At 37.0% G+C, this 144,179-nt stretch overlaps 1 protein-coding gene and 1 non-coding gene across 4 annotated transcripts; one reads left to right on the forward strand and one right to left on the reverse strand.

Annotated features, from left to right (window-relative positions):
- Window positions 1-5,293: 5,293 nt before the first annotated feature.
- Window positions 5,294-119,274, reverse strand: UACA (uveal autoantigen with coiled-coil domains and ankyrin repeats). Of its 3 annotated transcripts, none has more exons than XM_043985433.1 (19): window positions 119,122-119,274; window positions 74,629-74,762; window positions 61,579-61,667; window positions 58,343-58,407; window positions 57,442-57,499; window positions 53,438-53,508; window positions 53,119-53,225; window positions 51,822-52,003; window positions 50,762-50,799; window positions 49,520-49,609; window positions 46,423-46,530; window positions 43,270-43,302; window positions 42,030-42,128; window positions 38,753-38,789; window positions 32,796-32,848; window positions 20,448-23,201; window positions 18,149-18,301; window positions 8,933-8,998; window positions 5,294-7,091 (listed from the first exon to the last, which is right to left on the reverse strand). In XM_043985433.1, exons 1-19 carry the CDS (start codon window positions 119,194-119,196, stop codon window positions 7,020-7,022), a joined length of 4,284 nt encoding a protein of 1,427 aa, XP_043841368.1. In that variant the 5' UTR covers window positions 119,197-119,274; the 3' UTR covers window positions 5,294-7,019. The 3 variants fall into 3 exon arrangements, with proteins under 3 accessions (XP_043841368.1, XP_043841370.1, XP_043841369.1); XM_043985435.1 differs by lacking the exon at window positions 119,122-119,274 and adding an exon at window positions 76,901-77,229; XM_043985434.1 differs by lacking the exon at window positions 18,149-18,301.
- Window positions 119,275-141,926: 22,652 nt separating this feature from the next.
- On the forward strand, window positions 141,927-142,033 carry LOC122744811. Its single transcript, XR_006355154.1, has one exon. It is a non-coding gene; the product is annotated as a U6 spliceosomal RNA (small nuclear RNA).
- Window positions 142,034-144,179: the final 2,146 nt, after the last annotated feature.

Here is a 144,179-nt window from a genome sequence, read left to right on the forward strand (position 1 = left end):
GACACTCTTGTGAAACCTATGAATACCTTCTTAGAATGTTTTTAAATGCATAAAAAACCTAGAATTACAAAGTGAACAATTAAATTGAAGCAGTTACCCTAAATAAATGAATGAATGAATAAATAAGGACTTCCTAAAATCCATCCACTGAATGTCAGGTTAATAAAACTCATGGACTAGACCATTATATTACAGAGGTGAATTTCTTCAAAGGAGTTAAAAACCCAGTAGTATCACTTTGTGGTACACACAGCAGTGTGGCCCCAGCAGAGTTTAGTGTTTCTAGAAAGAACTCTTAACCATCATGTGTCAATTTATTTCTATGAAAAAAAAATTATTCTGAACTCCAAATGACTTTGATATGAACTTTTTAAGCAGTACTCCTTTGGAAATGAGGGAATGCTTGGACCTCTAATGGGGAATCAGAAGTATCTGGGAAAATTCTGGGAGAATTTCTAGGTTGGTAAACCTAGAAAAAGAGAAGTTGGGCTTATTGTTGTTTGGTTGAGATCCAAGATAGCATTTTGAATCAAAAAATGGAGAAAGAAAGTACAAGCAAAGGAAACAACAATCTAGTTCTTCTTTGGACTCCTTTCCTTTATGTTACCTTTGGTATCCTTAGAAGCAGGGTCAACTGTGGGAAGAATGGGTTAGAACTATTTCCTTTCTTTATTTCCTTTCTTTCCATTCATCTCAAACTCTAGGTTAATATCACCTAAGTCAACTTCATATGGGGCCCATAAAAAGAGGGAATTCCCACATCTGCTGGACATGATTTAGGGATTATTGGGGGAGCAGGGGTGGGGAGGAAGGGAATTCATAAGCATTCTTCTCCTTCATTAGATATTCACTTGAAGACTCAGAATTTAAACTAACTCATAACATTGGTTCCTACCCCTCTTCTGTTAGACAAATTAGATATTAATAAAGGTTTTTTTTTCCCCCAAATTCTCTCTCGTTCTAGAGAATGAACTTTCTTACAGAAAATATAGAGGGAGAGACTGACCAAAAAGTTCTGAAGAAACAGAAAAAATTGAGTATTAAGGAATTAGTTTCAAGGCTTGCAAGCCATGTGACTATATCAATGTGTGTGGCATCACTAGGTCAAAGTAAAACCCTTTTAAGCTATCTCAAGCCCTGTTTTTTACCTTAGGTTCTGCTGCAATGTAGTGGTCACATACACAATAAAAATAATAAGGTTGTATACTGACCATTTTAATAAATAGTGTTTTGGATAGCCATAGGTAGCTAATCCTCTTAAATATATCTCTCCATAACAGATGATTTCACACAAAGATGTGTTTAGTAGCTGGGGAATGTTCCTCAATATAAACGGATCGCATCAAATAAAGATGGTTTTAAAGGGAATAATACCGCTTGGGTATTAGGACCGAATAACCAAGACAATTCAGTATGAAAAATCCTCATGCTCATGAGAGCAACAGCCGTTTGAGCGGTATGAATCAGCTTGAATACTTACTAGTTGAGTTGGAAGCAGTGGGACATTCCCCACTTCTCCCACCACTTGTACTGAGAAGACTGTTATTTTTAATTGTGCATAAATGAGAGGCTCAAAATCCCATAAGAAGTGAGACAATGTTTGTGAGGCAGCAATGTGGAGGGAAATATAAAAAGGTAGCAGTTGGGCTTTTATTTTGGCATAGCATACATTTTATCAGGAAGAGTCTGAATAAGAAGTAGTTTCATTTTTAAACCATGCGAAGAATTTTTAAAGCAGACCATAAGGTGCCACATGAGTTTGCAACAATCAAGGGATCCCAAGAACATAAAGTCACAATGTCTAGTTGTTTAACTTATGAAAAAGAAAAATCTTTGCATTCAACTATGTTAAAGCTATGCTGCCTTCATACTCCTGTATTAAAGATACCACCCATACACACACACACACACACACACACACACACACACACACACACACACACACCTTTTTTGAAAGTCTGAGGGTAAGGGACATGTTGCAAATATTAAGAAAGTTCAAGTTGAGAAATTTTTAGAATTATATTACCAGACACACTTCAATATTAATGAAAATAAAGCACACTGTAAACACAGAAACAGCAATTGTAGACTTTCTTTATCCAGGCAATAAATATTGGAGAGTCTTCTCAGATTCCTATTAGATACTAACATGGGCATCAATTCAAGAGATATCTCAAGAGGAATTAAGAACTTGTTAACATCATCTGTAGAGGCAGAACAATGCAATAAAGGCTACCGAATTAAGAGTCCAAAACCTGAAATCGTGTTCCATTTCTGTCACTAATTAGTAATGTGACCTTGAACAAGTCTCTTCATTTCTCTGAACTGGTTCCCTAATCTGTAAAATGAGAACTGGAGGATCTCTAACACCCTGTTCCAGCTTAACATTTGCTGATCATTCTCTCTCTCTGTGGACTGTTCCTACTTCAAGGGTGTCAAGCATGTTGTAAAGAATTCACTTAGCCTGTTCATCAGGGCTAATTTCACAGCAATGAGGTTCTGTCATATAGTTTTGAATTGTGAACATTTAAAATTTTTTACATTAGTAACATAGAAAATGCAATTCTTCAATCAATTACATGTGCAAATTGTAGGAAAACATAGGTGAGATTTCACTGAATTTGCAACGGTTACTTTTTCTTGGAAGATAAAAGACATTTATTTAAAAATAAATCCCTTCCAATACCACAGTGACCCTGATCATCTCCAAAGCTATTGGCAAGTATGGTTTCCCGCAGTGAAATCTCAACATTAGAATGTAGGAGGCTACTTTGATTTCCTACAGGTACCACTTTTAAAGTGGCCTCCACTGTATTATTTCAGCCCATAAGAAAATTATTACTTAATGATGCATAAAACTAATTATTATGAAACAAGACTGAATTTGTATGGCACTTGCTCACAATGTGGAAAATCACACTTTTTCATGCCCTATTTTCTTTTAAGATGTGTGCCCTTTCTCTATCATCTAATGTGTTCTGTATATATAAAAATAAATACTCTTCACAGCAGGGTCCTGGCTTGGAGGCTTCAGAATCCAATAAAAGAGTCCTGTAGTTTAATGGCCCTTAAATGCTCAACATCTTTTTCACTTAATGTAAAATCCATCTGATCTAATAGCTGTGACTGAATCATAGATATATAATTTTTTCTATTAAATGTTAATTTTCTGACTTGGCAGAGCAATAGAAGCTATAAATTATTAAGAAGGCAATAACCTCTATAAACTCTTTGCAGAATTCACAATATTCCCAAGGCTGCTATTTTTTTTTAAATTGCAAACTAGCTTTAAAAATAAAATAAAAATTGAGTCCATTAAGTACAACAATTTGGTGCCAACTATCAATTATAAGAAACATTATTTTTATTGATGTTTCTTCCACTGTTTCACTGAATAGAATTATATATACGTGTGTGTGTGTGTGTGTGTGTGTGTGTGTGTGTGTATTTATTTATATCTAGGAAAACAACCCTCACTGGTCTGGACTGTATTTTATTTACATGGGACATTTTTGTGACCTTCCCTTTTTGCTTGAATTCATTCATCACCGATGTTTGTTCAGGATGGCATAAATAATAAAAATGTCCTTTTAATACACAGGTGATGCCATATACCTAATTATGCTAAGTACATGCATTACTCCTGCGAAGGAAGGTTTGTTGGGGGATGTCAGTGTTACCACAGAAGCCTGTCCTTTTTTTTTCTACTTTGCATTCTTGATTTCAGCTAAAAGTCCAAACAGAAAGAATCAGACACTATGCAACAAGAAGCATGTTAACATTTAACTGATGTAGCTGGTTTAGACATTCCTGCATATCACGGAATCAAGGGAGAACCGGAATATCAAATTATTATTATTTTTTTATTTTGTGGCTTCTAAGAAACAAATTCTTCAGTGTAAATAGCACCTGTTTGCAATTCTAACTTTTGCTCTTTCTTTCTTTCTGTCATCATAAAGGACATTGATCCTGAATAGGAGAGCAGGCTACTTAACATCATTCCAATGGGGGGGGGGGGATCCATGCAAATATACAACCACAAATAAATCCTTTTCAATCCTATGGTGATCCTGATCATCTCCAATGCTACTACAAGTATGATTTCCTGAAATGAAATCTCAACATTACAGTGCAGTAGACTACTTTGATTTCATATTAAAGTATATTATATCAAATGATTTTAAACTCTGCAAAAAGTAGCTTTCCTCTAAATATTAGTTAATAAACTAGAACTTGGTGGGAGGAGGAGGAAGAAGGAACAGATAAAAGCTTTCACAATACACTATGTTGTGGGTTTTTGTGTTTTGTTTCGTTTTTTTAAAGGCATTAGGAAGTATTGGTTTTTCCCTGGCCCTGGAATAGTTTAAAATAATTAACTCAATGGCATTACCCAATCATCAAGTCCTGAGAAACCAAGTCTTAAAGTCTACTTTTTTCTGTATTAGGTCAAATAAAGTGAAGAATATCAATGGCTTGATAGATACATAGCTATGGGTAGGGATGTCTTTAAGTCCTTATAAGGGAGCAGCTGGTATTAAGTAAAAACCAATCATCCTTCTGAGTTAGAGGGTTTTAAGAGCAGAGACAAGCAAATACATTTGGAATAACAGGAAAATTCAAGTAATGTGAAACTTTGTCAGAATACAGTGAGAATAGCCCACCCTAAAATCAAGCCAAATTCATTTTGAGAATTAGAGCAGCACTGGTAGAGTTAACATACACATTCAGCACAATACTAAAAATTAACATACTTTTTTATGTAGGTGTTTGATCTCCTAATTTATTGAACCCTTCTTTTTAGGACACTGGTTTGTTAACAAAGAAAATTAGATTTTTTCCCCCTATCAGATAGAAAAGGGGAAAGACAGAATGAGAGAGACACTAAGGAAACGTCATTAATGTGCTATAATAAAACAGAACTTTTGCAGCTTTTAGAGAACACTCACCAAACCCTGGTCAATGATTTGTTTTACTTTTAACCATATGTTCACACCACACAATCCTTCTAAAACATAAGTGAAGAAAAACCAAAACCATCCATTAGATATGATCAATTTATTTTACCAAAAAAAGGGGGGTTTTATGTTTCAATCTTATCAATGGAGTTTTAAACATAAACATCAAAAACCAAGGGGAAAAATAGAGTTGATCTAAGTAGATACTTGTGTTTTCATTTTGGGTGACTAAAACTAGACCTTGAAGTAGTTTTTCACTCTGCTCTAATCACCAACAGGTTTTGAGGAAGTTATTTTAATCAATCTATCTGTTATAAAGACATCAATGCCACAATTCATTGAAAGTAGCATTTTATTGATGAATATAGGAGAAATAAAATATACATAGTTTCCCCCAAATCAGGAAAATACAATTTTGAAATGTCATTTTCAGTTTAGCAACTTCTCTATAGTAAGTTTCAACAAAATTATAAAAGGCAAATTGAAATTGAAATTGAAAATGTGGACCCTTACAATTTGTATTCTAAGAGATTCCACTTAGATGTTAGAAGAGCAGCATTTAATCATGCCAACAAAGAGTTAAATATTCCTTATGCAAAATTTAACATTTTACTTTTTTTTTTTGAAAAATAGTTTAGAAATTCCTATTACTGCTGTAAGCTCTCCATTTAGCAAATGAAGCCAGTTTTCTCTAGGCAGCAGTTTCCATTTTGATGGCAATTTGCCCCGAGCTTTGTCAGACAGCTAGACCCATAATCTGCCTCAAGAAACACTAATCCTCTAGGGAAAGGCACATTCTCTTTAATGCAAGAAAACTTGGCTGAAATGGTTATTCTTTTGGCCTTGTTTGGTATGAACAGTGAAGTTTACCCCTCAATTGGAATAGTAAACAGTACTAATGAAATAACTTAAGACAGTTAAGCTTTTTATAGTGAAATGTATTAAACTTGAAACAGTTGCAAGACACATTTTAATATCTATTTTGGTTGTTATAGTAGCAAAGTTTTAAAGTTGTTGCTAAAGATCTGACACTTTAGGGAATCTAGCATATAATTTATCAAAGAGTTACTTAATCACCAGAGCATGAAAAATCACTATTATAAGTAAAAATTAAGATACTGCACTGGAAATTAACAGATCATTTAGAAAGTCCTGATAAAATCCAACCCAGCTATTCTTAATCTAAATGTAATCAGCTGCAAAGCATTAATGAAAAAATATCTCTGTAAAAAAGCATAAACTTTATTAGTGTATGAGGAGAAAATCTGTACCTCTAGTAAAAGCAAAGGCACTTAAACTTAAGTTACTTAAATAGAAATGCAACTTGGCCAGCCAAGTTACAATACATTTCTGGATACCACATCACATCTTATTTGACAATGCTCTACTAAAGACCAGAAGGAGGTATTTTGTGTCACTTCAAAGTGACAACCAACTTGAATCCTCTAAAAGAACTCTCTCAATAAACAGCCTGTTTTAGCACCCCCCCCAAAAAAAACACATTTTATGTGGACTTGTTTATAATTTAATGGATATTTTCTAGTGGGGACCAAAGATGTTTTTTGTTTTTTGTTTTGTTTTTTTAGTGAGGCAATTGGGGTTAAGTGACTTGCCCAGGGTCACACAGCTAGTAAGTGTTAAGTGTCTGAGGCCAGATTTGAACTCAGGTACTCCTGACTCCAGGGCCAGTGCTCTATCCACTGCGCCACCTAGCTGCCCCCAAAGATGTTTTTTAAAGCAGTCACTATGATATCAGTAGCAGGCATCAACTATGTCATCCTTTTGACTGGTAGGATTTGCAATAGCTTTAAATATTCTAAATTTCCTCAAAATACACAATAAATACATTTGGAACATAACATAAACTGATGATACTGTAATGGCAACAGGCTCATCTTTCTCATTTCATTTTTTCCTACTAGAAAAAAAAAAGTACATTTAATTTCAGTTATGCTAATACAGTAAGATCCATAGCAAGAAGGGAAGGCCCTGAAGGTTAATGCAAACACAGTCCCAAGCACCAGTCAGGTAGAGCAGTTGTTCACCACATCAGGACTAAGTATTCTAGCACACAAGCCCCTGCCTCATGCGGATGATCTGGAGTAGGGCAGCTTGAACATCTTCATCCATGTGACCCTTCAGAGTAGGGAGAAAAGGAGTTAAATCACTTATACAAAATGCGAAAACCAAAAAGGACTTTAGAAGAATGTAATGTTTTGTGTGACTGATCAAAAGTCAAATCCTTGACAATGAAGATTAAACATGTACAGTTCTAGTGCTACCACATTCACAATAGTACGGTGCTATTACTAATCACAGGAAGCAGGGGAGCAATACCAATATGAGAACATAGACTAACAATACACTTTCAGGATGTGGATTTTTTCCACCTCTAAATTAAGGAAATTATTATTATTATTATCTTTTTTAGTAAGCAGAGTAAGGTGTCAGGGGCAGCATGAAGTTATAAATTGGAAAAAAAATAGAGAGAGAAATTTTAAATTTAAAAAGTTGTGTGATTAAATGCAAAAAGCCAATATGGCCTTCATCCCGTTTTCAGCTTCAAAACTTAAATAGATTACAGCACAACACTTCCTATTAATATAAAAGGTTTCTCTTCCAAAATCTGTTTCTGTAACAGCAGGATGTTTAAATTTCAAACATTAGCCATAGTTGACTAAACTGAATTTCTTAGTTAACTTTATGTGCCAGAAGGCAAGATTTTTCAGATGCCAATTGCTTTTGTTTTCTGTTGCATTAGTAGTCAGCAGAAGAAAAAAAGTTAAAAACACAGAAATCTAGTATTTAAGACATGCATTATTACTGTTTCAAAAGAAAAAACCATGAGATACGGACTGTTTAATTTGGAATATCCATCAGGGAAGAAGCTGCTGAATACCCAATTGCAAATGACACTCTCCCCTCTAAAATGTCTTTCCACTCAATTCCAACCTCTTCCTCCACATTCCCATTACAAAACCCTAGCTCACTTGTTTATTAAATTCCTGTATCAAATAGTGTTCAAAATGTGTTCAGCTGCCAACTTTTCTGTTATTTCAACACAGTAATACCAAAAGCTTCAAGTTTAAGGTCTTTGTTTTTAAAAGCTCCTTGTCATCTGCTCTGCCTATTCCTTATTTATACTATTCACCACTAGGTGAGGCCTTTTCTCTATTATCTCCATCGTTACTTTTCTTCCAATCTTTCCTTCCACCTCTGCTATCCATGTCTCCATGACCTGGTACTGTCCATTTATAAAAACAATTCCCATTTCTTTTCATCTAACATGTAACTATTTTGTCTTTTTAACAAGCCTTCCTTAAAAACGATTGGGGGGAAGGGTGGAGGATATGGCAGATAAAGCATTCTACTGGTTAAAGAGTTTCTGTAGTGAGTGACATATAGTATTCGCATACAACCACTTTTCTTAGTATGTTATGACAAAGTGTTTTTCTCATTTATATTAATTTCACACAAATAGAGAATTCTTCTATCTTGGGCTTCACTGAGCTCAGAACTAAAGAAAAAAATTTCCAAAGTCAAATTATTCTCTTATTTAAATTCCAATGTAGTTCTGTGCACATGCCACTTTTTGAAATGATCAAAGCACTCTGCTGAAATACAGGGAACGTTTCTGAACTCTCAAGAAAAACACTAAGGTCTTTTGACTTCGTTTTTTCAGCATAAGGACATGTGTTGATGGCAATGCATTATCTGCAGATAGCAACACCATTAATGTGTGTCACCACTGTATGTTGCCAAACTGTCTATAAACTGAGCGACGAGCAGATGGAGACAACACTAAATTTAATATGCTGTGTTGCCATATAGCTTTTAAAATTTCCTCCTGAACATACGCAAGCATGGCTAAAAGAAACACAATTATTTTTAAATAAGCATATGGGGCGCAGCTACTCTAAACATCAATTACTTTTACATAAGTTTATTTAATAAAGGGGGAAAAAAGGGCTATTTACCTGTGCAGCACTAAGAAGATGTGTCCGATATATTGCAATCACTTCTTGGTGCTGTCTGTCAGCATCCTAAAAAAAAAAAAATGAGGAAAAGGCTATAAAATAATTTATTTTACTCAAGTTTCTAACAGACCCTGGAACCTTACCCTAATATTGCCCTTTAGCTCCATGAGGTCCTCAAGCATTTGAGGTAATCAACCAACCTGAACCCACTTAATATAGAATTATATAGTAGGCAGAGCCCTAGCAAGGATGGGATGACCTGGACTTTGTTTCAGTTCATCAAAATATAGTGTCCCAAAAGTTACAGTACAATTTAAAATATTAACTAGGTAAAGTAGTAGCTACAGGACAACTTTTGGGACATGCTGTATGTAGGCAGTGCTCACAGGATTTTTAGATCTTAGGGATTAATTCAAGGTTGGCATAAATTATGTACTTAAAATGTCCGAATGCATGAATAAATGAAAGGAATTAAATCATTGATAAAATAAAACAAAAAATGATTCAAAGAACTACATTTGTATTTTTAAAGTACATACATAAAAAAGCAGTTCAAAGAAGAGAATTTCTTCTCTAATATACTTTTCCTTTGATTACCTTGTTTTTGTTTGAATTTAAGATTCAGTGAAAATTATATAGGCTCAAACAATGTCCCCAACCCAAAGAAGGATATGATTCAATTCAACAAATCTACACATATCAAATCCCTACACTGTGATTCATTACTATTGTAGCCAACTCAGTCTTTATCTTTATGACCTTGCGATTAAAATACTGTAATTCAATTCTACAAACATTTAAAATTTTTTTTGTTTATTTCATTAAATATTCACCAATTACATATTTCCACATAAGCTATATCTCAAAAGAAAACAAAAATTAACAAAGTTTTTAAAAGTATGCTATCTACATTCAGAGTTCATCAGTTCTCTCTCTGGAGGTAGATTGACACTTTTCTTTTCTTTCTTTTTTTTTTTTTTTAGAATAAGATGGTAGTTTATTTAGAGTAAGGGTAAGGGAAGGGAAGGGAAACCATGAAAGAAGTCCTTGGACTTCTCATGGGGAGAAAAGGCATGGCACAGAGAGAGTGGCTCTGAGATACCAATCTCCAAGATTAACACTTTTCATCATGGTACCTCTGGAATTATTTTGGAACATTATCTTGATCAGAGTAGGTAAGTCTTTCACCTTTGATCGTCTTTACAATATTGTTGTTATTATGTCTCTTGTTCTCCTGATTCTATTCAATTTCCTTTGTATCAGTTCCTGTAAGTCTTCCCAGGTTTGTCTGAAACCATCCTGCTCATCATTTCTTAGAGCGGAACGGCATGCCATCACAACCATATACCACAAAACTTGTTTGGCCATTCCCCAATTCACAGGCATCCTCTTGATTTCTAATTCTTTGCCATGACAAAAAGAGATGCTACACATATTTTTGTATATATAGGTCCTTTCCCCTTTGCTTTGATCTCTTTAGGATACAGACTGAACAGTGGTTTTGCTGGGTCAAAGGGCAGGCACAGTTTTACAGCTGTTTTGGGAATAGTTCCAAATTGTTCTTCAGAATGGCTGGCCTAGTTCACAATCCTATCAAGAGGACATTAGTGTCAGGGGCAGCTAGGTGGGGCAGTGGATAAAGCACTGGCCCTGGAGTCAGGAGGACCTGAGTTCAAATCTGACCTCAGACACTTGACACTTACTAGCTGTGTGACCCTGGGCAAGTCACTTAACCCTCATTGCCCCAACCCCCCCAAAATTTACATACATATATATAAAGTTATTTGAAGCATTTTTTATGTGACTAAGTAGCTTTGATTTCTTCTTCTGAAAACTGCCTTCTCATATCCTTTGACCATTTACCAACTGGGAAATGACACACATTCTTATAAATTTAACTCAGTTCTTCATATATTTGACAAATGAGGCTTTTTATCAGAAAAACTTGCTGTAAATTTTCCCCAATTTCCTGCTTTCCTTCTAATCTGGGCTGAACTGGTTTGTCTGTACAGACCCCTTTTCAATTTAATGCAATTAAAATTATCCATTTTATATCCTATAATGCTCTCTATCTCTTGTTTGGTTATAAACTCTTCCCTTATCCATAGATTTGACATGTATAATTTTCCACGTTCCCCTACTTTACTTATGGTATCATCTTTTATGTCTAAATCATTTATCCATTTTGATCTTATCTTAGTATGTGGTGTGAGATATTGGTCTATGCCTACTTTCTGCCAAAATGTTTCCCAGCAATTTTTGTCAAATGCTAAGTTCTTACCCCCAAAGCTTGAGTTTTTCTTATCAAATGTTAGGTTATAATGATCATTTACTACTGTGTATTATGTACCTAATCTATTCCAGTGATCTATCACTCTATTTCTTAGCCAGTAATAGATTATTTCATTATTATTTTTTCTGGCTCTATAAAATAAATTTTTGGCAGTTTGATTGGTATGGCACTGAATAAGTAAATTAACTTGGGTAGAATTGTCATTTTTATTATATTAGCTCAGCTTACCCACAAGCAATTAATATTTCTCTACTTGTTCAGATCTGTATTTGTGTGAAAAATGTTTTGTAAATGTGTTTATATAATACCTGGGTTTGTCTTGGTAGGTAAACTCCCCAGTATTTTATGTTGTCTGCAGTTATATTGAATGAATTTTCTCTTTCTATCTCCTCCTGTTGGATTTTGTTGGAAGTATATAAAAATGTTGATGATTTTTGTGGGTTTACTTTATATCCTGCAACTTTGCTAAAGTTGTTAAATGTTTCAACTGGTTTTTTAGTTGATGTTCTAAGGTACTCTTCATATACCATCATATCATCTGCAAAGAGTGATAACTTTTCTCATTGCCTATTTTTATTCCTCCAGGTTTTTTTTTCTTACAGCATGCTATAGCTAGCATTTCTAGTACTGAACAACAATGGTGATAATAGACATCCTTGATCTTATTGGGAAGGCTTAAAGTTTATTCCCATGATAGATAATGCTTACTCTTGGTATTTGATGAATACTACTTATCATTTTAAGAAAAGATCCACTGATTCCTATGCTTTCTAGTGTTTTTTTTTATAGAAATGGGAGCATTTTGTCAAAGGTACTTTCTGCATCTATTGATATACTCATACAATTTTTGTTGTTTTTGTTACTGATCTGGTCAATTATGTTGATAGTTTTTCCAATATTGAACCAGCCTGGTATAAATCCTGGCACAAATCCCACCTGGTCACAGTGTGTGATGTTTGTGAGATTTTCTTATAATCTCCTTGCTACTATTTCATTTAAAATTTCTTCATCAATATTCATTAAGGAAATTGCCTAATCTATTGACTGGGTCTTTCTCTTTTTAATTAATGTACATATTTAGAGATGTAAAATTTCCCCTAAGTTCTGCTCTGGTTGCATCACACAAATTTGGTATGTTGTCTCATTATTGTCATTCTCTTTAATGAAATTATTGATTGTTTCTATAATTTGTTTTTTGAACCACTCATTCTTTAGGACTGAATTTAATTTCCAATTAATTTTTAATCTATGCTTCCACAACACTTTATTGAATATAATTTTGACTGCATTTAGGTCTGAACGAGGTGCATTTACTGTTTCTGCTTTTCTGCATTTGGTTGAAAGGTTTTTAATGCCCTAATATATGGTCAATTTTTGTGAAGGTGACATGATTGGCTGAGAAAAAGGTATCTATTCCCATTCAGGTTTTTTTCTAGAGGTCTGTCATGACTCTATTCATCTCTTTTGACTTCTTATTTTGTGGTTAGATTTATCTAGCTCTGAGAGGGGAAAGTTGAGGTCTTCCATTAGTATTGTTATGCTATTTCCTCCTGTACTTCATTTAATTGTTCCTTTAAGAATTTGGATGCTAAGATTTGGAACTAAGCTCAAAGAGCTATGGGGCTGTGCATACCCTTTGACCGGGTAATACCACTACTAGGTCTCCTATCCCAAAGAGATCATAAAAAAGGGAAAAGGACCCACATATACAAAAATATTTATAGCAGCTTTCTTTGTGGTGGCAAAGAATTTGGAAGTGGAGATGCCCATCAAATGGGGAACAGATGAACAAGTTGTGGTATATGAATACTATTATACTATAAGAAATGATGAGCAGGCTGATTTCAGAAAAACCTGGAAAAACATAAATAGACTGATGATGAGTGAAGTGATCAGAATCTGGAGAACACTGTACACAGTTAACAGCAACATTGTGTGGTGATGATCAACTGTGATAGACTTTGCTTTTCTCAGCAACAAAATGATCCAAGACATTTCCAAAGGACTCATGATGGGAAATACTCTCCACATCCAGAAAAAGAACTATGGAGTCGTAATGCAGATTGTACCATACTATTTTTACTTTAACTTTTTTTTCCCCTTTCTTGAGATTCTTCCCTTTTGTTCTGATTCTTCTTTCACAACATGACTAACGTGGAAATATGTTTAATGTGATTGTACTTATATAACCTTTATCAGATTTCTGTCTTGGGGAGGGGGGAGGGAAGGGAGAGAGGGAGAAAAATTTGGAACTCAAAATCTTATAAAAAACAAATGTTGCAAACTATCCTTACATGTAACCGGAAAAAAAAAATACAATTAAGGGAAAAAAAAAGAATTTAGATGCTATGCCATTTGGTGCATATGTAAGTATTGATATTATTTTATTGTCTATGGCTCTTTTTAGTGATATAATTTCTGTTTATTCTTTTTAATATGGTTCTATTTTTGCTTTTGCTTTGTCTGAGATCATGATTGCTACCCCTTTCTTTTTAACTTGTTTTTACTCTGTGTGTATCTCTCTATTTCAAATGTACTTTTTGTAAACAACATATCGTTGCATTATGGTTTCTAATCCATTCTGCTATGTGCTTACATTTTTAGTGAATTCATCTCATTCATAATCACAGTTATGGTTACTAACTGTAACATTTCCCTCCATCAGATTTATTTCCATTTATCTTTCTCTCTTTTTTTCCCTTGTCTCTCCTCTAAAGTCTGTTTTCCTTCTGACCACTGCCTATTTTTATCTATCTTCCCTTTTATCACCCCTCCCACACACACACATATTTTTCCTTTTCTCCTTCTCTTCCTAATTCCTTTCTGGGTAAGACAGATTTCTATTACCAATTGAGTATTTATATTTTCCCTCTTTGAATCAATTGAGATGTGAATGAGATTTATGCATGGCCTGCCCTCTCCCTACTATTTCCCCCTCCATTGTAAAAGCTCTTTCATGCCTCTTTTAAGTGAGATAAATTTTCCCATTCTTCCTCTCTTCCCCTTCTCCTTAGGGAACCCCTCTCTCACCTACCAATTTTTTCACATCGTCCCAACATAATCAACTCATTTCTATACTTTCTATATAGAATCCTTCTAATTGCCCTAATAATGATAGAGTTCTTAAAAGATACATGTATGATCTTCCCATATAGAAAGGTAAATTTGAGTCCCTTATAATTTCTCTTTCTTAGGTGTTCTATTTGAAAGTAAACTTTTCTATTCAGCTCTGGTCTTTTTATCAGAAATGCTTGAAAGTCCTCTATTTGATTAAATATCCATCCCCCCTCCCCCTCCCCCCCCCCCCAGGATTATACTCAGTTTTTCTGGGTAAGTTATTCTTGGTTTTAATTCCAGCTCTTTTGCCTTCCAGAATAGCATATTTCGCACCCTCCATTCCTTTAGTGTGGGTAGCTGCTTAATTTTGTGTGATCCTGACTGTGGCCCCACGATATTTAAATGGTTTCTTTCTGGTGGTTTTAAGTATTTTATCCTTGACCTGGGAGCACTGGAATTAGGCTAATAATATTCTTGGGAATTTTCATTTGGGGATATCTTTCAGGTGGTGATCCATGGATTCTTTAAATTTTACCCTCTGGTTCCAAAATAGAGGTGGTTTTCCTTAATAATTTTTTGAAATATGATATTTAGGCTCATTCTTTGATCATGGCGTTTTGATAATCTAATAATTCTTAAAGTATCTCTCCTTGATCTATTTTCCAGGTCAGTTGTTTTTCCAATGAGGTATTTCACATTTGCTTTTGTTTTCTCATTCATTTGACTTCATTTTATTTTTTCTTGATGTCTTATGGAGTCATCAGCTTAAGGTGCACAATTCTAATTTTTAAGGAACTATTTTTTTCAGGGAAGTTTTGTACCTCTTTTTCCTTTTGGTCAATTCTTTGTCTCTCTCCATTTGGCCAATTCTGTTTTTTTAAGGTGTTATTTTCTTTTCTTTCTTCTTCTTCTTCTTTTTTTTTTTGGGGGGGGGAAGGCAGGGCAATGAGGGTTAAGTGACTTGCCCAGGGTCACACAGCTAGTAAGTGTCAAGTACCTGAGACCGGATTTGAACTCAGGTTCTCCTGACTCCAGGGCCAGTACTTTATCCACTGTGCCACCTAGCTGCCCTGAGGTATTATTTTCTTCAGCCTTTTTCATGCCTCTTTTATCAAACTGTAAATTGTCTTTTCATAATTTTCTCCCTTTGTTTTCATTTCTTTATCTAATTTTTCTTCTACCACTCTTAATTGATTTTGAAAATAATTCTTAAGTTCTATGAATTCTTGTTGGGATTGTGTCTAATTCACATTTGTCCCCCGTGAGGTTTTTCTTATAGCTGTTTTGACTTCAGTGTCTTCTGAATTAGTGTACTGATCTTCCCTACCACCATAGGAGCTTTTTGTGTTCATGTTCATTTTTTGTTTGTTCATTTTTCCACCTTATTTCTTGATTTGGAATTTTATGTTAATGTTGGGCTCTGTTTCCAGCATGTGGGGCACAAGAGGACTGTCTCAAGCTTCAAGTTTTTTCACACTGCTGTTTTCAAAGCTAGTTCTGGGAAGCTGGAAGTTTTCAGTGCTTCCAAAGTGGTATGATATGAAGTGAGGTGTGGTCATTGCTCTCCTGGTCTGCATTCTGGTCCTTATCCAGAAAGGACCCCTGATCCCTTGGAACTGTGAGCAATACTGATCCTCAGCGCCTTTGCTCCCTTGGGACCAAAGGTGATATTGTTCCTCATGGTCCCTTGGAATAAAAAATTAACCTGTTGCTCAGGTTTTCTGATCTCTTAGGACCAAAAATAATATTGTCTCACTGGATCCCTAATCCCTTGTGAGCAAAAGTGTTATTGTCCCTCAGGGGCATCCACTCCTCGACCAAAAGTGCTCCTCTCCACTCTTGAATTATAACCCAGATGTGGGTTTTGGCATTGGAGTCACCAAAATAGTGTCTGGTCCTACAGCCAGTGCTAGTACAGGGATCCCCTATAATCTCTTTCTGACCAGTTCCCAGGTCCTCTTAGTGTCTCTGGTTTAAAAGCTCCAAAGCTGCTGCCGCTTCTGTTGCCACCACCTGGTTCCACCACTGGTGTTTCATCTACAGGGCCCCTGGGCCAGCTTTCACCCCTATATCACAGATATCTCTTTCCAACCTCCTCCTGCTTTGTGTCTTGGGTTGGAAGGATGTCTCACTCATATCACTTGTTGGCAGAACTCAATTTGAGGCACTATTTTAAAGTTGTCTGGAGAGGAACATTGGGAAAACCCAGATAAGTGTTTCCTCTACTCTGTCATCTTGGCTCTGTCCCTGAAAGTCTAAATAAGCATTCATTAAACTACATCCAGCACACTACGCCAGGTTAGAATTGTCTCCCTGTCTTGACTCTTTCCTATTTTTCCTGACATATTGGTGCCAAATTAATCTTCCCCAACACATTACTTTCCTTGGGTGACATTATATAAAAACAATGTCCAAAGTCTCCTTTTATTCATAGGATATTTGAACTCTTCAATGTGTATTCAAGGCCTTTAATCTCCCATTAGTCTTTTAATATGAATCCTCCTCTCTAGTATGACTGGTCTACTCACTGTCAAACAAACCTGTGTGTTCTTGCTTTATACCACTGCCTCTTCCTGCCATAGTCTTACTCACCTCACCCATCAGTTCAGATTAAGCTGAAGTCTCTTCTCCATGACACCTTTCCTGAACTCTCCAATCCAGTGATTTACATAAGGGTTGAGAGAGTGCTGTCCTTTTTTATGTTTAGATTTTTTTAATGACACCACTTGACCAAAGCACTCACTTCTGATAGTATCTACAACACCCCATACATTCCTCTCCTGGCTATGCTTCCAACTTTTTAGACTTCAATGCCATTTCTCGGCTGCAGTCTCACTCACTCTGGCACTTTCTTCAGGACTTGGGGCATCCGCATCCTGAGATATCAATCCACCATGCCAGCCCCCTTTTCCCAATGATGATTTTCTTCAGGGGCCTCCATTTTAGGGAAGAAATGAGGGCTGCTAACCCTCATTCCCTGCCTAGTTGTGTTTCTGACTTTTGATACCTCCATACTATGCCTGATACATATCCCTTCCTTCAAACTTCCCCAGCCCCAACTTTTCAGCTTCCTTTTGTGTATTATCTTCCCCTGTTAGTGTGTAAACTCCCCTGTGGGCTGGGATTGTCTTTTTATTTATGTTTCTATCCCCAGCCCTTAACACAGCTCCTGTACATAGTAAGCATTTAATAAATGTTTGTTGGTTTGCCTTGATACGTGAATAACCCCTCATGTCTCCTATAAAAAGGAGAGGTGTGGTACAATTCCTATTCCTAGAACCAAACTATTCATTGAAATTAATATGAGTTCAACTACTTTTTAGTTTGGTTTTCATTTGAATAATTGTAGTCATATATATCGTTCTGCTTTCTTCCAATCTATAGTGACATTTCTTTTCTGAAAACTCACAGCATTTATTCATTTAGTTATATACTGATGTGATATTTCTCATGGAATTGTTTTACTTTCTACAGGATTTTACCTTGTCTTCCCACCTAGATTATAAATGATCTGAGGACATGTAGCATAACTCTCTGTGTCCACCATAGAACCAAATATAGTACAATGAATACACCATTTTCAGGTGTATATAAAGTTATAGCAGCTGTCTTGTTAACAGAAAGCAAACAATCCTAGTTCTTTTAACTTTAAGATATCTTAAAAGGGGTCTTTATTTTAAAAAAGAAACTTCGAAATAAAATTAAACATCATCATTTCCATGGCAAATAATTTTCACCAGAAATATGAAATTACCTATCTGAACGAGGCCTCAGACCTGACTTCTGAGTATGCTATAAAACTGTGACAAAGTCTAGAGATATCAATATGCATCACAACTAAATTTCACGTCTTATCAGGTACTCACGGCCAGCTGCTGTTGCAGAGATTTCACCTGGTGCTGGAGTGTTTCTACCTGTTGGTTCTCTTTCTTTGTAGGATTCCCACTTGTGTAAGTAAGTTGTGAGAGGCCATTAAGGGCCTGTTTTAATCGTTCCACATCATTAAGCAGTTCTGTTATCTTAGAGAAAAAGTTAGAGGATGAAAACAGTTTCTATTATCCACTCATTAACTAAATATTACAGGTCTCACACCTCTATGAAGAAAGGGGGAGGGGGTTGTTAGTTAGAGGTAGGGGTTACAGCTATAACTATTCTATTTGTGCTTGAGGTAGGAGTCAGAAGTGATGGGAGTTGAAGAGCAATTGAGATATCTGAAGGGAGTAGGGATATCCTCCAGGTACTGTTTATTGGGAAGAATGGAGAAAAACTTGTGCATCTACAGATAGTAGCAATAAGGATGTGGAATGGCTTTAATAAACTTTTAAGGAGGTGATTGCTGGCAGAAGGGTATGAAAGTGGCAGGGGAGAACAAGGAATATACCAATTTCTTAGGACTAGCATGGCATAGTGGAAAGAGTGGTATCCTTGAGACCAGGAAGACCTGGGTTTAAATCCCACCTCTGATATTTACTGGCTGTATGACTATGGATAAGTGACTTAACCTCTCTGAGCTTCAGTTTCCTCAACTGTTAAATGAGACTAGATCTAATGACCTGTAAGGTCCCTTCCAACTGTATATCTATGATTCTCCTCCTGGATCTATATGTCAAAGGATGTGAAAGAACAGCCAGTAGAGACTCTCAAGAGATATGGTATATTCCACCATTTAAGGAGGGAGCCCAGAGAATTCACTTTATCCCTTCCCACCCAGCTACTTTCCTGCACTTTATGGTAACCAGAAACTTTTAATTCTGTAAGACAAAATCTCTTTGAAACTCAGCTCCTCAGCACCAACTGCCCCTGGGGCCCCTCTCTCCCTATGGTTGGAAAAGAGGTGGGGAATGGATTTTAAAGAGCTTCTCCCAGATGCTCAGTTTGAAGAGGGCACCTCAGAAATAAACCTCATCACTCCTCAACTCAGTTACTTTCCTAGACTTTATGATCTTTAGAAACCCTTATTTCTGTAACATGACATCAACTGAAACTGCCACTTTTTTAGATCATTTCCTACCCTTGCTGCAGAATTTTCATCATGCCCCTGCACAGGGTAACCTTCCCCAACTCTCTTTTAAGGTTCTTTTAACATGTTATCTTTATCCATTAAATTATGAGCTCCTTAAGGTCTTGGACTGTCTTGTCCTTTCTTTGGATCCCCAGTCCTTAACAAAGTTTCTGGTACATATTAGGCACTTAATGTTTATTGACTGACTCTGATATCTTCAAGAGAAAACCAAGACTGAGTGAGCAACAGAAATTGTAAGAAATTCAAGAAAAAGAGAACTTATAAGATCATAGATTTTGAACTAGAAAGGATCTTAAGTCATTGAGTTCAACATCTTCATTTTATAGATGAGAAAGTGATTGGCCCAAAGTCACACAGGTAGTAACTGGAAAAGCCAGAATTCAAACTCAGGTGCTTTGATTCTAAATCCAGTAATCTTCTTACTATACTAGAACAGAAGGAGATTCTGAGGGCACAGTAAGAAGTAAGGCAAAAAAAGGTTAGTGACTAAGGGAAGGTGAGATATGAGTTGCCTATTGAAGGGGATGATGCAGTGTGCCCTAAAGTGAGAAAGCATTCTGGAAAAAGGATGTAACATCCAAAGGACTCAGGGTGATTGGCAGCCAGTGATGGACAAGGGAATGGACCATTAGAGCAACTGATGTTGGGAGGTGACAGGAGAATTGCATCCTCTTGGATGTCAGTACCTAGAGAGTGGTCGCAGTCACCTTGTGCTAATTCTAGCTGTCACCTCAGCCCAAAACAGCCTCTTCTTCTTCTGAATTCCTTGAATACTTAATGCCTTTCATTTAGCACTTAAATACTATCTTAGCTATAGTTTTAGTGTGTGTGTGTGTGTGTGTCTGCGTGTAGCTATAGAGATCATTATCAATCTATCTGTATTTCACAAATGAGACTGCAAAAATGTGAAAGAAAGGCCTCTTACATGGTTTTGTATCCTCCACAACACCAAGCTTAGTACCTGGTTGCTGTAAAAAGTGTATTTAGTGCACTTTTTTAAATTGCCCAGAACATTCTTTAACAGTAGACAATTAACATTTTATGCACAATGAGGAGCCATAATGTATCTGAACTTATTACTAAGACATAATACTGGGTTTTATTTTCCAACTTATAATCATGCAAATTTACTTACTGCCTACCTTATTATCTTTCGCTTCTATTTGTTTGGCAGACTCTTGCATTCTTCTTTGTAAATCAGTAATTGTTGTTAAGGATTTGTCACATCTCTCTTTCTGGTCCTTAATTTCTTGTTCAATGCTTAAGCTCCTCAACTGTATCAATTCCTTTTCATCTTTTGCAGACAATTCTGCCTTTTTGGCATGAGCAGCCTCTTCACATACTTCCTCATACTTTTTATTCAAGGTGGTCAAATTTTCTTTTATGTTGCTAATTTGCGCCTCTAAGGCACTTTTCACTTTGTTATATTCAGATAAATCAATAACCTCTCTAGATTCTAATTTCTTAAATGCTTGCTTCAAATTCTGAATCTCAGTCTGGAGTTTAGAAATTTGTTCTGTTTTGGCTTGATTTTCTTCTTCTTTTTCACTCAATTTAGCTTTCATGCACCTAACTTCTTTCTCCAATGATTCCTTTATCTGCGCATGTTCCACCAGGGACATAGAAGACTGTTTTTGATTCTCTAACATCTGCTGCCATTCAGCCACTGCCTGCTGAGCTTCTTCATGATGCCTTTGCTTGTCCTTGAGCTCTTGTCTCAGAGCTTCAATTGTGCCATTAAGAGAGTTCTTCAGCTCTTCAACCTGCCCCAGGGGAACATGTTGCTTCTGCAAAATTGCTTGTGCTGCAAGAGCCTCAGAGGTCTGTTTGGCACTTTCTTCCAGGAGCTTCTCTTTCTCACTTTTTACCTCTGTGTACTTCTCAGACAAGTCCTTTAGCTGTTTGTTAAGCTCTTCTGTCTTTCGGTTTAATGTTTTTTCCAATTCACGGGAATTCTCAATGAGAATATCCTTATTTTTCAAATCTTTCTGGATCATGAGGATTTCATTCTTTAACTTTTCATTTTCCTGCTGACATTTCCGAGTCTCCTCTTCCCCTATACTGCATCTTTGTGTCTGTGCTAGCAATTGATCTTTGAGTTCTTTCACAGTGGCATTAAAGGTTTTCTCTCGCTCTTCAAAACTAACAAGTGGAGCATACTTTAGCTTAATGCATTCTTGTATTGTGTCAAGTTCCTTCTTCTGGGCTTCAATCTCAACAAGCAATGCTAAAATCTCTTTTTGACCCTCATTATACTTAACAAGTACTTCAGCATTATTTTTCTTTGTTTCTTCTAGGCTTTTATTAATAGCATTCATTTTATCCTCATGTTCTTTTATACTGATAAACTCAGTTTTCATTTGGTTCTGAGAATCCTCTAACTTTTTTTTTAATGCTCCATTTTCATCTCTTATTTGTATGCATTCTTGTTTTATATCTTCAAGTTTTCTTTTCACATCTGTCAATTCTCTGTTAGCTTTATCCAATGTGCTACTTAACGCTGCTTTAATTTCTTCATGGGTTTTAACAGGCACATACTGTTCATTTATAGCCCTTTTCAGTTTTGCATTCTCAGATGTGATCACATGCAACTTTTCTTCTCCATTACCACATTTTTTATTGAGTTCTGAAAGTTCTTTTTTGAGTTCAATGATATTGGATTTTAGAGCCAAGGTCTCTTTTTCATGATTTTCTAGAGGGATATATGTAGCTTCAAGATGACTAACATTCTTACTTAAATTGTTTTTTTCCACCATCAGCTTCTCAGTTTCCATTTCTCTTTCTTTATACTTTTGTGTCACATCTATTAATTTTTTGTTCAAATCATCAACTGTCAAAGCATGTGATTTTTTCATTTCTTCATTCAATTTTAAAGGAACATAATGAGTTTTCATCTCAATCATTAAGTTCTGCAACTGTTGGTTGAGTAGCTTATTATCTGCACAAACCTTCTCAAGTTCTTTCTGTAATGCCTGATTCCTTAAAGTTAATTCAGTGACCTTCTTTCCAAATTCACCTGACTTTTGTTCAAATTTGTCCTTAAGTTGTTCATGTTCTTCTGGCTTTATATGTTGAGAAAGTTTAGCTTTATAATTCTCCAGTTCTCTCTTTAACTGTCTAAGTTCAGCCTGTGATTTTTCATATTCTCTTTCCATCTCCACAAACTTTTTTGCTTTCTCATTAACTTCATTTGATAATAAGCTCTTCATGTTTTCAAATTTTTCTGTAGGGATGGAGAGGGCCAACTTTGTTGCTAATTCTTTTATCTGGCCTTCCATCTCCAAGGCTTTTCTTCCCCTCCTCTCTCGCTCTATTTCAGACATGCTAAATTCTTTCTGTAATCGCTTATTTTCTTCTACTAGTCTCCCTTCATCCCTTTTAAACTCTTCTACTAACATTTCATTTTGTTTGATTTGATTCTTTAGCCTTCCTACTTCAGCAGAAGCTCCTTCATATTTTGCTTTCATTTCTTTCAATTGATCCCTTAGTTCTTCTGTTAATCTGTTATTTCCAGAAGCTGCTTCATTTGTTAAGTGCTCCTTCAGGGCAAGAAAATGAGTCTGCATTTGCTTTACTTTACCTTCTGAATCATACATTCTCTTTTGCACATCTTTTAAAGCATCTTCCAATTGCTTTATTTGTTCATCAGAATCCTCCTTGACTCTTTCACATTCTAATGCCAAAGCTTTGCATTCTGCCACTTTATGGGCCAGTTCATTTTGGAGCTTAAGCTTCTCTTGTTTAGAAGCATCACAAAAGGTTCTCATGGCGTCTAACTCTTTCCTTAAAATCTCATTTTCAGAAATGGTAGTTTGACTGGGTAAGGACAGTTCCAATGGTCTTAGCATGGATCTTGTTTGTATGTGGGCTGGCACTGGAATACCTGAAGATGTATACTAGAAAGAGAGAAAAAGGATATTAATTATATAAAGTTTAAAGTATTAATATGCTTGTTTACTGGGCTCATAAAAGTTCATGGAATTATTTAGCCAAAAAGTTGCTGCTTATAAAGAGAAATTTATCTGAGGTAGTAAGAGAAATTTTTTGTTGTGTAGTCATTTCCAATTCTTTTGTGATCTCATTCAGGGTTTTCTTGGCAAAGATACTAGAGTGGTTTGCCATTTCCTTCTCCAGCTCATTTTACAAATAAGGAACAGAGGCAAACAGGTTTAAGCAGCTTGCCCATGGTCACACAGCTACTAAGTGTCTGAAGTCAGATATGAACTCAGAAAAAGGAATCTTCCTGACTCTGGACCCAGCACTTTACTGCACCACCTAGCTGTTCCTAAGAGTAATTCTACAGCAAAGTAATAACACTAAATTCTGTTCATTAGTCTAATATAGGGATTCTTAACCTTTTTTGTGCGTCACAGAATCCCTTTGACAGTCTGGTGAAGCCCCAGGACCTCTTTTCAAAGTGATGTTTTTAAATACATAAAATATATAGGTTTTAAAAGGAAACCAATTTTACTGAAATGCAATTGTCAAAATATTTTTTAAAATAAGGTTATGGACTTCAGATTAAGAACCCATGGTGAGGGCAGCTAGGTGGCACAGTGGACAAAACACCAGACCTGGATTCAGGAGGACCTGAGTTCAAATCCAGCCTCAGACACTTGACCCTGGGCAAGTCACTTAATCCTCATTGCCCTGCCAAAACCAAACAAACAACAACAAAAACAAAACAAAACTTGGTCTAATACGCAGGAACACAAAATAACTGTCTTTTCCCCCTTCTGCTTCCTATCCATAGGCCACAATTCAGTTGTATACTATGACTACACAACTCATTTTTTGTATTAAATTTTACCCATTTGGAGAGCTTAAAGGTACTTATAGAAACCATCAAGATTTGATGAGTGAAAGAGAACCTCTTCTATATTTATTAAATAAATAAATTTTCAAGTACAATGTACTAACTCACAAAATTTAAAAGAACAGGTGATCAGGATTCATTCTCAACTCAATTTTTTCAAAAAAATATCAATTATGCATACTGACAATTGTAGTATTTTAGAAAGGAAGGATGTGTAGGCAGATTGTGGTAGAAAGTCTATAATCCTAAATCTACTAAAAAGGAAGAAAATGGAGGTTTTCCTTTAAAAAAGAAAAGAAAAAGTGTACTATTACAAACATTAAAGAAAGTTGTAATTAACAGGTATCCATCAACTAGAGAGTGGCTAAATAAATATGAAATGGAATATTATAGCACCATAAAAAATGATGAAAGAAATTTGAGATCTATATGAATTAATACACAGTGAAATAACCATAAAGGAAAATAATTTATCCAAAGGCTAATATAGTAAAAATAAAACAATTTTGATAGACTAAAGGTGCAGAATGAGACACATGGTCAATGGATAGATTTGTTTTGCTTAAAAAATAAAAGTGTATAATTGAGCATTTTAAATGCTCAGAATAGAACAGAGCAGAAAGAGGTTTAAATTTAGGGAGACACAAATTGATTGGTTGGTTGGTTGTTGTCCTTCCTCCTCAGAGGACCAAAATGGCATTACTAGGTTAGTCAAGTTACAATGTGTCCAACTGTGACTGATCAAACCAATACAAATTTAGAATGCTCTACCACAGGTCGAGCACAAATAATCCATGTGAACACTTGGGTTGAATTCTCTAAATTTGCCCATCTCACGTTTCTTTTCAGCTACTTCAATTCTGCTTTGTTCACAGAGCACAGCACCTTCCCCGATGAAGGTATGCCATGCTGAGCAGTCCTGTGCTAGTGTCCATGCCATGCAATCAATTCCAAAGTTTTTAAGAGAGACCCTGAGAGTGTCCTTATATTGCTTTTTCTGACCACCATGTGAGCACCTTCCTTGCATGAATTCTCCATAAAATAGTCTTTTAGGCAAGTGTATGTTTGGCATTGGAAAAATGTCACCATCCCATTAGAGTTGCTCTCTCTACAGTTGAGTATGAATGCTTGGTGGTTTAATTCAAGAAAGAACCTCAGTGTATGATATCTTATTCTGTCAGGTGATTTTCAGAATCTTCCTAGGACAATTCAAATGGAAGTAATGCAGTTTTCTGGCAAGGAGCTGGTATCCTGGTTTCACAGGCATACAACAATGAGGTCAGCACAATGGCTCTGTAAACCTTCAGTTTTGTAGTCTGTCTAATACCTCTTTTCTCCCACACTTTCCTTTGGAGCCTCCCAAATGCTAAGTTAGCTCTGGCAATGCATGTGTCAACCTTTTTATCAATGTGCACATTCCTGAATAGTATACTGCCAACATAAGTGAACTTATCCACAGTAGTCAAAATTTTTCCATTTGCTGTAACTGATGGTTCCACGTATGGATGGTGTGATGCTGGCTGATCGAACACCTGTGTTTACTTGGTGTTAATTGTTAGGTCAAAATGATCATAAGCAACAGAAAACTGATCCATACTTTGGAGCAACTCAGCTTCTAAGGCTACATTGAGTACACAATCATCTGCAAACAAAAAATCATGCATGATAATATCACTACTAGGTCTGTATCCCAAAGAGATCATAAGAAAGGGAAAAAGACCCACATATACAAAAATATATACACAAGATTTTATATACACACACACACACACACACACACACACACACAGAGTAACAGCAACACTGTGTGATGATCAACTGTAATAGACTCAACTCTTCTCAGTAATACAATGATCCAAGACAAATCCAAAGGACTCATGATGGAAAGTGTTCTCCACAACTGGAAAAAGGAACTGTGGAATCTGAATATAGATTGAACCATACCGTTTCTACTCTTTTTTGGTTGTTTTTTTTTGTTTCCTATTTTAGGGTTTTTCCCTTTTGTTCTGATTCTTCTTTCACAACATGACTAATGCAGAAATATGTTTAATATGATTGTACATACTAGATTGTTTTCTGTCTTGGGGAAGGGGGGGAAGGGAGAGATGGAAAAAAATTTGGAACTCAAAATGTTATAAAAACAAATGTTGAGGGAGCAGTGAGGTGGTACAGTGGATAAAACACCAGCCCTGGATTCAGGAGGACCTGAGTTCAAATCCGACCTCAGATACTTGACACTCACTAGCTATGTGACCCTGGGCAAGTCACTTAACCCCCATTGCCTAGCCCAAAAAAGAAAAACAAAAAACAAATGTTGAAAACTATCTTTACATGTAACTGGAAAATAATGTATGAACATTCCCTCCACTTTAGTCTTGGCTTGTAGCCTGCTTTTCAAGTTGAAGAATTATCATCAGTGTAGTAGCTGACTCTAATGCCATGTTCATCCTCAATGAAGGCATTTGACAACATTCCTGAAAACACCATGCTAAAAAGCATGAGAACAAGCACACGGCCGTGTTTTACACTGATGACTAGGAAAGCACAAAAGCATTATCCATTATCCAGAACCTGGGCAAGTATGCTGTCATGAAACTAACATACAATAATGATGAAGTTCTTTGGGCACCCAAATTTTGACATAATTTTGCATAAGCCCTCATAAATGACAGCATCAAATGCCTTTGTGAGGTCTACAAATGTTGTGTACAGACCTCTGTTCTTCTCCTGGTGTTGATGGGCAGCAAACACCATATTGACTGTTCCTTAGCCCTTTCTGAAGCCACAATACCTCTCAGTTAGATGACCATCTCCTAGGTGGAGGATCAACCTATTAAGGAGGACTCTGGCAAGACTCTTGCCAGAACTAAGAGACAGACTGCCCCCCACCCCCACTCCATTGTCCCAGGACAATCTATTTCCTTTAGCTTTAGAGAGATGGACAATGGAGGCATGCTTGAATTTCTGGGAGATAACCTCTTCTTGCCAAATAAACCAAAAAAATTCAGTCAGCTTTAGTAAGAGCAATGAACTCCCAACCTTATAAATCTTGGCTGGAACAGAATCAGCACTAGATGCTTTGCCACAAGAGAGGAGTCCAATGGCATTCAAAACCTCTTCTTCAGTTGGAAATTTGTCTAGAGAGGGGATGACTTCAACCTGAAGTAAACAGTCAATGGCTTCAGTATTGATTGATGATAGTCTGTTGAGAACACTATGGAAGTGTTCAGCCCATCTCTCCAGGATCATGTCCTTATCACTAATCAATATGGTTCCATTAGCACAGAGTAGTTGAGACGCACCATATATGTTTGGCCCATAAATAGCTTTCAGGACATTATAAAAGTGCTTTGAATTGTTACTATTAGCATAAAATGGAATTTCATCTACCTTCTTACTGAGCCAAGAATCCTGCATCTCTCTAAGCTTCACTTGTACTTTACTTCTGATGTAGTTAACATTCTTAGGGATGGACAAACTATCCTAATGGTAAATCTTATGGAGTTCTTGTTTTTTATTTAATGGCTTCCAAATTTCCCCATCATTTGCATCAAACCAGTCTTGATATTTTTGAGTGTTCTGATCAGATAAGCAAAAATGCAGCGCTGCACACCAAATCTCTGAAAACTGCCCACTCCTTTTCTGCTCCACTATTGCCAACCATGTGTTGGCTCAGCTTTCTCTCCAAGTTAGGAATAAACTCTTCTCACTCAGAGAAATGATCTAATCTGTTGACATTAAGTCTTCTGGTTATCATCTTGGCAGCCTTGGGGCCACTGCTTTTGTTGAATGTGAATATTTAACTTGGAGAGGTTAAGTCTATAATCAGTCCAGCACTCTGAACAATACATTGCCTTCATCACTCTTATATCCTGCCTGTTTCTTCTCCTTACAATCACACAGTCTATTAAATGCCAATGTTTGCTGCGATGGTAGAACCACAAAGTTTTATTGTATTTAGGTAAATGTAAGATAGTGTTGGTGATAAAAAGGTCATGATATTAACAAGTCTTCAGTAGTAAGTGACCAATTCTGTTACTATTTCCAACTCCATTCCTCCCAAGAACTCCATATCATGTCTGCTAGTCTGTGCCTCCTCTAGCATTAAAGTCACCCAGAATTATAAGCTTGTTCTCTTTTGGTACATTGATAAGAGTCTCCAGGTCTTCATAAAATTTTTCTTTGACTTCATCAGGGTTTGTCATGGTGAGAGCACAGGCATTGATGATGGTGGCATACCACTTTCCTGCAAATGGCAATCTCATTGTCAAGAGCCTGTCATTTACTCCTTTTGGTAGGTATACAAGCTTGTTGTATACATTAGTTTTAATTTTTTTTTTTTTTTAGTGAGGCAATTGGGGTTAAGTGACTTGCCCAGGGTCACACAGCTAGTAAGTGTTAAGTGTCTGAGGCCGGATTTGAACTCAGGTACTCCTGACTTCAGGGCCGGTGCTCTATCCACTGTGCCACCTAGCTGCCCCAAATATTTATTTATTTTTTTTTTTGCAGGGAAATGAGGGTTAAGTGACTTGCTCAAGGTCACACAGCTAGTAAGGGTCAAGTGTCTGAGGCCGGATTTGAACTCAGGTCCTCCTGAATCCAGGGCTGGTGCTTCATCCACTGCACCACCTAGCTGCCCCCTCTGTATACATTAGTTTTGATTGCAAAACCTACACCAAATTCATGGTGCTTCTCTTCACTGTGGCCACTCCAGAAAAACGTGTGTCCAGCTGCAACTTCAGAAATCTGACCTTCATGTGCCAGCCTTGTTTCACTCAGGGCTGCTATTTGCATGTGATACCTACTGTGTTTTTGCACAACAAGAGTCGTTTGTCTTTCAGATCTACTTACTGGATTTTATGTAGTCTGTAAGGGTGCACACATTCCATGGACTGATGGTGAGTGGAAGCATCTTTGTAGAAGGTTTTATACATTTTTCTTCTGTGTTTCAACCATATAGTGGGATCCCCACCTGCAGCAGTAATCAGGCCAGGGTTGGGTAAGCAGATGATTTTTAGGGCACCTTTTCTAGCCCCCTCCTCCCACCAGGAGGAGGGTAGTGTGGCCCTTCAAAGGCTGCTCAGACACCTGGGGGCTGCCAAATCCCACTGCAACTTCCAGTAAGAGGATCCTATGGCCTGAGCCACCTAAGTGCAGGGTTGTGACTACAGCTCCCAGTGTATCCACACTTGCTGCTTCACCACTTGTCTGTCACCACAGAACTTTAAGATAGGTAAAATTGGTTAAAAAAAAAAAGGTATAGGTGACATCTTTTGATTGGATTCAAGTGAGGCAGAGTTGCACAGTCACCAGCCTCATACGCTCTCTCTCTTTCAGAGTCATCGCAGTTCAGTGGAAGGACAGAGCCAAGACAACTGGTGATGGCTTGGGATACAAGGGTTGACCTTGGTGTCTCTGATGTCTAACCAAACTCTAAGCTCTCCACAGTGCCTGCTTCACCTGCCTTCATGGCCACGGGGACAAAATGTTCTCACCGGCCCAATCCACCAGAGGAAGTTGTTGGGTATGGGCATGGGCTTGGGTATACGATACCCACCCCATACCAAGATAAAAACTCAATACCAAAGAAAGATGCTGGCAGCTCCAGGATGAAAGATACAGAATTTATTTAAAGGAGACTCACATACAGAAAGTTAATGTCTGGTACAGCTAGCAGATGTTATGTGAATTCCCATCCCATCCCATCCTATCCTATCCTAATGGGGTTCCTTTTAGAGGGAGGAGCAAAGAAGGCAAGCAAGACAGAGACCTGGAGAACACATCTAATTTCCTGGGAAACTTGATAAGAAAGTGTCCATGACTGTCAAGGGCAGGCTAATGATATAACAGTGTCTCTGAAAGATGCACATGCACACATACCTCCTCTTATGTAAAGGGGTGAATGGGAGGTCAGATTTTCCTGTGTGAGACCTGGCCATACAGCTAAAGGCATGGTACCCTACAGAAGTTTTCACATGCTTGGGGTAGACCCCCCCCAAATCACGGATGGGTTTGAGACCTCTCAGTTACCCTCAGCCTGGCTTAGCCTGTCTGCCAAAATGATTTACTGAAATATGGCCACTGTACATGCTACATTTTCTGGGAGCCACAGGTAAGAGGTAGATCAGGTAAACAACCAAAAAGCCCTCCCTGAACGGGGCTCACCAGCCCTCACAACAGAGGTACTAGTCTTTCCTGAACACACCCTACACCCCGGAGACACAAATAGGGACAACTTTGAAACTAACATGTTGGCTTTATTTAATATTTTCAAAATAAACCGTATAAACTCATGGTTTTATATATAATTCTCTTTTTCTATTCTTTATCTGTAGAAATGTTTATGTTTATTGGTGCTTACCAAATAATGAAAAATAATTTTTAAAAGTTTATTTTCATTTGTGTTTATGTCTGGGTCTGGGTCAATCTTCTCACCTAGAACTTGTGCATAGGATAAGAGATTTAGATCCAGCAATACCACTACTACATCTATAACAATGAGTTAAATGAAAGAGGGAAAGGACCTGTATATACAAAAATGTCAGCAAGAGCACATTTTTGTTTTAGCAAAAAACTAGAAACTAAGGGGGTACCCAATGATTGGGGAATGGTTGAATAAATAAATACTGGAATATTATTGCACCATAAGAAATGACAAAAGAATGGGTTAACTGCTAGGAAGGTTTGTATTATTATTATTATTATTATTATTATTATTATTATTATTATTATTATTATTAATAAGAATAATAATATTGGAGGTGGATAGTGATAGTGATCCAAAAGAGAGAGAAAAAAAGCTCCAATAGAGCATTTTTTAAAATGCATCGAAGAGAACAGGAGGAGATCAAGAGGGAGATACTGACAAGCTGAACAAGTTTTAAACAAATGTATTGAATTTATTATATTTTTTTAAATAAGCTTGAAAGTGAAGATTTACAGTATCGTATGCAATTTCCCTTTTAAATTTTTCTTTGCATATGGAAATATTCAAAGTTTTTAAAGCATGGTATGTTTATTAAAGATAACAAATACATTTTTGTTGAATAAAAGAATCATCTATAATTATACTTCATTAAGATTTTTAATATAGGGGCAGCTAGGTGGCGCAGTGGATAAGGCACCAGCCCTGGATTCAGGAGTACCTGAGTTCAAATCCGACCTCAGACACTTGACACTTACTAGCTGTGTGACCCTGGGCAACTTGCTTAACCTCCATTGTCCCACCCCCCCCAAAAAAATATATTTTTAATATACTATCTTACATATATCAGCAATAGGCAGAGTACAATTATAATAAGCTATCATTTTTTAGCTCCTTATCCCCAATAGCAAGCACAAAATTGGCAGGGGGTATAAGAGGTGTCACAGATCTGTGATATTAGCAAAAAACTTCTTTTTCCAGAAGTAGAACAGCAACTCATCCACCATTTATAGTCTTACTGAGTTGCTTCATACATTTCAAGGTTAAGTGACTTTCCCCTAGTTTGTAAAAGGTAGAGTCAGAACTCAATTAATGGGTCTTCTTGACTCCAAAGCTAGGCCTCTAGAGGTTCAATATGCCACAAGGTCTCTCAATAAATATTTGATAAGTAAAGGAAAACTATTTTAAGCACTTTATTTTTGTGTGATTATAAAGGCTAATCAATTAAACCCAAGCCATCCTCAAAAAGATTGAGAGAAAGGAAGCTTATAACACAGAAGCAAATTTGCAGCAGAAATTTTCTCTAAATGTGTTTATAAAGCAAATCTTAAATTATGATGAACTGGTGGAAGTTAATCAGTAGCTAATGTTACTATCAAAGTTCATTGATCTAAACTGTCAGTATTCATTATTAAGAGTTTATGCCTAAGATTCTTAAATATGTTTTGTTGACATTTTACTGTTCCCTTAAAAAAGTCATAGAATATAGCTTCCCTTCATGTTGTTTCCGTCATCACAATGTGAGTTCTCTGAGAGCAAGGCCCATCTTTCTTTCCTATTTATATCATCAGCACTTAGCACAAAGCTTTACACATATAAAGAAATGCTTTCTTCATTCATTCATGAAACTTACAGCAAGAATGTGCAGATTATTTAGTCCAACACGGTTATTTTATGGATGAGAAAAACTGAGGCCAAGAGACAATAAGTGACTTATCCAAGGTTAATGGCAAATAAAGGTCTTTTTCCCAGAACAAAATGGAGGAAAGTAGGAGAGTAAACAGAAGGGAATATACTAAAACAACACAAAAATAACAACAAAAAAAGCGCTTTCTCACTTTAAATCAAATTTTCATTGAAGTTAAGTCCCTGGAACACCTTGTTTTCAAATGCAAGTACAAACTACAATAATTCTAAAAATAAAGAATTTTTAAAAGTTATTCATGTCTTTGTTCCCCTTCATATGTACAAATAATTAAGAGCTGACTGGAGTTATGAAAACATGTTAATCACAAACAAAAAGAATCTTTACTGATTTGCTCAATTACTCTAAGAACATTTACTTCAGAGGTATCCAGAAACTGCTAAATCTTTTTAAACCAGCCTTAGGGATGGGCAACGAACCTGTTACAAAGCACTAGAACTTGTTTCTCCAATAAGCAATTTTTAAAAATATGTAAATTCTGTTTAATGTAAAAAAGTTATAAAAAAAATTAAAAATGGATTTTTGTTCAAGAGAGAGAAAGTTACCTGTGGTTCTGAAACAAAAATCTGATTCTGCTTATGAAGCATATCTTCTTTTCCTAAATTAACAAAAAAGAAATTATAATCTAAATATTCAGAAAAATTAAAGTTTAACTGTTAGCTTGGTTCTATAATCTCAACTTGTTACATACAAAGAAAAGTAAAGTGAGAGAAATATAAAAATACATTTAATCCTAACAGCTTTTACATAAGATAGAATCAATTCCAAAAGGAAAAGATATTAAAATCACAGAATAAAAGAACCCCCAAAATGGAAAGGGACATAAAAGAAATCTATGACAAGAACCCACTCTATATTCTGGCCAACGAAAATCATCTAGACTTTTCTTGAAGACATCTAGTTAGGAGAAAATCACTACCGCCCCATGACAGTATATTTCAATTCATTCAATCCAATTCAGTGAGCAGTTATTAAGTACCTACATTGTGCTAGGCATTAATGATACAAAGGAAAAACCAAATAGTTCCTGTCTTGAAGGAACTTATATTCTATTTGTTATTTAACTTTTCCCACAATCAACTCTAAATCTATTTTTCTACAACTGCTTCTCATTCTGCCTTCTGGAGCTGAGAAGAAAAAAGTTTAATTCCTTTTCCATATGACAGTCCTTCCAGTACTTGAAGACCTCTAAGAACACATAAGAAAAACTGTTGGATTCTGAGCCTGAGAACCTGGGTTCGAATTCCAGTTCTACTATACTGCATGTAGGGAAAAGTCACTCAACCATTCAGATCCTTGTTTCTTCAAAAATAAAACAAGGGTGTGGCTTATATGGTCTCTAAAGCTGAACTTCTAGTCTCATGTCTACTCTTAAACAAGCTAAATAAACATGGCCACCTTCCTTCAACCGATATCAACAGGCAAGATCAGGCCTGTTTCCATCCTGGTTGTCTTCCTCTTCAAAGTTGGGAGGTGGTGTCAGTTTGTAAATGTTATTTTTAAAATGTGGTGCCTAGTACTGAAGACAGTATTTAGAATGTGTTCTGACCAAGGGAAAGAACGGTAAGAACATCACCTTTCTAGTCCTGGACACACAAAAGCCTCTGTGCCCCCCCCCCCACACACACACACACATACTTGTAAAGTTGATTGTTTGAACATGTGCTCCAGGACCTTATCTCACATTTAACTGGCTATGTAACCTTGAGTAAGTCACATCAACTACTCCTCTCAGAGCAGAAGTTTTCCACCCGTGTGATGGGGGTGAAAATATTTTCCCTGCCTGCTTTACAAAGCTTCTGTTTACATGTAGTAAACCTTAAAGTGCTGTATTGATGTGAGTTATTATTAAAAATCATGACAAGAGGGAGTGTAACTAATCATAACAAAACTGAATTGAGATCACGAAGGACTAAAAGACATCAATGTTACCATATTTAGCTAGAAGACTATGCAAAATAAAAGTACTTCAGTTTTAAATATATTATGGAGTTAATAACTTGGCAACAAAATTCATGAAGCGTTTTTTTTTAAAAATCAACATTTAAGGAAGTGCTATCTGTCTCCAAAACCAATACATGCTCCTTGAGGGAGCAGTGTTCAAGGAACAAAACTAAAACATTTATGGAGAAAAAACTGTTTAAAAGTCACATGGAAAGTGTGAGGATCGAACATTGAGAGCTGAGGTTATTAACTAGTCCAAACCCCTCGTTTTATAGATTCTACAAGAAATGACTCCAGGCACTTTCCCAAGGTCACACAGAGAGTAAATGGCAGAGCTCATGGAATAAGAACCCAGATTTTCTAACTCCTAATCCATCACTCTGGCCACTATGCCATGCTACCTTCCCAAAAGAAATGAAGAAAAGCAAATCAAGACAAGCTTAAGATGCACTTTATATCACTAGAATGTGCAAAATATTTTTAAACAGTTAAAATCTAAGATTAGCATGGCTTTGGGGAAACAAGCACATTATTAGTGAATCTAAAGAATAATCCAAAACATTTTGGAGAATAAAATGCCAATATACAGTAAGAGCACTAAAACTGATCACAGATGTTATACAATAGCTCCATTGATAGGACTCTATTCTCACAAAAATCATTAGGAAAACATGATTTATCCACACAAAAAAACTCACATTTGTAATGACAAAAAATTGGAAACAAACCATGTGTCAAACAACCTGAGAAGGATAATAATGTGGCATGTAAAAAAAAAAAAAAAGAAAATTTGGAAAGACATATGGTCATGCAAAGTAGAGGAAAGAATAAGAGAAGTGAAGGGTTAGAGAGGCAGTAGACAGTGAGTTTGGTGGCTGGAGGGAATGGGGTGGTGGAGAAAGGGAAGGAAGGAAAAAAAAAAACAGGACCAAAGATATGAAAATTTGGTCAGTCCTAGGACACACTGAACAGTATCATTCTCTTTTTTCAGTCAGGCATTTAATGTTCTCCATATCTTCCATCCAACCTTATTTTCACATTATTCCCCATCATGCACCCTATACCCCAGAATAACTAGACTACCTCTGTTCCCCACTTGGTTCCAAAAGGCAGAATTAATAGTAGTGGGTTGAAATTACACCCCCAGGGCAAATTTAGACTTGATTTAAGAACTAACTTCCTAATAATTAGTTACCCAAAAGTGGGTTTCTATGCCTCAGTTTTCTCATCTGAAAAATGGGATAACAGCACCTATATCCCAGGGTTATTATGAGAACCAAAGGAGACAACATATAAAGCACTTTATAATTCTTAAAGCCCTAATATAACTGTTAACTATTATTGTTATTATTATTGCTGTTGCTTCTTTAAACAAAGGGCAGAAATTTCTCAGGTATATCATAAAGAGTTTTCTATTTCAGGTGCGGGTTAGCCCAAAGAATCCCTCAAGTCACTTCTAACTCCGGAATTCTGTGACTTCATTGAATTCTTCTACCTCTATGTAGTGTCATAGTTTGTCCCTGATGCCTGGAACAGACTTTATTAAATTCTTTTCTCCTTTTAAAGCCCAGCTCAGAGAACTTCTCTTCCACATCCTAGTTCCTATTCAGATTATGTCACTTATACTTTATGAGCCTAAGTTTTCTCAATTGTAAATGAGAAAGGAATAATTTCACAGGAGGAATAACAATAACCGAAATTTGTAAAGTGCTTTAAGATTTGTCAAGTACTTTATATCCATTGTCTATTTTGATCCTCACAACAACCCTGTGGGTCAGGTGTTATTGCTTAATCTCTTCATCCTTAAAATGCCTCCGGTTCCATAACTAATAAGCATCAGATGCAGGATTCAACCATAGGTCCTCATAATTCCAAGTCCCCACAGTCTCCTTTCAATTAATCAATCAACAAGCACTTATTAAGCACCTCCCAAGTGTTAGACACTATGCTAGGCAATGGGGATATAAGTACAAAGAATAAAACAATTCTTGCTCTCAACAAGGACACACATGAGAATAAATACAAAATATTTAAATGAATGGTAGTTTGGGTGAGAGGACACCAGTAAATGGGTAAAAGAATCACAAAAGGTTTCATGCAGAAGATGATGTTTAAGTTTCATCTTAAAGGACGAGTGAAGTCCTTTGAAGCAAAAGTAAATATATTCCAAGCATGGGGGATGGCCAGTGCAAAAGCATAGAGATGGGAGGTAGAGTCATGTGTGGGGAAATAGAGAGAAGGGTGGCTTGGCCGGATTGCAGAGTTCAGAAGGTGGAGGGATGTACAATAAAGCTGAAAAAAATAAGGTGGGTCCAAGCTGTGAAAACTAAAAGTTAAAAAGAAGCATTATATTTATCTTAAAAGGAATAGGGAGCCAAAGGAGCTTAGTGAGTAGGGAAGTGACATGGTTAGAACTGTGCTTACGGAAATTCAATTTGGCAGCAGTGTGTAGTATGAAATGGAATGGGAAGACACTTGAAGCAAGAATGTTATGGGGTTGGGAAACTGGCCCACTAGCTAAAAGATGAGCACGCCTTGAGAAGTAAGAAAGAAAAGCCCATTAGTTGTGGCTGCTGCCACAGAGGACAGAGATAACTCTATAAGTCCTCTCATTCAAGGCTTCACTCAAGCCTTCCCTACCCCCAAAGGGAACTTTCCGTTGTCAGCTGGTGACCTATCCAGTCACCCCATCTACCATCTATAAAAGCTATGGCCTTTCTCCTGTTTGAGAAGATAAATATCTCAGAGAACCATGTCTCTGGAACTATCTCCCCTCAAGACTCCTCTCAAGATCTCCTTTCTCTAGGGCTTAAATAGAAGATTATTTTATTCTAATTGGATTTGTGTGTGAGAAGGTATAATTCTTTAAAGAGGAATGTCTAAGGACCCCTCACCACCTATCTCGCCTGTGACAAGAAGATTAAGTGAAAGAAGGTTGTGTTAGTTGTGTGAGTACATAAAATGCATCCAACAATGTAGGAGTTGGTATAAAGAGTTAAAAAAGGTAAGTTTTGGCAAGTTTAGATATGTTGGGGGAAAATAAGCATGGAGATGATAACAACACAGTTATAAACATAGGAGCCTGGAGGAATAAGGAAATGCTTTCTTCCTTATGAGGAAACATTCTGAAAACCTTCAGGTGCTTTATAAATATAAGCTACACTATTACAATGAAGCATGGCCTGATTCCCCAGCAAAAATATACAGTAGATGGTTTGTTAACTTGTTAATAGAAGATGTTTGTTCATTTTCTTATATGATCAACTTACAGCTTGAATCATAAAACAAAATGACTGTAAAACTGCTTATAAGAATTTCAGATTTTTCCTATATAAACAATGACAATTTCTTAATGTGCATTTACTGTGTTAAATTATATATACATATCTTTTTTTAAAGTTACCTCCCTCTTAATACTTTTTCTAGAACTTTGTTCAGAGCTATTAACTTTATTATTTCTTATGCTTCTGTTAGACTGTAAGCTCCTTGAAAGGCAGGGACTGGATTATTGTTTTTCCTTTTAGCACAGTACTTTGCACACAGTAAGAGTTTGATATATGTGTAATAATTCAAAGAATATACAGTATAACTATGAAAAATGAAAATTTACCTTAAGTACTAACTCGTGTATGATCAGAACATTAATAACTGGTACCTCTAACTAAATATAACTAGTTAATTCTCCCTTAATTCTTTGAGGGTTTTTTGTGTATAAAATGTACTACTTTATACACTTAAGTTTCAGAATTTCATTAACATGGATATTGCCTCCATCAATACTGATCATAAATAACCGCTCCCAAAATTGAGTATACTAACTCTGAAAACTACTGTGGTCAAATATTCAATTAACTTATAGCTAAACTGGGTTTAAGTCTCCCCAAATAAGACCTGAGAAGCAAAATTTCATCACCGAGACAATACTCAAAGCCTTTCCAGCTTGATGGAAGTGTCAGAGCTTGTGCTCTGATGACATTTATTAGAAAACCAGGGCAATCTGCATACCAACACAAGCTAGTGGAGAAGAGCATTAGTAAAGGAGAATGTGTGTGTGTGTGTGTGTGTGTGTGTGTGTGTGTGTATGTACACTGTTACACACCAAGGAGATTAAAGTAGAGAACAATGGAAAAAAAACTTGAAAGTTAAAAACTATGTATAGCTTCAAATTGTAATAGTGGTTTCTTGCAATTCCAAGAAGTTTTAAAATATTTATCACCTTCAGGAATGTATGCAAAAATTTCCCTTAATATGTGAGGGAGGGTACCTTCCTTTCAATTAAAAAAATAGTCTTACTTCATGATATACAAAGTCAACATGGTAGCACAGACACTGACTATACAAATATATACTTGATATAAATACAAAATGTAAGAGTTAAAACCCTTAAGTAACACATGTAACTCTGGTTGTTTCCATCTAGTCTTACAGAAGTAAAATACATTAGTAATTAGATTAAATTTAGTAGCACCATCAAGAAGAGTTACATCCAGTAAATCCAAATTACCATTCTTCTCATGATAATATAAATATGAAGTATAACCTGTATTTAGGTACTTACGATTATTGAAGTGACTTCCTGCTCCCCCATAGTCACTCTAAAATGAGAATAACAAATTATAATAATTTAGCTGCTTGATTTTATTCAGTTCTGCATTGGTATGATACAGAAAATAATAAAAATTAAAATTCACATTCATTTTAATCTTTAGAGTTCACAGAATATTTTACTTAGGACAGTGAAGTTGGTAGTGCAAGTGTGCCTTCGGTCAATTTTATAGATATGGAAATTAGAACCTCAAAGAGGTTAAATGACATGCTCCTGGCTACATAGTGAGCAAGTATCAGAACTGGGATTCAAACCCAAGTCACCTGAGACTGAATTCAATGCTCTTTCCATGACACTAGGCCATCTGATATGCTTCATTTTTTCCCCACTATACATTTTGCTCAAAATCCACTAAAATTACAACTATTTAATAAACTTGTTAGGAATAATGGGATTTACTGTACTTTTCAAATAAAAACAGACATTATAAGAAATGCATATTTTCTGGGAATAACTGATAATCTTGCCTGCCTAGAAGAAATAGAATGGAAATAACTTCAAAACAACTTTCCACATACTTACTATTTGCTTTATCACTGTGGAGATAGGAGAATGGAGGCCCATCTAATTTCCTATAACTTTTCATAACACAAGTGACTCAATTTTGGAAATTGTCCTCCATTTCACCCAAAGCAAGAAGGCAAATGCCTGGTAAACCTTTTCCATCCATTTCCTTGTCACTAGACAATTATAAAATTCTTACAGCAAGGCTGCCAGTAAGACTAAGGCAGATGGTTATGGGGCAGTGAGGCAATGCAGTGAATAAAGCAGCTGGGCTTGGAATCAGGAAAACTGACTGTTCAAAAGTAACCTGAGGCACTGCTAGGTGACCCCAGGCAAGTCACTAAATCTGTTTCCTTGGTTTTCTCAGCTGTAAAATAGGAATAATAATGTCATCTACCTCTCAGGGTCCTTATGAGGAACAAATGAGATGATATTTGTAAAGTGCTTAGAACTGTGCCTGGAACATAGTAGGTGCTATATAATGCTATTATCATCACCACTATTATTAATAGAAACTAGCTATTGTTCCTGAGGGGTATATAAAAATCCTTTAAGCCCTATAAAGGAGCTTCTGTCTGTGTCTTGTCTTAAATAACAAAGTTTCTATTAGTCGACTAATTAGCAAGGTGTGGTCCTTTTGGTTTTTGTTTGTTTATTTGTTTTTGGCAGGGCAAGGAGGGTTAAATGACTTGCCCAGGGTCACACAGCTAGTAAGTGTCAAGTGACTGAGGCTGGATTTGAACTCAGGTCCTCCTGAATCCAGGGCTGGTGCTTTATCCACTGTGCCACCTAGCTGCCCCCAAGATGTGGTCTTTTTACCAGGCCATCACAAATTCTACTATATCTATGTAAAAGAATGATAGGTTTTCTGGAAGTTGAAACATCAAAAACACAAATCACTTTGCAAAGAAACTATCTATAATAACAGAATTTTTAAATGGAAAGCGAACTTTCGGATTTTCTAATTCAACTCCCTTATTTTACAGATGTAGAAACTAGAGTCCAGAAAGGTTAAGCAACTTGTTCAAGATCATACATTTAACTAGTAACAAGGGCACTACAATTATGTCATGGTGTTATTATGAAACTGTTATGGAATTTCAGAGAGCCAACGCTTGTCAGCAAAGATTTCTAGTGTATTTTAAATACTTTTGAAGCTAGATAAAGATGGCTGGCAGCTACCAGGATGAAGACAGAGTCTTGGATAGAGCCAATAAGGAGAGTTTTCATAACCCAACTTGGGACTAAGGGAGGTCATAGAGAGATTCCAAAAACTTTAAATGTCCATATATTTGAATTGTTCTTGATTCTACACGACACAAATACATAGATTTAATGTATCTCTTGAGAAGTTACTACAAAAATACTGTGTGTGTGTGTATACATATGTATATATATATATATATATTTTAGGGGGAACACATTAACATTTACAAGTCCATATTCTAGTATAAAATCATAAACATTATCACTAAACTATCATTATTAAGTACTAGCAACTAATAATTATATTATGTGGATGAGCAAGACCTTTTATTTAGAAAATTTAACACTAATCAAAACATGCACTGCAATATACCTTCAAAGTAATTTAAAAAGTAATTTTTCAAGATAAATTATCAATGTATGGGAGATAATACAAATAGAGGATTTTTTGGTAACACTTTATTAAAGATATCTGCAAACTGGATATATTATGTCAGCTATAACTATTCATAACTGACTTAATCAAAAAATGGTCACTCTTTTAGACTAATGGCCCCCAGATAAACTCTGTATTGTGATAGGTTACAAAGGGGAGAAAAAGTGTCTCATTTAATTTGACGTTTATTAGAAGAATATTTTCTATTAACAGGATACATCAAAGGGGTGGATAATTACAATTTAGAAAGTTAAAATCTTAGTAAATATTCAAACTTTGTTGAAATGTAATAATAGGGGGGCAGCTACATGGCACAGTGAATAGAGCAGTGGCCCTGGATTTAGGAGGACCTGAGTTCAAATGCAGCCTCAGACACTTGACACTTACTAGCTGTGTGACCCTGGGCAAGTCACTTAACCCTCATTGCCCCAAGAGGAAAAAAAAAAAGGTAGTAATAGGGCCTGCCTCCCAAGGTTGTCATGAGGATCAGATGAGATATATTTGTAAAGCAGTGTCTAGCACATAGTAGGCACTATATAAATATGACCTGAGTTTAAGAATGGTTAAGTGACATGCCTATAGTCACACAGCAGGTATAAGAAGCATATACACATGAAGTAAGCCAAAGAAGTGGGGATGTACTATCTTTGTATTCAAATATGATACCATACCTTAAATTTATAAAGATTTTTGAAGCTGTTTTTCCAGTAACAGTTATGGATATATCCTAAGTCACATTTTCTCCTATATCCCAGTGACTAATGGTATCTATCTGAAACACAGCCACTTGGAACAGGTCTATAGTTATGGAATAGAAAAAAGCTAACTAGTTCAATGGTAGGTCAAGTCTGACCATGGTACTCCAAATGAAATAATAAACTTATAAAAACATACAATCCTTGAGATCTTGCTATTTGTAGGAACAAGTCATTTTATGTGAATATACACATAGGGATATCTAACCCGTAGAAAAACAAAAACAACAACAATATACAGGGTTGTGTTTTTTTAAAATAATAAAGTTTAAAAGTAATTAAATTTGTCCCTTAAAGTTAAATTGAATCCATGATTCAACAACATTACCTCATAATATTTAAATCTATTTTTCAGAGCTTCAATGGTCCTTATGCTTTCTTCATGCTGTTTTTCCTTGGCTGTCAAAAGGGATCTCAATTTTTCTTTCTGAAATGGAAAAAAAAAACAAAAAACAAAAACACTAAACTAAAAACCAAGAAGTCCCTATACTGATGAAACTATAGGTCAGACTGACACTGCCTCCCTACCTCATAACCTATCCAAGTCCTCAGAAAATGGAAAATTTCATGATATTGTGAACACAATGTTTACCACTGCAACATTTGCTGAAACATTTCAATATTTGTTGAAAGATTAAAAAGAAATGAAAGAATTTTAGCATTAAAAGGGACTATTATGAATAATATAGACCAGCCAACTCACACTCTAGTCTTCTCTAGTTACTTGACAACCACCTTTCCACCCAGAAAAAATATCTATGCCTGCAATCCTGCTCTCCTGCTGATGGCAACTCCCCAAGCATGAGCTATCATTTCACAAGGGGCCCTAGCTATATTCACTTCACTTCTCACTCTCTGGACTTTTCTTATCTCCTCACCAGCTGCCTTATTTCCTTACTTTCCTCACTTTCCAGATTCCCATTTATGTGTTTTCTTTCCCCTTAGAATGGAAGCACCTTGACAGTAGGGATGGTCTTGTTTGTTTATATTTATATTCCCACTTTAACAAAACACCCAGTATATAGTAAGTACTTAGTTGTGTGTGTGTGTGTGTGTGTGTGTGTGTGTGTTTCCCCAACCCTATCTGTCTTATCTCTCTGTCTCTGAATTTTACAGGTGGAAGAACAATTTAGTTTAACTTCTAACCCCCCTCCCCCCCAAACCTTCCAGCTACTTAGCCGGATTTCATCATCTCTAGAAATTCACCAGTCTCTAAGATAAAACCAATTGTGAAACATACCTCCCCTCAGATAATTTCACATCCTGGCTGCAGGACTTTATCATGCTCAAGCTGGAAGCCTCACACCCCATCCCACCCCCACCTCTAGCACCACCCCCATTAGACTATGAACTCTTTGAGGGCAAGTACTGTCTAATACTTTTCTTACTCAGGCACTTAACACAAGGCCTGAAACATAGGCATTCAATAAATGTTAACTGACTGATAACTAGGACTAGAATCCAAGTTTCTTGATTCACAATCTAGTTCTTTTTCTACTCTAATAGTGTTATGTAGAATTTTTACACAGACATCTTTTCATCCAAAAAGCATTTTTTTTTCCTCCTACCTCATTTTCAAGGTCATCAGCAACCATTACTTCCTGGGGGGGAAAAAAGAAAATGACTCATAGTTTTAAAAATAGATGAATTTTGCATCCATTAAAAAGAAAAATAATTTTTAAAAAACTATCATCAATGACAGGGACAAGAAGGTAAAATAAGAATGAGAATATATTAAAATTATGGCAATAAATTTCTGATCCCATATGGGCTTATGAGCTATTTTAATATAGTCATCTTGCTGGTGTAGTAGAAAGAAAAGACTAGCTTCAAAGCTAGGGTGACCTTGGGTTCAAGTACTGCCTCTGACACATACTGGCTGAGCAGCATTGGGGAAGTCACAACTCCTCAGTGTTCCTGGCTGTATTCTCCAAGACCAGGTGGGAGAGAAGATGCTATCCTGGACTGGTAGAGGGAGCTGTTCTTATTGAGAAGTTAGCTCCCTGTATCAATGAAATCACAAGTCTAGTCTCTATCCCCCTCCTGCTTTCACCCAAGTTCAGTTTCACAATTATTTCTGACTCCTCTACTTCTTCCATATAGAATCAAGTATCAAGTTCCATCAATCCTTTACATTCCTCCCAACCAATTCTTCCTTTCTATTTCTACTGCCACTTTCATTTAGGCCCTTATCACACACTTACCACCTGTATGACTTTTGGTGATGCACTAAACTCTCTGGCTTGAGTTTCCTGACCTGTAAAATACAGGGTTGGCATATATGGACTCTGGAATACATGTCCATTCAAGTTCTCAATTTTTTAAATTAAATTTTCTTTTCTTTTTCTTTCTTTTTGTGGGGCTATAGGGGTTGAGTGAATTGCCCAGGGTCACACAGCTAGTAAGTGTCAAGTGTCTGAGGCCAGATTTGAATTCAGTTACTCCTGAATCCAGGGCTGGTGCTTTATCCACTGTGCCACCTAGCTGCCCCTAATTTTATTTTCAAACAAAGATCAGCTTTCCAAGTAGGTGGTGTAGAGGATAGAGTGCTGGGCCTGTAGTCAGCAAGACCTCAGTTCAAATCTAGCCTCAGATACTTACTAAGTGACCGTGGGTAAGCCACTTAACTTCTGTTTTCCTCAATTCTAAAATTAGGATATATCATCACCTATCTCAAAGGATTGTTGTGATAATCGAATTAGATATTTATAAAGTGCTTAGCACATTGCCTGGTACATAGTACATAGCACACAGTACATAGTATGCTGTCTATTATAATGATGAAGATCATTCTTTCTCTTCCACTTCCCTCCCTCTCTCGCCTTGAGAAAGCAAAAAAAGCAAAACTCCTATTACAAGCACATATGATCAAGGAAAACAACATTGACCATGTCTTTTAAAAAAATGTCTCAATCCTTAATCTGTGCTCTGAGTCCAGCTGTCCAACTCCCTCCCTGGCCTCCCTTACCAGAAGCTGCATCAATTGCCCCTAAGGCCTGGTGCTTTTGTGCCTGGACATTGCGTTGGACTGTGTTCCACTCTCATTCCAGTGCAATAGACCTTTCCTCCTGACCTTCTACATTGTCAAGTAAAGCGTATGAGTTTTTGAGAATATAGTTCTGGTGACTGTACAGTTTGAAATACTGTTTTTATCAAGTTTTATATAAGTACACAATTTTGTTTTATTCTCCCTTATACTATCTGAATACAGTAGATGATTAATAAGTCCTTAGTAAAATTGTTAGGTCCTCAAAGGCAGGGAACATACCTTAGATTCCTTGTTCGTCTTACAGAATGTAATGAATTATACACAGTGGGTAGCCAAGTAAACTAAAGCAACTCCATTTTGTCTATAGTTCTATCTTGTTCTGATCCTGTTTTCATTATAGCCCTTGCTCCCTTTTTTTTGACCATTCCTTACAACTGAAACAGCAAGGACAGTCCTTATCTATTAGGGAGAGGGTTACAAGAGATAACTAACCTAAAGAACCTTTCCTGTTACTAGCCCCTGCAAAAGACCCTATCCAATCAAAGGACAGATATTATATTCCCTAATCCTACCATGTAAGCTCCCAGCAACAAGCCCTCTCCAATCCAGAGGTATCCTACACCAAACACACATCTTGCCTAAATTGAAATCCATACAAGCCATGTCTTTTTGGTCTTCAGGGAATCTCTCCTTCACCCTCATGTGGGCAAGGCTCCCTTGCAAGTGAACTTGATAAATTCTCAATGGTTCCTAAATTTCTAATTTGGGATTTGGTTCTGGTTCTGATTAGTTTCAGCATCAACAATTTCATCCAAAATTTATGAAGTGAAAATGCTGAAATTTCTTTTTTTTTAAATTTTCTTTTCACAAGTAAAAGAAAATGTTCCAAGTAAATAGAACTTGTTTGAATATTAACTGCTACATTTCTACATAATTTCCAAATAAAACTGCAAAGATATCAAGTCTCTACAAACTATATTTTAGGTGATGTAATCATTTCTATCACACCCACTAACTGTGGATGTACCCCACGACTTAGTTTTATACTCCCTTTTCTTTCCTTTCTATATTCTCCACTTGGTGATCTTATCAATTCCCAAGCCTTAATTATCATCATTATAAAAATGCACAGATATTTAAAACCAATCTCTTCAGATTATCCTCACTAACTATATAGTGGACATTTCCAGGAGAATCTCTGGTAAGCATCTCAAAATCAACATATCCAAAATACAATTCATAATCCACCCCTTTCTGTCCCATCTCCCCTCTTCCAAATTTCCCTCTTACTATCAAAGGCACTACAAACCTTCCAGTCAACCAGATTAAAAAAATCTATCATCATCTCTGACTCCCATTCTCAATCTAGACACGTTCAATCAAAGCTTCTTCCTACCTCTGCTACTGTACAAATTTTACTCATACTTCAAGGATATCTCAAGTCTTACCTTTTCCCTTAAGCTTTCCTAATCATATAAGTCTACATTAAGCTCTCCTTTCTCTAATTTTCCTATAGCACTTATATAGCATATGCCACTTTGTACTATAATTTATGTTTCTGCAAATATGTCTTGGTTCCTCAACTAAACTGTGAGCTCCATAAGGGTAGAGAGGCCATAAAGCTAGCACAATGCCTTGAACAAACTAGAGAGTGCCTCATAAATACTTCTTAATGATGAAAATTACTTGGAGTCATTTTTTTAAGTAAAAGTGTATTATACAAAGACTATACCTCATTTAGCTGTAGTTGCAATCCATTGACTTTATCTAATAAGATTCTTTGTTCTTGTTGAATATTTCTCAACTTTTCTTTCAATTCTTCATTTTCAGCCTCTAGATCCTTAAAAACACATTGAGCAATAATGAGGACAACAGGTAAATGAGCAATTTAAAAAGAAAATTTCTTGTTAACAGAACCAGAAATGCATTTTCTCAGTCTCTTAAGTCACATATAAAATAACCATTGAAATGTCAAACAAGTCAAAAAACTAACTTTTAAGAAAATAAATATAAGTAATAGTAATAACTAACACTGACCTAAGAGTTTAAAGTTTACAAAAAACTTTACAGTTCTCAAACTATGCATTTTGGCAAATTCACTGGGGCACAATGGGTTATTTTCAATTTTCAAAGGAAACACAATGATAAACACCTGTTGGTCCCTGAGCATATTACTACTATTTCAACATTAGAACAGTCTACATTTCTTCTTTCAATTATGCTTTATTTGAAATATGCTTTTGTTCATTTATACTTTTTAGCTATGCCAATTCCTTCTCTAGCTTTCTTATTTGTAAAATATTATCTTTGCAAAGTTGGGTTTTTGTCAGTTGCTATGACAAAGAGCAAGTACTATGCAAAAATCAAGGTTAAAAAAAAAAAAAGAAATGAGGGTATCAGTGTCCAATCCGATTCCAAGGTCTGAAAGGTTCTGCAGTATCTAACAGGCACACACATCTCATTATTAAATAACTGTGGTTAAAAATGAAATAAAAATATTATTTTTTCTTTTGCTCTAGGTATTATTTTTTCAATTAGCTATTAAGTAGCATGGGCATATTTATTCAGTGTCTGGACCTAAGTGCTTAATAAATTGGACTACTAGATATTTCTTTTGGACATGGTGCACCATGAAAAAATTACTCACACATACTAATGCACTCTGAACTGAGAAAGTTTGGGAACTTCTGCACTGTCTCATTTGAACTTCACAACCACCTTGTAAGGCAGGATATTAAAGTTATTATTATCCCCATTTTAGAAATGAGAAAAATGAGGCCCAACGATAAATTAAACAGTGTGCCAGTGGTCACACAGCAAATGTTGAAGACAAGATTTTAAAGCCCAGGTCTTTCTGACTCTAATGTTAATAATACTCTACCCACTCTCCCACACTGCCATTGTAACATAATAACAACAATAAATACCAGTACTTAAAAGTCAGCACATGAAGGACATTGTTCCTAACAAAAGCAAGGTAAACAAAGTCTATTAACCAAATGAGTCAGAACTATTTTTAGTTTTAAGTATCTAATATCTGTAATGAGATCATCCTTAATAATATTTTACTGCTTATCAACGTCATCTGATGAAAATGAACTATTTTTAAAAGTATTTATTACGACATTTATAGTTTTCTCAAGGACAATAACAGGAAATGCACAAGAATGTGAAAACCAAAATAAAGTTGTGCTCTTGTTTTATTAGATAAAAGCAGCTATAAAACCCCCTACTGGTATTTACATATAAATTACTTTTTCATGTGTTTCAGAATCACTGTTTCTGTTCCAACAACAGTTTTTTTAAATAAATATTTCTATTTTTTCCCTCAACATACCCAGAAGTTAGAAGATATCACTATTCTGAGTAAGCTTTAACAAGGCAAACCAAAACAAATCAAATTCAATCAAGAAAGTAGATAGTTATTATGCTGGGATTCTTTTTTTTCTAGCTAATATCTTGACCTGTGTTTATGTCTTGCCTCTGACACAGACTGGATATTTGGCCCTAGGCAAGTGATATAACTTCTCTGTGCCCCACACAACTCTCAAAGACTACCTTACAGAAAAAATATCCATCAGAACTAATATACCTGGAACACTGATGCATTGTTGGTGGAGCTGTGAACTGATCCAACCATTCTGGAGAGCAATTTGGAATTATGCCCAAAGGGCGATAAAGCTGTGCATACCCTTTGACCCAGCAATACCACTTTTAGGTCTTTTTCCCAAAGAAATCATGGAAGGGGGAAAGGGACCCACATGTACAGAAATATTTATAGCTGCTCTTTACGTGGTAGCAAGGAATTGGAAGTTGAGGGGGTGCCCATCCATTGGGGAATGGCTGGACAAGTTGTGGTATATAAATACAATGGAATACTATTGTGCTGTAAGAAATGATGAGCAGGAGGAGTTCAGAGAAACCTGGAGGGTCTTACGTGAGCTGATGATGAGTGAGATGAGCAGAACCAGAAGAACATTGTCCACAGTATCATCAACATTGAGTGTTGACCTACTATGATGGACTATATTCTTCTCACCAATGCAATGGTACAGAAGAGTTCCAGGGAACTCATGATAGAAGAGGATCTCCAAATCCAAGAAAAAAAAAAAGAACTGTGGAGTATAGATGCTGATTGAACCATACTATTTCTTTTGTTTTGGGTGCTGTTGTTTTTTTTTTTCTTGAGGTTTTGCATCACTGCTCTGATTTTTTCTCTTGTAATAGGATTAATGCAGAAATAGGATTAATGTTATTATGTGTATATGTATGTGTGTGTGTGTGTGTGTATATATATATATATATATATGTATATGTATATGTATATAGATATATAGATATATAGATATAACCTATATCAGATTACCTGCTGCCTAGGGGAAGGGGGAGGGAGGGGGGGGGGGGAGAAAAACCTGAAATTGTAAAGCTTGTATAAACAAAAGTTGAGAACTATCTTTACATGTAACAGAAAAAATAAAATACCTTATATGTAAAAAAAATAAAAACTAATATACCAATGTGTATGCATATACATATATACATATTCACACAAACTTATTTATAAATGTGTATGTGTTTTGACTATGCCTGTGATTTCATGGAGATAAAAAGCTTCTAGGGAAAAACTTATTGTGCTTCCAAATACTATGTAAACTAAATGGTGTCAACTAAGAAATGTAAGGATAATTCATTTTTCTTTTAAAGGAGAATCAATCACTAATAAAGAATCCACAATAACAGAAACAAACCTATTCAAACACTTTTGCTTTTACTGTTCAAAGAAAGAAACATACCATTTCTTTGAGTGTGCCCATTTCCTGGAGTATTACCTGAAAATTCTTCTGCTCCCTCTGATACGATTTTATATTCACTTCATCTTGCATATGTAACAGGTTTCGCTTCGGTGGAACGTAAGATACCTAAGTTATTACAATGTTAAAATGTAACAAGGTCAAGTTATGAATAAATAAAAAGCCTTTAAAACGTCTCTTCTGAAGAAAACTTTAAACATAGCATATTTTGCTTTATGATCTAGATTAAGCTTTACTCTATATTACACAAGGTGGCAGTATTTCTATCTGTATAAAACCAAAAAAGTCCATCTCACTCTGAAAATGGAATTCTTTCAAATAATTGTTGTTTAAATAATTTTAATCTATTATTTGAAAGCTTCAAAATACTAAATAACATCAGCAAAAACCATTTTAAAACACATAAACCTATCAAATTCAAATCAATAGAATAATTGTTTTACCAAATATATTAAAAGAAATGATCACCTAACTCCAAAATTAAAAAGCATCAAAAAATATGTTCAAGTGTAACAGTACACATTCTGATTCCAATTATTACCTGTCACAAAACAAAGCAGAGTGACATTTGAGGATCATAATACAAAAAAAAGAGCCAAATACATACTGATTTTTCTCTTTGTATTGCTATCACTCAGCATATTGTAGTCATTTAATAAATGCTTGTTGAATGAAAGACAGTAAAGAATACATTTCTCTGATTGGGAGAAACAAAACTTGTAAGCTTTCCTTCATTCTTAACTTGTGCGTGTGCGCACACATACACACACACACACACACATTAACTGAATGGGATATGAGACTTCACATCAAATGGATGGGATAAGGCATCAGCAAAATTCATCTCAAAAATGACTGATTATAACCTAAACATGATTCACAAATGTGTCTGGGGAGAAATTACTGCAGATTCTAAATTTTATGAGCAAGTCAGCAATCTAAATCTAACATATAACTAAATATAGAGGAGGCTATGTTCCTATAACATTGGGAATACAATAAATAATATAAGATAAGCAAGTAATAATTGGTATAGAATACTGAAAAAAAAATAGATTAAGAATCTCTTGATGTTCAGCCAGAAATGACTAGGAAAAAATCATTGAGCCTGAAAATCCTCCATAAAGTCATGACAAAAACCATAGCTTATTTAGATTTTTTTAAAGATATCCAATTTATGCCAATTTGGTAGCGTATTTCTTTTCAATCTAGTAACTCATGGGTAGTTTTTCTTCAATAAATTTTGGAATGAGGACTCACCTGCTGGAGAGAAAGTCCTTTCTTTGAAGGTTCTCTCCCTGAAGGAGAAAAAAAGAAGAAATTAAAACAATAAATTGTTAGTTTCGATACACATTTTTCATAAAATTACAGAATTCTAGAGTTGTAAGAGACTTTAGAAAGCATCTGGTCTAGTCTCCTCTTATAAACCAGGGTTAACAGATAAAGTGACTTCACCTGTGTCATAAATTTTAAGGGCAGGGGGGAACTCCAACATATATCTCTATAATGTTTTTCCCTGCCCCACACTGCCTTCTTTACCTTTATTTTTATTTGTTTTCCAATCTAAGTTGATTCAATATAATTTTAATTTCACTCAAAAGAAAAGTTCAAGAACTTTTAACATATACCTACCTAACAAGACAAAACCATTTCCCTACAAATAATACTATTATGACTTTACTTGATACTCATTCTTCAGGTTTCTAAATTACCTCTCAATGGATTAGAGTTGCCACAATAATCCAGGGCTCTGCTATGGCACAACTGAAAGTAAATTCTACTTCAAGGGATCTAAAATAACTAAGTAAAAATATATGATTATATTCTATGTCTATATAAAATATAATATATAAGGAGATCGATTTTTAAAAGATTTACTAATTAGAAGAAACTTTTTCAGTGAAGAAAGTTTTATATTCTCACCAAAGTTCAAATACTAAAATTTCAACATGTGCTGTTTTGCTTATTTTTTTACCTGGGCTTTGCCTAAATTAAGATAACATACCCTAATGAATCATTCGCCCTAGACATCTCCTTGCCAGCCTTGCTGCTACAGCATGCATATCACAACACTCCCCACCCCAATACTTCAAGAATAGAAATCAAACCAATATTACCATTGATTCTAGAAAGGGCATGTCGATCAACCCTCCTTATGTCTCCTATGGTAGACACTATCTTGTTTATGCCTCTCTATTCTCAAAACTTAGCATAACACTTGGCACGTGGTAAGCATTTAATAAATGCTTTTTACTCATTCATTCATTCATCAATCAATCCATTCATTTATTCATTCACAGTTAAGGAAATTTCTGAGTACCTTTATTTGTATTTTCAACTGCAGTCTTCATTAAGGTTAGAATGTCCAGATTATCACCAATTCTTGCATAGTAAGCACTATCATGACCAAGGGTATCCAGCAAGCTGACATCCGCACCATTTGTAATTAAAACTTCCACAGCGTCCTTACATCCATACTCACAACCTAACATAAGTGCAGTCCTAGAACAAGACAACCACAGTAATGAATAATTATAAGGAAACATTTGACAGAATTCAAGAAAACTGTGGACTGCAACCCCCCTATGACTCATTGGATAAATCCTAAAGAGAAATAATACAAGGGTTAAATGATTTGTCTAGTCATACAACTAAGTGTCAAAGATGGAATTTTAATTTAGGTCTTGCTGACTCCATAGAATACACACCAACATTGTTGCAAATAAATTAGGAAATTTGGGTATTGTTTTGATGATAGTTGACGTTTGTTGGGGGGTTAGGCAATTGGGGTTAAGTGACTTGCCCAGGGTCACACAGCTAATAAGTGTTTAAGTGTCTGAGGCCCGATTTGAACTTAGGTCCTCCTGAATCTAGGGTTGGTGCTCTATCCATTGTGCCACCTAGCCGCCCCTGATAGTTGACTTTTATTTCAGGAGGCTTAATAAACTGAGATATCATAAAAATCATCATTTCTTTCTCCTCTTTCTTTTCCTCTTTTATCTCACTCAAGGACTGATATAATTGAAATAGAATTCATTTATATTTTAATTAATTCTCATATTTAAATCACACTATTTATGTATTTAAATTCCACTATTTTATGACAAATCAGAAAATTATGTCAGGTATCAGAAAGTCGAATTATAAATTCAACCAACATACCCCAAATCTGTTATTTTTAAGTATCTTAAGTAAACTAACAATTGAATTTGCTGAATGTGAGCTTTGAGTATCTTTTTTTGGCTAATGAATAAATCTCTGGTTTATCTTATGCATCTTACCTAGCCTATTATTTTTTATGAAATTGTTTAAAAGGGTTTAAAATTGTCGATTTAAGATGGCCTGAGTTATGAATAAATCTGCCATGAAAATATATTTACCCTCCCCCTAATAAGAAAGGGTGCTAATAAATTTTGACTAATTACTATTTGTTTTACAAAAGATTCTCCATAACAGTCAGGCCGTAATACAGTTAACTCCTGCTTTAATCAATTTATACAGAACTTTTCACGAATATACATCTATTGCATAAAATGAAGCAGACGTTGTCTTGTTTGCAGACCCACATAAATGTGAAAATAAATTTAAAAGAATTAGCCATCTAATTACTGACTTACCTGTTTTGTTTGTCTCTGGCATTAACATCAGCACCTCTATCAATCAGAAGTTGGCATATTGCTGGTCTACACATCTGAGTGGCCAGTATCAATGGTGTCCGCCCATCCTAAACAGTAAGAAGACGACAAACTCAAAGTCAAACAAGCATTTATTAAGCACCTACCATTCACCAGTCACTGTGCTAAGTGCTGGGGATACACAGAAAGGCCAAGAATGGTGCCTTCCCTCAAGGAGCTCACAATGGAATCAAGTGGGAAAGAGAGAAAAGTGGTATTACCTGCATTAGTTGAATTGGGGAATGAATGTAAGTTAACTTACCACATCTTTGGCATTAACTAAGGCTCCATGGTCACAAAGTAGCTGTATGCTAGAAGTACAATCTGCCATAGCTGCAGAGAAAACATATGGTGATGAGGCACTGAAAGTTCTCTTATCAACATAAAGCAGGAACTGTTTCTACCTTTTAAAAAACATCACAACTTCTAATACATTGGCCTCAAAATACAATCACATTTCTATTTTAAGAACTGTTCAACTAGATCATTTAAAAAGATATCATATTAATTCACTTCACCTAAAGAAATTATTTTTCTCTAATACAAGAAAATTTCCTTAGCTGTGAACAGAATGTGCTACAATGCACAGAAAAGCACAGATAACTAAGATCATATTTAAATTTGCTACTTATTCTCCACTTTTGCACATGGTAATTAACTGGCCTACATCTCCACATCGCCTCAACTTAAAAAAAAGTCAGATATATTTCACAAGGTCGTCTTAAATGTAATTCATCTATCTACTGATTTTTTTCCAATGTTAGCACTAGGGTCAGATACTCTAGTCTTTACTAAAAGCTTTTTAAAAAACAAATTGAGCAGGGCAGCTAAGTTGTGCAGTGGATAGAGCACCGGCCCTAGAGTCAGGAATACCTGAGTTCAAATCTGGCCTCAGACACTTAACACTTACTAGCTGTGTCCCTGGGCAAATCACTTAACCCCAATTGCCTCACAAAAAACAAAACAAAACAAAACAGGCTGCTTTTAACATCTAAGAGGAAAAAATAAATAAAATAAATTTGTGAATCAGAAATTTATAATCCTATGAAAAAAATGAATTTGTTTTTTGTTGCTTTTATAATAATAATAAGTATTTTTATTTAAAGTTTTGAGTTCCAAATTCTATCCCACCTTCCCTCCCTTAGGCGGTAAAAAATCAAATGTAGGTTATACATATGTGTACAATTATGTAAAACATGACCATATTAGTAATTTTGTATAAGAAAACTTGAATAAAAGAAAAAATAAAAGTGAAAAATAGCATGCTTCAGTCTGGGTTCAATCAATATAAATTTTCTTTGGAGGTGGATAGTATGCTTCATCATTAGTTCTTTGGGATTGTTTTGGATCACTGTATTGCTGAAAATGGCTAAGTCATTCACAGTTCTTCATCAAACAATATTGTTAACAGTGTACAATGTTCTCCTGGTTCTGCTCACTTCACTATACATCAGTTCATATAAGTCTTTCCAGGCCTTTCTGAAATCATCCTGCTTGTCATTTCTCATAGCACAATAATATTCCATCACCATTATATACCACAGTTTATTTAGCCATTTCCCAATTGATGGGCATTCCTTTGATTTCTAATTCTTAGCCACCACAAAAAAGAACTGCTATAAATATTTTTGTACAAATAGGTCTTTTTCTCTTTTTGGGGATGCCTTTGGGATATAAACCTAGCAGTGGTATTGCTGGATCAAAGGGTATGCGCAATTTTGTAGTTCTCTGAGCATAATTCCAAATTGCTGCTCTCCAGAATGGCTGGATCTGTTCACAACTCCACCAACAGTGGATCAGCATTCCTGTTTTCCCACATCCCCTCCAACATCCAATATTTTTTGTTTCTGTTATATTTGCCATTCTGATAGGAGTAAGGTGGTACCTCAGAGTTGTTTTAATTTGCATTTCTCTGATCAACAGCGATTGAGAGCATTTTTTCATATGACTTTAATTGCATATAGCTTTGATTTCTTTATCTGAAAACTGCCTGTTCATATCCTTTGCCCATTTATCAATTGGGGAATGACTTGTATTTTTATAAAATTAACTCAGTTCTCTATATATTAGAGAAATGAGGCCTTTATCAGAGATACTTGTTTCAAAAATTCTTTCCCAGGTTTCTACTTCTCTTATAATCTTGTTTCCATTAGTAGTTTTGTTTGTATAAAAGCTTTTAAATTTGATATAATCAAAATTATCTATTTTACATTTTGTATTGCTATCTCTTCTTTGGTCCTAAATTCTTCCTGTGTCCATAAATTCCTGTGACAGATAAATGATTCCATACTTTCTTAATTTGCTTATGGTTTCACCCTTTATATGTAAATCATGTACCTATTTTGACCTTATTTTAGTATACAGTATAAGATGTTAGTCTATACCTAGTTTCTGCCACACTGCTTTCCAGTTTTCCCAGCAGTTTTTGTCAAATAATGAGTTTTTGTTCCAAAAGTTTGGGTTTATCATATACTATATTACTATAGTCATTTACTATTATGTAATTGCTACCTATTCTGTTCCCCACAAAAATGAATTTGTTAATTCTTCTGAGGTATTAAGATGAAAAGAGTATTGACTCAGCAGTGTCTATACTGTGAAATCAGTCATACTTTCATTTCTGAATGTCTTTTTTTTTTTTTTGGTGAGGCAATTGGGGTTAAGTGACTTGCCCAGGGTCACACAGCTAGTAAGTGTCAAGTGTCTGAGGCCAGATTTGAACTCAGGTACTCCTGAATCCAAGGCCGGTGCTTTGCCACTGCGCCATCTAGCTGCCCCATTTCTGAATGTCTTTTGATCAAAGCAAAACATTTTACTCAAAATATTTATTGCAAGCATAAACAAAACCTTAATTCCTAAAATTCTTAATTATAAAACCATCATCCTGTTTTTGTTATACATTTTGAAATATAAAACATGATGCTTAATATATTACATTAAAGAATCATTTTACATTAAACTATGACACTGAAAAAGTGAAATGTGAACCAAAGATATAATTACCTATTAGATATATGGAAATACTTAGTCAATTTTATGCTTTGAATATATCACAAAGTATAACTTTAGAAACTTAGTTTTAGAAGAATGAAAAATTGGAAGAAAAATCTTAAACTAAAATAAATCTTTAGGGGGCAGCTAGGTGGCAAAGTGGATAAAGCACCAGCCCTGGATTCAGGAGGACCTGAGTTCAAATCCAGCCCCAGACACTTGACACTTACTAGCTGTGTGACCCTGAGCAAGTCACTTAACCCTCACTGCCCCACAAAACAAAAAAACAACAAAAACAAAAAAAGCCATTTTTTTAAACGTTAAAAGTTAATTTCTTAGTCCTACTATATGATTTCTTACACTGATAATAACATTATCTGTTAAATAAAACTATAAAAATTAAAAATTGCTTAAATAGTTTAATAATTCCCTGTATTAAGTTAAAGCAAGTATTGGCAAACTAGCATAGTACAGTGGAAAGAGGCAAAGAGATTGAGACTACAATTCCATCTTTGTCATTATAATCTCTATGAACCTGAGGAAATTACTTTACCTTCTAGAGCTCACTCATTCATCTGTAAAATGAAGGAATGGATATGTTTTCTAAAGTTCCTTCATGCTCTAGAATTCTGTGGTTCTATGGCTCTGTGTGTATGTATATGTATATGTACATGTACATGTATATATATAAAAACTAACTTCTTATATTTCAGTCCTATTTTCATCCTCTTTTTTTGATACTTAGAAGCTTCAAAGAGAGAATTCAGTCACACAAGTACTAATTATAACTATTATAAAATCATTAATGCAAAATCTTAATAAAAGAAAAAAATAGTACAGTGATATAAGACTCACCCATAACAACACTAAACTACAGTTTTAAAAACATGAAAATACACTTTTTAAGAACCAAAGGAAAAACTGGTTAACATTCTAAAAGAACAATCTCTGTCAAATATAAATAAGTTAAATAGTTTCTTTAAAAAAAAAACAAAATATTTTTAATTTTAAAAAAATAAACATTATGGGGCAGCTAGGTGGTGTAGTAGATAAAGCACCAGCTCTGGATTCAGGAGGACCTGGGTTCAAATCTGGCCTCAGACACTTGACACTTACTAGCTGTGTGACCCTGGGCAAGTCACTTAACCCTCATTGCCCCAAAAAAGAAAAACAAACCAAAAAACAAAAATAAAACAAAAAACCCGAAAACAATCTTTAAAAAAATAAATAAATAAACATTTAGAATTTCTTACCACTAGTGAAATCTTTGCTCACCTGCATCATGAAGTGCAGTCCTACCTTGCAGGTCTGTATGTTCAGTGGGGCAGTTGTACTATCAATAAATTAATAAATAAGCTATTTGTTAGAGTTCTATTTTAAAAATCAGATCTTAAAATATTTAGCTTTAGTCAACTTTCAGTAAAAGTCAATCTATTTACATTTTTCTTTCTTTCACTATCAAATTTGATATGGAAAAATACCCAAATAAATTATACAAAGTAACTGTGTAGTAAGATTTATCAAGTAGCACAGAATATAAAAAGGTACCTTTCTAAGTTTTTTAATCAGAGGACAAATTATCCTTAAACTTCAACCAGAAAAAATAGTCTCAACTGCTATTATTAATTTAGTAAGTTATTGGTTTTAAAAAACAAAATGTCTATTTGACCAACCCTTAGAACACTTAATTCAACACATCTCAAATTCAAAAAAACTACCACCCTAACAAAATTACTTCTTCACATTAAATAATCAGTTGACTAAATTTTTCACTGCTTATTGTAAGGCTCTATAAACAATGCTTGTTGGCTGAAAGGCTCAAGCCAATAATATATAAGAAGTCTTTAAAATGAAAAAAAGTAGTACTATATATTTAACTATCTTAATTTTAAATTAGGGCATATACACATATAAACTAAAATGCCAAAAATTTCTAATCTCAGTTGTCAACAGGAAAGTAGTTTTCATAATTTATTTTTGTTTTGTTTTTTCCATAATTTATTTTCAATATACTAAGTTCATTTCCCCCATAGTTCTCTTTAATATTTCTCCATAAAAAAATGTAAACCTGTCTGAATAAATCAAACATTTTTCTTTTATCCCAAGTTTGAACACATTAAAACAATCCTTAGTATATAATTAAAAGAATAAAAAAAATTAGTTTAATTTTCACTACCTGTAAAAGCTTTTGTAAGCACAAAGCATGTCCATATTTTGCAGCAAGGTGAAGGGCATTTCTCCCTATGAGGAAAAATCTAATTAATATATAATACATTTGAATGAGTATACACATAGATAGGAAACTATAAATTTTTAATAAACATAACCTTGGTCACTAGAAATGGATGACCCAATAAGATTTTCTTAAGGTTCAACTTAAAGTAGAATACAAAGAAAACACAATGAAACAAGATAACACATACTAACATCCACATGTAGGCTAAGTACCAGGTGTTTTCCCCCTTAGTAAAAAGTTACCAAATGTCCTGGATAAAGTAGTGTGAAAAGTGAGCAGTGGAAAAAAAAAAGGTTTGACAGACAGGAGTCAAAGCAGCAACATCCTCTGACTAATTTTCACCATATTATGGTGTGTTTCAAACTAATGGAGAACTTCTCACATAACTCACATAAAAATGTGTGATTATAGAGATCTTGGGGGCATGAGTGTGATCAAAGTATGAAGGCTCTCCTTTATAATACATCTTTCACACAGCTACCAAAATAATATTTTTAAATAAGGAGCAGCTGTGTTCAAGATTCTCTGCTCAAAACCCTTCCTAGATCCCTAATGCCTGTAAGATAAAATACAAACTTTTTAACCTTCCAAACCTGGCTTTCTCCTACAAGCTTTATTTCATATTGCTCTCTTTGATGCACTTACATTCCAACTGAATCAGAATATTAACCAACCTTTTCCTTCACTCATTCTACCATTGTTCCTACGTATTCCATTCTGGTGCAGAGCCTCCTTCTCTTTGGTTGGCCTGCTTCAAGTCTTCCTCTATTCCAGTCCATCCTTGCTTTTTCTATCAAAGTGATCTTAAAGCACAGGTCTGACCATGTGACACCCCCCCACCCCCCAGCACTCCATTCAATGAATTCCAGGGGCTCCTTATTACCTCCAGTATCAAACTTAAACTTCTCTGTTTGGCTTCTGAATCCTTTCATGACCTGAACCCTTCTTTCCAATCTTCTTATACTTTATTCCATTCCACATATTCTATGATTCAGCAGCATCATCTTTGGCTGTTCCTCACACACAACAATCCAGTTCCCACCCCTCTGTGGACACTCTCCCCTCCTTGCCTCTGCCTCTCAGATTCCTTGGCTTCCTTTAAATCTCAGATACAATTCCATCTTTTGTAAGGCTTTCCTGTCTTCCCATTAATGCCCGTGGCTTCCCTCTGAGGTCACCTCTATGTGATCCTGTATCTTGTTTGTACCTAGCTGTCTGCATGCTGTCTCTCCTGTTCAATTTCGAGCTCCAGTTTTTGTCTTTTTTTTTTCTATCCTCAGTTCTTAGCACAGTGCCTGGCATCCTAGTGAGCACTTAATAAATGGTGGTTGACTGTCTCCCATTCCTGGGACATATTCCTTCCTCCTCTTCTTTCAAAATTCTTTTCTTCTTTCAAAGCTCAGTGCAGGTGGCAACTCCTCCATGAAACTTTTCTTGATCTTTATCTCCCTCTTTTCTTCCTAGAGAACTGTCTCAATCTCACACTGCCCTCATTATACTTTGCTATGCCTTATAATTACTTGTGTACATGTTGTATGCTCCTGTAGACTATCTACTCCTTGAGAGCATGAATGGCAGATCTTTTTTTTTCATTTTTGCATACCCAGAACTCAGCAAAGTACCTTGCATAACAAAGATGCTTAAAAAATATGTTTAATTTACTATGAAGCAGAAAGATCATATTGAAAAAGATGTTATTATTTCCATCTGTCCATTTTCTCTGTCCACACTTTATCTTTGCTTAAAAAATTCTGCCCATTCTTCAAATGCAACTTCTTCATGAAGCCTTTCCTGATTCTCCCCAACCAGATACGTGGTCTTTCTTATTCATGATATCACACTGTCTCATCAAAGTAAATTGTGCACTTTTCTTAATCTTTTTTTTTGGGGGGGGGGGGGCGCAAGGCAATGAGGGTTAAGTGACTTGGCCAGGTCACACAGCTAGTAAGTGTCACGTGTCTGAGGCTGGATCCTGTATCCTGAGTCCTCCTGTATCCAGGGCCGGTGCTTTAACCACTGTACCACCTGGCTGCTCCCTATCTTTTCTTATTCTTACTCATTCACAGTAAGCTTCTTGCAGTTGGGGCATGTCTTATTCATATTTGTTTCATCCTCAGTGTCTAGAAAGGCAGTATATATGGAAATCATTAATTTTCTTTTTAAAAGTTCAAATGTAGGTGACACTTCTGACACATACGTAGCTTCTGTAACATCTGAAGACAATCTATAATAGTAATTGTTTTTAGGAATATAAATATTTCTCTTAAGTATAATTTCAGGAGCACAAATTATATTTGGACCAATATAATAGCATGCCAAATGATGTGTGTTGAATATAGTAAGGAAAAAGTGCTAAAAGGAAGAAGTATTTCAATCAATCTTTAAGGGGGTAAGGGAGAGAGCTTAGCTTATACTAGGAGAAAAAAAAATCAGCACAAAAGCTTGCATGATTAAGATGAGTGGCAAGGACAGTAACAGTGATAAAAGGAAACATGGCCAGAGTAGAGAAATTGGCTTATTTTTATCTTGAGGGTAGAAGTGTGCCTTCAAGGTTGGTGAGGAAAGGAGGTTGGGGAGAACAAGATTTTTAAAAATCAGTATTATCTTCTATGAATTTTCCTTCAAGCAACTTTATCTAACTGTTCTAGAGTGTCATGGATCCCGCTGAAAGTCTGAATATTTTCTCAAAATATTTTAAAATGAGAAAAAGACATAGGATTACAAAGGAAATCAAGCATGCTGAAATAGTTATGAAAATATTTTTTAAAACAAGTTTAAGGACCCCTGATTAAGAACACCTACCTATACCTGGGGATATCTGATCCATCTTACTACTATCTGCCTTTCCATTTCAAAATGTTATATAAATACTTATTTGTTGGGGCAGCTAGGAGGCGCAGTAGATAAAGCACCAGCCTTGGATTCAGAAGGACCTGAGTTCAAATCCAGCCTCAGACACTTGACATTAGCTGTGTGATCCTGGGCAAGTCACTTAACCCTCATTGCCCCGCAAAAAATGAATGAATGAATGAATGCTGATTTGTGCATCTGTATTTACAATATTTTCCCAATTATTTAAAGCTAGAAAGTTGTCCCTCTTTTAAAAAGCCCGAATGAAACAATTAATGTCTTACAAATCATTTTCTGTCCTAAAAATTTTGAAGAAAATTTAATACCTGCAGCATCACTGGTAGTAATGTCAACTCCATGTACAAGAATGGCATTCAAACACTCCAAATTTCCCTTTGATGCAACAACATGGAATCTATACAAAAACAGAAAAAAATTACATTCTTGAACATGAAATGCAAATAAAAACTAGAATATACTGAAATAATATTTCATTATGTAATATATCTAAAGTAGATTGAAGATAGTACTATGAACTTCTTTACTAAACTCTGTATTAGTCTTGCTCATTTTAATTAAGATGAAAAGCTCCCTAAAATGAAATTTTAAATGAAATAAAATTTTAAATGAATGTGTAAAGAATTAATTGTTATTTGAGGTTTTTATGCCTCCGCACACACTGGCCTGGGGCTCTACCCACTGGTTGTAGCCATTGCCATGGCGCTGGCACCTCACATCATCACCACTCGATGCCGCCTACCTGGGCCTGGCAAAATTATAATGATTGGAAGCCTAGTGAGGGCAGTCGTTTAACTTTCAGAGCGGCCATGCCATTGGCTGGGGCTGTGTGGGGTTTTTAGCAGGATGCTGGAACTACAGGAGGTCTGCTGTGTATTCTCAGCTGATTCCTGGGAGGTGGTATCTTTTAAAGTTGTATAATTTCCCTTTCCCCATTTTATTTTCTTTCCCTTGATCCTACTGATCCTGTTTGTGGTTTGTTTTTGTTTTTGAAGTTCGTTCTTGTTAAAATAAATCCTGTTCTGTTTTGAGGGAGGCTGCTGGTCTCCTTCCTTGCCCCAATATTGCGGTGAGCTGCTTAGCTAACACTCCCCAATTAAAAACTGGTCCCCACAAATGCCACATAATTCAGAAAACACAAAAAGACTATATTCCGAAGACTTAGTCCTTTTTACTACTTGAAATATTTTGACTTTCAAATAACTTACTCAAGCACAAAGCTGACAAATTAATACTACAGCCTTATAGGTACAACGTGTGTCAACACAGCCAATATCATGTGCACGTGGAATTGTTTTTGTTTTTGTTTTGTTTTTTGTAGGGGAGAGGGAAGAGGAAAAGAAAAAGACCTTAGACTTATTCTCAATTATAAATACTTTTTAAATTTTGGGGGAGAAGCACATTATAAAAGAAAGAGATCTGGATGTGTTTAAGAGAACTTGGGTTCAATTTCCAGTTTTGCTACTTTATACCGATGACGCTTAAGGAAATCACATTGTTTTCATGGGCTTCAGTTTCCTCCATCTACAAATTGAGAGACTGCGATTAAATGATCTTCAAACTCTAAATCCTATGATTTTTAATGGCTTGGTACATATGGCAGGAATTAAATACCTGGGACGGGAAGGAAGAGAAGACATGGGGGGGGGGGAGGAATTAGGAGGAGTTAGAAGAGAGGAAGAGAAGATAGGGAGGAAGAAAAAGAGAAGGGGGTGGGGAATGGGGAAGGGAGAGGAGAATGAGAAGGAAAAAGAAGAGGAGGAGGAAGAGAAGAGGAGCATTTATATTAGGGCTTTATGGTCTGCGAAGTTCTTTATGTGTTAGCATTTTACAAATGAGAACAAGAAAGACTAAAAAGGATTAAATGACTTGCAAATGTCAGGGCAAAAACGAAGAATTCTAATATAGCTTTTAAAACTGTGAAGTTTATAAGACTGTCTTTAGTTCTTCAAATAGTAATGATCTAAGGCAAGATTTGAACTTGGGTCATCCTCACTTCAAGTCTAGTGCTTTATCTACTATGGCAATTATCATACAATGAATATAACTAAGATAATCAGAAACAGAGATGATGGTGCTATTGCTGCTGTACCTGAAGAGAGTCTCTTTTCCCCATCTTTTTTTTTTAAATAAAATGTTTATTTCTTTTTAAAAATATTTCCCTCATTTAAAAAATTCAATTTTCTTTTTTTTTAATTTAAGAGAAAACTATTTTCTTTCCCTTCTAATCCCCACCCAATTGGGGAGAAAAAACAAGAAACAAATCCCAAAATAGGTATATTCAAGGAAAAATAAATTTAGTGCACAAATTAAAAAAAAAAAAAAGCCTTGTTGTACATCCTGAATCCCAATACCTTTCTGTGACAAGATGATCATGCTTCATCATGAGTTATCCCAAATCTTGGATTGTCACTGTGTTGCTAAGAGTTCTCATGCTTTTAAAATTGTCTGATAGTTGTGATATCATATTTATAAATTCTTCATTAATTTATATGTCCTCAAAATTTTTCATTTTTATATTAATGTTATATTGTAAATTGTTTTACTGGTTCTGCTCAATTCAGAATTATCAGACATCATTTCTTCATTTTAAAAATCATAATAGTATTCTACATTATTATAATTTATTCATATATGCATATATATCAATTTATTCAAATATTGAGATTAAAACTAATCTTGTTTGGTTCTTATTGATCCCATTTACAATTAATTGATTTTGTACTATAAGTATCTTAAGTTATGGTTCTTGGTCTCTGAACTTAGTTCAGAATTCAGATGACCTGAAATGGGTTAAGTTTAGAAATTTACTTCTCTTGCTAATCACTGCTCTAATTCTTGCTTCAAGGAATTCTGCTAACGTTCGGAGATGCCACTTGCTATAAGGGAGTTGGGCTTAATATCTTTATACCACCAAGCTATCCTTCAAGGATGTCTGATTTGCTATCCTAAGGAGTTTGGGCCACTATCTTGCAGGGAGACTCAAACAACAAACACTTCTTAGTCACAGGAGGGAAGGAAGGGGGTTGCTGCTAGACCCCATTCCCAATTTCCAACCAATCACATTGTTCCCCATGCCTCAGCTATGTAACCAATCATGTTTCTCTCAAACCCATGATATTACCCATCCTACACGATTTTTTGTTCTGTACTCCCCAAAACCTATAAAAGGGGAGCTGTCTTTTGGCTTGAGATTTTTGGCTGGAAATTTAAACAGACATTGCCCATCTTATTTGCAGAATTACTGGCCCTGAAAATAAAATATTATCTTGCTCAGAGAAGCATGCCTCAGCTTACCTTTTTGTTAAATTTCACTCGCAACATCTATACCATTTTGTTCAGTCTTTCCCCAGTTGATGGGCATCCCATCAGTTTCCAGTTTTTTATCAACACAAAAAGGGATGCTAATATATTTGTGTACATGTAGGATCTTTTCCTTTTGCTTTGAACTCCTTTGGACATAGTCCCAGGAACATTTTGTGCATCATTCCAAATTGCTTTCTAGAATGGCTGGACCCATTCACAGGTCTGCCCAACAAGTGCTCGAATGTGCCTATTTTCTCACAGACCATCCAACAACTATAATTTTCTTTTGTCATCTATGCCAAGCTGATGGATATGAGGAAGAACTTCAGAATCGCTTTAACTTGTTTTTCCTCTATCAGTGATTTGGAGCATTTTTTTCATATGGCTATAAATAACCTCAGTTTCTTCCATGAACACCTGCCTATTCAATCCTTAGACTATTTACCAAAGGAGAAATGGTTCCTATTCTTATAAATTTGAATCAATTCCATATATATCTGTATTGTATATATGCACATACATCACACATATATACATGTAAAACATGTGTTCACACACATGTATTGCATATACACATGTAAACATATATATCATCATGTATGCATGGCATGCATATGAAATGAGACTTTACTAGCAAAACTTGATGCAAAGATTCTTTTCCCTGTTGTGAAAGGACCAAGTATATTCCTGATGCAGCTTCCCTGATTTCCCTGACACAGCTAACTTCTCCCCATGCAACCTAATTGGTCCAGTCTTTCTGATATACCTTCCGGTTCTGGGAGCTCAAAAGGTTCCAACCATCAGCAATCAAGAGTCTCAAACCTGACAGGTGCTTGAGACCATGCCAGTCTCTACAGCCCGATGACTTATTGATCAAGCAGTTTTGAGACAAGGGAGTTGGGGGTGGGAGGCCACACCCAGAGAAGCTAAATGTCACTGAATTTTTTTTTCTTGCTGTCTTAACAGCAAAGTAAACCACCTCCTTTTTTAAATGCTTAGTGACTTATGAGTGTTTCATCGCAACGCTGAATCTGAACTAAGGGTGTTGGTTTTAGAACTGTACCAAAGATACTCTTTAATCTTAGCTTTTTTAGATTTTTGCAAAACCTTTTTCAGTTTCATATAATCAAAATTTATCTTCTATGACCCTCTCTATATTCCTTGTTTGGTAATAAGATTTTCTTTTATCTATAGATATGATAGGTAATTTTTTTTCCACATTTCTCTAATTTCTTTATGATGGGACCTTTTATGTCTAGGTCACAGATCCATATGGAAGTTATCTTGGTAAAAGGTATGAAGTGCTGGTATTTTCTTCCATACTGCTGTCAGTTTTCCCAGAAGTCCTTGTCCCAGTACCTTGAGTCTTTCTAAACTACTAGGTTCACTTGCTTCCATTATATCGTATACCTAATCTGTTCTACTGTTCTATCTCCACTTTCTAACCTGTACTAAACTGTTTTGAGAATTACTGCTCTGTAATATAGTTTGAGATCTGGTACTGCTATGCTTCCTTCTTTCCCGTTTTTTTGGTTTTTTTTTCATTATTTCCTCTCAGTCCATCTTAGGGGTAGAATTTGCAGCTGGATTAATGGGGATTGGGTAATGTGATAAAGAAACAAGGGCAGCAAAAAACTGGAAACAAAGCACTTGACCATTGGTTAGAGAATAAACTGTGCTATGTGAATGTACAGCCATATTTTATTACAATTAAAAATGAATATGAGAAACTGAAAGGAACATAGAAAGACTTTTCTTGAACCTGTATAGAGAACCAGGAGAACAATGAGTATGATGTTATAAACAAAAACAATACTACAAGGCAGCTGAACTCAGATTAATTACAATGACCTTCATCAGAGGTAATAGACAATGAAACATTTCTCTCCTCTGGAAAGAAATAAAGGACTATAAACGAAGAATGACGTATATGTTGCTGGACAGGGTTGTCAGGTTTTGCTTAACTTTTTCTTTGTTACAAGGAAGGGTTCAATGATGAGGGAAGTATCAGGTAATAAACAGAATATTAAATAACAAAAGGCATCAAAAAACCTTTTTTTAAACAATGAAGATCAATACACTCTCAGGAGACATAATTTCCAGTCTGGGTTCAAAGACAAATCTACATGGTGTGACTCTGGCCAAGTCACATCAGCAGGGCTCAATTTCCTTATCAATAAAATGAAAATGTTTTATTAAAACTAAATTATTTCTAAGGTTTCTTTTAGCTCTAAAGTTCCATCTTTCTATGAAAAGGCATTCGGTATGTTTCATAGATGGTAAAGAATATGTACTCAAACCCCCATTCCACTCGTTTATTTTTCTTCTTATTACCCTCCGCAGTCACAGCCAAAGGGCTATCTGAAGGCAATGAAAATATCTTATTCCATCCATTCTTCTTTGGAATTTAAAGTCCTTCACGGTCTGGTTTAAACTGATCTTCCAAGACTTAATGCCTGTTACTATGCTTTGTACAGATACTCTACACAGTCTAAATTCTAGTCTATTTGGGCTAATTGTCTTTCCCAATATAAGAATCTGTATCTTTGCAAAGGCTGTCCCCCATGCCTGTGATGAAGTTCCTCCTCATTATCATCCTCTTGGAATCTCCAGCTCCATTTAAGGCTCACCTCAAGTGCCACCTCCTACGAAGGCTTTTTCTGACTCCTTCCTCTCCTTTCACCTACTTCCACCCTATGATACACCCAAATTTTTTTTTTATTAATTTCACATTTATCCATCCATCCATAATTCCCCAGTAGAATGTTAGGTTCTTTGAGAGCAAAGTGTATTCCTTTTAAGCTTTGCATCCCTAGTTCTTAGCACAATGTGTTGGCACACAGCAGGAACTTAGTAAATCTTTGCTTCATTAAATTGTCTTTACTACTACTATACTATACTAAAATTTTCAGGCCAATAGGAATTAATACTTGTCATTCCCAACCATCCTCCTCCAAAGCCAAACTGATAAATATAGAATTTGATGGCAACAGTTCAGAAACTTTTTTGGGGAAAGAAGGTGGTAAACAGCAAAGTGCTATAAAGATGCGAGGTAGTTTACCTAGATAGTGCATAAAGCAGACATGGAACTCTATTAAACAATTTGTTTAATTTCAGATGTCTCATGAGCTGACCTAAGCAATGCTATCAACTGTCTGATATAAATTTTTAAAGAAAGAAAACAAAATGTTTCTATTAAAGAAAAGTACAACTTTCCAAAACAGAGAAGTAAATTGTGAGTTCAAGGATGTAGTTTCCTCAAAAGAACTCAATTTAGTCTGGTGTAAATCTGGTATAAATCTGGTCAAATCAAGTTCTCTGACACACTAGTTTAGTAAACTACTATTAAGATACATTTAAGAGTTCTCAGTGGTCATGAAGGCAGATTCTTTTTCAATATCTTTTAGTCCACAAAATTTGAAAACTCTCCTGCCCATATTTAAGCAATGCCACAATACATTTTGATAACACAGGCATGTTTTGAGCATCGGATTTCCTGAAAACTGTATGGGACTAAAACCACTGAAATGCATTATGAAGCTGCTACATGAGAAACATTTGCCATGAATCCTGTTGTAAAAACCCTTTTTGTAATGCAAACAATCACACGACTTACTATATCTGTTTTATAAATTCAGATTTTTATATGTTCTAGCTTCTTTTAAAGCAAAGCATACCAATACTATGGATCAGAACTAATTCGACCTAAGTTACCTGGATACACACTAAGACCAAACAGTTAAAAAAAGCTGGTTCAAAACAAAATTCTGTTCCTATCATTTTAGCTAAGACAGGAAGTATATCTTAGTGTGTCTAATATACACCCTAACTACATGATGTTTTCATCAAAGAAAAGTATACGTGTGTGGGTAAAGATTGGAGAATGGGAATTCTTATCTATGCACTTCTAAATGCCAAAAGCATGCTGATAAATTCCATAAAAGACAAACTCTCGCTTCAAATTTATTGCCAACAACTATTTTCTTCCCCAAGGTAAAATTCACAGTTCACCAAAGTGCACTTTTACAATAACCATAAAACTAATGAACTTAAGTTTCAAAACTTAACAGGAGAATGGACAAAATGGTTTAAAGAGAATCACACTACTCAAAACATCATTCTTTCATATACACATACACACACACCCCCCCCCCTAAATTTAGGAAACACAAGTTTTATTACACATCTAACCCCAAAAATAATTAGCCTTCAAACTCTTCCTACTTGAGTTCCGGAAGAAAAAACAAACATGTGGAAATCACTAGCAAGAATAAGATTATGTCAGTGTTTCCCTTCCTGAGTTCTATTGTTCTATGACTTGAAGCTCAAGAAAACTAGAAAGGAGGAAAACACTTAACACTGATGACATTATCATTAAAGAATTACCTATTTGATGCTCCCCTAGCATATTGGTTTAGAACCCAGTTTAGACCTTTAACAGCTAAGTGAAACCATCATTGCTAAAAGAGTAAAAAATAAGTATAACCTGTATTGAAATGGTTATATTTAGTACTATGGGGAAAAATACATCCTGCCTAAATATACATCCTTAAAGTACACTGTTATTTTACAATGCATTTTCCTTTTCCTTAAAATGAATTTGTATTTACTTGCATATATATTTTGTACTTACATGGCTTTGAATAGATTATGTCTACACCCTTTTCCCAGTAGAAAACAATCTTATAAGCTCTGTTAGGGAGAGACTGCTTCTTTTCATTTTTGACTTTGTATTCCCAGTGCCTCACATAGTAACTGAAACATATCAGGATTTTAGTGAATATTTATTGGACTGAATTGAAGTCATATAATGATATCCTAAACTCAATGAATACTTAGAATTATAACATGGGACCTATAATTGACAATAAAATGTTAGGCCTTAAAATACTTTTAAGAAGTCATTTTGAAAACTCTTTCTTGAGAGTTCTGACTTCAAGTCATTATTTTTTAAAGCTTTGTCTTCTGATACAATGAAAAAAATAATGAAATTCAGGAGTGAAAAGTTTTTATTTTTTTCAAAGTAAATTAGCATGTTATTAAAAATTATTTAGAAATAAGAATAAAGTACATTTTCTGGTAAGGATTTTCTGGTTTCTCTACATGGTCAAATTCCCAGCTACCAGTTCTGTGGAGGACTTGTTTTAAAAATTACTATTTCATCTGTGGGACTAACCCTTCTCTTTTCTAATTGCTATTTCTTTTTTTTTTTTACCCCAGTCCTTTCATTATTCCAAATCCTAATTCTCCAAATTTTTACATTTTTTCTACCTATTTTTGCCACCATCATTTTTATTTTATCTCCTTGGGATAGTAGTGATATTGTTGGATCAAAAGTTATACACTACAAAAAGAACTACTATGACTATTTTTGTACACATAGATCCTTTTCCTTTTTAAATTTTTTTTGTTTTGTTTTGTTTTAGTGAGGCAATTGGCATTGTGACTTGCCCAGGGTCACACAGCTAGTAAGTGTTAAGTATCTGAGGCCGGATTTGAACCCAGGTACTCCTGACTCCAAGGCCGGTGCTTTATCCACTGCACCACCTATCTGCCCCTTAATTTTGTTTTATTTGGATCTCTTTAACCCAGCAATAACACTACTAGGTCTATATCCCAAAGATATCCAATTTTTTTTTTTTTAAAGTAAAATGATCGGGGCAGCTAGGTGGCGCAGTGGATAGAGCACCGGCCCTGGAGTCAGGAGTACCTGAGTTCAAATCCGGCCTCAGACACTTAACACTTACTAGTTGTGTGGCCCTGGGCAAGTCACTTAACCCCAATTGCCTCACTAAAAACAAAAACAAAACAAAAACAAAAAAAAGTAAAATGATCTATATGTACAAAATTATAGCTGCTCTTTTTGTGGTGGCAAAGAATTGAAAATTGAGGATGCCCATCAATTGAAGGAATGGCTGAACAAGCTATAGTATATGACTGTGATGGAATGCTGTTGTGTTAGAAGAAATGACAAGCAGAAAGCTTGCAGAAAAACCTAGAAAGACTTATATGAACTGATCCATACACAGTAACAGCAATATTGTATGATGATCAACTGTGAATGACTTAGTAGTACGATGATCCAAGACAGTTCCAAAGTAGTCATGATGTAAAATGCCATCCAGAGAAAGAAAAGATGGAGTCTGAATGCAGACTAAAGCATACTTTTTAAATACATTCTTTTATTTTTCTTGTTTTGTTGTTGTGTTGATTTTGTTTGTTTGGGTCTGTTTTCTTTCACAACATGGCTAAGATGGAAATGTTCTGCATGATAGCACATGTATAGTCTTTATCAAATTGCTTGCCTTCTAAGGGAATGGGACAAACAGGGAGGGAAGGAAAGAATTCAGGGCTCAATTTTTTTAATGGATATTAAATATTTTACATGTAATTGTAAAAATCAAAATATAACATTTTTTTAGATATAATAAAATTTTTTAAGTTTTTTTTAAAAGATAACTGAGATCTAGGTGCTGCTCCTAAATAGCTGGGACCAGGCAAGTCATAACTTCTCTAGGGCTGTTTCCTCATCACAAAAGGAAATGAATGGGCTTTTGTATAATAATGTGATCAAGCTAAAAGCAGTGGTTTCTAATGTGGGAGCCACAAACCTGATACAATTCTTAAACATTTGAGCCCTTGAAATGAACTAGACAGTCTACAGCCTAGCTTCTTAAACTGGGGGTCACAATGCCATTGGGGTTGATAAAAATTTGGCAAAAGCAAAAAGTTAATGTATACTTATTTTATATACCTATAAACCGAGGGTCGCCCATTTCTCAGGCAAAAAGGGGTCATGAGTGGAAGAAGTTTAAGAAGCCCTGCCCTATAGGAGCACACATCATTGTCAATATTATTCAGAAGCTGATATTCTAAAGGGGTTTTATACACATCAATAATATAAAAAATGTTCACTTTCAATTATTTTAGATTTATTATTTGGTCATTATTTATATTTATATTAATTATTAGCTCCTCCATAAACTTAAATAAGGATAAATCAGAGAAGGATTTGGGGGAAATTAAAATCTAATCTTTGCCTCATCTTGGACATTTCAGTTGGAAAGCTGGGAAGGATTCCCAAATAATGTCTATATTAGTACAAATAGAGGTTCATAGGATTTTGAGATTAAAAGGTATTTAGAGAACATCTAATTTTCTCATTTTACAACTGAAAAAAGTTAGGTCCAATAATGTTAAATGACTTTGTCACTTATAAACAATAAGTCATGAAGTAGGAAGAAGCAAGAAGCAGAAGTGGCGTTCGAGGCTATGGATGAGAAAAGCAAAGATAGCACTCAAGTAGATGGCTGCTTCCAAGACATATACCAAACTGCAGTTCAGAAGAACAGTGGCTAAAGGGGAAAGTAGTGAAAGAAAAAGGCCTGAGGCTCATGTGCCTATTTTTAGCCCATTAACTATCTTCACTATCATGAATACAAAGTGATAGGACAGCTGGTCCCTTCTCCAAACACTCAACAGACCTTTTACGATTTCTTCCTACCTTTAGGGCTGCCTTTAGCATTGATTTTAATATACTTAATCAGAATAAAAAATATTAGCTGGGTAAAGGAAGGAAGGGCCATAAATGGACAGATCAGATTAGAGGAAGCTAAGTGGCACAGTGGATAGAGACCCAGGCCTGGACCTTTCTGAGTTCAAATCCGGCCCCTGACAGTTACTAGCTGTCACCCTGGGCAAGTCACTTAACCCTGTTTGCTTCAGTTTCCTCATCTGTAAAATGAGCTGGAGAAGGACATAGCAAACCACTCCAGGATCTTTGCCAAAAAACCCCAAACAGTCACAAAGAGCCAGACATGACTGAAACAAATGAACAACAAAAACTACTCGCCAGGCATGTGCTAAACTCTGGGAATACAAATACAAGCAAAGTAAAGTCTCTGCCCTCAAAATACTTATATTCTATTAGGGAGGATGGGGATGGTCTACAGCACATAAAATGGAGCTAAATGGGGTGTGAAGGGAAATAAGGGACCTATATTCAAGCAAGATTAGGAGCATGACTGATGTTTTTCCTTAAATGAAGGTTCCAAGAAAGAACTCAGCAATTAGAGGAGGAAACAGGAGTAAAGGCATTTCAGGAGTAAAGCAGGGGAGGACTTTGCTGACTAATTTATAGTGTGCTTAATGTAGTGGGTTCTACCAAAAGCTAACCACTCCCAATGCCAGGTAGGTATAGCTTACAAGTCCATTCTAGGAAGGTGGTACAAGGAAATTTAACAGTGCAAACTACTTTCCTATACCCTGAAATATTCCCTGGCAAACAGAGTTGCCAACCATGGGCTAATTGCAGTAGTTTGGAGGCTGACAATACCTTTCACCTGGGTCTTTAGAAGTTGTAGGCAGGTATTTCCTCTTCCCAATATCTTGGGTATCTCTGAAATAGCTTAAGGCAAGGGGAAAGAAGGGTGGCTAAAGAATGGGAAAGGAAGGCAGCCTTCAAATCTTTACACCAGCATGGTGGTGTCATATTATGTAGCTGGACATGTCGGGGGCATGGGGGGAGGAACCTTGGAGTTCTGACAATACCAAATACAGGATCTGAGAGTCATCCTGCCTGACATACCCAAACTAGGGACCACCCCTGAAATGGATGGGAGACTAGGACTAGAAGATTTGAGGCATCCCATAAGTAACCATCATGGGGAAGTGGATGACAAAACATTTTATTAATATTGGAGGATCCACAGTAATACCCCCACACACACCTTTTGAGGCTATGTGGGGATGGATAATGGCACAGGTAAGTATGTATATATGAAAGACGATCTAGTGAAATCCCACTCCTCTTTCTGCTACTTTGTACTCCTGAGGCCCACCCCACCACCTCAGCATCACATGTGTAGATGGAGTCAGACTACTCAGCCAACCTAAATTTGACTTGAAACCACCATTGCCATGACACTCCCCCCTGACTGCCTTCAAGCCTGAGCTGGGGGTACCCCAGGCCATTGCCATCCCTTTCCAGGGGCCAGAAAACTTTACCAATGCAGATCATCAACTATTCTGCCCCTTCCAGACTTAGAAGGTGTTTGGGGCATTGACTTGCTACGGTTAGACTGTCAGAGGTGTGGTGTGACACCAAATCTTCCTGACTCTAAGGCTAGCTAGCCCTCTATCCACTACATGAGTCGTGTCAAAGTCTGCTGGCTGCACACAGCCTGCAAAATTCTCCATGCCCAGGGCAGGAACCAGATTAAAATGTAACTGAGAAATGTTTAACAAAATAAACAAATACAATACAACATAGATAATGTTAATGTGCAGTTTTTCTAAGTCAGCAAAAATCTGTTTCTGACTTTGACAGCACTGCACTACCCATGCAGGCTCTTGTCACCTAACTAGCAAGAATACTTAGTAAAAACAGGAAGTGACCAGATAGTCTACAGATGGGTAGAGAAGGGTAAAGGAGGACACACCCCAGACCTCAGGTATCCTATGGTTTCTTTTCTCTTTTCCTACTCCCCAATCCATTACGACATCTTTCCTGCTTCTTGCACCAGATACAAAAATTCCTAATTTTGGCTCTGGAAGAGAGGCTCAGACTTAATCTACCCCAGAACCCTAAGTATTGTCATATATGTAGGTGGTTCTTTCATTTTGAAAAGACCCATTTGTCAAACAGGAAGCAGCATGACATAGCGGATATATATGGCAAGCCTTAGAGTTAAGGAGACCTAGTTTCAAATACTGCCCCTGAAACATACTAGCTCTATTTCCATGGATAAGTCCTTAACTCTCTTGGCAGCTCTCTCAGACTAAATTACAGATCACTTGTTAATCTGCATCAGTTTAAGTAATTTCCATGCTGGGAGTTCCCCAAACTTATGAAGTTACATATCTAGAGCAAAACAACATATATCAGCCAAGCATATTTTTGAAGAATTTTAAAAATAGCAGAAAGCTTTATTAAAATACTAACCAAAAAAAACCCATAGCAAAGTTAATAAATGCAACTCACTTATTAACTTTACCCATTTAAAGCAAAACCCAAATCCACCTAAAATTTAGTCGGATCATTAGATACTTACGCAGATCTGCCTTCCACATCTAGTTTACCAGGATTGATTCCCTTTTTAGCAAGAATAAAGGACACTTTTTCTACATCTCCCCTTTCAGCTGCTTTCATTAGTCGGTCATCATATTTGTTCCAATCTGTTGTTTGCTACAAAAATGAAAAATAAAAGTTAGTATATGACTTGTATCAATGAGAAAATTTTCATTGGACACAAGGAAAGTAAGACAGTAATATAGGTATACCACCCATTTTGCATTAACATTGCTAAGATACTATAAATCCAAGACTGAGAGTCAGGCAAGATCTGGGTTTGATGCTACTTCTGACACTTGCTGTGTGACAATGTGAGAATCATTTCTTCTGAGTTACACCTTTATTCCTTTGTAAAATAAGGAAATTATTATCTGTGGTACCTACCCTCAGAAGGTTATGAGTATCAAATGGGATTATGTTTACAAAGTGCTTTGCAAACCCTAAAATGCTTTATAAATATCAGAGATATTTATAATTCTCCATGATGTTCAACTCTCCTAACCCCCATGAACTCTAGCTCTACTCAGCTCTCTTCCCATGATGTTGTTCTGCCTAATGTCATGTTTTTATGGAACCAAATGATCTTGTTAAGATAATGTATTCTGGCACAAGATATTGAATTACATTTCCCAAGTGCATCAACTATATACCATTCTCTTTATGTTATTGTATGAATATTGCTATGCTATCAGTAAGTTGCAAATTTCACTGGGATTACAAATAATAAAAGCCTATTCCTACTGGACAGATGATACTACACTAAAAAGTATTTAATTTGTGGGAGGATAACATTTTTTACATATTCTTTGCCAGTAACAGAGAATGGGACTTAACACATTTATAAATATCCACATGACTTCTCAAAGGAAAACAGTTCAGAGACATTAAAATTTAAAGGAAATCATTAAAACCAAAAAATCTGACATGCAATTAAGATTCAGAAAGTTTTTGATTTTTTGTTTGGTGAATAATTTGGGGAATATTTGCAACAGGCGGCTGTGCACATTTCAAGATGGCGTTTCTCATAAAAATCAAGGTAAATTAATATTGCTCACAACAGTTATTCAGGCCATTTTATTTCATTTTTGTTTATGCATTAAGATGACACAAATAAATATGAATCTATTATATCTACATACTAAAAAAAATCCAAAGAAGCCTACTTAGGCACATTAATTTTAAAAAGAGAACAAAGGGAAAGTTTTGTTATTTATGGAGAATTGCAATAAAAGCTTAAGCCTTCTACTTTCATTATATAGTGGTATTATTAGTTGTGGTTAGAAAAAAACATTAAAATAATTATTCTTAAGCTAAAACTTTGATCTTTTCCCATCAAACAGAAACTACAGGGAGATGGAACTATTGTGGATAAGTTGGTCAAATCAGTGGAGCTGTGGACTTCTAAATTTTAATAAATGTAAACTAAAACACTGTTACATGTCCCACTAATTACAGTGCTGTTTCTCTATTCCACGTAGATATTTCTTCCCCATCTCTAAACTTGATTAAGAATAGTTCCAACACAGTAAAGTTGTTAGGTTCTTTAAAGATAAAAATCAAATCCAAAAATCACAAATATCTTAACAATGCATATTTACACATAAAAAAGACTTCTAGTCAGCTCATGAATCCATAAATTCCAAACAATGTTCTTTAACTGATTTATCTTCACATATTTTGTTTACTAAAATGTCTTATTTCTCCAAAAAAAAAAACAAAAAACAAGGGTGGGAAGTTGAAGTCAGTTCCCTGTCTTTCATAGTACCTAAATGCCCTCAAAAAGATTAAGTACTGTTTTGTCCCCTACCAAAAAAAATCTGCTTTAAGTAAGGAAGATTAGTTTAACAAACTAATAAATATTAACATTATAATAAAATTGCTTAGATAGGAAGTAGGGGTTTCTAAATTATAAAGCAGCTTTAATCAGAATTTTTTTCTAAATAAAAATTCTCCATTTACAAATAAACTTAGTATTAGGATATTATTTCATTATGTCGATTTCTACCAATGAACTAAGCAAAATGTGAATTATTGGTAATAATTACAAAACAATTCATTTTAGGCAAGTGATTACTGTGTTGTCTTTACTACGTGAACAAACACAAAAACTTTTGCTAGCAACGCAGTTATCAGCTAAATCAGACTGAAAACAATACAACAATTGACCAAGCATTCATAATGTAGTATTAAATAAATCAGACCGAAAACTTTACCAAGGAGCTTTTGTCATGCTAAATCATCAGGATACCTACTCTGTTTTTAGCAGAACAGGAAAACCAACAGCTCATCATAAAGAAGACTTGGAGCTCCTTGCTGCCAGCAGCAAACTATGTAAGACGCATTAAGTTACAAACCTCAGCCATTCACACAGAACAAGAACTCAGCCCAAACTTCTAACCAAAGGCTTGGGGACCTTTGTTTAGAATGTTTCCTGGTCGATATTCATCTGGCTGCATCATACGCCTAGCTTGGATCCCTAATGATATTTTCTTCGTCCTCAGGATCTTCCTCTGACTTCATAACGCTTGAAAAATCTCTCTCCCCTCGACCTCCGCTTGATTAAGAACAGGCCTAAGGCAGGTACCTTAACTCCTCCTCTTATCTTCTATTTGCTGCCTTTCAGGCAATCCCTTTCAGGAAGGAACTTGGCGGAAAATCCCACACACAACTAACTCAGCATCCAGCTGCTTTCAGTCTGCAACAAAGACACTGGAATGGCCAGGCAGGAATGACTAGATCTGAATTAACCCTGTTAACAGAATGTAGTCAGTCCCACAATGGTACCAGTTCTATTTTGGATTCTATAGTGCTTGACAGCTGAGTGCTAGAAAGAAATGGCTATATATATATAGCTATACATGTGCATTTTTTTCCTCTGAGTAACACATTTTAGATCCTATTAGGAGCAAATAAATCAAGCACATGTAAAAATTTGCTACTGAGGAACATGTCAAAACACCCTAACTGGTATCCCGTGTGTCACACTTGTCTTCTAAATGTCAATATTATTTTTTTTAAAAAAACCTTAGATTACATCATATACCACAATCCGCTTAAAATGTATGTGTAACCTGAATATTAAAGGGCACACTATAAAAAACTTTCGGGGCAGCTAGGTGGCGCAGTGGATAGTGCACTGGCCCTGGATTCACGAGGACCTGAGTTCAAATTCAGACTCAGACCCTTGACACTTATTAGCTGTGTGACCCTGGGCAAGTCACTTAACCCCAACTGCCTCACTAAAAAACAAACAAAAACTGAATCGGTCCAAACTTTCTGGAAAACAATTTAGAATTATGTAAACACAGTAACTACAAGTGCCACACCCTTTAACTTAATTGTGATTTTTCTGCCAGGCAAATGTCCTAAGGAGGTCAAAGATAGAAAGAAAAGTAATAATACATACAACAAAAATATTTATCTCTTCACTTTTGTAGTAGCAAAGAACTGGAAACACAATAGATGGTCATCAACTGGGAAACAATGGCTAAACAAATCATGGTCTGTAAATATTGCATTATTTGTACAGTATTATCATACTATAAAAAAACAACAAATATGAAGAATACAGAGATGCATGGGCAGATCTAAAACTTTGCAAAGTCAAGTCAAATAAACAAGTATTATTAAGTGTTTAACTTACTATGTTAAACTACATATGCCAGGTATTGGCATATGGTAGAAATATTAACAGTCCCTGACTTCAGGAAACCTATATTCTAATAAAATAAAGGGAAGTAAGGAAGTGTGATAATACTACAGACAGAAAAACAAATCTATCTCCTCTGTGACATGGGGGCAACAGAAGTTACTAAACTGTCTTTTTTTTTCTTCCTTTACTTTCTTCTTTGAAATTGTTTATTCGTTTATGATTTATTTACTTCTTCATTGAAATGAAAGTGATATAAAAACAAAATATATCAAAAATTTTTAAAAGAAATTAACTCAGCTATTCTACAGAATGATGTTAAGAATGAGTTCCAGTATGATGATCACATGTCTTTAAATTTACAGAGACCTACACACACAGCATGAAGTTCTATTTTAACCAAAATGTGTCAGACTTTAATTTAGAAAAAACACAAGCTTGCACTTCCAATTTTTCTCCCTTCCAAGTATGAATCTCATTCTGTATACAACCAGGTTTCAGCTTACTACTGCTGCCAGTCTGTCTCCCAACATGTTAAATGAGAAGAGCCAGAAGCACTGTCAAAACATTAAATAGACCACATCATGATTAACAGTTTTAAACAAATAGGGTACTCTTTCAAGTAATTTAAATTTAACTTAGTACTCAAGCTCCACTTTTCTTGCCTTGCTGATTATCATGACCCCTGAGTCATTTAGCTGCAGAAAGCCAATTTTTTTTCTATTCAGTTGAGAAAATAAGCTAATGAACACCAATTCCATTAAACATCATATAAGACTATAAATAAAATATTTTAGGAAAAATAAAAGATCCCTATACTCCCACCCAAGCCAAATATATTGATAACACTAAATGAGAATTAAATCCCTTGTTTTAGGCATTATTTGTTCTAAGCAAACTTTGGGTCCTAATGGGCTGACTAATAAGGCTATTGTCATTTAATCATGAAGACCCAGAACATGAAGAACTTTGACCACTGTCACAAAGATAGTTATAATTCTTCAGATCTGATAGACTTTTTATTCTTTTTTTTCCCATCTGAATAGAATTTTATTTTTCAAAATATATGTAAAAACAAAATTTTAACATCAATTCTAACGGTATTATTGGTTGTGAACTGGGTGTATCCCCAGGGGTATAATCCAGAGATCCTTACCCATCCATGTGTTTTCCCTCTGAGTGTTTTTATTTAGTAAGAAAGTAGGTTTTTTAAAACACTGTTTACACCTCATTGACTAGATCTCTCTAATCCAGTACCTTAACATGGGTCTAGTATATAATCTGGTCTGAACACCCTTAGACTAGTTCTTATCTGATAAAGCACTGTATAATAGAAGGTTTTTTTAAAAGGTCAATCTTGTTGTTTTTAAAATTTTTTCCCCAAACTCATTGTTTCCACAATATATATATATATATATATATATATATATATATATATATATATATATATATATATATACTTTAAAAGCTTTAGTTACCTTTAAAATTTCCATCACAGAATCATAAATGCCTATAGGAAGAGTCAATCATTATGCTACAATTGTTAGGCAAGGCTATATCTAGTCTGAAAAGAGATACAAAGTATTATTTTTAAAAGATGATTATAAACCCATGGGAGAAACCAAAATGAATTAGCTTTGGCTGAACTAAAAGAAGAGACTATTTCACTCAGGACTATTTGATTGTTCTTCAAAGGAAATCTGGGAGAGCTTAAGGAATCTTGTGGGGGGGGGGGGTGGCAATTGGGGTTAAGTGACTTGCCTAAGGTCACACAGCTAGTACATGTTAAGTGTCCGAGGCCGAATTTGAACTCAGGTCCTCCTAACTCCAGGGCCGGTGCTCTATCCACTGCACCACCTAGCTGCCCCAGTATCTTTTTCTTTAGTCCACAAAGAATAGACATGCTCTTTCAGAAATAGAAGTTAGGGTAAGGCAAAGAAGGCAACCTACAGGTCCATAAAACAATTAAAAGCCACAAAAGGATCTACACATGCAAAGGCTCTCTAAAGGAATGTTTTCTTTGTATTGTATATAAAGCCATTTCTAACATTCTGTGGATATTTGACTGCAGCAATACCACAAAATATTGAAAAATCTCTCTGTGCCATCTAAAGCAATATAACCATGTATTTAAAAGCACAAAGAGTTTGCAAAAATAAATGTAAAAAGGCATAAGTAGAAAACACATAATTTACAGATCATAATACAGTTAAAACGGTAATCATTAAAGCGCATAAAAACAAAAGGCAGAGAGCTAAATAATAAAATCCTAAATAACCAATGAGCCAAAACAAATCATGGAGAAAAGATCATATTTGGACTCTTCTCAGAGTACTGGGGACAGAGAGTGAGTTTAGTTTCAAGCCCCAACTTGAGTTTCATTTCTTAAAAAGTTATATATGTTAATACAGCACTGTTCTAAGAATCAACTGGTACAATTTGATTGGTCTTTATTGTTTCTGTATGTACATGAGGGGGGTTTAGTAAAAACTGTGATGTGATTGGGGGGGAGGGACCCTTGGGTGGGTATAAATAGCTGTGTAGGACTTCACTTCAGTGCACTCTCCCACACATTCAGAAGAGTGCCCATGTTCATAAAGATGAAATAAAGAATCCTTCAACCACACTCTGCTGCCTGCTTGGATTATGAGCTGCTTGCAACACTTATTCGAGCTGTTAGCTATGTTTCTAACAGAAACCATTAATAATTAAGCAAAAGAATGATAATGGTATAAAACCACATTTATATAGAAGGACTTGAATAATTCTACTGTAGTATATGATTAGCAATGATGCAATATGGTATCACTATGGTCAAAATAACAGTACAAAGTGAAAAACTATTTTAATAGCCTTAGATGGACTTAATAAACAAAGCTTGATAGATGACTGGGGAAGGTCATTCCAGGAGAGTCTTTTTTTAAAGGGTAAGTAGGAATTAATCAAGTTGTACATGGCAGGATTTGGGGGAAAGCTATTCCCCCATGTGAACCTGTACCTCCTTTCTTTGAGCAGATTGCAAACAAATTCCCAATTCTCTAACCAGTTTTCAAAATATTTAAATCGATTCTTTGGAATGTAATAAATTTTCCTATTGAACCAATGTTATAAATGAAACTAAAGTTCCAAGAATAATCTACAAAAACTCACTAATCTATAAAGTACCTGGAGCAAAATATTGCACTATTTTTATTTTATTTTATTTTTTTGCAGGGCAATGAGGGTTAAATGACTCCTGAATCCAGGGCCGGTGCTTTATCCACTGTGCCACCTAGCTGCCTCAAAATATTACACTATTAATTCTACATTCTGATCCTGAGTGAGAGAAGAGGAGGAAAGGAAAATGGTAAATAACAAATGGCACAAAAGAGGGGTAGGGGGTTTTCTGGATCTAGCCAACTATGGTTCCTATGCGAATGCTGAAATTTAAAGGCTTTAGGCATACCAGCAATCACCTAGCTTCCCAATCTTTAAGTTATCCTCAACCCCTCACTCTCTCATAGCATTTACTGGGTAGGTAGACTGAACACTTTCTGGAGGAAGATGTACCCAAGCTAGAAGATAACCTTATGACTTAAAAATAATCAACCAAGGGGGAGGGGGAAGGTACCTGGCATGGGGCATGACAGTCTGTCTAAAGAGCATAGCTGGTGGGAAATGAAGAGTTGGCTGGTCTGAAAGTAGGAGGGGGTTTTTGTCATGGAAAACTTCTGTATTAAAAAAGGTAACTCACAAGAAAATTGGTCCAAGTCCAGCTATTTTACTAGTAGATATGTATCCAATCAGTTGCCAAGCTCTGTTGATTCTATCACCACAAAAGATCTCAAATCTTTCCTATTCTTTTCAACCACATGACGACCACAGTGCTTCAAACACTAATCATCTATTACCTGAGCTACTGAAAAAACCTCCTCCCTCCAGTCTCTTTCCTCTTCAATCCATCCTCCACACAACTGTCCAAGTGATATTCCTAAGGAACAGGTCTGACCATATCACTCAGTTCAAGAAGCTTCAGTGGCTCTTTACTTTCTCGAAGATCAAACAGAAGCTCCATCTCTTTAGCACATCACAATCTTACTTTAATCTATCTTGTCTAATTTCATATCACTCCCCTTCATACGTTATATCTTGTTTCCAAACTGGTCTACTCACCATTTTCTGGGCTGGACATGCCATCTCTCTTCTTACTCTCTCTGGTCAGGCCATGTCTGAAATGCACTTCCTTCTCCTCAACTTGTCTCTTGACATTCCTAGTTCCCTTTAAGGTTCGGCTCAGGAAATCACCTACCCCACGAAAAGCCTTCCGATCTCCTCAAGTCAGTGCTCTGTCTTGAAACTACTTTGAATATGAGGCAGTCTGGCATAGGAAAAGAGGGGGCCAGGAAGACTTGGTTTCAAGTCCTACATGTGACAGCTACCAGCTAGGTGAGTGACAAAAGATAAATTCACTCAGTTTTTCAGGGTCCCAGGCAACTCTAAATCTGCGAAGGTACTCCAAACATTCCCTGGCCAGACCAAAACTAAGCTTTGTACCTACTTTTCATTTACATGATTCCAGGATAGAGTGGAGTAGGAGAGGAAGGAGTGGGTCGGAAACATGTACAAAGGAGCTACTTCAGTTACCTCTTGCCTGAGATTCTCCCATGTGAGAGGTAAGGATATCTTTGTTTTAACTCTCCAGGGTGTCACTCTTTCCACACCTACTGCAAACCACTCCCCTCAACCCTGTTCCTGCTCCTGGACTCAACTAGATAAGCCCATGCTTGGGCTGATTGTCTTCTCTTCTTTTTGTTTCCTTTCCTCAATAGATTATGTTCTAGACGTAGATGTGTCTAGGCTTGGAGGCAACCAGGCTGAGTTCTAGAGGCCCAGAGGGCCTGGCTCTCATTAGCAGAGGAACACCACAAGCAGTAAGTCTATAGCATGAATGCTCACCCAAATCTAGACATTTTGTCAGTAGATATGTATAAGGAATAGTGTGGTTAGTGTGGTGCTGAGGTGAAATGGAAAACGCCTCATTAGCAGTCATAGCAATTGCTTTATGTTCTGAAGTTTATCAGTCTCCCATCAGATTGTAACAGTAGTTTTAAGTTACAATGTTTTAAGTGTCTGCCAAACGGTCACCTAAGAGCATCTGGTGTTGAGCATTCTTTGTGGGTAGACATTCCTTTGAGATGCACACTATCCAAATTTTCACCCAATCCAGATCTTGGTGGTGGTTACCTAGACTCCAACATATTCATTCTTCTCTCAATGGGTGCTCAGTTTTGTTTTGTTTTCTCTCTTCCCCATCTCCTGCCCTTATGTTTGGAAACTTCAACATAGGCCCCTAGACTATTTTGCACATTGGAAGCACCATCTGCCCCTAACAGCCTCTCTCTCTGATTGGCTAATTCTGCCCAGAACCTTGATTTTAAGAAAGGTGTTGAGGCTAATTATGTCTTCATCTCCTTCCAGGCTTCATTCCTCAATCTCCTGATTGCTCTACCATGCCCCATCCTGGGTATTTCATGTTCCCTCTTGGACACCCCAACCCATTTTCAGCTTCCTTGCATGTGTTATCCTTCCCCAGCAAAACAATAATTTTGACAATATTTTTATAGCACTTTAAGGTTTGCAAAGTGCAAAATATTAACTCATTTTGTCCTCATGGCAACCCTGGGAGGTGGTTATTCCATTTTACAGATGAGGTAACTGAAGCACAGAGTTTTAGTGACTTACACAGGGTCACACAGCTAGTAAATATCCAAGGGTTTGAACTTGGGTCTTCCTGACTCCAGGTTCAGGGCAGGGACTGCTTGTATTTAATGTCTCACTGGTTAGCACAGTGCCTGGTACATAGTAAGCACTGAAGAAATGCCTGTTGACTTGATATATTGATATCCCCTCTCATATGCCTTAGTGTCCCAGTTCCTCAATCTACTCTATTCCCACAACCTCTTCTTTTTCTTCTTTTCAGTTACCCTTGACCTTGCCATCATCTCAAAGTGTTCCATCTGCATGTTCAAGAATTTTAAGATTCCTTTATTTGATCATAATCTTCTACTGTTCCTCTTTCCCTGTGCCTTATGACTAGGGGGGCAGCTAGGTAGCCAAGTGGATAAAGCACTCATCCGGAAGTTGAGAAGGTTGGAGTTCAAATCTCATCTCAGACACATACTAGCTGTGTGACCCTGGGCAAGTCACTTAACCCCCATTGCATTAAACATCTGGGGCCATCTGCAGTCATCCTGATATATATCTTGTCACTGGACCCAGATAACTCTGTAGTAAAGGGTGAGGTTGGCGACTTTGCACAGCCCTCCCTCACTTAAATCTAATTCGGTACAAGTCATGATATCACCCTAATGTCATGGTCTTCTTCAAGAATGAAGGGGTGGTGGCACACAGCTAGGTGGCACAGTGGATAAAGCACCAGCCCTGGATTCAGGAGGACCTGAGTTCAAATCTGGCCTCAAGACACTTGACACTTACTAGCTGTGTGACCCTGGGCAAGTCACTTAACCCCAGTTGCCCTGCCCCCCCCCCAAAAAAAAAAGAAAAGAAAGAACAAAGGACCAACAACAACGCCTTATGACTCCTAATTCATGCATATCATGGTTTCTACTCTCTCCATCCCTCAGTTCTTTCCTGGTCTGTCACCCCTGCATTTGATTACACTTTCCTCTATTCCACATCTCGGCTTGGATGAACTCAACTCAATTCTACATTATCCCTCACCCTCAATTCTTTTGTCCTCTTGTCCCATCACCAATAAGCCCAAACCCTAGATTACATCCACCATCTGTCCTCTTTGCTTTTCATATCTTACTGAACAGGACTGGAGGAAATCACAAAACCATGCTGATGAGGCCTTCACTGCCAACAAGGCACACGTTCTCTTCCTCCCTAATTGGTTTACTATTTCATTCTCCAAAGCAGCTGTTCTAAACTTTCACCTCTCTCCTTAAGTTTTCATTGAAATATCATCCCCATCCTCTCAGCCCAGAGCCCTTCTTTACACTTTACCAAAAAAACTGATACCTTTCACCAGAAGTTCCTTATGCCCTCCTCCTCGTCTCATATCACTAAGACATCCCTCTACTACCTCCTGATTTAAGCTAGTCTCAGTTAAAGAGGTAGGCCTTCTCCTGGCCAAGGCAAATCCCTTTATATGTGCCCTAGAACTCCATCACCATACCTCCCCAACTTCTCCAGCAAATTTCCCCCACTATCAATTCTATTTTCTTATTTTCATTCTCTCCCTATCTACTGATTCCTTCCCTACTGCATGCATGTCCACATCAGCCTTTACAAAGTCTCACTTGATTTGACTATTCTTACATCTTATAGCTCCCTCTCCATGACTAAACTTGAGAAAGCAGTCTGCAATCAATGTCTCTCCTTTCTTTCCTCTCCCTCTCTTCTTAACCTTCTTCAATCTGGTCCCTCAACTCATCATTCAACTGACACTGCCCTCTCCAAAGTTACCAGTGATCTCTTAATTGCCAAATCAAATGGCCTTTTCTCACTCTTGATCTTCCTTGAACTAGGTGTAGCACTTGATATTGTCAATCACCCTCTCCCTCGGAATACTCTCCTCTAGAGTTTTTCATGACAGTGCTCTCTTGGTTCTACTCCTATGTCTGACGTCTCCATTGGTTCTTCATCTCATGTCCATAAACTGTGGGTGTTCTAAGGTAAGGCTCTGTCCTAAGCCCTCATCTCTTTTCTCTCAGTACTATCTCAGTTGGTGACCTCATCAATTTCAATGGTCTTAAACATTATCTCCATTCAGATGAGTCCCAGAACAATAGATCTAATCCTAATGTCTTCTGATTCAGAGGCATCAGAAACTCAACATCTCTAAAACAAAAACCATTATCTTTCCCCTCAAATCATCCTGCATTCACAATCGTCCAAGTCACCAAGGCTTGTGTAACCCTAGACTTGCTCTAACTCACTCCACATATCCAAACTAGATGTAGTGAAACAAATTAGGATACTGCTATTAGTCCAAGTCATGAGAGACTAAACTAAAGTGGTAGCTGTATGAATGGAAAAAAAGATGGTGTATATGAGAGACACTGTGGAAGGAGAATCTATAACCAAATCTTATGATTTGGCAACTAAGTGGGGTAAGGGAAAGCAAAGAGCTCAGGATGACATGCACTTTTATGAACTTGGTTGAGTGGAAAGATGGTGATGCCATCAACAATAACATGAAGGCTGAGTAACCTTTGGGGAAAAGTTAATGAGTTCTTTTTTAGACAGTGTGAGATGTCATGGAGACATCCTATTCAAAATATACTAAGATAAGGAGGTCAAGAGAGTGGGACTGAATATATAGATCTTATAGATCTTTAAGTCTAAACAAAGAGAGATGGTAGTGGTATAGAGATAGTAAGTAGCTAATGAGTTCACCAAATAAATGTAGAAAGAGAAGCCCAAGACAGAACCTTGGGATTTACCCCAAGTAAGAAGGCAGGACACAGATGGTGATCCAACAAAGGAGACTGGGGAGTGGTCAATTTCCCAGACAATGAGGAGGAACAGGGTCAGAGAAACTCAAGGAGATAGCCAGGAAGCAGTGATCAACAGTGTCAAATGTTTTAGAAGGCAAGAGGGATGAGGTCTATTAAATACAATTTTGGAGGACTTTGCCCTCATAGCATTATTTTTCAAAGAGGCATGAATTTTAGAGTGATAGTACTTTTATAAAAGGCAATATGGCTTAGTGATTAGAAAGCCAGACAGAATAAGGAAGACCTAGGTTAATGTCCTGCCTTGGACACATACTCTAAACAATTTAATTATCCTTTCAGTGCCCCCAATCAACTCTCTAAATTGTAGAATGACTATGGTTCTGCACTGGTGATTTGCATTGCTATAAGAAGTTTCCATAAAATCAGTGGTACAGTTCCCTCCCCCCATCCCCCCAAAAAATTTTAGTAGAAAATATTGGTAAATAGGGCTTGAGATTGCAGTGATTCCTCTTATGGTCTTTGAATTTAAGTAACTTAGTTTTTACAGCACTTAGCAAAACAGCTGTTATGTGTTAGTAGTGCTGGCTGCTTTATTCTCCAAAGAGACAACTTAAATATATTTGGTAAATTAATTTAGAAGCTTTAGCTTGCAGCAGTTTTAGGTTAAAGCTGGATGAATGTCTCCCATTTCAGAGAAACCCAGGGAGTGAATTTAGAAATTTGTTTGTATTAAAAATACTGTTGAGTAAATCAAGTTAATACTTAAAGACTTCTGGCTTGCTTTAGAATCCTATGCCACTTTAAAGTAACTACTAAATGTGTTATTTATGGAATGCCTGATTCAAGATATCTTGTAATGATAACAACGTATTCCTACAGCAGTCAGGTTAAGTTTAGTTAAGTGATTTGTTGTCATAGATGCATTTATTTGGTTTTTTGCTTCCTGCCATACTCATGAAACGACAAGGAGGCTAGTGTTACTGGATCAAGAAGCATGCATGTTGGGGTTGCTGTATAAGGTTTAAAGAGACTGGAGAAGCAGCTAGGTGGCACAGTGGATAGAGTACCGGCCCTGGATTCTGGAGGACCCAAGTTCAAATCTGGCCTCAGACACTTTACACTTACTAGCTGTGTGACCCTGGGCAAGTCACTTAACCTTCATTGCCCCACCAAAAACAAAACAAAACAAAACCCAGTATTCAATTTAATTCAGCAAATATTAAGCAATCCTACTGTAAGCAAAAACTGTGTATTGGGGAAACAGAAAATTTATGTTAAAAAGGAGCAGAAAGAAGTTAGCTAAAACTCTGAAGCATATTTAATAGAGGAACACACAGGAAATAACAGGTAGCAATCCTGAAAATACCAACTAATTGGTTTTTGGCTAAAGGCAAGAAATAGAAAGAAAAGCACGTGTCTCATAACACTTATCAAAAATATACAATTCTCCACAACATGGTGAAAATGGGCTTTCTTCTATGTAAATAAAACTTTGTTTCTTTTCATTTAGTAAACAAAGCACATACTCACAAAAACATGTTTCCTCCAGTTGTTTTGAAATAGGATTTCCTTCCTCTGATGGCTTAATATATGTTCTGTATTACAGAATTTTATAGGCTTATTTATATCATCACAATATTATAATGCCTTCTCTAGGATGAAATGACAATATGGAATCCAAAGTAAGCTAAAATATATAGCAAAAGGACTTCTGGGTTGCAAAAAGTAATTCCACATTTACCTAGAAAATAAAGATCTAACAGCATTTTGCAAGACATGATGAAATTAGTAACAAGAAAGAATATGACTAACCAATGTAAAATCATAAGAGTTGGAAGGAACCTCAAAGGACATCTAGCCCCCTACCTCTTTTTATGGATGACAGAGCTGAGGTGCAGAGAGATGAAATGACTCCTACAGATCCTTGGACTCCAAAGTCAGTAATCTTTCCCCTTACCACCCTGATCTTTAGGATTAAAAAAATAATTAATGGCTTTATTTTTCTTAATCTTGCTTCAGAGTTATTATTTAAGTAATGCCTCTGGTGATCAGCAATTACGACTCCTAATTCAGCATTAAGGATTCAAAACATTACATGTTTACTAAGTGCTTTCTCTGTACAGCACTGTGCTAGACACTGGGGATACAAATACAAAATGCACACGTGTTCTATTTGAAGGGATTCAACACGTACATCAATGCGTATGGTAGGTGGAAAATTGAGGTGAGAGAGAATGATGTGAGATGGAATTAGGGTCAAATTGATTGTGAGTGGTCCCAAAAGAATTACAAGACTCAGTGACTCAGTTTCCCAAGTTTTATTGCAATACTGTGAGTGACCACAGGAAGGGCACCATGGAGGTGTCTCTCAAATAGGGAAAGAAAAGATAGTTATATTTATAGTAGGATAAATTGATTATCAGTCTCATTATAATAATCTCCACCTTAGGGAGGTACAGGGGAGGGCCTATTCTAATTTGGAGTTCCTGGGGTCCTAAACCAATCCTGTAGGCGGATACCTTTTTCTGTGGAGGTGTGTTTTGGGGGTTTACGTGTCATAAGGTGAATCTGGGGACAAATTTGGCCTTTTCTGTGCATGCCACTTTTTAATTCCCATGCTTAGTTTCAAAATATCTTCATTTATCATTTATTTCTTCTATATCCTGTCAGTTTATCATTGTTCTCTGACCTGCCTCTTTATGTTCTTGTTATATTATTGTTATGTTACTGATTTTTGTGGGTAAGAGAACCCAGGTCCTGAATTGTTCCCCAAGTCTGAAGTTATCCATTATCTGGGGTCTGACTCCCTTTTAGAGCTCATATTTGAATTAGAGCTTGGGTCTTAGGTTTTTCTGTTAACCCCTTTTTTGCCTCCCACATCAAGAAGGGGGATCAGGGAAGGCTTTATAGGGGTGGTGGTGCCTGAAACGTAAATAAAGACAAGGATTCAAGGGTTGTAGGATTTTGAAACGAGAAGGCTTCTGTTAATATAGGAAACAGGAGACGGGAGTGTGAACTAGGAAGAGCGGTGGTCCAATCTGGCTGGAATGGAGAATTCCTAGAGGGGATAAATGTTATATGACTTGCCCATATCCTTTGACTCCAGTCAGTGATCTTTCCACTATAATGAATGAACAGCCTTTTATAACTGACAGGGTTTTTTTTGGGGGGGGAGGGGGGGGAGTTAATGGCTTTAAAAAACAAACAGGCAGCTAGGTGGCACAGTGGATAGAGCACCGGCCCTGGATTCAGGAGGACCTGAGTTCAAATCCAGACTCAACCACTTAACACTTACTAGCTGTGTGACCCTGGGCAAATCACTTAACCCCAATTGCCCAACAAAAAAAAAAAGAAGAAGAAAAAACAAAAAACCTTCACAGTTACTATTTAATCAATGCCTCTGGTTTTCAACAAAGACTACTTCATATTCAAAAGTAAGGAGTAAGAAGGGTTAGGACTTTTGGTACTAACCACAGTAGGAAGCTAGATTGTAGAGGGCCTAAAATGTCAGGCTAAGGAATTTGTATTTTATCTTATAGGCAATGAGGATTCAACTGGCCTGACATTTCTTTGCTGGTCCAGCCCAAGTTAAATCCCATTATCCGCATCTTCCAAAAACACCACTTGGTTCTACTACAAACAACACTGTTCTCTTCCATTTGTATTCAACTACAAGTGAATGCATTTTTTGTTGTGCTCAATCTTTTTTACTCTTAAGCATAGAATACTTCCGGGGCAGCTAGGTGGCGCAGTGGATAGAGCCCTGGCCCTGGAGTCAGGAGGACCTGAGTTCAAAGCCAGCCTCAGACACTTAACACTTACTAGCTGTGTGACCTTGGGCAAGTCACTTAACCCCAATTGCCTCACCCCCCCCAAAAAAAAAGTATAGAATACTTCCACCCCCAGACCCCAACTCTCTGAAGAATACCTTAAAGAAATGAAGGTCATCAAACATCAAATCAACACCTCTCAAATATGTCCCATTCTCTTCTCTCATACAGCCAGCACCCTGGCCCAGGCCCTTATTTCCTTACGCCTGCATTACTGCAATAGTTTGCTTGGTTGGGCATCCTCTATTCAGCCATCAAAGTGAAGTGATTCTCATAAAACACAGGTCCAATCATCTCTCTCTGTCTCTGTCTCTTCATTCAAGTGCCTTCCCTCTGTTGATTATTTCCTATTTATCCTGTATATAGATTATTTGTACATAGATGTTTGCATGTTGTCTCCCCTCCTACCTCCATTAGATTATGGGCTCCTTGTGGGCAGGGATTGTGTTTTTGCCTTTGTAGTCTCAGAGCTTCACACAGTGCCTGACACGAAGTAGGTGCTTAATAAATACTTATTGACTGATTCAAGCTCCCCCTATTTCCTTGTTTTTCTGTACTTTCACCTAGCATCTCCTTCACTCCCATTTCAGAGGAAGCATTTTCCCCACCTTTTCAGGTTTTTGTTTTGTTCTGGTTTGGTTTGGGGTTTTTTGGTGAGGCAATTGGGGTTAAGTGACTTGCCCAGGGTCACACAGCTAGTAAGTGTTAAGTATCTGAGGCCAGATTTGAACTCAGGTCCTCCTGACTCCAGGGCTGGTGCTCTATCCACTGCGCCACCTAGCTGCCCCTTCCCCATCTTTTCAAGGCAAACCACCTTCAATCTCTTTCCTTCACCCATTGGCTAATTCCCTATCCACAAGTTTATTCAGTTATCCCCATCTTTAAAAAAATAAAGCTTTGCTCTCCTAGACCCCTTGCAATCCATTCTCATTACCTGACTAAAAATACCATTCTCTCAAAGCCCTCTAATAAATTCCTAATCAACAAATTACAGTATTATAGAATTTATACCTCACAGAATATCTAGTCCAACCCTGCATTCTATAAATGAGGAAACTGAGGCCCAATAAGTTTAAATGACTTGCTTCAGTTGTCTTTTCTCAGTTCTGACTTTCCTTCACATCTCCAATATTTGCCCCTATTGATCATCCCTCACTGCCATAACACTGTACCCTCCTTAATGCACTCCTAATCCTAACCAACCCATTGCTGGTTCATGTTTCTAACCACTAGATTTTCCAGAAGTCACTCTTGGGTCTTCTTCCAATATATTCTCTTCCTTGACAATCTCATCTGTTCTCATGGCTTTTAACCTCTATATGGATGCCTGCCAAATATTTATTTCCAATGCACCTTTATTAACTATTGAATATCCCTAATCAGATGCCCTGCCAATGCTTCAAATTCAATACATAAAAAATTCAAATTTCACTTGTATACCCTACAATCTTACCCACAACCCAGCTCCTCTTCCCTCTGACTTTCCTTTTATTACATCCATCACTCATTCGATAAATCATCAAGTTATCTTTGAATTCCTCCAACATCCAATTACCAAATTCTCTCCATCCTACCTCCGACTTATGCAGTTCCTCCTATATTCCCTTTCACTCTCACAGAATTTCAGAATTAAAAGGATTGAGAGGATTTCTGAAAAAGGAATATCTCTGGAATGAGCAATTCAGCCGCTGCTTGAGCACCTCCAATGAAAAAGAAACCATTCTCAAGGCAGCCCATTTTACTTTGAATCACTCTAATTGTTAGGAATATATTTCTTACAGAAAGCCTAAGCTTGCCTCTTCACAACTTTCTACCACTGCTCCTAGTTCTATATTCTGTGGCCAAGCAAAATCACTTTAATTCTTCTTCCACAAAACAACTCTTTAAAAGCCTTAAGACGACTACCACGTTTTCTCCTTTTTCTGGTTACACATTTTCATCTCTCGATTGGTATTGCCACCACCCTTCTTCATGCCCTCATTATCCCTTCAGTGGGTTATTACCTGGTTTTAGGATTATATATTTAGAGTTAGGAGGACCCTTAAAGGTCTTCTGGTCCAGTTTTACAGATGAGGAAACAGACCCAGAAAGGACAAAAATTTTGTTGAAGGTCACAAACATAGGCAAGAAATAGATCTGGTATGTGAATCCAACACTTTCTTTGATCTACCAAACAGTCACTCTGAATTTAACCTCTCCCCCATTCTACACACCACCAGCTAGTGGCACAGTAAATAGAACCCTGTATCTGAAATCAGAAACACACTTGAGTTCAATTCCAGCCTCAGACACTTTTTAATAGTGTAAAACTGAGCAAGTCACTTAACCTCAGTTTGCCTCAGCTACCTACTTCATCTGTAAAATGGGGATAATAATAGTACCAACCTCCCAGGGTTGTTTTAAGAGCAAAATCAGACATCAGTGAAGCATTTTGTAATGAAAAGGGCTATATAAAAGCTATTATATAGATTAATTACAATATCGTACATTAGGAGCTGAAAGTGACCTGAGAGGCCACCTCCAAGTCATGCTGCACCTTGTCTTCTGCTTCCTCCCAACAGAAGTCAGTTTTCTACCATCTGTGACCAGTCAGCTTAGGCCCAAGCCAAGTGCAAGTTCCCTCCCCTTCCTCCCTTCCCAATTCTTACTCCTCTATTTGTGTTGTCCTTTTGTCTTTGAATACAAGTGTCTTGTGGGCAGAAACTGGCTTTGCTTATTTATTTGTATTCCCAGCACTTTGTAAGGCTCCTAGTACATAATAAAGGCTTCAAAATGCTCTTTTTATTCATTCATTTATCCATCCACTTAACGTCTCTCTCCTAATAAATGAGGTAACTGAGGTTCAGAGAGATAAAGTGACTTCCCTAAAGTCACATAGGGATTAAGTAGATAAATCAGCTGGGCTTGGTGTCAGGAAGACCTGGGTTCAAATCTGGCCTTAGACACTTACTAGCAATATGATCCCATGCAAGTCACTTAAACTTTGTCTTAGTTTCCTCATTTATATAATAAGAGTAATGCTGGCACCAAACCCTAAAGGTTGTTGTGAAGGTAAAATGAGATATCCAGAAAGCGTTTTGCAAACCTTAAAGCACTATATAGGGGGCGGCTAGGTGGCTCAGTGGATAAAGCACTGGCCCTGGATTCTGGAGGACCCAAGTTCAAATCTGGCCTCAGACACTTGACACTTACTAGCTGTGTGACCCTGGGCAAGTCACTTAACCCCCACTGCCCCACCAAAAAAAAAAAAAAAAAAGGGCACTATCTAAATGTTAGAAATTATTAAGTGGCAGAATTAGGATTTATACCCAAGTATTCTGACTCTAAATCCAGACTGCTTCTTCTATTCCACAGCAATGGCTTTGGTTCTCTTTCCTATCAATCCCTTCCCCCAACTTCCACCCACTCAAAACCCTTGGCATCCAAGGCCAAACATCAATGGTTTGGGCCCAACATATCCTATTAGTAGTTAGTATTCATTAGAATGTCCAATGGTCTTTATACCCTAAATTCTATGGGTTGATTGTGTGAAAAACACTTTTTTTGAGATAGAATATATGGGCAGGAACAAGAAAAATTCTTCAGGGAGTTTACGGGCGATGGAGGATATCCAGCTGCACTTATAAAATAGCATAGTGAAGTAGTGCAAAATAACATAGTAAAAGAATAGTAAATAAAAGACTCCTCAGGATGGGATGAAGACAATTACTGAAGACTTCTTAGCAAAAGGTAAATTTTGAACCAGCCCTTGAAGCAAATGATGGCTATGGATTGGCTGAGTGAGGGATGGAGAGATCACTTTTAAGTGGGAGTAGTAAAGGCAGGGATGAGGGGACAGAATTGGAAATTAACATGCTTTTAAAAACATATCTATTAGTCTCCTTTCACTGGACTGTAATTTAATTCACCAAATATTTCTTGAGTATCCACTCAATCTGTAAGGCACAGTGCTAGAAGCTACAGTAGATTCAAGTAAATACTTTAAGTTCTTTGAGGGAAGGATCTCCCTAGGAAAATGAATATGACAAAATTCAAAAATAACAAGCACAGAATACGTAGCAAATACAGAAGGTGCTAAGGAAAAATCAGAGAAGGCATGGTTGTGGAGGACATCACATTTGAACCAGGCCTTGAAAGATGGACAGAATTTCAATAGGCAGAGAGTTTCAGAATGGATATTAATATACTGTTGGAAAACAATCAGAAGATATGAAAGATAATACAGCCATTGGAACATGGAAAGACATGGAGAGACAAAAGTCACAAAGTTATTCATAATTTCTGATCCTACTATTGGGTACATACCACATTTCACCCCAAAAAAAGTCAAAAAGAGAAAGGCCTTATGTACACCAGTCAGTCAAAAAGCATTTGTTAAGTGTCTACTGGTGCAGAACACTCTACTAAGAACTGGGAGCACAAAAGAAGAGAGGGCCAAGTTATGAAATGCTTTGAATGCTAGGAGATTATATATCTTATCCTAGAAGTGAGAGAGAATCACTGGAGTTTAATGAGGGGGTAGGGGGAAAGGGACATGATCAGATCTGTGCCTTCAGAAGCTCATTCTGACACCTGAAAGAAGGAAGGACTTGAATGGAAAATGACCTGTGGCAAGAAAATGACTTGCAGACTATTCCAAGAGTCCAGGCATAAACTGATAAAAATTTGGAGCGAGGTGGTGGCAGTATCAAAGAAGGGGGCATATTCAAGAGCTGTCAAGAAAGTAAAATCAGGGGCAGCTAGGTGGCCCAGTGGAAAAAGCACTAGCCCTGGATTCAGGAGGACCTGAGTTCAAATTCCGGCCTCAGACACTTGACACTTACTAGCTGTGTGACCCTGGGCAAATCACTTAACCTTCATTGCCCTGCAAAAAACAAAACAAAACAAAGCAAAACAAAGAAGGTAAAATCAACAAGCCTTAGCAACAGATTGGATATGGGAGGTGAGGGAGTGAGGAGTTGAGCAAGATACCTAAATTTGCAAGCCTGAGGGACTGGATGGATAGTGGTACGTTCAATATTAAGAGGAAAGTTAGGAAGAGGCGAGAGTTTGAGGAGGATGGGAATAATGATTTTGGTTTGGGATATATTGAGTTTAAGATGGCATAAAAATATTCATAGAAGCACTTTCTATAGTAGCAAAAATAAAAAAAAGATGGAAACAAAATAGGTACCCATAATTTGGTAAATGACTAAACAAATTAATAACTTTAGGTATATGAGTATCATGGAATATTACTATGGCTTAAGAAATGACAAATTTGAAGAATTCAGAGAAATACAGGAAGACTTACATGAACTGATGCAGAATGAAGCAAAACCAGCAGAATAATCTATGCAATGACTATTATAATATAAATGACAAAGAAGACTGAGTAGTTTTAATGCTCAATATTGGCTTCACAGGAATGATGAGGAAATGAACTCTCCTCCTTTCAGGAGAAATATGGGTCAAAAAATTGCCTTCACTGCCAGACTACCATTTGGTAACGGGAGGGAAAAAAGTTATTCTAGCAGCAAGAAAATTTAGTCAGAAACAAGTAGCAGAAAGGCTAAGAAACTGTTGCAATTATCTACATATTATTAGATGATTTGGTTGCAGACTCTTGATCTATAAAATTATTAAAGTATAGATAGTCTGAAATAAATCAAATTAGGCTTAAATGTGGAATATGACAAAAAGGATTTAAAATAATTCTAACGTTTTGAGTCTAGAGAACAAGGAGAATGACAACATACAGCAATATATTTCTTATTTTATCCTTCTAAAAAATTAAAAGACTCCATCAGATAAACTAAATTTACTATGAAAGGTAGCATGACAAATGTCATGAGTGCCTTTCTATGATACATAGAAAGATAAAAAACACTGAAATCAAAGTCATAAACCAAGTCTGAGATTACAATAGAAGATGAATAACAAATTTATTTGTAGGACACAGACAAACTATTCCTAAATACTAAAAATACTTCAGTAAAATGCGAGTGCGTGGTAAAGGAAACAGAATCAGCACTTAAGTCCTGGATTCTAGTCTATCCTCTGACACATATTAGCCAGATGACAATGAACAAGTTACTTGACCTCTCAGTGTCTCAGGCAGAAGTGGCAGTTTGTACATAGAATTCATAAAATCACAAGACAAAAAAAAAAAATAAAACAACTCAGGATTTCAATAGATCTATGATCTCAATGGTGTGGGTCTTCTGATGATAAAGATACCAATACATCCACACTTTCTTAACCAGTCTTAAGACTTGTCAATGTCTTGGCCAGTTAGGTGGCGCAGTGGATAAAGTAACGGCCCTGGATTCAGGAAGACTTGAGTTCAAATTTGGCCTCAGACATTTGACACTTACTAGCTGTGTGACCTTGGGCAAGTCATTTAACCTTCATTCCCCCTCCCCCCCAAAATAAGACTTGTCAATGTCTTACCATAAGTCTTGCACATGGGGGTCCAACAACATGTTAGATAAGACTTTCCTCTAATTCTCTCATGTACATGGGTAGCAATACAGAATTTCAGTTGCCCACATATTAATTAAATAATTAATAAGCACCTACTATAAGCCAAGCACCTTCCTAAGCCCTGGAGATAAAAAAGCAAAAGGCAGTTCTTATCTTCAAGAAGCTTACACTCTGAGGTGCAGCTAGGTGGTACAATGGATAAAGCACTGGCCCTAGATTCAGGAGGACCTGAGTTCAAATCCAGATTCAGACGCTTGACACTTATTAGCTGTGTGACCCTGGGCAAGTCACTTAACCCTCACTGCCCCACAAAACAAAGCAAAACAAACAAACAAAAAGAAGCTTACATTCTAATAGGGGAGGAGACAACATGTAAACAAACAGATACAACAAAAGTTATATAGAGTAAAAGTAGGAAATAAATAACAGAGGGGAGTAATCAGAATTAAGACGGATTAGGGAAGGCTTCCAGTAAAAGATGGGATTTTAGCTGGGACTTAAAGGAAACCAGGGAAGCAAGTAGGCAGAGAGGAGGGAGAGAGCAGGACAGGTATGCAGGACAGAGGAAATGCCCCAACCCGAGATGAAGCATCTTGTTTGTGGAACAGGAGGAGACCAGTATAACTGGACTAAAGGGTATATGTTGGGGAATATGGTATAAGAAGACTGGAAAAGTGAATGGCTTTAAATGCCAAACACAACATCCTATATTTGATCCTGGAGGCAATAGGGGGAGCCACTGGAATTTACCAAGGGCTCAAGGGGGTGTATGAAACGAGATCAGAACTTGTACTTTAGGAAAAATCACTTTAGTGGCTAAATGGAGGATGGATTGAAGTAGGGAGAGACATGAGGCAAAAGACCTACCACTGGGTACTGTGTAAAGGCAAAGAAACAGGAAAGTAGTGTGTGAAGAAGACCAAGCAGGCTAGTTTGGGTCTGATTGTAGAATCGACAAGTATTTGTCACCTTCCTTTTGCAATAACATAGTTTCTCCTATTGGTGGACATTATTGCAATAACCCAGGCATGAAGTAATGAGGGCCTACACTAGAGTGATGACAATGTCAGAGCAGAGAAGGGGGCATATGAGAGATGCTGCAAAGGTGAAATTCATGGACCTAGACAACAAATTGGGTATGGGGATAGAGAGAGTGAGAAGTCCAAGATGATTCCCAGTTTGCAAGTCAGAGGGACTAGGAGGATGGTACTGCCCTCTACAATAATAGGGAAGGTGTAAGGCAGGGAGGATTTAAAGGGAAAGATAATGAGTTCCATTTTGGATACATTGAGTTTAATATCTACTGGACAGCTAATTCAAGATATCTGAAAGACAGTTGGAGAAGTAAGATTGAAGGTTAGCAGAGTTTTCTCAATTTCTAAGGTATAAATGCTCACACTGAAAATTTTACAAATGGTATAAGCTGGGGGTGGCTAGGTGGCGCAGTGGATAAAGCACTGGCCTTGTATTCAGGAGTACCTGAGTTCAAATCCAGCCTCAGACACTTGACACTTACTAGCTGTGTGACCTTGGGCAAGTCACTTAACCCCCATTGCCCCACCAAAAAAAAAAAAAAAAAAGAATACAAATGGTATAAGCTGGTTCTTGCACAACTCTGAATTGATCTTGAAGGAATTTCATCTTATTAGATTCTGCCCAAAGTTCTAACCTGTCAAGATCCTCTCTTGAATCATGATGTCATCCACTGTGTTAGATATACCTCCTAAATTTGTGTCATGTCTTTTACACATTTACCATTTTTAGGATCAATAGTTTGTTTAAAGAGGTTGTGCAGGAGATGATTTCATTGTATATCGTAACTTCAGCTGGTTTTTATTTCTTCGAATTTGATGTTATTTATCTTTGCTTTAACAAATTGATGATCTTGCTCCAGAGATGTGATTTACAGATTCTGTTCTAACATCCAATAATAGGAGGAACTTTATTACAAAAAAGATGACAAATACTGGTTGATTCTACAATCAAACCAAAACTAATCTGCTTGCTGTTCTTCACACACGGCTCTTTCTTTGTTTTTGTTTTTTTGGAGGGGCAATGGATGTTAAGTGACTTTCCCAGGGCCAAACAGCTAGTAAGTATCAAATGTCTGAGCCCAAATTTGAACTCAGGTCCTCCTGAATCCAGGGCTGGTGCTTGATCCACTGCACCACCTAGCTGCCTCACACAAACACACTTTGTCTCAAGTTTCTATTCCTTTACATAAGCCGCATCCTTATATTTCTGTAATGAATTCTTCACCTAATCTCTATCTGTTACTATATCTTCCCTCAAGGTACCTCCTACGTGAATCCTAGATGATAGCACCTCCCCGCTACATACTAAAATTATCTTGTATTTTCTTTGTCTCTATTTTAAGTTTATTTACATGTGTACATGTTATTTCCAAAAGAATATATGCTCCTTAAGGACAGGGAATATTTCATCTATATCTTTGTATCTCTAGATCCCAATGCAATGCCTGTAATAAATGCTCATAAACTGATTGAATGAATGTTTAACTTCTCATTAAAGCAAATCTAATAGGATGTATTTGGGCAGCAATTTACTTGCAGAAGCATACAGTAATTCAATTAAAAATATTTTTTAAAACAATTTATAAAAATCCAATAATTCTGATTTGTCAGTAATTCAGACTGGTGTTTCCCAATATTATTACTACTGTGATACCAACTTCAATAGCCCCCATCATAGATACTATTATTGTAACTTTAAAAGGAAATATAATGGGGCAGCTAGGTGGCTCAGTGGATAGAGCACTGACCCTGGATTCAGGAGGACCTGATTTCAAATCTGGCCTCAGACACTTAACACTTACTAGCTGTGTGACCCTGGGCAAGTCACTTAACCCCAACTGCCCCACCGAAAAAAAGAAAGAAAGAAAGAAATATAATAATGTAGAAGATTCAGATTAACTGACATATGGAGTGAGTTAATTATGGTGGTAAGAGGAGCTTGTGAAGCACAGAGAAAGGACTAATAGAACTTCCTCACCGAGAGATTTAACTGTCAAGGAGAAAGTTTAAAAAGACATTTTGAAAGATCCATGCTTCGTTTCCATTTTGTGACAGGCCATTCCAGAGAGAAGTGCTGAGACATGAATGGCCATCCTGAGAGAACCGCATATCTAAAGGTGAGAAGTCAATGGCAGTATTTAAGAGTATTTTACTCCACGTCTTCTTGCTTTTGAAGAGTACACAAGTAACTTTGGCTGTAATTTTTTTCTTCATATATTGTAAATAATTATTTGTTTTTGATTCTTTATTAATATGGTAAATAGTATGAGCAGTACACATATCAGGCTACTGAATAGCCCATGATAGCGTCATCCCTAAGCCTTGCTATGCTGTTATTATTAAGTAGAGGGCAGGAGGCAAAATTGCAAAACAGAAAAACTGGAAATCAGGGTAGAGGAGGGGAGCCAAGTTATGAAAGATGTTGAGAATTTATATTGCATCCTGGACATGATGAGGAACCACTGGCGGTTACTGAGTGGGGGAGGGGAGGTGACCTGATCAGACTGGACTTTAGGAAGATCACTTTGATGGATTAGAATGAAGCATAATGTCATGGCAGGAATACTAACCAGAAGGTTATTACAAGAGTGAGATGGTGATTGGAATGGAAGCAGTTATCAGACAAGAAAAGCAAATAACATTGAAGGGAACAGAAGGAAGGATAAAACGAATCAGACAAGCAGGAAATCTTGAAAGTCTGATGTTGGATTTATTATATACTTAAAAAGAAAAGCAAGCTGTATAACTGACATTCACAGATTCATGAACAGTCTGTTCTATGCAGAAAACTCATTATTTGTTGTCTAAGTTCAAAATATTTTTAAGTAAATATTTCTCTCTCCTATTAACTATTCTAAGTCACTTACCTATTCTACCCTAAGTTATCTACCTAACTTACCTTAAGTCATTAACCTTATCAACAGCAAATTTCCCTACCACCCCCATTCCAGAAGATCATTTGGGGTAATTGTTCTGATTCACTGGCTCTTTTGCCCCATAAAACTTGTTTATATTTTTTCCTTCTCCCTCTGCTCCCCCCAAAATGACTGAATTCTTTGAAGTTTGCAATGATTTAATAGAAACTCAAATTAATCCCTGAAAAGTAAAGTTTGATTCTGAAAGTATAATTTCTTTAAGTTTCCATAGGACAAATAAAAATTAATCAAAGTATACAATGATGCATTACTTTGGACCCTACATTTCAAAGTAAGTGATCTTTTTTTGCCAATTACCAATAGGTTCTTCAGCAGGGAGGTACATACCTAAAAGATTAAAGGGGGGCGGGGGCAGGTAGAGTTCTCTAGTTCAATTAAAAAGATGATTTTTCAAAAGCTAATTCCATATTCAACCAGCATCATAACACAGACCTGGTTTACCATTCAAGTTTGAAATAGGTAATTTTTTTTCATTTTAGTTGTTTTACATTGATATTACCATTTTAGAAAGAGAATAGAAATACTTAATTCAGATTCAATGGCAAGTCAGAAGAGGAATACACTTTTCTAAAAGCTCAGCAGTTCTAAAGAAAGCAGTCTACTAACTAAAACACCATGTCTGATTTAGCAGGCTGCATTAAGAAACATGAGTTGTCTCTATGTTCTAGACAGAAAACTAAAGCCTAAAATATCAAGACATAACTGTTTTAGAACACAGCTTCCAAATACACCCATGGCATTTAGCATATAAATGATTGTTCTTAATATGAAAAAACAAAAATGTTACTTAATATTTAGAAATCCAACAGAGAAAATTATTAGAACAGTAACAGTAAAACATCAGATAAGCAGAAAAGACATACAATATCAATCTTTCTACCTCCCTCTGGTGGTAACCAAGAAATGCTAGTCTACCAAAGTTCATCTTGAGGAAATGGGGAAAAAAAATTTTTCCCCAGCACAAAGAAGCACAAATTTTATCATTATCATGAACATTATAGTAAACATATACAAAATGTTGCTGGGAGTTGTACAATGCTGGTAAAAAAGAGGATCTCTCAGAACATCATTTTTATCAAAACTCTTCATTGTTATATCATTTAACAATTAGAGAATTACTTACAGTATTCTATTCAATTCCCTTAGATTGTCTAGAATTTATAACTACTCAAATTAAAAGATTCTCTATTCAAAACTTCATCATTCTAAATAACAATTTGTTGTAGAAAATGAAAAATAAAATTTCAGGCTGGACATGTAACCACTGATGGAAAACAACATTTATACATGTTTAATGCATAAATGTAAACAGTTCTACAAAGAGAATATATTACAAATATTCGTGTTAAAAAGAAAAGTATATATGTGTAAAGAGTAATTTTGGAAGTTTTTTTGGAGGGGTTGTTTGGGGGGTTTTCTGTAGGGCAATGGGGGTTAAGGGACTTGCCCAAAGTCACACAGCTATTAAGTGTCAAATATCTGAGATTTGAACTCAGGTCCTCCTGAATCCAAGGCCATTGCTTTATCCACTGTGTCACCTAGTTGCCCCATAAAAAGTAATTTTTAACCTGCTCCTTTATAGTCTCACATTTATAAAACTTCTACTATTGTGAGAAATAATTATTAATAATCGTAATCTTGGAGGAATTAGTTCTCTCCCCTTTCCCCCTGGCCCTCTCCAAGGTTCAGTTCTCCAAACTACAGGTGAAAGCTATTGTGCTCCTTTTCAGTTTGGGTGGGGTCTACATTCTTTCTCTGATGTCTCTTATTTTTGGGGGGGTGATCTCTGATGTCTTTTTGGCCAAGATTTGGGGGACCTAACTTATGTATTCTAAGACCTCATTTTAATATAACCCACCTTCAATCATTTCAACCAATTAGATTTGATTGCTCTATGATGGATGTCCAACAGTTAAAAGAGTATATAAACTGTGAGGTCATTGCCATTCTGATCTTTGGTCTGAGAGATATCCATTGACCATCCTTTTATTAATAACCTGCTGGCCTATTAATAGAATGATTAAATTACCCAGAAACTATATCTCTCATATTCTTAATCATCATACTATATATGTTACAAATTAGTGTTCTTTCTTAGAAAAGTATTTAAAATTAACTTTGTAAATCAATGACATTTACAAATGCTTGTAAACTATAAATGCAGTGGTAGAACTGGGCCTTTAAAGGAAATCTTTAGTGAATTATTTTGCAGAGGGATAAAAAAACCACACCCACAATTGAGCTGTCTTGCACATCTGAAATTTTATGTTAGGCTTTTCCACAATAATACGCACCAAAAATACTAAGTCATTATACAAGTATGCAAAATATAAAAACTATTTATACAGAAGGTAAACATTTCTCAACCCTATTGTACCATGTCCCAAAAATGTTTTCCCCATTCTTCATTTTATTTGACTACACAAAAGCAAGACAAAAAGTAACAAAAACCACAGACATATAATTTTTTTTAATCCTGTTAAGTCAAAACTAATGTAGCATTTAACCAGGGTACATGTACATCTATTCCTATAGATCATTTTATTTCTTCACAATTATTGTTTGTTGTGAAGAATCTACCTAAAGGGAAACTGACCTTATCAATGTTAAAATAATTTAATTACTTCAATTCAGACTTTGCTAAGTTCATATATAGCTACTATTTTACTACACAAGAAGAAGAAATAGCAGGAGACAAAGCCAAAGTACCACTTTAACAAGCCAAGAGACTACATCCCAGGCAGACAGGGTAATTTTAAGTATTACATGGTCATTTGTTGACAATATCCCTTCCCCATTTGGAAGAGGAGAGTCTATGTTCCTTCCCCTTGACACATAAGCACGTTTCCTACAACACTTTTCTACTCTCTGTGATGGGGGCAGCTAGGTGGTGCAGTAGACAGAGCACTGGCCCTGGATTCAGGAGCACCTGAGTTCAAATCCAGCCTCAGACACTTAACACTTACTAGCTGTGTGACCCTGGGCAAGTCACTTAACCCCAATTGCCTCACCAAAAAAGAAAAAAAAAAGATCACTCTCTGTGATGGCTGCCAGCCCCAGCTATAAAAGAAATTTAAGCTCTTTGGGAACATATCCTCAATCTTGAGACTGATTATCCCAAAGCAAGTATACCCTCTCATAAAACACCCCTGTGGATGATCACAGGAGTGACAAGAAAGAATATTTCTTTTATTATTAATCTTAGTCAAGAAATATGAACCAAGTTTCAAAGCAGAATTCCCTGAATCATGGAGACCAGTGTCATTGATACCATGATAGGGAAGGGAAAAAGGGAAGAAAGAAAAGGAAGGAGGGAGGAGAAAGATTAAAAAGAGCAAAGGGGAAGGAAGGAAGGGAAGGAGGGAGGGGGAAAAAAGAACAAGCAGAGGCAGTGAAAATTCATACAGACCCAGGAAACAGGACAAAAGTATTTTTGTTTTTGGCTGTCCATTAATTCTTATAAGAGTTTTACTTAAGGGGCAGTTAGGTGGCACAGTGGATAAAGCACCAGCCCTGGATTCAGCAGGACCTGAGTTCAAATATGACCTCAGACACTTGACACTTACTAGCTGAGTGACCCTGGGCAAGTCACTTAACCCTCATTGCCCCCCCCAAAAAAGAGTTTTACTTAAGATTATTAAATCCTTTATTTTGTTTCCTTATTTGTTTCATAGATTCAGAGCTTGTAGAAACATCAGTGTTAATTAGGCCAAGTCTTTCATTTTACAGATGAGGAAACTGATGACAAAGATATTATGTGACTTGCCCAAGGTCAATCAATAAGCCTGAATTAAGCACTTATTAAGTGTCAAGCACTTGCTAAGTTCACACAAGCACTAAATGGTGGAGCAATATCTTGAGGTTTTCTGACTCTACATTCAGCATTCTTTTCCATCTTCCCATGTTCTTATATTTATAATAACTTATAAAAATAGCCTGTTACTGGGGCAGCTAGATGGAGCAGTGGATAGAGCACCAGCCCTGGAGTCGGGAGTACCTGAGTTCAAATCCGACCTCAGACACTTAACACTAGCTGTGTGACCCTGGGCAAGTCACTTAACCCCAATTGTCTCACTTTAAAAAAAAAATAGTCTGTTACCAATTTATTAATAATAAACTACATTTTTCTATAACTCAGGTTTTTACATAGTCACAAATTCCTAACCATCCTCTAAAGTCTAATGCCATCTTTTTCATGGTCTTTCTTAATTTCCTCATCCATAATGATGACATTTTAATAATAATAGCAGCTCACATTTATATAGTATATTTTAGCCTTAACAAAGTACTTTCCTCTCAACCCTCTAATCAAGATAGATATGGCAAGTATATTGTTCCTGGTTAATCACAAATGATCAAGCTGGGCCAATAGTGTAAATATCGTGCCTAGGGTCAGGCAACTAGTGAGTGGCAGCAGAGCAGTAACACTCATGGAAATAACTTTAACTTTCCCTCCAGGTACCCTAAATGTATCCTGATGTGGAAATTTATTTTGATTTGGGGACCCTACCTTTAGGCTGAGATTAGAAAGCCTTAGGCCTTCAGGGTCTCTCCCCCTCCTCCTCAGCTTCAGCTGAGCGGAAAAAGCCCCGTGGGCTGTACAAGAGGCCAGGTCAGATAGCTGGGGGGAAAAAGCCCCAGCTCCCTCCGACCTAAGTGGAGCTATCTGAAAGATCCCCTATAGCCTGTGCTGAGGCATGAGGCTCAAGAGCACACACACACACACACACACACACACACACACACCCCACACACACACACCAGCTGCAGCTCTGGCTGACGGATTAGCTTGGTCTGTGGGGGCGAAGGAAGCCCCGAGATTTGAGTGGAGAGAAGAAAAAGTATATATAGACCTGGGAGTTAGACAGCAGAGGGAGACTCAAGGACGGACTAGAGGAGGGGCTGACTAGAGGGGAGCACGGACAAGGACGGAGGAGAGTTCCCTTTGGAAAAGGAGAGACGGGCTGACAAGATTACAGGCCTTAATACAAACCAGGGAAAGTGTAACGTGCCCTGAGGCCAGAGGCAGCTAAGACCCTTATTGTATTCAAGAAGTTCGAATTGCAGCAGGTGGGAAAGAGATGCAGTGGAAAGAGACTGCAGGAAAGCAGTCAGGTTGTACATTTTATTTCCCTGTATTCTTAATTTTAAATAGTATCTCATAAATAAACTCTGCTTTGATTATTCAGTTAAGAGGCTTTTTAATCTTTAGTTTATCAATTTGGGAGTGGAGAAGTGTAGTGGAACTTTATAAACGGCCCATATTAAATTAACAGCAGTCAGATAGCCAAATGGTAAAGTCCCAGATTAGTCCTCCACTCAGAAAGATTAGTCATCCATAGTTTAGCCCCCCAAATCAGGCCCGATCATAAAAATATTCTAACATTTTAATGGCGACCGTGGCAGGACTTACGGCCCAATTATAATTTCGCTAAGCTTATCATTTTTCATACACTCATAATTTTTTATAAATCCAATTATATAATTTTCCAGGTTAGTTATAGTTATAATAATTAATTTTTTTTACAATGACAAGCCTTCCTGTGTAGGCCTTTAGCAGAAAGAAACAACTGACCTTAGCAACTAGTTAGCAAGACTAAACAATTAAAGTAAGAAGCTACTCACCACCAAGGGGGTTGGCAGTAACCACCTTAGTGGAGCTAAGCTCCAACCCTGTTCCACTCCCAATACAGCCTCCGGTGTCCCAGAATCTCCACTCCCTAAGAAGATTTATGTCCCTGGGTCTCTTCTCCCATGAGGTCTTGTGTCCCAAGGTCCAATGTCTGTCTCTATGCTCTTAACTGAATTTTAATTAAAAAGTGGATTTGAGGGAGCCTTTTGTGTTTCTTGCCCCAGGAACTGGAATTGCTACTTATAGTCTTGAATGGGAGAACCAGGATTTAGACTGAGATTTCCTGGCTTCAAATATAGTGCTCTTTCTACTAAACCATGCTGCCATCCTAAAAGTTGTTTCACCTGTGAAAGACTGTAAAACAAACAACGAATAAAACCTATCTTATGACACTTATATTCTACAGTTATCTGAATGCTTGTCTCATTTTCCTCTTCCATTCCCACAGCAGATTTTAAACTCCTTCAGGGCAAAGACTATCTTCTTTTTCTTTCTTTCTTTCTTTCTTTTTTTTTTTGCAGGGCAATGAGGGTTAAGTGACTTGCCCAGGGTCACACAGCTAGTAAGGGTCAAGTGCCTGAGGCTGCATTTGAACCCAGGTCCTCCTAAATCCAGGGCCGGTGCTTTATCCACTGTGCCACCTAGCTGCCCCCCAAAGAGTATCTTAATCAACTTTAAATACATTCACATTACTCTGCACATAGTATATGTGCCCCCCCAAAAGATGAACTGAATAAGACTCAAATTCTCTCCTATAAGTGTTTATATTTTAATAGATATGCTCATTTTTATTTTAAGCATTTTAAAATTAGTCTGTCTTTTCTACAACCCATCTTCTTTCCCACTAAGCAATGTTTAAAAATCCCCTCAATAAACATCTACACAGTCTTGTAAAACAATTTGCCACATTAGCCAAATCTGAAAAACAATCATATTCTGAATTTTAAATTTGTCATCTTTCTATCAGGAGGTAAGTAGAATGTTCCATCTTCATTCCTTTGGAGCCATGTTTTTTCATTGTATTGATCAGAGAGAGCTATGAAGTTCTTTTTCTCTATAATGTGTCACTGCATAAACTGTTCTAGTTCTGTTCACTTCTCTGCATCAGTTCATAAGTCTTCCCAGTTTCCAATCCATTTCATCATTTCTTATGGTACAATTATGCTATTCCACTATGCCCACAGTAAACAATGTTTAACCATTCCTCAATATGAGGAACCACTTTAGTTTTCAGTTTGGAGCTACCATTAAAAGAACTTGTATGGGGGCAGCTAGGTGGCGCAATGGATAAAGCGCCAGCCCTGGATTCAGGAGGACCTGGGTTCAAATTTGACCTCAGACATTTGACTAACTGTGTGACCCTGGGCAAGTCACTTAACCCTCACTGCCCCACAAAAAAAAAAAAAAAAGGAAGTTCACATGAATGGTAGAGGATAGATAATAACTGTAATTATTGAACTACATTTTTCCTGTATATTTTAGTCCCAAAATAACATGAAGCAAATATTATCCATCTAAACATAGCTTTGTTTTGTTTTTTTTAAATGAAACATAATAAACAAAGTAAAAAAAAAGAGATGGTCTATTTCCAGTTATCTTATGTCAATAGAGATCTGTATGAATAAATACAGTCAAATGAGAACCTTATAACCCCCATCAGCAAATAGCGAGTTAGGCCCAGCATCCAACAAGAGGAAAGCAGGCTGGATTGCCTCCAGAAAAATGCCAAAAAATTGAATGACCTCAACCTTTTCTCTGAAATGAAAAGTCTATCTTTTTCATATCAATGTCCTTTTGGTGACACTATTGACTTCAAGTCATGAACCACTAAATCTTCCCCAAAATGAAGTTAAAGATCACCCAAAATAAACCACTAATGAGGCAGAGTAGGATGAGCAGATGATACATTACAAATGAATTACAAAGGAAAAGTATTAAAGTATGACAAGAACAAAGGATAAAGGCTTAGAAAGCCCACGTGCTACACTGATATTCTCAAGATGTCAAGAGAAAATGAAAAACGTCCCCATTACATTGCATGATTACGGGAAGAAATGGACATGGACAAGAGTAGAAAAGCATGGACAGGTAATGAATGAATGGGTTTCAGTCACTCTTCTAAATCATGTGCAAACTGATTTTCAACTCTGTGATCTAGTTTGTAATCTCATCACTAAATTAAAACTGCTCTCTCCAAAGCCCCAGTTACTTGCCAAATCTAATGGCTTCTTCTTAATCCTCATCCTTCTTGACCTCTTTGCACCATTTGACACTACTGACCACCCTCTCTAATCTCTAGGTTTTCATGATATTGTTCTCCCTTGGTTCCCCACCTACCTCTCTAACCACTTCTGAATAGCCTTTGCTGGTTCTTGCCATGCAATGTGCAGTCTAGCTGTACTGGCTTACTTGCTGTCTTCTATGTGATGGCATTTCATCTCCAATGACTTTACATATGGCTATGCTGCATGTCTAGAATGTTCTTCATCTTTACTTCTATCTCTTTGAATCTTTGGCTTCCTCCAAGACTCAGCTCACATGTCACCTTCTACCAGAGGCCTTTACTGTCCTTCCAAGGTACTAATTTCTTCCAGTTTGAGATTACCTTCTCTCTACTCTGTATGTATCTTGCATATATTTATGTATGAAGAGGATAGCAATGTTAAAATGCCTATATTCAAAGCTTCAAAGAAAGACAAAAATTGATCTCGGGCTTAAAAAGGGCTCCTGGAAGAGCTCAAAAAGGACTTTAAAAATCAAATAACAACAAAAAAAAAATCAGGTAACAGCAGTAGAAGAAAACTTGGGAAAGGAAAGGAAAATGATGCAAAGAGAATCATGAAAAAGAATCAACAGCTTGATAAAGGAAGCACATACAAAAAATGGGAAAAGATGTACAAAAATTTACTGAAGAAAGCAACTCTTTAAAAAGTAAAATTAGCCAAACAGAAAATGAGATTTAAAAAAGCTCACTGGAGAAAAGAAATACTTAAAAATTAGAATCAGACAAGTGGAATCTAATGACTCTGAGACATCAAAAATCAAATAAAATTAAAAGAATGAAAATATAGAAGAAAATGTAAAATATCTCACTGGAAAAACAAGTGACCTGGAAAACAGATCCAGGCAAGATAATTTAAGAACTATTGGACTATCTGAAGGACATGAGCATAAAAAGGACCTGGACATCATATTTCAAGAAATTACCAAAGAAAATAGCCGAGACATCCTAGAAAGAGTTTATAAAATAGAGTTTAAAAGAATCTACCAATCGCCTCCTGAAAGACATGGTAAAATGTAAACCACTAATAACATTATAACTAAATTCTAGAATTTCCAGATCAAGGAGAAAATGTTGTAAGAAGCAAGAAAAAAGCAATTCAAATATCATGGAGCCATAGTTAGGATTACATAGGATTTAGCAGCTTCCACATTAAAGGATCAGAGGGCAAGGGATATGATATTCTGGAAGGCAAAGGAGCTAGGATTATAACCAAGAATCACCTACCCAGCAAACTAAGCATAATCCCTTGGGGGGGGGAATGGTCATTCAGTAAAATAGAGGACTTTCAATCTTTCTTCAAATACAAAATTCAAGAGAAGCATAAAAAGGTAAAAAGGAAAGAGAAAATATAAGGAATTCAATAAGGCTAAACTGTTTGCATCCCTACATGGGAAGATGATTCTTGTAATGCTTAAGAACTGTATCGCTAGGGGAAGCTAGGTGGTACAGTGGATAAAGCACTGGCCCTGGATTCAGGATGACCTGAGTTCAAATCCAGCCTCAGACCCCTGGCATTTACTAGCTGTGTGACCCTGGGCAAGTTACTTAACCCCAATTGCCTCACCAAAAAAAAAAAACTATATTGCTATTAGTGCTATTAAAAAGCTAATATATAGACAGGATATGCATATAAGGTGACTTTGATGAGAAGATTGAAAAAAATTAAGGGGTAAGAAAGAGTATTACATTGGAAGCAAAAGAGAGAAGTAGAATGGGCTAAATTATCTCTCACAGAAGAGGCACAAAAGACCTATTAAAGCGGAGGAGAAGCTTGGGGGGAGGGGTTGAACGAAGTGGGTATTGCTTGAAACTTACTCTCAACAGAAATGCCTCAAAGAGTGAATAATATATACAATATAGAACTTTATCTTACCCTATAGGAGGGAAAGAGGTTAAGAAAAGGTGGGGGAAAACATTTACAGGAGGAAGGGAAGATTGAGGAAGGCAGTGGTCAGAAGCAAAATACTGGTTAGAAGGGAAAGGGTAAAAGGAGAGAGAGAAGGATAAACAGAAGGAAAAAATAGGATGGAGGAAAATACACAGTAATCATAATCAATACCAAATTGCTTAAGGGAGGGAGAAAATGTGAAACTCAAATTATTTTTAAGTGAATGTTAAAATTTGTCTTTCCATGTAATTGGAAAAAATAAAAAATTATTTAAAGACCCATGATCTATAAAAAAATAACATAACCTAATCCATTCTTCATCACAATGATTGAATAATGTAACACATTTCCATTCTTTAACTCTGGATCATTTGAGTTTATAGCAAATGAGAAAATAAGATCATTCAAATTTTTAAATATTGGGGGTGGGGGGAGGAATCTATTCCCAGAATGGGATAATCAATCTGTCTTTCCCATTGAAACCAATTCAATCTCAATGCCGCTGTTTCTCTATACTTAAGCCTGAAAACAGTATGAAAACTATTCATAACCCATATAAAAGAGCTGTAAATGCTTTGTGATCGCCAGATGTTAACTAATTAATCGTTCATTATAAGTATACAGCTGTTCCTGCTGTGCATGTTTTTATGAAGTCCATTTTAGCTTTTCACTTTATATACAGATTCACATACAGCAAGTCAATTTGACCTCTCACCTACCAGGCCAAGCTGATAGAGACAGTAGTTACAAAATATAACAATAAAGATTACCAATCTAAGTGCCCGAAAATTTAAAGGTTTACACCTTGCACAACCCACAGCAAAGCTGTAAAATTTTATATAAAGGACATATGAAACAGATGCAAAGTCCAAAGGTTATGGTACTTAAGTACAGAGTCTAACTCCCTACCTCACCTGAAACACAATTATTAGACTTGGTACGGAAAAGGGTCCAGACCCATGACTGCATTAATGTAAAGAACTTCACTCCTGGTGAGGAAAACTCTTACCAACTGTTCTGTAACTTTAGAGTTTCTCGCCCTCATTTCCCCATATTCCCCCAGTTCCCTTCAAGATTCAATTCAAATGCAACCTCCTTAAGAGGCCTTTCCTGCATCCCCCAGGTACTAGTTAGTGTCCTCCCCAATAACTTTGTACTATTTATTTTGTATATATTCTGCCTTCAGCCTTTATTTATCTAGGTACATGCTGTATCCGGCAAGTTTAAAGAAAGCTCTTTAAGCTTTACAGAGCTTAAAGGAATTGTCTCACTTTTGTATCTCTTGCATTTAGTAGCGTCTGGCACATAAACGTCAGTTAATCATAGAGAGTTGCTAGGGCACAGAAAGTTCTTTTGCCTGTATATGTCAAGGGTGTCTTGAATATGAATCTTCCTAACTCTTCTATCTGCTCAGACAGGCTGCCTCTACATTGGGTATAACCTGACAAAATTATAAAGTGAGTTAATAAAGATGAGTAAAATACAATCATACTAAAGACTTGAGGAAGTCACAATAAACCTAGCCAACCAATCAAGATGAAAACTTTGCCTCCTATATAAGTTATTCTCCCTTCTTTAACTTTGGAATAATCTTTGAAAGGAATCAATAAACAAATTGAAGAAAAAAATCATTCAACTCAAACTCCACAGGCAAACTTTGTGAGTTCCAATACTGTAGCTTCTAAATATCATAAAGTTTGACAATGTTTTTTTTTTCCCTTAGAGGCCAACACTGAGGAATACCTAAAACATAAAATTCTGATTTTTCATAATCTTTAAAATATCTGATATGAACTGAGTTCATATCTGAACTCAATTACTTCACACCTATTAAAAGGAATAATTAAGATCTTTGCTCATTACTTAGGTTAACCTTCAAGAAACAACTCCCAAAGAAATTCACAGTAAAATACTCTAATTCAAAATATGTAGATCCTTGACAATGCAGCAGTTAAAGTTCATAGAATAAAAGAGAGCTCTTTGTACTTCTGTCAAGGAACACAAGATCTACAGTGAAAGAAGATGCTAAACTAAACTAAAGCTTTAATTAACATGCAGTTTTGATTTAAGGTTTACATCTTTAATTAATGCAAGGAAACAGTACTTCATTAAATTTCAAAAGTTGAAACTAAACAAAACCATTTGTAGTTTTAATAATTCCAGACATTACGTAAAAGTCAGTTATTATAAAATCAATTTTTCAAGTATGCACAAATTACCTCTCTGTGGAAAGAACACAATCTATATTCAAAACTAAAACAAAACAAAATAAAATGAAATATGCATATTTATATACATGTGTATGTTACTATTATACATATTGCCTTGCGTTCTAAATGATTTAAATCTCTGCTAAATGTTATAATTATTTTTCCCCAAGGTAATTAATCATCAAGCAGCTCTGAATTCTTATTTGGAATAAGGCAGATGGCAGCAATTTTTCAGGCTACCAAAATATTAGCAAGATTTTGCATGATATATTAATAAATGGTTCAAGAAGCACAATGTTTGACCTCCAAAAGAAATTGGGATACAACTTAAGGTAACATTTACTTAACTGCAATGTTGGCTTCCAGAAAGAAAGGAAAAGGAAATACCTGAAGCAAGACCACCTAAAGCAAGAGACTGGATTACTGTTATATTTACTTCAAAACTTTAATTAACTGAGATTTGGGTGGTATGTATGAGGACTTTCCCCAGCAACACAGATCACAGCCTCTCTACAACTTCTGAAGAACTGCTATGGTCAAAATATTCATCAGTCTGCAACCAATATGAGGATAAGGTTTCCAAAACTGAGCTAAGCTTGAAATACTTTATGATGAAGAATTTACACAGCTTAATGGGAAATGGATTTAAAGAAATCTTAGAATCCTCAATTTCACTCAGCTCATATACCTTCCCGATGCTTTTCCCAATTCCCCCAAGCTACTAGTGCCTTTCCTTCAAAATCACTGTTATTTATTGTGTATGTATAAATATGCTGCTAGGTGGCACAGTGGAGAGAGTGTTGGGCCTAGAGTCAGAAAGACTCATCTTCCTAAGTGAAAAATCTGGCCTCAGACACTTAGTAACTGTGTACTGAACAAGAGACTTAACCTTGTTTGCCTCAGTTTTCTCATCTGTAAAATGAGCTGGGGAAGGAAATGACAAATCACTTCAGTATCTTTGCCAAGAAAACCCTAAATGGGGTCACAGAGTTGGAAACGACCGAAAAGACTGAACAATAAATAAAAATATGTGTATGTGTATGTACACATACACTAACCTATGTACATGTTGTCTCCCCTCGTAGAATATAAGTAACTTGAGGTCAGTGACTGAGAGTGTCTCATTTTTGTCCTATTCCTAGAACCTAGGACAGTGCCTGTTACAAAACAGGAGTTTAATAAAGATTTAATAAATGCTTATTATTTAATTGATCTTATGTGATACCCTCTGAATTCCAACTCAATGACAGAACATAAAAATAACTATGAAAAAGATGGAATCAATATAAAAAAGTATATCTCAGTTATGGAAGACAACTCTTTAACCCTTCATTACTTTCCAGGCTCCACTCCTCTCTCTGGACTTGCTCTGCCATGAAAAGCCTCCTCAGTCTCCAGGTTCACTCCATCTCACACCAGAACTACTCTCCACCTCTGCAGCCCCTTCTGATTGGCCAATTCCTCCCAGAACTTCCATTTTAAGGGAAAATGCCCAGGCCAGACAAATCTTCATTCCTCTCCATGCTCCATTCATGACTCTCCAAAACTTTCTCTTCTACATCTAGGGCCAGGTCCTCTCCTTCCCCTACCTTTTCACCTTCCTTTTAACATGTTACAGTTCTACCCACTCACCCACCCCTGTTGGAATGTAACCTCTTTGAGGGCAGGGACTGTCTTTCTCTGGGCTCATAATAATACCCCACTGCTTTAGCATAGGAGTTGACATACATTAAGCACTTAATAAATGCTCATTGGAAGACTTTTTTTCCTATTCAACAAATACAAGGAATTATTAGGGACAAAACAAATGCACTTTACTCCATGTTAAAAGAATTTAAAGAAAAATAAGATTAGAAAAATATTTATGACAAATATGACAGAAAAACATGACATCTAAAATATCCAAGGACTTATTAATAACTCAGAAATGCCACTCCCATTTTATAATGGATAAATGATCAAAGAAGAGATGAAGAGATAAAGAAAACAGGAAATCACCTTAAAATAATGATGCCTCACACCATGCAAATTATAAAAAAAAATCATTAAAAGCAACAAAATTCAATATATTATGCTTGCGGAAAACGCAGGTACAAACACTACTGCTAGAATTACAAAGCTGTAGAATCCTTTTGGGGACAATTTAGCAGTAGGTAAGAAAAGCTACAAAAATAAGCACACCCTTTGAACCATTAGCTTTTTTGTTGGGAATATGCCCCATTGTAGTGGTGGGAGGGTGGATGAGAGACAGAGAGAAGGACAGACACACAGAGAGAGTGTTGTAGATTTGCAAAACACCTTGCAATAAATAAAGCTATCTGTTCAAAGATTTTCTTAAAAGCATTATATGTAATTCTTAAAATCGGAAAGTACCTAAATATCCAACAATAATGGAATGGTCAAATAAACTGTGTATTAATGTAATGGGATTACATTACATTGTAATGCAGTAAAGTGCAAGTAGGAGGAAAACATAGAAATTTGGGAAGATATATATGAAATAATGCAAAGAAAAAACAAAACCAATAACGGTATACAGTAAATATGATCACACAAGAGTGTGAATGACAATGAATTATGAAGACTTAGGAATGATTGAAGTTATATTTTATGCATGTGACTGATTCAATATCAATAAAATTAAGTCAGGCTAGTTTTATTGGTGCTAAACATTACATTTTTAATCATCTCATTTTAAAAAATAATTTACAATTACATAAAAGTAGATTCATTAAAAAGTCCTTCAAAAAGTAATCTACCAACACTGTTTTAAATGTTTGCTAAATGCAGAATTTTTAAAAAATTTTAAATAGAGTAGGCACTGTTTCATTTTTGTCTTTATATTCTCTTTCTTTAGTGTCTGGTGTAGGTGCTCAAGAAAAAATGCTTGCTGATTGATTTAGCTGATTTGTCAAGTTAATTTTTTAAAAAAGTTTTAAATAAAGACATAGTAACAACATATGATCATAATTTCTTCCAAATTATAATTCCTTTTGAGGGGGGGTGTCAATGTATAGCCACTAAATATCTGAAATTTTATTGGTAATTTATCTTAAACTTTTTTGCCTGAAAGTCTAATACATTTCTACATAGATTATATTCAAACTAATGAGTATATAACAACCATGATACTTCTTTTAAAACTTCTCAAGTCGGGGGCGGCTAGGTGGCAACTACTAGGCAAGTCACTTAACCCCCATTGCCCCACAAAAAAAAAAAAGCCCAACTTCTCAAGTCAGGGGCTGGTAGGTGGCACAGTGGATACAGCACCAGCCCTGGATTCAGGAGGACCTGAGTTCAAATCTGGCCTCAGACACTTAACACTTACTAGCTGTGTGACCCTGGGCAAGTCACTTAACCCTCATTGCCCTGCAAAAATAAAAAAAAAAATTAAAAAACTTCTCAAGTCAAGTGAACCATAAAAATTAGAGCTTATTTTTGTTATTACTGTGCTTTAAGAAATGACAAAAGGAATGGTTTCAGAGGAACCAAAGAAGGCTTGAATGAACTGATACAGATTAAAGTGAGAAAGATCAAGAGAACAGTGTTCACTGTAATTATGACGAAATAAATCATGGGTCAAAAATCTGGGGTTTTTAATCAAAAAAGCAAAAAGGAAATATGTCTACTTTTTGCAATTTTTCTAAAAACAAATTATACAGTTATATAATTAAACATCACTTTGAATATAATTTGACATCTTTCAGGCTTTTTTTCTTAAACTCAGAGGCATGTATTTTTAATACATTTAAGGGAATCTCTCAACCTTTATTCCTTCATTTTGAGATACTTAAAAGTACAGTAAGATAGGTTTAAAAGTTCACAAAGTAATCCCTGAAATTGTAAGTTTGTAAAATGCAAAACAGCACACTGATAATTTTTTTTTAAATCCCAAATATCTTGTGGGCTTTTGGAGGGATTAGTATGAAATTATGCAGAATGTTTTATCATGTTGTGTAAACTTCTTGAGATGAACTGTCTCTGGTCTAAGTAACTTGGAATCCAGTGAAGTAAAATGTTTCTAGAATAACACTGTGACTTTCTCTGACACTAGTAACATTCTCCCAGTTCTTAAGAACAGTAACATTGATAGGAAGACTCCCATTCTGGACCATGGAATTTAAGTCCCAACTTGAAAGTATTCAAGCTGTGTGACCCTGAACAAGTTACTAAACATCTCAGTGCCCTGGGAGAGAGGAGGGGGGGAAAGGAGGAGGGAAAAAAGGAAAGAAGGAAAGAGAGAGAGGGAAGGGGACAGAAGAGAGGGGGGTAAGGGAAAGGGGATTTAGCCAGGTATGAATTGAACCTGGGTTAAAACTCTGCCTATCACAAAATTCTTTTTTAAATCACTAAATCAACAAACACTTATTAGGTGCCAACTCAGTTCTTAGTACTGTGCTAAGTTCTAGGAATACAAAAGGGAATATGAAAAACTGCCAGCCCTAAAAGTGCTTTCATTTAATTGGGGAAAAACCAATATATTTATATAATTTGATGCAAAATAAGTATAAGGTAAGGGTTTTGTTTTGGTTTTTTTCCGGGAGTAGGAGTAGGTCTTAACAAGGAGATCAGGAAAAAGAAATGCTGCTTAAACTTAGGCAGAGGTGAAAAGTTCATTCTAGATATGGGGTCACAGCTGGTGGGTGCTAAGGTCTTGTAATAAAGTACAGTAAATAGGCCAGTTTGGTTGAAGTTTAAAAGTACTTGAAAGGACCAAAAAAAAAAAAGTACTTGAAAGGGGAAAAAAAGTACTTGAAGGATTGGAATATATAAGCCTGGAAAGGCAAATTGGAGGCAGAGATTTCAAAGGCCATTTAAGGTCCGTGCTTCCTCAAATATTCGAATTATTCATAGAAAGCATAACTTTACAAAATTTAGGGTACAGAATCTTTTACACAAAATTCCTCATTTGATCCTTTCGAGAACCCGTAAAGTGGGTGCTATTCTTACCCTCATTTTACAGAAGACTAAGTGGGTCATTAAGTTTCTGAAGCAGGATTTTGAAGTCAGATCTTCCTAACTTCAAGTCCAGCTCTCCATCCACCATGTCAGGAATTACAGTGACTTGAATAATCCCTAGAAATCGGGGGAGGTGATCAATTTTTCGCGAAGATGAGAAAGATCCTGTTTTGAGCATTCTAGGAAAATAATGAGATTCGTTTCGAGATTATATCTTCTACAAGTTTCTGGTGGACCAAGACTAGTAAAATAGACCTTTTTTCCTTCTTTCTTTCTTTCTTTTTGCCTCCTGGGGTTTGGATCACATTTCCATTCCCTTCCATTGCCAAAGTTATCCAGTCTCAGGAAGTTCCTCACCGATGCCCGGGAGTTCCCTCTCTCTCGGTTGGGTCTCAACTATCTACACAGTATCGCGAAGGACGCGGATTTCGCCATCGCATACACTTTTTAGGATCCTGCCCAAGCCCACGAGTTCTCCCCCCCGACCTCCCAACACGATTCCGGCTTCCGTTTCCATGTTCTCCACGCCACTCGGCAGAGCTTGAAAGCCAGCCTAGACCGTGCAAATCTCACCCGGAATCAGCGCCCGGCCGCCCCCTCCGGACCTCGTCCCCGCCACGGAGCCCGGACCCTCGCGTGGCTTCAATAAAGGCAGAGGGGGGCGGCGCCGGGGAGAGGGGTGGGCGGCCCCAGCGCGCCTAGCGCGAGGGCGACTGATCCAAACCGGACCTGCCCCGGCCGGACTTTCTCCTGGAGTTTCGCTCGCCCCGTCCGGCCCCTGACTTTCGTCCCGTCGGTCTCCCAGAGCCGGAGTCTCGCTCCGTCTGGCCCAGGGCCTTCGTCTCATCCGTCCCCCGGGGCCAGAGTCTCGCTCGTCTCATCCATCCCCGGGGGCCGTAATCTTGCTCGCCCCGTCCGGCCCCGGGCTTTCGTCCCGTCACTCCCCCGTGAACGCACTCTCGCCCCTGGAGAGTCCCCGGAAGAGGCTTGAAGGAAGGCGGAGGGATTTGGGGGAAGGGGTCGGGGGTCCAGCCAACTGGCCCCGGGGGTGGAGGGGGAAGACCGGAGAAAGAGCCGAGGACCCCGAGGCCAGATCTTTGGCGGGTGCGGGCAGCACTTACCGGGGAGGCTGCCCCGCTGGCAGGGGCTGGGGCGGGCCCCTCTTGCCTCTTCAGGCGAGACTTAAGGCTCTTCATGGTCTCCCGGCGTTCGGCCCCAGCTGGAGCTAGGGCGCTGAGGCTCCGGGGCTGCAGGACGCGCGAGACGCTCCTTCCCCGCCCCGCCCCACCTGCCACCTGGGGAGGGGGAGGGGCGAGCGGGGAGGACCTCGCCGGGGGGACCCGCCTCAGGGGTTCCCGCCCCACCTCCCAGCCAATCCTCGGTGGCCCTAAAGAAGGAGGGGACCCGGCCTGGACCAATAGGGATTCGTGAAAGGGGTGGGACTTCCCCTTTAAATTTCTTCTCCGCCCCCGTCCCGTCCCTTCTTGCCAGAAGAAAGTTTGTTAGGACTCTAACCTGCTGAGAATTCCGGGGAAGAGGTTGGAGGGGTGAGGGGTGTGGGATGAGTGCCCCGGAAGTGGCCTTGGGACCCCAGGAGCATGGCCTCCGGGCTTGGCCGGGTTCCCCAACCCTCTGGCCAAAATTTCCTACTGGGGCAGTGATCATCCAGGTGAGCTTTCCCATATAAAGTTAGGTTTAGTTCAGTTCATTAAACATTTAACTGCCTACTATGTGCCACGCACAGTACTAAGCCCTAGCGATACAAAAAGAGGCAAAAGATAGTCCCTGCCTCCAAGGAGTTTATAATCTAATAGGGAGACAATGTGCAAAATGTGCAAAGCAAGCAATCTCTCTCTCTTTCCATACATATATATGTATGTGTATATGTATATAGGTTTGAAAGGAAAATAAACGAGGGAAAGCATTAAAATTGAAAGGGGTTAGGGAAGACTTCCTGTAGAAGGTGGTATTTTTTTAAACTTTTTGAGGTTTTTTGAACAGATAAAAATAGAAGACAGTGAAGAAGTAGCCTAAGGAACCTTTAGAGCCTAAGATTCCCGCAAGACTTTGCTTCCAAAGGTTTATTTCATGGGGTCCCTTCCATGCTTTGTTGCTTAATACTTACAACCGTCCAAATAATTGACAAGTAACCTGGAGACTAGAAATGAAACCAGTCCCAAAGAAATGGTGGAGTGGGGAGGCAGAAAGGGAAGTCGTACTATGTGGAAGGGTACAGAAAAGGGCAAATATAGCTGGTAAATTTAAGAATAAAATAGGCTTTGAGAAAAAAAAAAGTTTGTGGATCAAGTACAGAATGCACTGTTAGGGGGAGGTCACTCACAAGCAGACTCATACCAAACACTGATTAAACAAATTTCACTGTACGAAACGGAAGATTCTAGATAGTTAGCCGTATAACTCATAGGATTATAGATTTGCAGGTTATCTAGCTAAACATCCCTGCTGTAAGAACAGCTGAGGAAAGTGACATTCAAAAAAGCTCACGGAGCTAGTAATTGTCAATCAAGAGTTGAATCCGAATCTTTTGACTCTAATTCCATCATTTATTCCACTACAGCAGCCTGCTTCCCTCACCAGTTCAGCTCTTCACTACCCTCTACACCAGAATCAAACCCTTGCCCTCTTTGTCCTAAGGCTCCTCAGACTTCCCTGAAACTCAGCCCAGGGTTTTTCCCACTATTTTCTCTGCTATTTGTGTGCCCCTAAAAGCTTTATAAGAGGGACAGCTAGGTGGTGCAGTGGATAAAGCACCCACCCTGGATTCAGGAGGACCTGAATTCAAATTTGACCCCAGACACATGACACTTACTAGCTGTGTGACCCTGGGCACTTAACCCTCATTGCCCCTCAAAAAAAAAAAAAAGCTTCCTAAGAGTACCCACCATGTAGACTATAAGTGTTCACTAATATCAAGGGGACCCTCTAAAACCCAGGGCAATCCTTTTTGTTCCTTCCCTGATTGCCAATCTTTGTTACTCCCCAACCAATTCACCTCCCCCAGGACATATATCAAACTCCTAGCTAAAAAATTCCTACATAACTGATGGCTTCAATTCTCGCTGCCTTTTGCCAGCAGACATTTTGATGACTAAGAAAGTGATCCTTTTAATCTGATGTAAAATTTAACTCCAAATTTTATAGCAATTTATGCCTGTACTTTATATCCTTGGAAAAACAAGGCTGGGATCCCTTTCATTCTTTCTAACCAAAAGGAAAGTTTGTCAACTGCCCCCCCTTTTTTTTTTGAAGGAAAGAAGGAACAGGAGACAAGAGGGAAATGATGGATGATGCAGCAATATAAAAATGGTCCAAACTATAGCCAGTATAAAAATATATTTTTTTAAATCCAGTTTATCAATATCCCCAAAAGATTCACTATAAAAAATGTTTTCAAAAAGAAAAGCCAAGAATAATGGACCATTCCTGTAATCTCTGCTACTAGAAAGGCTGAGCCTGAGGAACTCTGGAGTTCTGAGCTATAGAATGGCTAAAAGTTATTTCAGTGTCTGCACTTAAGGCACCAACATGGTGAACCCTTAAGAACAAGGGGCCATCAGATTGCCTAAAGACCAAACTAGCCAGTGTCAGAAGCAGAGCAGGCCAAAGCTTCCCTGCACATTAGCTGTGGGCTCAGGCCATAAGTGGCTATTCCATTTCCAGCCTGGGAAAGATGAGGAAACCCAAGCCTCAAAAAAAGAAAAAGAAATGGGACTTGTCAATAGTCCCCTAACAGTTCCTATTTTGAGAACTGCTTTTTGTCCTATGTAAAATATTTGAACTAAAAGTCTTCAATGAGATAAAGAACTGAGTTTAATAAATCTAAGTAGAATCCTTGTTAAATGTTTACCGCCTTGTATTTCAAGGACAATACACCGATATTTATTTCTGTTATTTAAAGAGAGAAAAAAATCAACAGGCAGGTGATCCATGCCAATATTTTGCTACAAATGGGATATCTACATGAGGTAATTCACCCCAGAAAGATATTAATTCAACCATGAACCCATCTCTAAAGAGAAACAATCCATGTTTCTGCTATACAAAAACCCCTTTTCATATGAAAGGTCAGTTGCTTTCTTTAAAAATAGCCTAGAGCTACTCTACTTTTTTTTTTTTAACATCATAAGAAAGTATTCAAAAGTTTTGGGGCAAATATCAGTGAAGAAATAACCCATTAAACAGCATTAACAAAGCAACATTGAACCAGAAAAACTACAGTTTTTCCAATTCTTTAGAGAAGATGCTGGATTTTCTCTTCGTTGATCCTATTTAATGTTTCAGGGCTCCACATTTTGTCTAATGAGTTATCTTGGCTACTTGTATCTTTCAAGGCTTGTAGCCAATCAAATGTCAAGTTCTATTAATTCTCTGTTCATGGTCTTTCCATTACTTGCCCTCACACATCCTACTTTCCAATCACGTGGGCTTATGTGCCCCATTACACTCCGACATGTCTTTGCCTCTGCTACCGCACCAAGCCTGGAATGCTCTCTTTCCTTACCCCACTTCTTAGAATGATTCATTCCAACCTTCCAAATCCAGTTGTTAGCACTAACCTTGGGAGGGAAGAGAGGAGGGGATGAGTATTTCAGTCAGTTCTCCTCGGATATGAAATATGAGTTCCTAAAAACCATTAAACTATGCAAAATCAAGCAATAAAACCTCATGGGGTAAAACTCAAGGGGAAATAAAAGATTTGTGGGGGAAATGGAGTTAGAGGCAAAACACTTAAAAACTTTGTCAGTGACAAAAATAAAAGATGGGCACCTAATGAAAACAGTAGCATAGTTTTACATGTTAAATGATTAGAAATGTACAAATGCTACAATAAATGGTGGCAGCCTCCTGACCTTAGACTGCTGTTCAGCCTGCATCTCATTCCTGGGTCCAAACTGGCAAAGCCCATGGGTCCACGCAAGAGGGTGGCCTCAGTAGCCACAACTCCAGGCCACAGGAGCCACAAGCCACTGCCACTGGGGAATGTATGGATGAGGATTCGTTCTCTTCTGTCTACAGCTCCATAAATGCTCCTGGACAGACTTCATGGAGATTTTGTGCATCTGTTTCATAAAAATAACTTGCCTAACATTTCTGGAGATGGATACAAGTTCTACTTGCAATTCTATCTGGTTTTCTATATTCTCTCTATTTCTGGAGGATGAAATAATGTATAAACAAATATGGAATTTTAAAAATTTATGTTATACTCAAATTATAGCCTAATATGTCAATCAAGTTGAAACAAATTTATGATTTCTTTTTTCTTTTGGGAGGCATTGAATGACTTGCCCAGGGTCACACAGCTAGTGAGTTTCAAGCGTCTAAGGTCACATTTGAACTCAGGTCCTCCTGAATCGAGGGCCAGTGCTTTATCCACTTCACCATCTGGCTGCCCTGCAAATTTGTGATTTCAAAACAAACCTTACAGCAGAACTAACAATTGGATTAAGAAGCCTGGAATTAGGGATTTTGTTGAGTGGGGGTAGGGGCAGAGGAGGAAATGAGGGAGTCCTCTCTGTGATTTCTTCATTGATAAAGAGAACTCTCACTGAGGAAACTCCCCCTACCACTGTGGATCACCCATCCTGAAACTTATGTCTGCTTTAGAGACACTTAGAAAGTTGCCTAGAACACAGAGGTTAAATTACCTTCCTAGGTTCACACAAGTAATACGTGCAGTATATCCCAGAGGTTTTACTAATTCCAAGGCAAAAACCAGCTCCCTTCACTACTCTGGATTAACTCTTATACTTTGTGGTCCCTTTTGTATCAAAGGAAAAGGACTAGAAGTTGATTGACAGGTAAGAAACAAAACAAACTTGTGTAAAAATTCCTCCAATAGGTCCCTGCAATACATAGGGTAGTCCAACCAAAGGCCCTGATTCATATCATACAAAAATAGACAGTATAGCTCAAAGAGAAATCAAAGGCATTCATGAAAAGGAAAGTATGTACTTTGTGCCAAGCACGCGTTGGTAAGAGCTGGGATACAGATGGAAAAAGCTGGACAAGTCCTTGCTCTCAGTGAGCTCAAACTCTAATGAGGTGAGCCTGCAAATAAGAGAGAACTGAGCTGCAGGATGGATGGCAAGACTCAGAGGTACTTAGATTATTAAAATGGTTAACAAGACAACTCTGGGGGATAGCAGGGCATAGAGGCAGGGCATATGGTAAGGCCTGGAGCGTCTTGAGAGTCAGTGGCAGGGCAGATAAGGCCTGGTGGTCCACTATCTCATCCACAATAATTGGGTTGTTGGTTTTCATCTTATTCAAATTCTATAAGCAACCCAAGTAAGGGGGAAGACAAGGGAATAGATGACTCTGGTGATGATATTCCTCCTGCCTGGCTGTCCTGGCCAGGAAAGCTTAAAAACAGTCCCTTCTCTTCAGTGGTGGTGATGGAAGTGGGGAGTTGGGGGGAGGGGGTGATTCCTTGAAGTCAGCAGCTCTTTTAGTCTTTATATTCCCATGCCCAGTATAGTGCTTAACTCATAATAGATGCTTAATAAATGTTTATTGGGTTGAATTTAATTGAGTTGGTCTCTCTTACATTAGTCACTTCCTTTCCCCATTTGCCACCTCCTTAATTTAGGTTATTATACTTGGATTGTTGAATAAACTCCTAAATGGCTTGCCCTGTCAGTGGCTCACACCTCTAATCTAACTTGTCCATTGTCCACAGCTTAATTTCCCTAAAGTGGTACAAGGATCATATCATTTCCCTGCTCAAAAATCTCCAATAACTCCCTTTTGACCACCAAATATGGTCCAAATTTTTTAGCCTGGGTTAAAGTCCCCATAATTGGGTCTCAATTTATCTTTCCTGCCTTTCTGCTGCCTATTCCCCTATTTAAACCCTACAGGGCCAGCTAAACTGATCTCAGCATTCCCTAAATGTAAATACCACGCACCCTTCTGCCTCCAGGCCTTTTCTCATGCTATTCTCTTCTCCTGGAATGCCTATCTCTGTCCCTGCCAACCTCCACCTATTGAAATCCTACCAGTCTTTCAAAGCCCAGCTCAAATATCACCTCTTCTATAAAGCTTCCTCTGATCACCCAGCCTGAAATGATCTCTTGCAACTCTGAAATCCACTGTACTGTTTTTATGGCATATATTTGCATCAAATCTGTACTGTATAGTTATTTGTATACGTATCATCTTCCTTACTGAATTGTAAGTTCTTTGAGGCCAAGGGTTATATCATGTGAGTTGTCCTATTCCCTAAGGCACCTAGCACTTAGTACATGCTCAATAAATATTTATTGAGTGAATAAGTGAATACATTTTTCTATTTTGTTATTACTGTGTACTATTTCCGTTTGTATGTGTTAGTGTCCAGGGAAAACAAAATTATGAGCATTGTGAGGATGGGGTGGGCATGGGGTATCTTTCCACCTACCACCCACCCCCATGACTGTCTGATTTGCCTCCCCCTAATTTATATCATTACACTTGGACTATTAAAATAGATTCTTTTTTTTTTTTTTTGGTGAGGCAATTGGGGTTAAGTGACTTGCCCAGGGTCACACAGCTAGTAAGTGTTAAGTGTCTGAGGCCAGATTTGAGCTCAGGTCCTCCTGATTCCAGGGCCAGTGCTCTATGCACTTCGACACCTAGCTGCCCTTAAAATAGATTCTTAATTGGTTTGCCTATCACCAGTGGCTAACCCTTCTAATCTAACCTGTCAACTGTCTTCAGCTTAATTTTCCTAAAGTAGTGCAAGGATCATGTCATTCTCTTGCTCAAAAATCTCTAATAGCTCCCTTTTACCCACAAAATATGGTACTTAGGTGTTATTGGAGCAATCTGTCTGTTCCTCCAGTTCAACAAACACAGTTGTCTCAGGGACAGCATACTGTTTTGGGCTCCAAACCAGCTCTTCCTGATTGGCTCATGGTAGCACTCTCTCTTGGATCTAATTAGCAATTCTGTTTTTAACTCTGCTTTAAGTTGCACTTTCTTGTGTCCTTGGAACTGTGAGAGTTATTATGAACTCCAGTGTCAGCTTCCTCCTTTCTGCTGTTAACTTGATAAAGCCAAGAAACCAGATAGAATTGCAAGTAGAACTTGTATCAGTCTCCAGAAATGTTAGGCAAGTTATTTTTATGAGACAGATGCACAAAATCTCCATGAAGTCTGTCCAGGAGCATTTATGGATTTCTCAGACGAGACACTTTTAGCCAGTGTCTGCTTATCCTTGCTTGAGAGCAGCTAAGTAAATAACGCTAGCTTAAATAAACAATAATAGGTTTTTATAATGGTTTTGAAGCCCCCAAGCGAAGATGTTTTCAATTGCTATAATTACTGTCCCTTAAACTATTTTCACTATTATCACAACTATTTGCATCATCTTTTCCTTGAATCCAATGGGTTTAGTAAACCCTTTTATGATTATTTTTAAAACTCCATTTTACCACCTTGTTCAAAAATCCATTTCTTGTCATGCTTCTTCACTCCTTTTTAGTGATTTGCTGGAGTCAGCTCTTACTGTTGAGAGCCAACTGTTAACTTTTCAATATAAACATTTATACCTTGGAAAATGGCAGATGTTCCAAATCAGGGCCTGTTAAGGGTTAAAATTCTAGCTAAACTGTCTAAAATATCTAATGAGTGGTCGCCAATAAATTATAAGCTTTAGCAAGAGTTAGACTTTTAAGCATTTATTAAGGAGAATAAGAATTTGGTAAAGAGAGAGAAAAAGGCCTAGATTCCTATCTATTAAAGGGAGAGCACATTTCTAGCTCCCTTCTCCGCCAGAGTCCAGAGGAAAGAGCGCGAGAGCGAGCGCCAGTCTCTTCCTTCCTCCTCCCACTAGCCCGCGTCACTTCCTGACTCCTGGTCTTGCCCTCAAAGACCTTCGCTTCATGGGCAGAACTCTTCTACAGTTAAGTCTCCAGCAGGTGGCGTCATTCCAATCGTTACAGTCCCCCCTGTTGTTCCTCAAGAAACAAAATGTTTCCTTGACGGAACAGTAAAAACAATATAATAACTATTGCTAACTAATAATATGTGAACAACAATATAGAAAAGGAAGAGAGGAAAGTTTTGTCCAGAGGGGCGATTTTTTTTTTTTTTTTTTGTCCTCATGAACCGACGCTTTGACATTGGTCTTGCAAAGGGAGGGCCTCTGCAGAGAATACATGTTACAGATGGTGTATATTATAACAGAAAGAGAAAAAAAAAACAACAAAAACAAATCAAAACTGTTCATTTAAAGTCTCTGAAAGTCTTTTCTCAGATGTCCTCTAGGTGTAGTCGTGGAATGGAAGTCTTTTCAGGGGTTGAGGTATGGATGCTGGTAATCAGCCAGGAAATTTCCTACAAAATTGAGCTTAACACAACTTTAAAATAGCTTTGTCAATAATAAAATCAAACAATGAAAGTTCTCAAAAACATGTCTAAGAGAATACAGAATCTTAGTTGTTACACATGAAACATATAATAAAACAAAAATTGAAACATTCTTTAAAATTATAATATTACTATAGTCCCCCCCCTTATGGAGGGTAATTGAGAAGACAATTGCTGCAATATTAATTATTAAAAATAATTTTTATCTGTTTCATCACTTTTTGCATCATCTGCCTAATTATCCTCATGCCATTATGAGAAATTAAAAAATCTAATATAATTGGTAACAGGTGTCAAGGCCAAATTCAACACTGTATTTATCATGACACCTGAGATAATTATGGGGGTTACCATAAAAGAACAGAGAAATGATGGGATATGAGCATTCCCACACTTGAGCGATATGTACTGCCCATACAGTATGCCAGGCTTAAAATAGGTGGATGGAATATATGTCCATGCCACCAAACATATTGGAAGAAACTGAGTCAGACTTAATCAGATGCATGGGATTGAGATGTCCATGGCATCAGGCATATAGGAGGGAGCATAGAAGCCAGGTGTAGAAGTGAGATGGGTGGGATGAATACTTCCAGCCATCTGTACAATATTGTGGGGAAAAAGAGAATAAAATATTAAACCAAGAGAATCCAACCTCAACATTTGTCAAAAGCCGTTCCCTCGGCCATACCTTGACTTCATGCATGTCTCCCCTCATGTGACAGTTCAGTGTCTGCTCTTGCATGTATTCCTCTTGTGATTGGATGGCATCTTGGCCAACTGGCATCTGATAACTCAGAATAAAGGCAATTAATGTCTTAAATGATAAGTTCCCATAATCCAAGTCTCATATGGATTTAAAATTGAGGATAATAAATGATTGCAAAAAATGTGAATACATCTTGACTCAAAATATAATATATAATTATGCAACAATTTCAAATAATACACTTTTTTTTTACTTAGTATACAATTACTTTTGTGAAAATCAGAACATACTTAAATACAAGTTAAAGCACAACAGAATCTCGAACTTTTTTTTTTGAAAAAAGAAAACTTTTACAAATGTTCCCCTCTTTTTTTTTTTTTTTTGGAATATGCTTATCAAAAATAATACTTCTAGAATCAATTTACACTTGCCATGGCAACCAATTTGCCAGGGAAATGCTTTAAAGAGTTTGATCAAATAATCAGTTGAGAAAAAATAATAAAAACAAACAACTCAGAATATGGGAGCACAATACTCCTAGAATTAACATTGCATTATGAAATCAAAACCATCTTGCAATGTTTCAAAATTAGATAGACAAATGAATAGAAGAAAATACACATGGAACAATAAAAGACAGTGAAATTCAAACTAAGGAAATCTAAATGAATATGAACTTAATATCAATAAGAGTATTATAAAATATAAACTTGATCACATGACTATAAAAAGCTTTTACAAATATTCTCCTTGTTTTAGAAACTAGGTATAAGACACAATCTCAAAAGCATGAAAATCTCTATGAAAATAAACCCATACCATTAATTTCAAAATGTATATGTAATAGCATAGAAATCCTATGTAACCTCTAAACTGATACTATTAGTAATCTGAGTGAATTTAGAACACTTTTGATTCCGATATCTAAAATCCCCAATACTCATATCAATACCTTGCTGCTTACTTCTACATTTCTGTAAAATATGTACCCTTCCATGGCAAAAGAAGCGGAGTCTTGAACTATGGTGATGATTGTCATTCTTATTCAGCTTAAGTTTTTCTTCTTTAACCCCTCTATATTGTCTGTCAGTCTTTTCACCATACAAATGCTTTATAAGATTACTAATTAAAGACAAAAGCAGGTTAGCAAAATTATGAACAAAACGAGCATATCTGGAATTTAAAGAGTTTTCTAAAGTTGTCTCCGAAGCACAGCCAGGCTGGGGAAGGGGTGAGCCTGAAGCTGCAAATGCAGTTAGAGAAAGTTGAGCATGCGCATTAGATCTTTGGACTTCCCGGGCCAGGGAAGCAATGGGCTTGGCCATGGGAGGAGTAGAGGGTGGGGTTTGGAGAGGAGGGGAGGGACCAGAGCAATTAGAATCAGACTTGATTTTGAACTCAGGCCTGGATTCCTCTTCCCCCACTTTGCCTCCAGGTGCTAGGGGATTAAAAGCTTCTAGAGGGTGGGTCATTGCCTCCAGGCATGCAAAATTAAAGCAACAATTAGTGTTAGAACTGGGAAAAGCTGCAGGAATCTCTTCAGGTTTCTCTGAAAAAGCATGGTTGGGAGAGGGAGAGATATTTCCTTGTGTGAGTAAGTTGCTGGCTCTTTTAACAAAAATAAAAAGAAAAATAGAAAATCCACAAAAACAAAGCATTAACATGATCTTATCTCCCATTTGTCTGGTTAAACAGACCAAAATCAAAAATAGGATAATTAGGGAGTTTAAAAGGTCCATTCGAAAAAATTCAAAGGGAAAACACAGCCAGTACACCAGTACTTAGCAGTTAAAGGGAGAGGGAGGGGAAATTTCTTACCCAACCAGCAGATCAGAAGAAGACTGAGGGTTAGCTTTCCTCTTCGTGGTCAGCCATCTGTTAAGGGTTAAAATTCTAGCTAAACTGTCTAAAATATCTAATGAGTGGTCGCCAATAAATTATAAGCTTTAGCAAGAGTTAGACTTTTAAGCATTTATTAAGGAGAATAAGAATTTGGTAAAGAGAGAGAAAAAGGCCTAGATTCCTATCTATTAAAGGGAGAGCACATTTCTAGCTCCCTTCTCCGCCAGAGTCCAGAGGAAAGAGCGCGAGAGCGAGCGCCAGTCTCTTCCTTCCTCCTCCCACTAGCCCGCGTCACTTCCTGACTCCTGGTCTTGCCCTCAAAGACCTTCGCTTCATGGGCAGAACTCTTCTACAGTTAAGTCTCCAGCAGGTGGCGTCATTCCAATCGTTACAGGCCTGATTTATTGTTTTGTTTATTGTCTAGACTTTCAAAAGAAAGTAATGGAGAAAATGTTAATCCTGCAGATTAAATTTTAAAATTTATCTGGCTACATTTTTTCCAGAGTTGGTTTTTAAACATTTACCAGGACACCCCTGCTCCCTTTCCTCTGATAAAGAAGAAAAAAGATTTTCCTCTTATCTTCCTGTTCCTTTCTTCCACTTCCTTTACTTTCAACTTTATAAACATGAGTACCCCGCACTAGAACTCTATTCCAATACCTCCTTGTGGAGGTAGCCCTGGGTTTTTAAAAAAAAAAAACCTACAAAATCTAGGTAAAAATGTCCAAGTATAGATGTAGCCACAGACTCTATCTGTTAACCAAGAACCAGACTACTTAGATTCTGAAAGGCGATTCACTTGAAGGTTGGTTAACAGGGATGATTTTCTTTTAATCACAGAAACTCATGAAGACTGCCCCAGGGGGCTTAGTGGGCTGTGATCCATATTACTGAACAGGATCAGATCTGTGATTTCATTGACAGAAGGAACTCCCAGGGAGGAAATTCCTTCTACCAAGACAAACACTTGCTCAGCAGTTTATAATCTTGAAGAGTTCTAAGTCATAGAAGATACTAAATGCTTTGCTGACAGTTACACTGATAGTATGTTTCAAAGGCTGGTTTTGGACCTTGCATAATGTTGAGAGTTCTGGTCTTTGAGGCCAGCTGTTTATCCACTGTTTTGTGCTGCCTCTCTGCACCAATGAAATCACAAAGCTTTTGAAGTAAACCTTAGATCAAGTTGAAGCAATGTGAGGATTCCAGTCAGAGACTCTAACTTCAAATACTAACTTGATTAGTTACTACTTATATGACTTTGGGCAAGTCACTTACTTAATCTCTTGTCCTCATCTTCAAAGTGAGAGAATGGGTCTAGGTGTCCTCTAAGGTTCCATTCAGCTCTCAATCTATAATTTTTTTTTGTGAGGCAATTGGGGTTAAGTGACTTACCCAGGGTCACACAGCTAGTAAGTGTCAAATGTCTGAGGCCATATTTGAACTCAGGTCCTCCTGAATCCAGGGCCAGTGCTCTATCCACTGTGCCACCTAGCTGCCCCTCAATCTATAATTTTATGAACCTATCAGGGACCTTCTGAGGCAGCTAGATGACTCAGTAGATAAAGTGCTAGGCCTGGATCAGGAAGACCTGAGTTCAAATCCAGCTTCAGACACTTAATAGCTATGTGACCTTGGGCAAATCACATAACCTCTGTTTGCCTAATCCACTAGAGAAGGAAAGAGCAAACCACCCCACAAACTTTGCCAAGAAAACCCCACACCTGGTCACAAATAGTCAAATATGATTGAATTACTGAACAACAAGTTACCTTCTGAGTCTGTCTCTGAACCTATCATTGCTCAGTATTTATTGACTACCATTGATAACCAGCAGAATGCTAAGTACCACATGGGAAATATAAGAAAACATGGTACCTGCCCTCAAAAAGCTTAACTGAGGAAACAGCTCTAACATGCATGAAACAATTAAAGAACAATATAGTAGGAGGCAGCTAGGTAGTGCAGTAGATAAAGCACTGGTCCTGGATTCAGTAGGACCTGAGTTCAAATTTGACCTCAGACACTCAACACTTATTAGCTGTGTGACCCTGGGCAAGTCACATAACCTTCACTGCCCCACCAAAGAAAAGAAAAAAAAAAGAAGAATATAGTAACATACTATATGATACTTACTACAGATATAATAGTTCAGAGAAGACAGAGCCCAAGGTAGATAGAATGAGTCAGATAAGACTTCACAAAAGATATGGGCCTTGAGATAATTCATAAAGAATAGGTAGGGGGCAGCTAGGTGGCGCAGTGGCTAAAGCACCAGCCCTGGATTCAAGAGGACCTAAGTTCAAATCCAGCCTCAGACACTTGACACTTACTAGCTGTGTGACCCTGGGCAAGTCACTTCCCTCATTGCCCCATCAAAAAAAAAGAATAGGTAGAATTTGGGCAAGTGAAGTGAGAATGAACAAAATTATTTGCAGGGCATGAGCAAAGGCGCAGAGACAAGATTAAGAGTAGTGTGTGGAGGAGACAGGAAGTAGCCTGCTTAATGAGATCAAAGGGAGTGTATGTTGAGAGGTTGGAAAATTAGGTTGGACTACAAAGAAGGCTAGATATTGAAGGATTTATTTAAATAATATGCTTACAGTCCTTAAGCATATTATTTAAATAAATCCTGCAATAATAAGCTTACAGTCCTTTGACTCCGATGGGGGTAAATTTTACCTTTATGCCAGGGCCTAAGCCTCCCCCCAACTTTCTAGTTGGCTAGACACCATGCCATGGCATGAGCACCAAGCCCTTCCTAGATGCCTTTTATATATTATCTATAATAGGGACAGGTAAGTGGCATAGTGATTAGAGAGCTGGGATTGGAGTCAGGAAGACCTGGGTTCAAATCTAGCCTTAGACATAAACTGTATGACCTTGGGTAAATCACTTAATCTCTGTTTGTCTTGGTTTTCTCATCTGTAAAATGGGGATAATAAGAGCATCTACCTCCCAGGATTGATTCGAAGATCAAATGAGATAATAATTATAAAAGGATTCAACACAGTGCCTCTCACATAGCAGGGACTATACAATTAGCTACTACTATTATTGTTGTTGTCTTCTCCTATTAGAAAGTAAGTACCTTGAGGGCAGGAACCATCTTGCTTGCTTATATTTATATACTTAGCATGGTGCCTGGCACATAGTAAGCACTTAATAAATTATCTGTCTATAAAGTCTATCTAAATTAGATCTTAATATAAGAATATGAATACAGTAGAAATTCCATAGGCCACAAAATGACACAGTGGGTAGAGTGCCAGGCCTGGAGTGAGGAAGAATCATCTTCCTGAGTTCAAATCTGGCCTCAGACACTTCTTACCTTGGGCAAGTGACTTGACCTTGTTTGCCTCAGTTTCTTCATCTGTAAAATGAGCTGGAGAAGGAAATGGCAAACTACTCTTTGTCAAGAAAACCCCAAATGGGGTCATGAAGAGTGGGACATGACTGAAAAACAACTGAACAACAACAACCAGAAACTCCATAAAAGGCAAGGAGGAATCGTGGAAAAAGCACTAGATCTGGGTTCAAATCCTGTTTCTGCCACTTCCTGTCCCTTTCACACACTATTCTTACTCTTGTCTGTGTGCCTTTGTTCATGCCCTGCAAAGAAAAATCATTTGAACAAACCACTTCCTGTCTTTGTGCCTTGATTCCTAATCCATAAATCAAGTGTTTGGACTAACTGGCCTTTAAAAGGGCTTTCCACGTCTAAAACTTATGATAATGGTGACCATGAAAGAGACAAAGATACATGTAGATATAAAATTGAACAAGTAATGTGATTGCTTTCAAGAGTGGTTGAACTTCAAGTTCAATCACAGTTTCCAGTTCCAGAGTCTTTCCCTGTGCTGTCTATTGAATTGAATGGAATGGAAGTGATTATGGGACTGTCACTTCCACCTACTCTTTTATTTTTATTTTTTTTGCGGGGCAATGGGGGTTAAGTGACTTGCCCAGGGTCACACAGCTAGTAAGTGTCAAGTGTCTGAGGCCGGATTTGAACTCAGGTACTCCTGAATCCAGGGCACTGCACCACCTAACTGCCCCCACCTACTCTCGATAGTACAAATGAAGTGAGCTAACATCAGCTCTCCATTATACAGTGAAGTGACAGGAATAGTCAACCCCTCCCTCCCAAAGCAGATACCAATGCAGTTAGCTGGCCAGGGCTACTTATGCAACAAAGCTTCATCTGGATGAAGTACCCTACCCAAGACTGAAACTTTAACCCCAAGTATGAGAGACTAGAGGCAATATTTACATTCTCAGGGCAGCTAGGTGGCGTAGTGGATAGAGCACCAGCCCTGGAGTCAGGAGTACCTGAGTTCAAATCCGGCCTCAGACACTTAACACTTACTAGCTGTGTGACCCTGGGCAAGTCACTTAACCCCAATTGCCTCACTAAAAAAAAAATATATATATATATATATATATATATATATATATATATATATATATATATATATATATATATATTCTCCTCTCTTGTCACATGCAAGACTAAAACAAGTTGGTTCATAATTTTATTTTTTTTAAAGATAAAGTCTTTCTGTCTCCAGACTTGCTTTGTCTTTCTAACCATCTTCATTTTCTTAAAAATCTTGGACCAGTGCCCCCTCCTCCATGAAGCCTGCCCTAATCTTTCTATTTAGGCTATCATAGAATCATAGCTGTAGGCTAAAAGAAAACAGAATCTTCTAGTCAAGTCCCCTCATTTGACAGATGAGGAAATTGAGGTCCAAAGAGGTTAAGTGATATGCCCAAGGACACAATGGGAATAAAGAAGTGGGATTTGAACACAGGGCTTCTGACTCCAAACCTAGCACTCATTCCATAAAGTGACTCCTCTCAGAGTTTCCCATGCTACTCTCTATACACTGTCACAGTCTAGCTTGTGTTAGAACATGTGCAATATATTTGTATTCATGTTTCCATCTCCAACCCCTGCCCCCAACCCAGATTATGAATTCCTTGAGGTCAAGACTGTCATTTTAAATCTTTGTATCCTCAGTCCCTAGCGTAATTCTGCATGCAGTATAGATGCTTAGTAAATATTTGTTGAAATGTAATTAGAAAAAACAAAACTGTAAAACTAACTACTGTAGGGGGCAGCTAGGTGACGCAGTGGATAGAGCACCGGCCTGGGAGTCAGGAGTACCTGAGTTCAAATCTGGCCTCAGACACTTAACACTTACTAGCTGTATGACCCTGGGCAAGTCACTTAACCCCAATTGCCTCACTAAAAAAAAAAACAAAACAAAACAAAAAACTACTGTATATTCTAATGGTTAAGAGGGGTTCTGGGGAAATGTACCTTCCTTCTTTGCAAAAGGGAGACTAAATGTTGAAGGAACATTTTCACATTCAGTTATGTTGATTAAATTTGATGAATTGCTTTTTTCCTCTTCTTCCTTCTCCCTCTCCCCCCTCTTTATTTTTCTCTTTTCTATCCTTCTCCCTTTCCTTCTGTTCCTATTCCTTCTTCTTCCCATAAAGTACCATAGACCTGTAAACATTATATGTGTTTAGTTCATCAGAGAGTCAACCTGGCAAAAAATCAGGAAACCTTGGTTGTAGTTCTTGGTCCACCATTAACCCCTATGTAACTTTGAACAAATGACCTCAGAAACAAGTCAAGGAAGAGAAAGTTCAAGAACCATTGGATATGACCACTGTGTAGATTAATTTTGTGAGTGACTATACTTATTTGCTGGGACGGTTTTTCTTTCCTCTTAGTTTTTATTTGGGGGTGGGGGAGAGATTAGCAGTAATGGTCTAAAAAAGGGGCCATTGAAACATTTGTTTTAAATACATAGAAGAGAACAAAAGGAAAGTCAGACAAAATGGAAGAGAAGCAAGATGGTTTTGAAAGTAATGGGTAGGGTTTATTATGTGCTACTTTGGTGGGAAAAACAGGGAATATGAAATGGAAATTCATGGTTTCATATACAATCCTCTTTTGTGTTCTGGTGTGTGGGGTTGTGTGTGTGTGTGTGTTAATTCAAAAAAAAATAAATTGGCCAAATAGCTGTTCCTGAATAGATAAAATTCCATCTCCCACTTTCCTGTCTTTGCACCAATGGCCCCCATGTCTGATTTACACTTCTTTCTTCAAAGTGCAATTCAGGGGGCTGCTAGGTGGCACAGTGGATAGAGCACCGGCCCTGGATTCAGGAGGACCTGAGTTCAAATCCGATCTCAGACGCTTGACACTTACTAGCTGTGTGACCTCGGGCAAGTCACTTAACCCTCATTGCCCCTCAAAATATAAATAACAAAAATTTTAAAAACTAAAAAAAAAAAAGTGCAGTTTAAACGTAACCTCTTCTACATGAAGCCTTTTTCTGAGCTCCCTAAGTTCCTAACTCTCCTTCTTGAAATACCTTAGTATTTACTTTCTTGTTTATACTATCACTCCTCCTACCACCCCCATCACCCCCATTGAAGGGTTTATTTCAATTTTGTCTTGGTAGTCAATGATTTATTTATAGTTGGAGTCTTTAAATTGTTTATTGAATTGAATTGATTCTGTAAAATGGGGAGTTGGACCAGACAATCTCTGGGATCCTTTCTATCCTTAACATTCTATGATTCTATATTATTATAAAATGACTCCATGTTGGAAGACTAAAGATCTTTGTGTTGACAATCTCTTCACTATATAACCAAACAAGTTTTGCTTTTGTTTGTTTTGTTTTTACAAAACAAACAAAAATCCTGTTGTATGGGTGATGATTCCCTGATTAAGGAAGTTTTTAATATTCTTTCTTTATTCTATGATCTTTATAGAAATTAGCAGCTTCTTTTACCTCAAGGATTATTTAGCAATCTATGAAATAGCAGTTTTCTTTTTACCTGCAAATCTTTTTTAGAGTTCTAAGCTATCTTTCCATCAATATTAATAGTTAAAGTATCAGTCATTGGTGATACCTCAAATTTGCCAATAGTTTTAAAAATGAAAGGACTGTATGTGGTATATATGGTGGAATTGGGGGTGGGAAGAAGGGATAAAGTAATATCTAAATAGACTTCACTGACCCAATTAAGCCTTAAGGCTAATAACAGTCTAGACATACAAACATCACTATTCCTTCTTTGGGTTCAGGCATAAAGCCAAGAGAAGGTCTCTTATTTTTGCTTGTGGAAAGTAACCTTTGTTACTAAGCCTTAGTTACATGACTATTTCTGCAGTCACCAGAAACGTTTTGACTTATCTTTTATGACTAAACTATAGGACGATAAATGTCGCTAAATGCAAATAGTTCAAAGGCTGGAAATGTTAATTGCCTCCTTTAAAAAGGGCTACTTAGCCTGGTGCCTAGATAAATTTCAAGGATCTCTTTCATGGAGGTGGAACTGTTTGACTTGGGCCATACTGTTAGGGACCTTTAGAGTCTTCTTATCTCAGCTTTTTTCACAAGATATAAACAGAGTATATATATATATATACCTGAAGGGTTCCCAAAAGCAAACCGTGGGCCCTTACATTGAATAGGGAAGTGTCTTGTTTTGGTTTGTTTGCTAAAAAGTTAACACATTTATTAAGTGCCTGCTACTCAACTCAGTTTACTTCATCAAACATTTCTTAAGAACTTACTATTTATAAGCACTGCATTAAGTTCTGGGCATACAAAGATGAAACAAGATATGTAATACAAAAAACAATGACCAGGGGCAGCTAGGTGGCGCAGTGGATAGAGCACTGGCTCTGGAGTCAGGAGGACCTGAGTTCAAATCAGGCCTCAGACACTTGACACTTACTAGCTGTGTGACCCTGGGCAAGTCATTTAACTGCAATTGCCACACACACACACACACACACACAGACACACACACACAACAATGACCCAAGTTAAAATATCATATATGTATCAGTGAGGTCAGAGAGGTATGGGAGTTTTGAAGAAAAGGGTATAATATAGCTGGGGAAATTAGGTTTCATGAAAGAACTGGGCCTTGAAGAAAGGGACAAGTTTCAGCAATGAACATTGGACACGAGGGAGTCCATTCCACTTATGGGGATGGTACGCTCAAAGGCATAGAGACAGAAGAACACATGCAGTTTGGCAATAACATACAGTACAAGAAGAAAGCACACTGAGCCTGGAGGTTGGAACCAGTTTGTGGAGATCCTAGAATGCCAGGCTTAAAGAGTTTGTATTTTGCCCGGTAAGCAGTAGAGTGTCACTGACAAATTTTGAGTAGAGCAATAATTGGTAAGATTTATATATTTGTAAAACCATTTGACAGTAGAATGAAAGGTAGGTTGGAAAGAATATAGAAACGTGAAGATCAAGTTAGGTGGCTTCGACAATAGTTCTGGTGAGAGCTAATGAAGGCCTGAATGGGAATGGTAGCAATATAAGTGGAGAAGAAGATAGATATGACAGATATTGTAAAGTAAAATTGATAGGACTTGACAACCAATTGAACTTAAGGACTGAGAGAGAGGAAAGGGTTTTCAGATGTTTCAAGACACTTAGATCTAGAATACACTGGAAACATGGGCCTGGAGATAGAGATTTAACAGTCATCTACATTGCATGATAATAAGAGGAAGAGTTTAGAGGAGGAAGTGAAAAGGGTTTAGGACGAAAGACCTATGGTTTTATTGGTGTAGGCAACTCCCAGTGAGGAAGTTCTCTCTACCAGCAATTTATCTTATGCCAAGTATACATAATCTTTTTTTTTTTTTAAAGTGAGGCAGTTGGGGTTAAGTGACTTGCCCAGGGTCACACAGATAGTAAGTGTTAAATGTCTGAGGCCGGATTTGAACTCAAGTACTCCTGACTCCAGGGCCGGTGCTCTATCCACTGTGCCACCTAGCTGCCCCTGCCAAGTATAATCTTAGAGAATTGCCCCAAATTCTGAAAGATTAAGTGTTTTGCCTAGTGTCACACATCCAGCATGTGTCAGAGGGAAGGCCTTGATGATTTAAACCTAGAACTTCCTGATTCTGAGGCCTACTCTCTGTCCACTAAAATGCCTCTGAACAAAGAGAAGAAGAAAAAAATCTCATTTTCTGTCTATTAGATAATTGGGAATTGGCTTGAGGTACGTAGTGTACATCTGGAAATAGAGGATCACAGGATGATAGATTTAATGATGGAAGAGAATTCAGAGGTCATCTAGTCCAACAACATTTTACACATGAGCAACCTGAGGCCCACAGAGATTAAGTCTCTGATCCAAAGTCCAAAGAAAGTGATAGAATGAGGAATCTAAGCTAGGGCCCGGATTTCAAATCCAACAAGTTTTTTAGTCTACCATGCTAGCTCTCATGCTTAAAGTCAATAGGATCTCAGTCATTTCAGTTAGAATAGAAATAGGTTATGCTATAGCATAGGAACAGTATGTCAGGGAACCTGGTATTCCTTACAGTTTCCTAGGGACTAAATTAAATCAAATGATACCTTAGGTACAAAGTGAGTTGGTTATACTGCCAATTCTTGGTGGAGTGAAGAATTCTTTTATAAAGCAAACATTAACTTCCTCATTTATCTTGTATATAAATTCTGACTTTCCTATTTAGGATTTACTGAAATTGAACTGTACCTATAGAACAAGTATAAAATTATATAAAAAAGCAAACTATTCACAGGGAACAATAAAACAAATGTCATATTTTATTTTCTTTTTGTTAGATTTGGTCCAAAAAAAATGTTCTAACTTTGATTTCCTGGAAAAGAACAATTTATTGGGGAATGTTCCTTGCATACCACTTCCTGCAAAATAGTCACGCCCATGATGAAGTTATCAATAATATTCAAAATACAATCTTGTGGCTAATTGCTAGAAAACACATTTAAGAGTGGAACAAAAACAGAATTAAAATGCCTATTGAGGATGACAGTTCTGGAGATTGTTATCCTATGTTGTAGACAATCATCAGAGTTACTTTCAAAGCAGACTTTAAATGCCTGAAGAAGCTGGCACACTTGTGTGTTATCTTAAAATGATTATTCAATCATTCTTTGCATTATTCATGAATGCATTTATTTAGTACTAATCTTACAGGATTACCGGATTTTCTGGAAAAAAGTAACCAGCTCAATATTGCTATGCTCCCACTGCTGTTTTAAGAATTCTTGTCACCACAAGCAAAATCTGTAAAGTTAATTATCAACAAGTTTTTATACATATGATTACATTCAGGACTTCAAACAACATTCATTTAAAATCTATCCTACCCAGATGAAAGGTGGAGACGTTATTTCCCTATAAACTTCAAAACTATCCTCAAATGCAAAACAACAATTAAAGATTGTTCCTTTGAACCTTGGCATGGTATAGCCTATGAATTATCTTAGCGTCAAGGAATGAAATCCTAAGACCATGTTAGAAGGTGTGTGTAAAGTATGAAGTAGTAAGCAATCCAAATGAGTAAGTCTAGTGAATATCATCCTGTCAGTCATATCCAGAGAGGAGTTAGGTTAAACACAGGTAATATGTCAAGCATCTGTGATTTCTTTCTGGTTAATCCTGTTTTATACAAATGCAGATCAAAATCTCTGCATGTTACCACAGCTTAATGAGTATCTATAGAAGGAAAAAAGAAAGAAAGAAATGAAGCAAGGAAGGAAGGAAAAAGAAAAGAAAGAGGAAGGATGGAAGGAGAAAAAAAGAAAAGGAAGAGAGAAGGAAAGAAGGAAGGAGGAAAGAAAGTCAGAAAGAAGAAAAAAGAGAAAAAGAGAGGAGAAAAGGGAAGGGAGGGAAGGGAAGGGAAGGGCAGGGCAGGGCAGGGCAGGGCAGGGCAGGGCAGGGCAGGGCAGGAAAGGAAAGGAAAGGAAAGGAAAGGAAAGGAAAGGAAAGGAAAGGAAAGGAAAGGAAAGGAAAGGAAAGGAAAGGAAAGGAAAGGAAAGGAAAGGAAAGGAAAGGAAAGGAAAGGAAAGGAAAGGAAAGGAAAGGAAAGGAAAGGAAAGGAAAGGAAAGGAAAGGAAAGGAAAGGAAAGGAAAGGAAAGGAAAGGAAAGGAAAGGAAAGGAAAGGAAAGGAAAGGAAAGGAAAGGAAAGGAAAGGAAAGGAAATCAGCATTCTGTGGTCAAGCTTCATCACTGAACTTAGTGAGGTCAGTGTTTGGACAATAAGCATACACTCCATTGCCCAGTCCCTATTTTCCATGTGATTTGACCTTCTAGAGTTTGTGCTCCACAAGCCCAGCTTCGGAAACCCCTAAGTGGCCTCCATCCAATGATATGGCATTAGAAGAAGATTTTAGTAGAACGTATGCAAATAATCCTGAAAACTATGATACTGGAGGACTGAGATATTAAATTAAAAGGCAAATAGTTCTAACCCTAATTACAAATAACCTCAGGGATGCAGCAAGACATAGCCAGTTAAGAATTACTTCAGAGCACTTAGCAAAAAAATAAATAAGGTCATAACAACTCCCCTCACACAACCTTAGTATCTGTAGCTCATGGAAGGATTTTTATTGGAGGCTTAAAATGTCTTCACATTTTCCACAATCAAAATATCATCTTAGAAAGGCAGATATACTTGGTCTGTCCCTAACCGAAGAAAAACAGAGTTCAGATATAAAATTATAAAATTCTTGCTTCCTGTCTACCAGGAAAATGGTTGCTTTGATGTAGGGTCCTACCTCTTGAGTCATTTCTGCTACCTGCCTCAGTAAGTTTATGTGTCCTGGAGCCCCCAGCCACTCCCCAGCCAAACCCCATGTATGTAATCTCTGTACATTTAGCTACTACTCCAGGCAGTGACCACAGTGGGTGGGTGGTCCATTGAGAGCAAAAACTGTGTTCTACTGCTTTGAATCCTCCTAGGTACTTGGCACAGTGCCTTTGCAGAGTAGGGGTTCAGTATGTAGGTTGTTTCATTAAAGGTAAGTGCCTGAAGTTTTCTGTTTCAAAACAATGCCCTAAGATCCATGCCAGTGCCACCTGAGACAAAAGATACTTTGAGCTTCCAGTGTTGAAGTTTAATAAATTATTCACAAAATGTAATGCATTTAAAATATTGTAGTTGAGTGCTCACTTCAGCAGCACAAATACTAAAATTGGACCGATACAGAGATGATTAGCATGGCCCCTGCGCAAGGATGACATGCAAATTCGTGAAGCGTTCCATATTTTAAAAATAATAATAAAAAATGTCAGAGTTGAGTTGTAAAGACAAACAACTTGGAAAGATTTAAGTACTCTGATCAATGCAATGGCCACCCATGATTCCAGAGGACTGATGATGAAAAATGTTGCCCACTTCCCTGTGGAGAAGAGATGAACTAAAGGTGCAGACTGAGATGCATATTTTTGGATGTGGTCAGTGTGGGAATTTGTTTTGCTGGACTATGAATCTGTTACAAGGTTGTTGGGTTTTGTTTTGTTTTGTTTTTCAATCAATAGAAGAAGGGGAAGGGAGGGAGAGAAAATAAATGTTCATTGGGGGGAAATTAATGGCTGATTGTTATGTCAACTTCTATTCACATGTATTTTCAGGCTCATGTCTGATTCATGTCAGGGCAGTACAAGGTAGAGCCTGGGGTTGAAATCAGTTTATTAGCAGGGTTCCAGAGCCAGGATTGCTGCCAGTGTTGTCCCTTACAAAGATATTTTGGGTGTCAACTTCCCCAGAGTTGGCAGGAATCAAGCTATCTCTTGAATTCTTCCTGCTGATTCTGGGAACTTTAAACAGAAACCTGGCCAACTCCTGACCAAAATCGAAATACCAGAGAAATCCCTTGAAAAACAAGCCCAAACTGGGACAGCATGGAGCAGTTTCAAGCAGTGAAAATAAAGCAACACAAGAAAACCAAATCAGAGGAAATCCTGTTTCCAAAGAAATTAAATACACATACCTTGGCTATTTCAGTGAGCTGCTCCATAAAGAGGAGGGTGTTTCCATCAGGTTTCTCTTTGCTCTATTAATGTCCTCTCCCATCTAATGATATCTGACATCTTTAAGGCAAATGGAGGAGGAAAGTTATTTTTTTGTGTGTGAGCAGGATTGGCAACAAAATTAAGATTTTGTTTGGCTTCAGTATCGCATCCTGGAGTCTGTAGCAGGGCTGAGGGAGTGAGTTTAGGGTGGTAGAATTTGATACACAGATAGTAGGCTGACTGTGACAGAGCTCATCCTTTCTCAACCCCTTTCTCTGATGTGCACCCTGTCCCAAACGCTGGAACAGAATAATCCCCTGACCTTGGAACTACAGAAATATCACCCCCACATAGGATGGTGAGGTCAGAAATCATAGATTTAGAGTTTGGAGGGGTCTTAGAGGCCATTTAGTTCAAACCTGATCTTACAAATATAGAAACTGAGGCCCAGATTTTTCCCAGGTCACAAACAGTAAATACCAGAGCCAGGAATCAAACCCAGGACTTCTGACTCCAAAGACAAACATCTTTCCTTTATACTATGATGTCTCCCCAGTCATCTATCTGAGGGTGTAGGCAGCCAGGTAAACACACACAAGGAAGCCACAAAATAGGACTTAAGCATCCCAAACCTCAAAGATTATACTGCTGCTCCACTCCTACAAACTTCATCTGGCCTTTGCTTCCAAACACTCCCACTCACTGGGCTTTGTGTGCCATTTTCAGCCATCTGAAAGAAGCACCAGCACTGATCTTCAACATGACCTTTACCTAGTTGTTTTCCTCTATGCTCAGGTGGAAGCTGTCAAGATTCATCTCTGGTACTTGGCCCTGAGTCATATTTGCCCACCTGAGTGCTCTATGCTCTATGCTACTGCTCTATGCTAGCATTCAGTCCCACACCTCCCTTTTCTTCATCATAAAAAAAATCAGAGTAAAAGATCAAAGATTTGGAGCTAGAAAGAGCCTTGGCAGTGGTCTAGTCCAGTTCCTTTACTGAATCACAGATTGTTGTTTGTTTGTTTTGTTTTGTTTTTTAAAAATCATAAAAGTATTTTATTATTTTCCAGTTACATGTAAATATAGTTTTCAATATGTTTTCATAAGACTTTTAGTTTCAAATTTTTCTTCCTCCCTACATCCCCCCCCAAGACAGAAAGCAATCTGATATAGGTTATAAGTGTACAATCACAAACATATTTCTGAATTAGTCATGTTGTGAAAGAAGAATCAGAACAAAAGGGAAAAACAACAAAAAAAGTAGAAATTGTATGGTTCAATCTGCATTCAGAATCCACAGTTCTTTTTTTCTGGTGAATCACAGATTTTGAGCTAAGAGGGATTTCAGAGGCCATCTAATCCAATCCCCTAATTTGACAGATGAGGAAACTGAGTCCCAGAAA

The sequence above is a fragment of the Dromiciops gliroides genome, chromosome 2, assembly GCF_019393635.1.
Source record: "Dromiciops gliroides isolate mDroGli1 chromosome 2, mDroGli1.pri, whole genome shotgun sequence".
NCBI lineage: Eukaryota > Metazoa > Chordata > Mammalia > Microbiotheria > Microbiotheriidae > Dromiciops > Dromiciops gliroides.

Excerpts from the sequence above, each read along its gene's own strand:
- UACA (XM_043985433.1), bottom strand. The coding sequence starts at position 119,196 with ATGAAGAGCCTTAAGTCTCGCCTGAAGAGGCAAGAGGGGCCCGCCCCA. Across the intron at positions 58,408-61,578 it reads TACTACCAGTGATGCTGCAG|GGAGAAATGCCCTTCACCTT; the intron begins GTATTAAATTTT and ends TTTTCCTCATAG. Across the intron at positions 49,610-50,761 it reads AAGGACTTTCTCTCCAGCAG|GTATCTTACGTTCCACCGAA; the intron begins GTGAGTCCTCAT and ends GTAATAACTTAG.